At 32.2% G+C, this 121,896-nt stretch overlaps 15 protein-coding genes, 1 long non-coding RNA gene and 1 other non-coding gene across 24 annotated transcripts; 9 read left to right on the forward strand and 8 right to left on the reverse strand.

Moving 5' to 3' along the window:
• Positions 1-1,556: 1,556 nt before the first annotated feature.
• LOC101255535 (AT-hook motif nuclear-localized protein 22) lies at positions 1,557-3,656 on the forward strand. Its single transcript, XM_004229775.5, has 2 exons — positions 1,557-2,800; positions 2,875-3,656. The coding sequence occupies exons 1-2, from the start codon at positions 2,340-2,342 to the stop codon at positions 3,320-3,322; spliced, it is 909 nt and encodes a 302-aa protein (XP_004229823.1). The 5' UTR covers positions 1,557-2,339; the 3' UTR covers positions 3,323-3,656.
• Positions 3,657-8,655: 4,999 nt separating this feature from the next.
• Positions 8,656-18,832, reverse strand: LOC101255832 (kinesin-like protein KIN-UB). The gene is made up of 19 exons (XM_004229776.5): positions 18,425-18,832; positions 15,870-15,970; positions 15,657-15,779; positions 14,784-14,969; positions 14,416-14,637; positions 14,118-14,274; positions 13,477-13,626; positions 13,056-13,144; positions 12,769-12,972; positions 11,949-12,071; positions 11,073-11,183; positions 10,838-10,972; positions 10,488-10,623; positions 10,307-10,399; positions 10,009-10,134; positions 9,769-9,894; positions 9,457-9,600; positions 9,259-9,387; positions 8,656-9,157 (listed from the first exon to the last, which is right to left on the reverse strand). Exons 1-19 carry the CDS (start codon positions 18,549-18,551, stop codon positions 8,997-8,999), a joined length of 2,643 nt encoding a protein of 880 aa, XP_004229824.1. The 5' UTR covers positions 18,552-18,832; the 3' UTR covers positions 8,656-8,996.
• Positions 18,833-21,828: 2,996 nt separating this feature from the next.
• Positions 21,829-23,389, reverse strand: LOC101256125 (uncharacterized). Its single transcript, XR_002028668.3, has 2 exons — positions 22,909-23,389; positions 21,829-22,309 (listed from the first exon to the last, which is right to left on the reverse strand). It is a non-coding gene; the product is annotated as an uncharacterized lncRNA (long non-coding RNA).
• Positions 23,390-26,294: 2,905 nt separating this feature from the next.
• On the reverse strand, positions 26,295-34,553 carry LOC101256431 (uncharacterized). 2 transcript variants are annotated; one of them, XM_010327515.4, is made up of 13 exons: positions 33,967-34,553; positions 32,665-32,849; positions 32,482-32,585; positions 31,731-31,811; positions 30,546-30,649; positions 30,339-30,425; positions 29,802-30,004; positions 29,305-29,506; positions 29,178-29,228; positions 29,010-29,108; positions 28,858-28,917; positions 28,470-28,591; positions 26,295-27,939 (listed from the first exon to the last, which is right to left on the reverse strand). In XM_010327515.4, the coding sequence occupies exons 1-13, from the start codon at positions 34,279-34,281 to the stop codon at positions 26,739-26,741; spliced, it is 2,814 nt and encodes a 937-aa protein (XP_010325817.1). In that variant the 5' UTR covers positions 34,282-34,553; the 3' UTR covers positions 26,295-26,738. The 2 variants fall into 2 exon arrangements, with proteins under 2 accessions (XP_010325817.1, XP_004231167.1); XM_004231119.5 differs by having other exon boundaries at positions 28,470-28,594.
• Positions 34,554-36,204: 1,651 nt separating this feature from the next.
• Positions 36,205-43,250, reverse strand: LOC101256416 (uncharacterized). Its single transcript, XM_004229778.5, has 7 exons — positions 42,746-43,250; positions 41,244-41,710; positions 39,710-39,824; positions 38,367-39,047; positions 37,432-37,509; positions 36,950-37,063; positions 36,205-36,800 (listed from the first exon to the last, which is right to left on the reverse strand). Exons 1-7 carry the CDS (start codon positions 43,118-43,120, stop codon positions 36,546-36,548), a joined length of 2,085 nt encoding a protein of 694 aa, XP_004229826.1. The 5' UTR covers positions 43,121-43,250; the 3' UTR covers positions 36,205-36,545.
• A 2,025-nt stretch (positions 43,251-45,275) lies between these two features.
• LOC101256710 (enoyl-CoA delta isomerase 1, peroxisomal) lies at positions 45,276-47,123 on the forward strand. Its single transcript, XM_004229779.5, has one exon. The coding sequence runs from the start codon at positions 46,141-46,143 to the stop codon at positions 46,885-46,887; it is 747 nt and encodes a 248-aa protein (XP_004229827.1). The 5' UTR covers positions 45,276-46,140; the 3' UTR covers positions 46,888-47,123.
• Positions 47,124-50,910: 3,787 nt separating this feature from the next.
• On the reverse strand, positions 50,911-52,735 carry LOC101257010 (fasciclin-like arabinogalactan protein 10). Its single transcript, XM_004229780.5, has one exon. The coding sequence runs from the start codon at positions 52,407-52,409 to the stop codon at positions 51,165-51,167; it is 1,245 nt and encodes a 414-aa protein (XP_004229828.1). The 5' UTR covers positions 52,410-52,735; the 3' UTR covers positions 50,911-51,164.
• A 5,734-nt stretch (positions 52,736-58,469) lies between these two features.
• On the forward strand, positions 58,470-61,716 carry LOC104649060 (growth-regulating factor 9). The gene is made up of 4 exons (XM_010327523.4): positions 58,470-58,680; positions 58,787-59,074; positions 60,064-60,654; positions 61,093-61,716. Exons 1-4 carry the CDS (start codon positions 58,638-58,640, stop codon positions 61,431-61,433), a joined length of 1,263 nt encoding a protein of 420 aa, XP_010325825.1. The 5' UTR covers positions 58,470-58,637; the 3' UTR covers positions 61,434-61,716.
• Positions 61,717-63,438: 1,722 nt separating this feature from the next.
• Positions 63,439-63,512, forward strand: TRNAV-AAC (transfer RNA valine (anticodon AAC)). The gene has a single exon. It is a non-coding gene; the product is annotated as a tRNA-Val (tRNA).
• A 4,899-nt stretch (positions 63,513-68,411) lies between these two features.
• On the forward strand, positions 68,412-71,324 carry LOC101257302 (uncharacterized). Of its 2 annotated transcripts, XM_004229781.5 has the most exons (4): positions 68,412-68,814; positions 69,565-69,711; positions 70,418-70,605; positions 71,056-71,324. In XM_004229781.5, exons 1-3 carry the CDS (start codon positions 68,566-68,568, stop codon positions 70,559-70,561), a joined length of 540 nt encoding a protein of 179 aa, XP_004229829.1. In that variant the 5' UTR covers positions 68,412-68,565; the 3' UTR covers positions 70,562-70,605; positions 71,056-71,324. The 2 variants fall into 2 exon arrangements, with proteins under 2 accessions (XP_004229829.1, XP_069143560.1); XM_069287459.1 differs by lacking the exon at positions 70,418-70,605 and having other exon boundaries at positions 68,459-68,814.
• A 183-nt stretch (positions 71,325-71,507) lies between these two features.
• On the forward strand, positions 71,508-73,396 carry LOC101256725 (uncharacterized). The gene is made up of 3 exons (XM_004231120.5): positions 71,508-72,266; positions 72,713-72,859; positions 73,002-73,396. The coding sequence occupies exons 1-3, from the start codon at positions 71,970-71,972 to the stop codon at positions 73,143-73,145; spliced, it is 588 nt and encodes a 195-aa protein (XP_004231168.1). The 5' UTR covers positions 71,508-71,969; the 3' UTR covers positions 73,146-73,396.
• Positions 73,397-73,922: 526 nt separating this feature from the next.
• LOC101257897 (uncharacterized) lies at positions 73,923-75,170 on the forward strand. Its single transcript, XM_004229783.5, has 3 exons — positions 73,923-74,391; positions 74,498-74,644; positions 74,791-75,170. Exons 1-3 carry the CDS (start codon positions 74,152-74,154, stop codon positions 74,932-74,934), a joined length of 531 nt encoding a protein of 176 aa, XP_004229831.1. The 5' UTR covers positions 73,923-74,151; the 3' UTR covers positions 74,935-75,170.
• LOC101257600 (cell division protein FtsY homolog, chloroplastic) lies at positions 75,148-81,038 on the reverse strand. 2 transcript variants are annotated; one of them, XM_004229782.4, is made up of 12 exons: positions 80,604-81,038; positions 79,749-79,853; positions 79,446-79,519; positions 79,292-79,350; positions 78,957-78,994; positions 77,737-77,857; positions 77,581-77,649; positions 77,415-77,497; positions 76,654-76,722; positions 76,502-76,564; positions 76,228-76,376; positions 75,148-75,469 (listed from the first exon to the last, which is right to left on the reverse strand). In XM_004229782.4, the coding sequence occupies exons 1-11, from the start codon at positions 80,913-80,915 to the stop codon at positions 76,263-76,265; spliced, it is 1,107 nt and encodes a 368-aa protein (XP_004229830.1). In that variant the 5' UTR covers positions 80,916-81,038; the 3' UTR covers positions 75,148-75,469; positions 76,228-76,262. The 2 variants fall into 2 exon arrangements, with proteins under 2 accessions (XP_004229830.1, XP_069143553.1); XM_069287452.1 differs by lacking the exon at positions 77,581-77,649 and having other exon boundaries at positions 80,604-81,007.
• A 4,117-nt stretch (positions 81,039-85,155) lies between these two features.
• On the forward strand, positions 85,156-85,683 carry LOC101257026 (BON1-associated protein 2). Its single transcript, XM_004231121.5, has one exon. It carries the CDS (start codon positions 85,156-85,158, stop codon positions 85,681-85,683), a length of 528 nt encoding a protein of 175 aa, XP_004231169.3.
• An 847-nt stretch (positions 85,684-86,530) lies between these two features.
• Positions 86,531-91,034, reverse strand: LOC101258191 (E3 ubiquitin-protein ligase At1g12760). The gene is made up of 5 exons (XM_004229784.4): positions 90,254-91,034; positions 89,390-89,509; positions 89,179-89,311; positions 87,040-87,204; positions 86,531-86,931 (listed from the first exon to the last, which is right to left on the reverse strand). Exons 1-5 carry the CDS (start codon positions 90,808-90,810, stop codon positions 86,755-86,757), a joined length of 1,152 nt encoding a protein of 383 aa, XP_004229832.1. The 5' UTR covers positions 90,811-91,034; the 3' UTR covers positions 86,531-86,754.
• A 2,440-nt stretch (positions 91,035-93,474) lies between these two features.
• LOC101257316 (pentatricopeptide repeat-containing protein At2g03880, mitochondrial) lies at positions 93,475-98,925 on the forward strand. 5 transcript variants are annotated; one of them, XM_069287473.1, is made up of 5 exons: positions 93,728-96,359; positions 96,450-96,688; positions 97,436-97,565; positions 98,113-98,162; positions 98,257-98,925. In XM_069287473.1, the coding sequence occupies exon 1, from the start codon at positions 93,869-93,871 to the stop codon at positions 96,260-96,262; it is 2,394 nt and encodes a 797-aa protein (XP_069143574.1). In that variant the 5' UTR covers positions 93,728-93,868; the 3' UTR covers positions 96,263-96,359; positions 96,450-96,688; positions 97,436-97,565; positions 98,113-98,162; positions 98,257-98,925. The 5 variants fall into 5 exon arrangements, with proteins under 5 accessions (XP_069143570.1, XP_069143574.1, XP_010325865.1 ...); XM_069287469.1 differs by having other exon boundaries at positions 93,475-96,688; positions 97,369-97,565; XM_010327563.4 differs by having other exon boundaries at positions 97,369-97,565; positions 98,113-98,925.
• A 247-nt stretch (positions 98,926-99,172) lies between these two features.
• LOC101258488 (shaggy-related protein kinase epsilon) lies at positions 99,173-103,562 on the reverse strand. The gene is made up of 13 exons (XM_004229785.5): positions 103,172-103,562; positions 102,247-102,519; positions 102,052-102,144; positions 101,891-101,950; positions 101,506-101,778; positions 101,295-101,369; positions 101,064-101,120; positions 100,836-100,976; positions 100,508-100,558; positions 100,306-100,401; positions 100,058-100,141; positions 99,771-99,873; positions 99,173-99,696 (listed from the first exon to the last, which is right to left on the reverse strand). Exons 1-13 carry the CDS (start codon positions 103,229-103,231, stop codon positions 99,635-99,637), a joined length of 1,428 nt encoding a protein of 475 aa, XP_004229833.1. The 5' UTR covers positions 103,232-103,562; the 3' UTR covers positions 99,173-99,634.
• Positions 103,563-121,896: the final 18,334 nt, after the last annotated feature.

Below are 121,896 nucleotides of genomic sequence, written 5' to 3' on the forward strand. Positions count from 1 at the left end.
GGAGCTAATAAACTATAGAATGACAGCAAATCATATAGGAGTAGTAATAGTTTTACGAACCTTTTAATCTAATTGTGTATGTGTGAGTAATCAATCATAATTATCTTTATATTATATCGTTCTTGTTTGTGGTTGTTGTTAAATTACTATACTCTTAATATGGTGTAATATTATTCAGTTTGAGTTTAAGTCTGTATGTTTTGAGCATTAATATGAGATTAATTTTATTTTCATACTCAACAATATGATCGAAAAAATACAAGAAAAATAAATGAAGAAATTATCAAATTAAAAGATTTTGCATGATTCTAAACTCAATTGCCGAAAAAGTTAATGCTGATATTTTTGACGTATCTAAAAATAATAATTAGAAAGAAATGACTTGATTTTTGTGGGATTTGTCAATTTTCTAGATAAATTAAAATAGAAGAATACACTTATTTACTTTAAATACTTAGAAAATATTTTTAATTAAAAATAATATTTAAAGATATAATTTAAATTTAAGGTATGATGTAAAAATAATTTTTACCAAAAAACTCTTTTTCTAAGTAAGTAAATGTTGTAAGCAAAAGGGTCCATTTTAACAGACGGTAAATGATTAGTGCATAGTGCATTTTTCGACATTATAACTTTCGACAGATGCATTAATTACTCACTTTACTCCTAGACCCTAGTTATATGAGTATTGACTGCAGATATTAAAATTCCTCTTTGTTTAAAATTTCTTTTAAAGGATTAACATTTTTTTTATGCATTCATTTCGTAAAGAAGCATTTTTTTCAACTAGTAAAATAGAACATAACTTAAGATACTATGTTGCGGTTACTTTCTACTTGATCATTTTTTATAATTATAATATTTAGGTCAATTTATACCTACCTCACTAAAAAGAAAAATTCCATTTGTTTTTTAACAATATTGATGTAGCTAGAATGAAAGACGTTATTTTCTTTAAAAAAAAATGTTAAATAAAAGAGATAGTGAAGTAAAAATTGATTTGACATAAATATTAATTATGTAAAAAAATATTTAGATATATAGACATAAAATAAAATGAAAAAAATGGTGGGAATTGATGAGGGAAAAAGAGGCAATACTCATATTCCCAAAAACAATAAAGCCACCCAAGATGATCAGACCGTGTCTTCTGGGGGAGCAGCCAAATACATACACACGCACACTCTCTTCTGTTTGTCCTTGCTCTCTTTATCACCAAGAACACTCCAGTAAAAATTCATTTTATATTGTTTGGCCTCCGTTCATTTGATTATTGAAATTTAAATTTATTTTATATAATATTAAAAAAATTTAAAAAAAGGTATTTTAATATGTTAAAATTGGCTAAAAAGATTAAAATATATTTTTCAATTACAAAACTCAAATAAAATGAAACGGAGAAGGAATACGTGACGTGATTTGATTCTCCTTTCTCTTCCTTAAGCTCGCTATGGCACTTACTCTCTACGTGAATTCCGGGTCCAATTTTTTTGTAACGCTTCTCAACCACTCCTCCCTACCCATTATAATTACTCGAACTCTGAACCATCATATTTACAATAATCACAATTCAATATGATGATGTTTGTGTAAGCTTATCTATGTTTATTATGAATAGTGAAACGGTTTTTTAATAAGTCAAACTCAGTTTAAAGTAATAAGATTTGTAATTAATTACTCATGTTGATTTGAAAATTATAGTAGATAATAAATTAATTTCAAAATTTAGGAATAATTATGTCGACAATGGTCATGCAAAAGTGAGAGGTAAAAAGCCATTTTACATCATGGTTGTTTTATTAGAGATTTGATGAAAGAAGTCAGTCCCCCCAGCCATCCAAAAAATTTTAGAGACAAAGGAGAGAGAAAGCTGGAGAGAGGTGGGCCCCATGTTCCCACCGCCCATACGCACGCTGTCTGTCTCACCAAAAACCGAACTCATCATCCATCCAACTTCACACACCCCTACCTAACCTTAACCCAATGATACTACAACTATAACCCAACCCAACCCAAAAGTATCAAATTCATCCAACTCATTCTCTCTAGCTTTCTCTCTTCTCACTTCGTTTTTTTTTTTTTTTTTGCTAAAACTAGAATAGTTTCTTAAAAACTTGCTTCAGATATGAAACTTTGAGTATTGAGAGATGTTCTTCTTATTTCCAATAAGACGACTCGATAACCCCAAACCCTCACCACAAGAAAAGGAAAGAAAAGGATTGTAGTATGGTTGATTCACCTCTTTCTCCTGAATCCCTTATTGGGTTGTCAAAGCTTCATTACTTTCCCTTTCCAACTCTTCTTTGGTGAAGGTTACAACTAAATTTCCTAGGTTATAGATGGATCAATTAACAGCTCATGGTCGTCCTCTTCCACCTCCTTTTCACACAAGAGATGTTCAGTTACAGAATAACAATCCTCATCTCCACGCACAGTTCCATCACATACAGCAACAGCAGAAGAGTGAAGATGAACAACAAAGCGGACATCGAAATCAAAAACGAGATCGTGACGATAACTTCAGTTTAAATCCTGATCCATCTGGTTCCATGGATAGCAAAGGAAACAACACTATTGGAGATGGCGGTAGAAGACCAAGAGGAAGACCAGCTGGTTCAAAAAACAAACCAAAACCACCAATTATTATTACTCGGGATAGCGCAAACGCTTTGAGATCTCATGTGATGGAAATCGCTACTGGATGTGATATACAAGAAAGTATATCAAACTTCGCAACAAGAAGACAACGAGGTGTTTGCATATTAAGTGCCAGCGGAACTGTTACAAACGTTACAATTAGGTACTCACAATTTCATTTTTATTTATTTCAAATTTTTTATCGAATTCTCACTTTTAATTTTTTTTAACTGACAGACAACCCGCGTCTCCGGGTGCGGTGGTAACTCTACATGGGAGATTTGAAATCTTATCTCTTTCCGGTTCCTACTTACCACCGCCAGCACCGCCAGCCGCATCAGGGCTGACGATATACTTGGCCGGAGGACAAGGCCAAGTAGTTGGCGGTAGCGTTGTTGGGCCGTTGAACGCTTCAGGTCCGGTGGTGATAATGGCGGCTTCGTTTGGGAATGCAGCCTATGAAAGACTTCCACTTGAAGACGAAGAATCGCCGGTGGGGCAGCAAGGAAGTGGAGGAAATTTAGGAACAAGTACTAATCAAGGTGCAGCAGCAGCACAACAAATTATGGGTACTGATCCAAATGCTAATAATTTACTACAAGGATTGCCTCAAAATCTACTAAATTCATGTCAATTACCACCAGCTGAAGCTTATTGGGGACCAGGAGCTCGTCCTCCTTATTGATTTTAAAATTGGGAATTAACTTCAAAACTAGCTGTCTTCTTTTTTTTTCTCTTTAATTTGCATTTTGTTAATCTTGGAACATGATTTCCAAATTCCAATATTATAGTACAGTAGTACTACTACTACAAACTTCTTTTCTATTAACCATCTTTCTTTTTTAAGTGTTAATTAGTCGGGTTTGTGAGGTTGTGTACACATCATCCTTCTTTTCTTCTGACTCAACTTTGTAAGGTTATTAGTCATTTAGCGAAGGATGTAAAATTTCAAAGTATCTTTCTTTTTCTTCTTTATTTTATGTGAATGGTATTAGCATAAAAAAAAAAAATTAACAAAAGTTTTTCCTCAAGTTGTCTTGGATAATAATCAATCTTTCGCTTGCTGCAGAAGCAAAAAGCCTCTCCATTGTTCAGGTTCGATGTTTCTTTAAATCATTATATATATATATATATATATATATATATATATATATATATATATATTCTTTCGTTTCAAATTATCTGTTTTACTAATATTTTTTCTTTTTATTTATTTAGATATTATATGATGACATATATTTGATGTATCTTTAGTACATGAGTAAGATCATGAAAATCAGATAAATAAATTAAAACGTTACGAGTATATATTTTCTTTGTCTGGGGAGAGATAGTTATGGATGAATTAACTTTATGGAGGATGTTGAATTGAGAGAAAACAAATAGAAGAAAGAAAAGGTAAGAAGATGCAGGAGAGGTATGGGTTTTGAATGATTGGTTTTTTCGAGTGAATACTATATTTAGGGTTAATACTATGAAGTGAACATTAGGTAGTGGGGTTTACACGTGCACTACTCTGAACTTAGCTCCTTTTCGAGGCAACTAATGCTTTCACTTCCATACTAAGGTACCACCAAACAACTTCTGCTCTTTTACTTTAACTAGTACTGATCCTCCACACCCCATTTATTATTTCCTGTTTTTTTTTTACGAGCGAGTTTTTGAGGTTGAGTTAACTTTGTGATTTATGTTTTTGTTGTGGTTATAGAGTTGCACTCATTTGAAGTTGAATAATATGTTGTGTTTTTGTCTTCTTTGAGTCTAAGAAATTTTTGGAAACAACTTGTAAGATGTGTGTATGTATTCTATTAACTGCATACCTCACTTTGTAACTATACTAAAAGAATGTTATAGTTGTATTTAATTTAATATTTTGTCCATATTGTATTATTCCCGCTTTAGTTAGTACATGAATATGTTGAGGTATTGAGTTCTCATGTCAACTATGAGATGGTAAGGATTGTTTTATAAGGTCTTGGACAATCTTCGCTTATGTTTGATCCAAAATATTGGATTTGATCGAATCTGTGAACTACTACTCTCCACATTTTGGAGCTAAGACTATATATATAGTGCTACATATAAGATATTAGATAGTATTAACGGTGTGAAGTCTTATGGTGAAAATCACTGGCTTGACTCAAAGTGAAAAATATTCCACTATATATGTTAAAAGATTATATCTTTCCAACGCTATATTTCAATTTCAGTCCTTACTCTTAAGATTGTGATGAAGATATTAATTAAGTTGAGAGTGAATATCCAATAGAAGTAACATAAAGTGATGGGCTTATTCTTAAGTGTACATGCATATATGGTTCATTGCATTCAGTCTCATAAATCCTTCATCTCCTCATCTGTATACAACAGTTAACATAAATACACGTACGGCTAGTGTAAATTTCAACATGTTGATTATTGTAGTTATCTTTTCAGTTTTAAAGTTGTGTGAAGTGATATACCTATATAAAACCAGGATAACTTTATAGTGGGTTGTTCAACTGATAATTATGCACCCTCCGTCGCTAACTCTAAGGTTGTTAGTTCGAGAATATAATCTGCATTGAAAGAACAAGTGATCATGACATTTATCACAGTTATTACTATGTATAGGCATGAAAATTCACTTAGTTATTGCACACAAGTCTCTTCTAAAGCATCTTTGGGAAGGAGCGTATCAATATCGAAACATATACGCTCCCACTCTGTCCATTTTAATTGTCATGTTACATTTTCGAAAGTCAATTTAATTAATTTTTAAAGTTAAATTAAATTACCTTAATTCGATAGATATTCAAAAATTATCCCAAAAGTAATGACAATTTTTTTCATATGAATATAATAAAAAAATATATCATAAAATATTAGTCAAAATTATTATTATTTGACTTTTCAAAAAAATCATGGCAATTACGGTACTAGCCAAGTAACTAATTAAAGCATTTATCCTACGGCAAAAGTAAAACGTTGGAATATATCGAGCTAAAAAAAACAATTTTTTCATATGGCAGAAAAAGTGCTATTAAAACTCGAGATTATCTGAAAATGATCTTTTTAAGTTGAAAATGTTCATTCTTTTTGCAAAGTAATGAGGTTAGGCAACATGCCAACATGTTCAAAAAGATTAAGAGAAGGGGGATATAATTAGCTCTTATAAGTTGATTAATTTATTATTTCAATTTATCGTAGCCAATCTATATATATGTCAATTTAAAATTTTGGTTAATATACCATCCAAATTTATCCATAAAAATATTCTCAAAATATTTTTATTTGTTTTTGTTTGATATATGATATGTAGCTATAGACTACGATAAAAAAACAAAAATAGTTTACTTAGATACTTAAATATAAAATCAAAAGTTAGTAAGAATATTGTGCCTAATGTAATGACTACCCACTTTTGTTTTTTTTCCCCATTTTAGGCCAACTTATTTATCAATTCGTTTCATTTTGACTTGTCTAAATTCAGCTTTTATCTCATTTGACATCCTCCACGTATAACCACTGTTTGGAACTGAGTATGAGATACATATGACCGGACTTTTTTTGTTTTTATTAAGAGTAATATGTCCGAATAATTGTTTATTAAAATTATGGGGAAAAGATCAAATATATCTCTAAACTATTAAAAAATATATAGATATATCCTCCGTTTAAAGTTTGGTTCACTCATGCCCTCGCCGTCCAACTTTTGGTCCAAATATGCCCTTATGGGGTTTAGTTGTCATGTTGGACATATCCAACTCATTTTTCATTTCTTTAAATGACACATGGAATTGTCATGTCATTTTGATCTTTTGACATAACATTTATATGAAAATGAAAAGATATTCAAACTCATAAGCACCTAATCCGACTTAAATCAGCTCCTTTTAAATTCACTATCAAACCTATTTTTAACAATTTTATTTAATTTTTATTATTGCGGTAAATCCCGAAAATGAGTACTTGATTAATAAAAATAGGAAAAATATGAAAAACATATAAAATTTACGCCAAATATTCACAAATAAATATAGTAACCTTAAATCTAACATTTCAATTTTTTAATTTTTTTTATTTTTTGATAAATCTCAAAAATGAGTAATTGATTAATAAAAAATATAAATTAATGCCAAAAGTTCACAAATAAATATAGTATTATTTCATTCAACAATTTTTTTAAAATTTTTATATTTTTCGGCAAATCCGGGAAATGAGTAATTTTTTAATAAAAAAATAAAATATGAAAACAAAATAAAAAATACACGTCAAAATTCACAAATAAATATAGTAAACTTAAATTCAATAATTTTTTTTAAAAAATTATTTTATATTTTTCATATTTTCCTATTTTTTATTTGTGAATTTTTTGCATAATTTTTATATTTTTTCATATTTTTTTTTTGTTAATAAACTCATTTTTGTGATTTGTCAAAAAAATTTAAAATTAAATTTTTTTTAAAATTGTTGAATTTAAGGTTACTGTATTTATTTTTTAATTTTTCCGTTAATTTTATATTTTTTCGTACTTTTTATTAATCAATTACTCATTTCGAAATTTATCGAAAAAAATAATTTTTTTTAAAAAAAATATTTAAATTGAATTTAAGGTTACTATAATTATTTATGAATTTTTTATGCTACTTTTATACTTATTTCATATTTTCCTTCTTTTTTTATTATTAATCAATTACTCATTTTCGAAATTTATCGAAAAAAAATTAAAACTAAACAAAATTGTTGAAAATTGGTCGGATAATTTATTTAAAAAGGGATTGATTTATCGGTCGGATTAGGTGTTTATGAGTTCGAACATTTTTCCATTTCCATATAAATGTTATGTGGTAAGGTCAAAATGACATGTCAATTCCATGTGGCATTTAAATAAATGAAAAATGAGTTGGATACGTCCAACATGACAACTAACGCCCATAAGGACATATTTGGACAAAAAGTTGGATGGCGAGGACATCAGTGAACCAAACTTTAAACGGAGGGTATATCTAGACCTTTTTAAATAGTTTAGGGGCACATTTGACCCTTTTCCCTAAAACTATTTAATTTTCAATATCTTAAAGTGCATAATTTATTTATTTGTATACCTAATTAATAAACAATTCAAATAAAAAAGTGATAAAATATCAGAAAAATAATGAATTCAATTAAATAAATTTGTTACTTGATTAAAAAATGAAACATTTATATTTGTTAGTAATGGTCTAGATGGTGCAGACAGAGGAGGTTGGTGATTTTGTATTAAACTATGTTTGTCCAAGCCAGTATCTGAATTTTTCGCTTCACCATTTCATACCTAGACCACGACATTCTTTTAATCCGGTATTTTCACATCTAAAGCTAGCTAAAAGAAATAACATTGTCCAAGCTTTATAAAACGCTCCATAACCCCTTTTCACCCATAAGGGAGCTTCTTCTCAGTAGTTTGATAATAATGGAGATGATTGTGATGACAGAGATGGTTGGTGATAATTGATGGTGATAAATGTTATCCACACACAAATAACACTTAATGATATTAAAATTTTGTTTTTAATTTTATTGTCTTTTTTTATAAAACCATTCGCCCAACTATCGTGAAATAACGAGGGATTAGGCATAGATCCTTACCTCGTTTATAAATGTTCAAAAGATAAAAAAAAAAAAAAAGGAGAGTAGAGAGGAGTGCATTGCCTCCATAAGGAAAATTTTTTTTAAAAAAATAATTTACAAGCTGACCGCTAATTATTTTCTGCTTCTAGGATCTTCCAACTACCAAGTCATAGTAGAGATCTTGCTCATAAACTTAACGCTAGCATTCTGCAAAATGCAAATTAATCTCATAATCAAGATTAAAGGCTTTACGTCGGGGCAAAATGTCAGCTTGATTATTAAGCATTATAACAACCTATGTGATTTCAGAGTGTTGCATGTTACCCCCTTTGCTATTGAAAAAATTCTCTTCCTCTAAGCAATTATGAAGAGACCCAAAAGAGGGGTATTAGAAAAAGTTGTGGATGATTGGAACACCTATTATAGTTTTATCAATCAGAAATTATGAATTACGGATATAAAATTTCATTAGTTATATTATAATTACAGGCTCACAAATTACAACATTTTGAAGCTTAAGCAACCACTTTAGGGATGATTCCTATCCCCAGAACCAAAAGAAAAATGAAAGAATGTAAGATAGCATATATTATAGGCTACTTCATACTAGAAACTATCTAATGTTGATACTTTTCACCTAGAGGGACTTTACTTGATGCACTCCCTCCATACAAAATTGTGAGCGATTTCTTTTCTGGAACTGGTTCATGTACATTAGGCATGTGCATTTCAAGAATTGGGTGTTGGCAGTGAAACCAATAAGATAACTATAACTCTATCCTCAAGCGTCGCATTTCAGCTTGGAAAGTCAGACTCGAAGTCAGAGTTCGACGTGCAAGAGACCTTATGTCATCTCGAGAGCAATCACGGGAGATACGAATTAGCTCCCATAGGGCTCCCCCACTGATCATGTCTTTTGCATTTACCTCTGAGGATAAGAAGAGAACAGGTGAAACTTAAAAGTACAGTTTGAGGACAAATGCAATGAATGTATCCTAAAACTCTTCGGTAGGATGTATGATCGCTTACCATGTTGTGCCAAATGGCAGAGAGCCAGTTCAACATGACGCCTGATCATTGAAGCTTCATTATTGGAATTTTGAACAATCCATGTAAGTGCACCATCTTCTATCAGTGAAGAACGCCCAGCTTTCTGACCTGTAGTAGCAGATAAACCTTAAGAATCATAATAATCTGATAAACATGATTGACATGTATGGCATTTACCTTGAGCTGAAGCTCTGGACTCGCACTTTGCAAAATTTGCAATTCCCCGTGCAACTTGAGACAGAACATCTGGATGTCTACATCTCACCATCCCTAACAGTGCCTTGATTCCACCTTCAGACCTCAGCCTTGTCTGTAGTTTATCTGAAATAGAAACATATACCACAATCAAGATTCAAGGGCTATAATCAATTAATGTAGGGAGTGGGAATTAGATAGAATTTGATGGAGCTACTCCAACAATGCCCAGAAAAGGTGGCGGGGGCAGGCAGAGGGCTACTACTCTCCTACAGAAAAAGTGAATGAGCTCACCGTTACCACATAAATTAGCAATGGCTCCGGCCACCATGCGTAATGTTTGAGGATCCTCAGCATCAGCTGCTGTCACCGCCAACAGCGCAATCCCACCTTGAGTCATTATAAGTTCCTGGTTGGCTTCTGAAAAGACGGAAAATAATCCTCAGAAAATAGTACTTATTAGGAGACAAAGGGCCCCAACAAGGACGTAAAATAAACAGAAAGAGAAAAAGAGAGCTATAGATAGAGAATCACCACTCATTGCAAGATTTGCAATTGCACCAGCTGCTATTCTGCGAATGGTTTCATCCACTGAATTACTAAGAAGCATCAGCAATGAATTAAGACCACCAGCTTCAACTATCTTTTCCTGATTCGCTTCTGCAGGTTAAATTTGAAGCAGGATTTAAAATGTATCAGACCATTTATCACAAACAGTACTTCACCACCACACTTTATCCAATAAGTCGCGTCGCATAAAGTAGCAAGTGAAAAATATGCTGTCCCCAGATTTCTCTCTGTACTTGGGAAGATTGGGTGGAGACTAGATTACCTTCAGCTGCTAGATTAGCTACGACTTTCACCGCATGAATCCGCACAGTAGCATCTTCAGACTCCAGCAGCGACAAAATTTTATGTAATCCAACTGTAATGCCCATGAAGCAGAGATGAGAAAATTGTGTTCAGTTGTTTTGCAAATTAAAAAGGACATACTCTGAAGAATATGTTGGGACCTTGTTCGTGAAGATTGGTGATTGAAGATCTCTCTCCATTAGTCGCATCTTTGCAATGCAGATTTCTAAGAGGAGACAATGAATCTAGGCCTGGAAGTCCAGTGCCATTTCTGCTTCTATCCAGATAGCTTGTTCTCTGTGAACAGAGGCAATTAAAGTGAAATTGATTGGAACATTTATCAAAGTACAGAGAGGAAAGAGAAGAAGAGAGATGAAAAGGTTTGTCAGACGTGTATCCATCAAACCATAGAACTTGTCAATCGCACGCGGCAAACAGAACAAGATGCTAGCAATAAGTAGAACAGAAAGCAAAGATGTAAGCAAGTTCATAGGCAAATTAAAGACCGTACTTGACCAGCTTCCATAGTTAGTTGAGAAAATTGACTACGTAAGACAATAACTTCTTCTTCCAGTCTCTTCTTCTGACGAATCTCTTCTTCCAGCATGCTTTGGAGGTTTAGAATATCAGAATTTCCACCTGCTGACTACAGTGCACATTGGTCAGTCATATTCATTAGCTCAATCCAAACTCCATTGAACTCAAGAAATTCTATTTGAAAAATGAATAATCAATGAAAAGCATACCCCTGGTTTTGTTAACATGTGCAGTTGATCTTTGAGTTTGTATATTTCTTCTTCTGCTGCCTTTCTTGTTTGCATTTCGTTTTGAAGCAACATCTTAAGTTCAGAAACTTCCTGTACAAGAAGCAATTTAAGCATCTGAAAAGTAAAGAATCAACAAGCCGTATGTTGTTCTCTCTGTAGTTTACCAATTTATGCCTTGAAATACACGTGTACAAACTACACAGTGACTTATAGAGGACTACTGAAGCCAAGGTTCTATTATGATATCAGGCAGCATTCACTAATGAACTAGAGGACTCATTAGAAACACGAAAAAGAGATCTCCAACAACAACAAAGCCTCAATCCTAAGCTAGTCGGAGTCGGCAATATGAACCCTCAGTCTCACTATCCAATTCGCTCTCAATCCTAAGCTAGAAGTTCTTGTACTTTATTGATATATAAAACAATGAACCTCAATATTTACCCAGTACAATGCCCAGTCTCTCTCTCTCTTTCACCCCCTCCCATTCCTCTGTTTGTACCTGGAGGACATAAGTCTAGCTTTAAAGCTGTCACCATGGAGATAAAAGGCATATAACATGCTACTTGCTTTGACGAAAGAGTTGAATACATGTTTCAAGTATTTCTTTTTTAAGAAACTGACTCATTACAATTTACAAAGTACAACCTTAATACTTGAGCTGTTTCAATGATAGAATAAGGTGCTAGTTGTTTCAATTATAGTATTTCCTTTTACAGAAACCGACTCTTTCTGAAGGTGTACTCAATACTTGCTACAAGAGACGTTAAGGATAGTCATCCTCAACAACACAACTACAGCAGTATTAATAATTAAGATGATGCTGATAAAAATAGGACAAAGCAGGATTACAACCTCGGTGATAGATGTCCCATCAGTTCTGGTGTTGTTTGTGGGCTTTTGTTGATTATGGCTCCACTTCTCCTCCAGCTTCTTGATTGAGTCCATATATTCCATCTGACATTTCATTTTCTCCTCCTGCAAGTAAAGCAGAAGTGTTATTCCACAATAGTTGAGGAGTAACTCCAGTAGTTACAACATTGAATCTTAGTCAAATTCCATCAACATATATAACTTATTTCTTGTTCTGTTGTGGTTAGTATTATGAAAGTAATACTTCTCTTGTGGATGGATATGTATCATGCCAGTAATACTTCACCTGTCCAATTAAATCATCTTCACTTATTCGGCACCTCACGTCTTATCAGTTTCAGTTATAGATTTTCCGAAATCAGCTCCGCCAAAGTGAGTTTTACATAGTGTAGCCGGTTGCAAGCACGGATAAAGAGGGTTACGGCAGCCAAGCTACCAAAAAAAAGTAGTTAAATTATGATGATATAGCTTACCCAAACTAGTTTATCATTGAGGGATAGTCGAGTTTTTATATACTTCCCGATTTCGGAAGACAAAGTTGTTGAGATACGTTTAAGAAAGCAAAAAAAACTTTATCCGAGTGCAACTAACTGGTGAATAGCCCTGATAAATTTACATGTACTAGAACAGGAGTATTTTAACTTTAACTCTTGGTAGCAAGCAACACTAGGGACATTAATCAAACTAAGACAGTAAAGTGGTGCATTCACCAATATGTGGTTCTTGATCTGAATCAACTCTCAGTCTAATTAGTAAACAGCAAAAGACTCTCAAAATCAAGAGGCATAAGTAACATAACTACCTTCAAGGCTTCAGCATAGTTCCTTTCAGCTTCTATGACATGATTTTGTGCTTCTAATCTAATTCGTTCAACCTCAGTCTCAAAAGCTTTCTGTTGTCTTTCATTTTCAGAAATAAGTTTGTCTACTTGCACCTCCAGCCTTTTTGATAAACTTTTGTAATCGAATTCTTCCTTAATCTTCAACATGTTTTCCACCTTCATAGCCTGCACAAAGGGATAAAACTATCTTGGCACATGTACGCAGTAGTACAACCTATCCACATAAATCACTTCAATGGAGAACTTACTCTCTGTCCAAACAATATGGTACTTGCTGTTTCTGCTCTATGTCTAGGTGATGGCCCAACGGTAATAACTAATGAAGTTCTTGATGTTCCTGCAAAATCACAGGAAGTAAACCAACATGATTGGAATTTCATTAAGAACTAAAACATTGACTCCTAACTCCTTTTAATTGGTTGTGGACTTGTGGATAAGTAAGAAAGAATAATGCCTCCTAGCTCTTGAAACAGTTAAAAGAATATATCTCAATTAAATGTTAGTGTTCATGGGAAAGAAAAATTCAAGCCAGAATCTTCACAACTCTGGAAACTGGTACAGCCCATTTGTACATGCAGTACACTCGGTTGATATCTGTTGATATCAGATACCACATAACTTTACCATGTATATGCAGAGACCCGAGAAAAAGAAAAAATATAAGCCCACCTCCAAATGAATCCTTAAGCAACCTCGTAAGCTTTGAATCTCGGACAGGTACATGAGCACTATTTTCGGCCAAGGCATTTATGCACTTCCCTAGGGCACTTAATGAAAGATTGATGGACTTCGCTTCCTCTAACATGTGTCCTTCGCTTCCTACAGGAGATCAAGGAGAGGATATGAAGTCAGTTTACAAATCAAAAGGCCCAGTTACGTGCAATAACCAGAAGACTTGCTACATCAACATGCCTCCGGCAATAAAAACCTGTTCTTTTCCTTTTTGGCAATAAAGGTTCCTTTCATTTCTCCCATTCTTATATTTCTATGTTATATAAAAATGCAAATTTTCTTCTGTTCTATTACAACAATATTTCGCTGCACATTTTTCTTCTGTTTAGCCATATACTCCTACAGACTGGCCACTGTCGCACTGCAATGCCAAGACAATCTCGATGTTGCTTTAACAAACTATGAGTATTGGATCTTCTTTGAGTAATGTTATTTCCTTAACCTTTCATAAATAACCAGATAAGCTATACCAACTTTTCACACACAGTGTTAAATTATGATAAAAATAAAAAACACATTAAAAGCACATACGCAGAAATATTCTTAAATTAGGAATCCCAGATGACTGTTGAGTATACCTGACTTGTTTACACGCTCAGAACCGGCAAGGTCTACAAGAACTAGTTTGCCTTTTCTCAACATAGGTGGCTTATAATTGGTTGTCAAGTGAGATGAGTGATCCGTTTCAGCAGAAAAATCAGCTTCCCTTCCAGGAACTGACTTCTTAATTTGCACCTACAACACATTAAAAGCACAAATTCCAAATGAAACGTGCTTATAGTGATATCTTTTATACTGATTTATAGTTTTTTTGAGGACCGTATTGACAAACCATGCATTTAACTGGAAAGATGAAATATAGAATTCCTGATTTACCAAGAGAATAGCATGACTTCGGGAAGATTCAGTATTCAGCTTTGTGTTAGCGGCATATCTATGAGCTTCTCCAACCCGTAGCAGTTCAAGAAAACTTTGCTGGTCCCGGACCTCCACTACAGTTGCCCCTGGTAAAGACACATCACCAGTTTTTTGGTCTTCAACTATGGGGATGTTGTCATTAGCAGGATTTAGGAGGTCCTGAATTGTTTCCATATAAAGCTGCATGCAAACCAGGATATTTAGAGAAAACTTGGCAAATCATTTGGGTGCAAAGTGATTGTGGTCAAGAGAGGAAACTTCTCCGATCAAGCTAAAGATGCATAATGACATGTATTTACTGATAGGTTTAAGAAGCACAGTCCAACCTGTAAGTACGAGACTGAAACTGAGTCGGTCTCCAAGCAAATATTTGCTAATATGTCTTCCATTGAACGAACCATGATACCACGAGCAGAGACATCTTCATCACCTAATCGTCCAAGGGTGTAAGTCTTTCCTGTCCCGGTCTGACCATAAGCCATCACTGTTCCATTGTAACCATCCAAGACACTCTAATAAAATGGGCAAAAAGATAAAGAGTGTTTACAAAACATTATCTCCAAAACATATAACATAGGAATACCATAAAATTTTACATTTAAGGTGTCCTTAACGATTCCATCCAACCATTTGTAGGTAACAAATAATTTTAATTATATCAATAAATACATCAATACTTGCTCCGCGTATTTCTGACATGTATGAATTTTCAGATCTTCCATAAAAGAAATCTAAGAAAGATAACATGTATTGATCACCACAATCATCATCAATGTCATACATTAAATTATATGTTGCATTTGATGGAGATAAATATACCGTACAATGGTGAAGAATAGCTGCAGGAACAAGAAGTTATTGTGTTAAGTCCACCTACTGCCTTATAGTTTAGGATCGAAACATAGTTTGTCTAAGATGGAATAAATGGATACTAGAAGCCTGAAACAGTCAAATAGTGTCTTCTAATCTGGGTACCATAGAGCTATATATCACCACTTTAATCAGAAATGAATCATTCCCTCAGATCTCCATTAGTTAAGAACTTCCTTCTTCAAAATAACTACATATCATCCACAACTATCCCCTATGAGAAAAAGATTATGTTGGGCTAGTTATTTTGCATCAATGGTTTCTTCCCTAGGTGTAAGAAGTCCCGAATTGATCAAGGTAACTAAACAATACAAAATAAAGCAACAAACCTCAACAACAGGTTTTGCAACAACTTCATAAACACGCTTTTGGGATGCAAACTCGGTGAACACCTCATCAAACTCGTATGTATCTGAATCCCAATTGTTTTTCCTAAGTTTCAACCTTTTGAGCTGGCAGGAAAAATAAGTAAAACTGCATCATACTCAAGTTATTCCCAAAAAGAGCTTCTCATGAGAATGGAAAAGGTAAAAACTGACAACCTCCGGCTGAAGCTCTACACAATCCGCAAAATCTGCATCTGCTGCCAATTCCTCGGCATTTCGAGGACGCAATCTGACAGCAACTCGAACTCTTCCATACACTATTTAGACCAATCACAAGAAATAGTTAATATTCACATATATCGAAGCCAGTGATCAACGAAGAATTTGAGCTGTGCAGCTTGAGGCAGCAGAAAGGATTACTTAAACATAAACGCTCTTAGCAACAAGAAAAATCACTAAAAAGCACTATATATGCCAATATCTTGATGTCATATCATTCAAAAGAATAACCCAGATCTGTATACTTGTTTATTATGTAAAATATGTCTGACTGACTTCATTTCAACCAAAAAAAACCTTACTTTCTTTTTCTTTTTATTATGGATAATTAATCTATTAGAGAAACATTCCAAGAAGTATGCAAACCATACACAATTGAGAATACAAAGACCAATGTTTTTTTCTGTGTTAGTTAACCAGATCTAAAGAATAAGAACGAAGGGAATGATAAATTATGTTCCGTTTACATTCGTACTTTCTATATCCAATACTTCCAATCCTCATCCTACTTAAAATTTACGAACCTATCCCTAATTTACTTGATCAGAAAAGAAATGAACTTGTTTTTCATCCAAGAAGAAGAAGAAGAAACCAACTTCTTCCTTAACTGGACGATCATACCCCAAATGGTCTAATTACAAATTATTTACAACCCTCTTAACATGCGCAGTCGTTAGCCCCCAGGCCTACACCCAACTGCCCATTAGTTGATATTATTTAATTTTAAAAATAATACATGTGTGACCACACAATATGTTTATGTTTCATTAAATATGGTCTATGCCTATCAACTATACCTCGTGTCCTCTGAATATATTTACTAAAAAAAGTTGTTAGATGCTCTAAAAAAGGGAAACACTCGAAAATTTTAAGAAATAATTGATGTTGGAGGAGGTTCCCAACCCCATTCCCCATTTTAAGTTGACTCTATGGTTACACTTATTAACATCACTTCTGTTCAAACTCTTAGCATCAAAGCCAAAATCATATGCAAAACGAAGCCCGGTATTCAAGTGGAGAAGCGTAGAGGGGCGGACCCATTATCCACCGAGTTTAGAAGGTTGTAAATTGCCCAAAGGGCAGGTCACAAACGGGATTCTCCATTATAAAAAAAGGGCCATAATCATTGGAGTTCCTAATTTAACCCGTAAGTACGAGCTAATCTACCACACTATACATTCCTAGGCATGTCTAGTGAAAAACAGAAACACAAATCTAAGAGAACTTAGACAATGATTAGGTGCACAGAAAAGTTTGGAGGCTTGATTTACCTGTTCACCTAATTGGTAATATTTGAAAAGAAAAAAAAAAGTTCACACAAGCGATATTGTCCGCTTTGGGCCTAGGCCCCACCGCTTTAAAATGTGTCATTATTTCTTATCTTAAGAAGGGTGTCATTATTTCTTATCTTAAGAAGGATGTCACATACACCCCTTTCTTATAGATTTGCCTAAACAAGTTGAACACTGGCTCACATCGACAAAGTTGACACAAGAGTGGTAAAACCAGTTGAACTGAACCCACATCGACAAGGTTGACACAAGAGTGTTTTGACACGAGTAGTAAACTCAGTTGAAATCTGCCTGCATCGACAAGGTTGACACAAAGAGTATTTTGATACTATTTGTAGTGGCCCAACTCATTAGTGATATTGTTTGTTCTAAGTTTAGGCCCACATGACTTTAAAACATGTCACTAATGTGTAAGGCCTGTTTACTTATATAGCCAACATCTCACGTGTTTCGCCGATGTGGAACTTTTATCTTAAGCTAAAGTGTCACGGGTATCAACTAACAAACACAGTAATAACATCACATTGTCCAATTAACACAAACCTCAACAGCTAAAGAAGTAAAGAACACGATCTCCAGCACCTTAATAGCAGAATTAACTCCATCGATTCCAAAACTCAAAATTCCAATTAGAAACATAATCTCGATCTTCAACCAGCTAGCTACTTCAATGATGCCAACTCGTTTCTAAATTAAACAGAAACTTAGCCTCACATCAAAGCCATAATTACTTGAGCTTCTTTAACCCCTAGAGTAAGAGCTAACCATAATATACATTCCTATGCATATATAATAAAAATTCATACATAAATGTGTGCACACTAGACATTGATTAAGTAGATGTAAGAGTTTGTAAGGCTTGAAGCACCTACTTACCTTACCTAATTGGCAATATATCGAAAATTAAACAAAATGTCACATCCGAAATTCACAAATACAAACAAAAAAGACAATGCAGCATTCAAATCAAGCGCCAATATCAGCTATCAACTAGCAAAACGTATCAGCAACGTCACATCGTCCAATTAACACTACCCTAAACCACTAAAAAGCACATCGTCTAGAACACACAGAGTCGCACACAGAGCAGAATCAATATAGCAAATTCGACAACTTGAAAACTCAAATAGCTAAAGGAACTCGATCCACAACCAGAAAGCAACAAAGTTGATGAAAACTAACAGAAAATTCGAAACTCACCAGCGTCAGTAGTACTACTGCGGCGTCCGTTGGAAGAAGCCGCCGGCGGAAGCTTCGATTTGAATGAAGAAGAGGTACGGAGAGCCGGTGCCTTCTGGGTACCGTTTCTGTATCCACCAGAAGCCATAACTCTCTGGAAATGGAGGTGTTTGATTGTAGAGAGAGAGAAAAACAGGGAAGATGAACAACTTTATTTAACTCTTTTTTGGGTTCAAATTGAAGGGAATATGGAAAGAGAAAGATGGTGTGTGGGTCCAACTTGCGGTGAATACTTAAGCCGAGAGTGAAGTGAAGCTGCCGAGACTTAAATATTTTTTAAAAATAATAGAGTAAGAAACAAAGAATAAGAAAAAAAAAAACAGACTTGTCGGGGTACAGAAGGTGACTGACTGAGAAAGTGAGAAGTATGGGGTTAGATTTTGAGGTGAAAGTACAATTATACCACCAAATTACCATTATTTCTTTCATTATTGCAAGAAATTATTTACTCTATAATGAAATTAAATTTAAATACCATCCTAGGATATAGTAAATGAGAAAAATATTTGATAGGGAGTTTTTCCTCTTGAATGGGGCCTACTCGGAAAAATAACGTCGGTCAAGGTTAGTCGGTTAGGTGCATATTAGTTAGGTGATGACAGACGAGGCTCAATAACATCGACTAAAGCTTGCACAGACAACATTGATCGAAGCCATGCGACATCAGTCAAGGTTTGCGTGTATTGGACATGCGACGTCAACTAATACAAAGTGTCATCAGTCAAGCAACGTCCGACAAAGCTAGGCGCCATCGGCCGAAGGCCTGTTCGTAGGCTAGGCGACATTATTGACACATATTTAAATTAATCAAGCTTCAATATTGATATGAAACGTCAAATGAAATTAAAAAAGAAGAAGAAATTAAATTTAAACTAACAGCATATCAGTTTTGTGCAAAAATTTGTTAATTTTATGGTGACTATCTTCAAAAAGTCCCCATACTATATGTATATTATAAGTAGAAAACAGATTACATAAAATTCGAAGAGAGAAAAAAAAAAGATTTTAACTCATTATGATCAGAAAGAGTATGACCGACTGAGTTAAAATATTCATTTATTACTGTTATCTTTTAAATAATTTCTATTTATATAGCATATAGTAAAAATAAAAATTGATTTCAGGTCAGTTTCCTCTAAGGAACCGGGCCTCGTGGTCCGTGGATGGTGAAATTACAAGATTAGGATTTTGAGCAATACTGTCTTAAAAGTTGTGCCAGGGCATCTAGGCGTGAAAGTCAAGTGGGGTTCGGTTGCGTACTTTGTGCGGGCCAACTTGTCGAGCCCACTAACTGAATATTTTCAGATAATGGATCCGGATACTAATAGGCCCAGTAGATTTATTTTAGTATTAATACTTTATAAAAGATAAAAGCCCAGTATATCAAGGCCCTTGAAAAGACACTGGGCTTGAAGTGGAAACTTAACAAATCCCTTTTTATGCGACTTATATTATAGGTATAATGCACAAATACTTCTCAATCTATATTCGAAATTACAGAGTATACTATAATAAGGTCTTATTATCCCCAGAACTAATATTATATCTATGGTTGACTTTTCTTTTCAAGCTAGTGGGTAATAGTACCTTAGTATAGTATAAATGTGTCTCTAGAATTTCGGACATAAATTGAGGGGGTACTTGTGCATTTTCTTTATATTATACCTAAGATACTTCCCCTTTTGGAACGTCATTTAATTTATAACTCGAAATCAAATTCTTTATAAAATATTTGCATATGAATTTTGACAAACTTTGGACATTTCTTGTGGTCTTGAAATTGTCAAATATCTTGTGTTTATATTTAAAACTTGATATGTCTAGATAAATTTCGAACATTTTTTTTATGAACTTGACGAGGCTTAGCTTATCAAGGCTGACTTTAAATATTTTCTACTAAAATAGTGTCTTTGTCAAGGCCTAACTTCAAATAATTTTTTACCTAAGAATATACTCGTTGTATATTTCACAATCATTTAACTCATATTATCAAAGGGTCTAATTGATTAATACACAAATATTAACCGTAACATTTGTTTTTGAATTTTTGAATAATGAGTCCACATGAACATCAGTCCTTTCTCATCTATTCAAATGGAACTGACATATACTGTCATCACTGGGGTTTGGTAGGTTTTAGACATTTCACATGATGTCAACAAATATATTTGGCTAAAATTTATGCATTTTGTATAAAGTTCAAGCGAACTAAGAAAAAAAATTTAATTAATCTCACATGATTCGATACACAAATTAATCTCAAATAAATTTAATTTAAATTGAAATATAAATTTCATATACCATAATAATATGTTTTAATTATCAGTTTACTAGAATAATAAATAACAAATCTAACCAACTTATTTTGCAATTATAAAGGTTTGCTACTATTTTAAACTTTTATCTTAGCTAGTGTTTGGTCATAAATTTTTAAATATTCTTGACAAATATTATTTGAGTGAAAAATTTGGGTGAATTTCACTACGTGTTTGGCATAGTATTTGGAAAATATATTTCACATTTTTAGAAAAATATGATTTATATCTTTAAGTTTTAAAAACTATCAAAACTAACTATAAGTATGTATTACAAGTCAAATGGATATTCGTTGCAACAATAACAAATAGTGTCCATGACATTAGAGTAATGTGGTAGTTTGGAGTGAGTGCAACAAGTATCATTTCATATATCGTGAAGTATACAAAGCACATGAGCCAATTTTTCATCATTTTCATTAACAATCATATCCTCATTTAATATACGTTGAATATTTCACTACTTTAGTGTTCACGAAAAAAATTATGTAATACAACGCAAATAACTATTATAGTGGGTGTTTTTATAAAAAATAAAAATTTGGGATAAAATTTTAATTTCCAAAAGATTTCAAATACTAAAAAAACTAGTCTTTGAAAATTTGAGATATTTATCAAAAATATGTGACAAATAATAAAAAATTACATGAATAAATATTATTTGTCAAATTTTTTTCCAAATAATATTTGAAAAATCTACGGCGGCTTTAATAACATCCATTTGGTTTGAAATTTTCAACCACCATGATTTTATTGTTTCGTGTAAAACAAAATAAAATTAATTTTAAAAGACATAATTATTCATTTCTCCGGGCAGATTTGTCGACCAATTTTCCTGAAAATATATTTAATGCTTCCTTCGATCCATAATTATTATATATTTTTTATATTATTGAAGATAATACTATTTTTTATTTAAATAAATTTACATAAACCAAAAAGTTAAAATTAAATAAATAGAAATTAAAAGCAACACATAATATCATCGATTGAACAGCAAACAAAAATCACTTTTCATGCATATTTCAGTTGATGATTTGTCAAACTTAATAAATCAAACAAACCTTCAAATCTTCATTTAAAATTATTATTCCACCACGTGATAAGTAATTGAATACAAGATGACAAAATTAAAATACTGTAAATAACCAATCGTTAATTATAAGAAACAAAGAAGATGTTTTTTTGTTTTTAATAATGAAATAACTTGCATAGGTATTTATTACGTGTATATATATATTCTAGCTAAATAGTGCCTTAATTAATAATTAGCTCTATAATCATCATATGATGCTAACTTAGTCATTACTAATTGTGATTATTAGAGGGTTGAGAAATTTGTTGAATAATTTGAGTGAATAAGTCTTTGTTTTCTTGATGAAGAAGAAGAGCTCTTTTGCGTAACTTTTCATTCTCTTCAATAATGATTTTGTTCTCTTCGTAGAGCTTCAAATTCTTCATCTTCATTATTTTCTTCAATTTACTTAACTTTGCCCTTTTCTTTGCTTCGTTGGACAATCTTTCACCATTCCTAACATATTACAAAATCAATTGACAGTCAAATTACACATCAAAATAATACAATTCAATTATAACTAGTTATAGCTATATATAACGTATTATATATTTGCTATTAAGAGTTACCTATTATCTTGAGTCAACTTAATCCGATTGTAAGACTAATTAACTAATTTATGACATGTAATTATTAGTACTTATTGAAAGAAATAATTGGATGATCCATCCGTGTGGATAACTCGATCGAATTCATATTAATAAATAAATATTATACAAGTAGTATATCTTTTTTTTATTAATCAAAGAAAAAAAATATCACTATTTAAAAAGTTGCATCGCTTTAGAATTATAAAAAAGAAATCATACGAGAAATCAACGTATCTTTATAAATTTAAAAGAACACACAAAACTTTCTTCTCCAATTTCTATGTGAATGTGAATGTAATTCATATTTGTATGTGAATGTGACTACACTATTAGACTAATGAATGAAGCAAATTTAATGATCCTACAAACTCTGCATTTGGTTAGATTCTTCACTTATTTTAGCAATTTAATGTGATAATGCATATATTAAAACAACTTGCTATATATATATATATATATACTGACCTTCTTCTTAGCTTGAGCACATGTATCTTGTTTGTTTTAGATGTTTGTGACTTGTGGACTAGGTCAGTGTAACATGAAGGTTGAAATGACTCTAAATGATCTGAAATTGCATGACACATTTTGATGTTTCACTAAGAGAATTGAAATAGGAGACAAAAATATAGGAAAAAGTAAATAGATTAATTATAATATAAGATTGAGCATAGAAAAAAAAAGTGCAAGAGGATGGTTAACTTATAGTGATGAGGGGAAAAGAGTTAATAATTTGAGAAGAAGGGAGGAAGATGGAGAGTAGTACATATTTTTCCAAAGCAATGATGACACAAAGTTTTCATGATTACAAAAGGCCAACAAAGTAGCCAAACCATATCTCAACAACAAGAAAGAAAAAATAAGGAAAGAAAGAGTAATACAAATAGAATTACTTCAATTGTTTCTTTGGAATTTTCTATAATTGTCTCAATCTAAGAGGGAAAGAACTAAATGTTAATTGTATCACTACACTTAAACAAATAAAAGATTTAGCAGTAATAATATAATTTTCTTTATATTATATTTAGGAAAAGTTCGACACTCTATATAAATATAATATAATGACATCAACTCTATGACATTAATATTAATAAAAAAAATAAAAATTTATTGTCACTAAATATCTCTTTTGTTGTAATGTTTATATGCTCATATGATTGATATTTCTCTAAATATCTCTTTTGTTATGGTGCTTATATGCTGATATAATTGAGATTTCTTTATTCTTAATTAACAGTCTTTTATCTTCTTCACGAACCTATTTAGAAAAAAATGAGATTAATCGAATTAGTAAAATTTACTAAGAATAATTTTTAAGAAAAAATCTCTTACATTTGAAAATAGATTCAAACTAGTCCCTTACATATACTCCTAAAGATTTTTGATGCTTCATATTTTATCAAAAATAAAAACATTTGATTTTTGTCAAATACAAAAATAATCCCCTCAAATTCGAGAAATCATAATCCAGATAACTGTACCAAACACAAAATGAAATTTTAAAAAAATAGGAAAGGTTGCACCACAAAAAAAGTGCACTAATCTCTAGAAAATAAATTTTTTAAAAAAATACTAGTAGTCCCTAGAAACTACAAAAACTACATTTTTATTAATAGGAAGAAGACAAATATTAATTTTTAATAAATTTAAACTATCAAAATTGTTCAATTTTATATATAAGGTACTAATATGAATAAAGTAATAATTATATTAATTTATGGCAACTTAGATATCATCAGCTTTGGAAACAGAAAAAGAAAAAAAAAAGAAATTTTAGCTAGTAGAGTACAACTTGATGGTTAGCTTTTTGAATTTTAATTCATTCCTCCTTTTAATATCATCATTACACTCCTTTATATAGTCTCCTTTCAATAAGTAGACCGTGGAAAAAGTGGAAACAAATGCATAATTTTCATATTTTACTATCACCTCACCCCTCCCCAATTCACCTTGAGTTAATATAAATAGTCGTTTGTCGAAATAATATTGATATATACATATATATTTGATATTAAATAATATATATTTAGTTTGCAATGACTGATAAAATACGTAATTTAGCGGGAAAAAGAAAAAAAAAGGATGCTTATGGAGTATAGTGGAATTTAACGAATTGATGTAACTTTAGATCGAGGCAAAGGGTAGTTGTTTATTTAATCGAGGCATTCAAAGTCCAAAAGGGAGAAAGAAAAGTTACATTGGGTTGTGATAGTCATTGCAAATTAGTTATTGATTACAATTGATAAAATATTTAATTGATGAAGATACGAAGAAGGGTCCCAAAATACAATCACTTTTTTATTGATTTTTATTTTTATAAAAGATAATGCCCAATATGCCTTGATTAAAGTTGGATTAAGTTGTTAAAGATTTTTTTTTTATATTTAATTCCATTTACTAGTCAAAGATTTAATTTGACTAATTATTATAAGACAATTAAGCTGACAAAACTTTCACATTCAAGTTAAACTTTATGTTTGTAATCAGACAAGAAACAGTTAAGATTACCAAGTATTTTCACATTGTTTTACAAGTATTGAACTTAGCTTCCTGGTTTTTGTAAGAATGAAGTAAAGCTAATTAAAGTGAATACTTAAAAAGGAAAAAAAAGATAAATATATCCCCGAACTATCATAAATGGAATGCAAATATTCTTCGTCATACTTTTGGGACATTAATATCCTTTTCGTCCAAAAACTTGAGAATATATGCCCTTTACTCTAATGGAAGACTAAATAGGGACACGTGACACAATCTTATCCGTCTATAAATGTCGGACGGTGGATAAAATTACAACACGTGTATATGTGTCTGTCAGTATAAAGGGTATATATACTCTAGTTTTCCAAAAGCAGGAACAACTTTGTTTCAAAAGTATGACGGAGGGTATTTGCATACTGTTTACGATAGTTCAGGGGTATAGTTATCCTTTTTTCCTTATTGAAATTGTCATCCAACTATAAACTATAATTTTTTTTTTAATTAAATATCAATAAAATCATTCAAGTTACATTATTGTCTTTAAATTATGAAGGATAATAAATAAATGTTTCTTTGATTCGTAACACTTACTTCCTTTCTGTTCCATTATTGTTATACTTGTAGTTGATGAAATGTTTTTGATTTTAAGAAAAGAAGTTTGAATACAAAAGGACAGGTGAAGCAAGTTCCAAGTGCATGTGACTGAGGGTGGTGGAGAGTCAAAAGGAGCCAAAATTGGGCTCTATCTACTTCTACATTACCATCATTAAACCCACACCTTTTTTCTTTCTCTTGGAGTCTTGTTAATCATTATGAGAGGAAGAAGAAGATTGTGGACTTGTGGTGTTTATCCAATTACTAGGTGTGGACAATTCAAATGGTCCCTTAATTGAACAGTATCAACTTATTAGCTGTTGCTGCTATCACTATTAAACTCTTCCATTTACGTGGTAATAATTTTATTTTATACTTTAGTGGCGTTATTTGAATGTTGACCCAAGAAAAAGGCCAATGATGAACCCTCGTGAAAAAATTGTTAGGCAAACAATTTAGCTATGGGAAAAGAAACTCATTTTAAGATTTCGAAGAAATTTGTGAACATATTTTGATAGTTTATTATAACTGCTTGTGTTTTTGGCCTGCACCATGTTAGGTTTCAAGGACCAGGATGCCTAATTCTATTGGAACAGTTTTCAAAATAATTATTTCACATGTACAGTATTCCAGTACCCTTTGATTTCATATATTTGGCTTCCCTAAAAGATGGTGAATTCAGGCACTCAAAATATTCAGCTGCCTCTGGAAGAAACTAAAAGGCTCAGCAGAGAAGCTTAATAATTACCAAAATTGTGAATAAATGACCACACAAGTCCTTGTGAACTTTAGAGAAAACATAACTACAAAAAAATGAATTAGCCTGTCTGTCACAACTCTTGATAATTTACTAGAGGTGCGAGTGCCGAGCAAACAATCAGCACCTAATGCACATTGACTTGGCCTAACCAAGATTTCTAGTTCTAAGCAGTACTCTAAAAATATACAAATGTGAAACTGGTTATAAACTGCTAACGTTTATTGAAACTTACAGATAATTTAGGCATGCAATACTAGGCTATCTTCTGTACAATGATCCAAGATTTCCAAAATGCTAACTTTAGGCTCTGATAATAAGTTTAAGATATGATATCACAGCACGAGCCTCCCTTCTTACTGTTTACGAAAGCTTGGGGTGTGGCTTCTTGACCCATGGTCACATTTGCACTTCTAAAGCCTAAAAAAAATCAGAGAGCACCAAATTTAATCCACAAGTATGCCAGCTATCCAATAGAATCTTCTTGGGTGGCTTCATCATCTTCATCCATTACATCCTCATTCACTTTTTCACCGTCAACTGTCTCTGTATCAGATGCAACTTCGGTATTCATTATGTTATCCTCATCATCAGAGCAACTTTCTGTAGCGGAATCAGAAGCGTCTCCCTCATTTCCTCCTTGATCACAGTCACTACCAACTGCATGACTGAATTGCTCCTTCAAATCAGGGGCAACAATTCCAATCATTTCACTTAGTGCTTTACGATCTTGATCCCATCTAGAAGAAATTTTGGAAGTAGATGTAGCGCATTGACTTTCACCCACTTGAGCACCTGAATCTTGTAAAGTTGCAGGACATGGATCATTCTCTTTACTCTTAGGAGTATCGTTCTCACCATGGACAGAAGGAGCCGTACTGCACGCCCAACTCCCAGCAACCTCTGAAGCCAAAAGATCAGCTGTCCTAATGGTTCCTTCAGCTTCAGTATCTTCTATCACATTATCACCCTCAGCGACATTATTTGCTTGGGAAGGAGGCATACTCTCATCACAAATCGCATGGTTCTGCACCTGAGCTTCTTTCCCAAGAGTTCCATCATCCAGCTGCATTGTGTTCTCAGCAAAAACACAGTATTTGTTTAAATCTAAATTCCTTTCACTATTGATTCCCAAGCTCTCGGTCTCTTGCACCTGTTCTGTTCCAACAAGGTCTCCCTCCATATTGGCTGCTATACCAACAGTATCACTATCAGGGATTAGCTCAGTTCCCACACCATCTCCCTCAAGGGGTGCTGTCCCAACACCATCAACTTCAGAACCAAATCCACCCTTCACACATTGAGCTCCGGCAAATTCTACCTCCTGTGTGTCTTGTCCCCCTTCACTTCTGTTATTGCAATCATGCTTCTCTGTAGCACTTGCTTCATCACTAGATAAATCAAATAATTCCCTAACACGCCTCTGGTTGGAAGTACTGCACCCAGCCCTAGTTACATTGTGGATTTCATCTTCTACTTCTTTCTCTCTTAATAGGGATCCATTCACATTCACATTGTATGGATTAAGGTCAATATCCACAGAGGTATTCTCATAATTCTCCTCATCTTTTAATGTCCTCTGCATTGCCTTCAATTGCTCCTGCTGCTTTGCAAACAAAACTGAGATCTCCTCGGTAGTAGAATAGAAAGCCCGAAGTTGTGTTTCCCTGCATTGCAACACATAATATGAACCACCATTATAAGAGGCAAGCCGAGATAGGGAAATGCCAGAAGATATAAGGCAGTAAGTAAACACTAGCATCTCTGAAAACATATAAAGAGGATAATAAAGCTCAGCACATTACTGTGTAAATCATCGGTGTCAATAATTCCATTGGGTTATTGACTTATTTTTAACTAAAAACATGATCTCCTTCTAAGATACTCAAGATTTTAAAAGAATTGTTTTGTACACAAATAGTAATGATAAAAATAAGATATCCATTAAACACATGTCAACAGACTAGGCTGACATATGGTTATCTCAAAAATCAATTGAGGTTTGTCAAATTATGAGGAAAAAGCATCACATAAAAATCCACCAAACTCGGACAACCTCTACTTTTAGTATTTATACTGCTTTATAGGAGGGAAAAGATGGATTGTGTCAGATACAGAAGCAATAAATTTTCAAAACATTTCTTCAATCCAGTAAATCTAATTATATTAGTACCAGTCATACATATCTACTTCTTACCGTAGCATTATTCTTTCTCTAGCACCTTTCAGTCTGCGCCTCTCAAAATCAAGATCCCGCATAGCAGCACTTATCTCTAGTTCAAGAGCAGAAACCTTGGCCCACGCCTCTTCTCGAGCTGCCTGCTACCGACAGCAAAAGAGTTGAAAGAGAGAACAAAAGAAAAGATCAGAATTTATATTTGACATTTTTTCCAGCACAAATTATTTTTAAACATGTGCTAATTTTAAAACGAATACAGATCCACTTCTAGTCAAGCACAAGTAAGCATTGGCTTCTTCCAATTATCAAACATAATAAAAATTTCATACTTTATCTATTTTTTTCCTTCCACATCCATGGGGCTCAATCAGTAGTTAATGCCAGAAATTCATGTGGGTCATCCTACCTTTTCACTCTCAAGCTCTTTGCTCAACATGTTCCTCTCATGCTCAAGTTCCTCTATTTTCTATAACAAAAAAATTAGAAATGCAAGATGTCAGCTTCTCAACCAAGGAACTGAATAGGGAAGCAATTGATATCTTGACAGCAGATACTTACCTTTTTCCTACATGCAGAAGATAATTGTTCCTCACAAAGTTGAGCTTCAAGCTGACGAACTTTGTTGTCAGAAACAACCAATTTCTGCCTGGCGTCTTCCTGTTACAAGCTAATGAATTCGAGCTGGAACGGCTTGCAGTAAGTAATAGGTAGGTTAAGCAATATTACCAACTTAGATCTCAAGGATTCCATCAGTGAACATCTTTCCTTCTCATCTTCCTGCCATTATGAGTTGAATTAGAAAGAGGCATGACACGCTTTACTATATTCGTGAATAGAACAGGTTATTTTCTACCTGAAGCTTATTAATAATTTCTTGCTGCTCTTTTTCCCGTTTGATAGCAGATTCTGAGAGCCTTCTTATTTCCTCCTGGGCTTCGGCCTGCACTCTCTGTGTAGAGGTTTTCAAATCCAAAGCAGCCTTTTCACGTTCGTTTTTCCTCTGTTCACGCTCCTCATCTAGCAAAGTTTTCAGGTCTGAAATTGACAATTTCTGGCTGAAAAGGCAGACATCACTTCAAATTTTTAACTCACTTCTCCTAAAACTTATCACAAGCTTCTTCAAAAGAATGTGTGTTTCCAAAGAATAAAAATCAGTATTAAAATATATGACACAGAGACTAGTATAAGCCAGGCGAGGACTAGGAGATAAATATAATAAACTGAAACTTTTGAGCTTATCTAATTAAGAACAAGCTAGAGGAAACGAAACAAGATAAATGCAATAAAGCATACTGTCATTCATGTTTCGTCTTAACTGTTCCCTATATAATCAATGTCATCAGCCATTACCTGTGTATTATTTCATTGGCCTCAATACATGATTGCTCAGATGCACTAAGTCTTTCATTAAGGTCTTCCAGCGCATGTTTCTGCTCTGTAGATACTCTACTTGTGTCAACTAACTCCTTTCCCTTGGTTTCCAATAACTGCTGTACTTCTTTGAGTTGTTCAAGGTATGATTGAGAAACTGACTCCTTCAATTCTTTCATTTCCTGCAAGACAAAGGAAAGCTCACTGAGACAGGTGAACTGATGGTATTTACACACCCTTAATGTCAGGAGTGATCCTGGTTTTTCATCTTATGATGCTATTGGAATTAGCAACAAAACTTGAGGAAGCTTTTCAGTTTTAAGTTAGCAACAAAACTTAAGGAAGCTTTTCAGTTTTAAGTGTTAACACAGTTGATGGTATTGAATCAACTAGCATTGGTATAACACTTGCTCTTCTACCCATCTGTCTCAACACTTTTAATAGTACCAGTAATTACGTTCAGAATTAAGCAATTTCCAGCGGTTATTTATTCTGAAATCATAAAAGTAAACATACCTTCTCATGATGGTCCACAACAGCACGATTTTCACTTCGCAAGGAATCAATAGTCGCAACATGACTTTCAAGTTGCTTCCTCAGTTCCTACAAGGATAACAGAACTGAAATCATAGGAAGGTTGAATAGGAATGAAACCAAGTGACTTAACTGACTGTGCATGAAACTGATTTTATTTTATTTTGATAAATGGGAATGGCGAACTACCGTATTTGACCGCTGCATGCCACGGAAGTCATCCAGAGAAATGGGACCTTCAGAAGTGCCAATTCCTATACCCTTGAGTCTTTTGCTTTCTGAACCAAATTCCTCTAAATCAGAAAGGACACAAGCATATTAGTAAAGTTAGCTTTACCCAGCTTATTAGTAAGACATCAAACATCTCATTTAACTTTACAACTGCCAGATATAAAGACAACAATAATCATTAGGTAAGGGTATAAACACATTAATACTTATATTTAAAATATAAAAATAAAAAAAATCCAATACGATGATAACTAAATATTCTGCCCAAGAAAAAGTTGAGGAAGAGTTGCATCAGAAATCGGCAAAGACTAAACATATCAAAAAAGAAAACTGTGTCCTCTACAATGCTTCAACTGTAGTACCAAAATTCTTCAGGAAGTATTCATTGATCAGGCTGCCTAACATTTTGTGTAAATACATGGCCAGATTATGAATCAGAATCCAAAATTTAAACCTAGTCTGAACCAGCAAAAATGGGTATCCTACTGTGTATCAGAGTACATAAAGTTTTTTTTCCCTTCTCAGCTAGATCAATACTCATAGAGTCCAAAGCAGTGTTGTCAAAGGCAAAAACAAAGAGATGAAACACGCCAAGTATCCTAGGGCTTTGATCTCAAAGCAAACTTGAAGCACATACTTCAGACTTGATATATATACAGAGATGTTATTATGGATTTCTAATTTGGTTTACTGATTAGTTTTCTTATACTATATTTCAAATTTCATACTTCTAATCACAAAGCATAATCATCCATAAATTTCTTCACCAATTAATACATCTGTTTATCAGAGTTATTTATCGTCTACCGTTGTCCTTTATCGATAGGGAGCTCATGTGTGCATTGGTACATATAGTAGCGTTTGATGCCTGCACAGCAGCATTGCCTAAGTGAGCAGAAGCCTAGCTTACGCCTATACTTACTTCAGGGCTTAAAGCACCACAAGTGTGACTTTTAACAAAATTCTCGAAGGACCATCCAAGAAAAATTCATGAAGATAAAGTAATGAACCAGTAAGCAGTCTAACTGAACAAATTCACTAAAACCTGCAAATCATACTACTTATAGTCTACAGAATACAGATTTAGATAAAATGTTCCAGAATGAAGATACTGATGAAGGCACAGTCAATGAGAAAAATTACCTGCTTTTCTCTTCAAAACAGCATCATCAGCTGAAGAAGCAGATATGAGGACTTCTCGGAACACAAAGGCAAATGCAAGTTCTGCAAATATTGCAAGGAAATTAGAAGTATTTACAAAGTTCAGTCATATTTATGTAAAACATATCATGCCGTGAGAGACAGACAAGACTTCAGCTACCCATCATGGAAGCGGAGAAATTTCTGTTATTCAAAGGTTAAATTATGTTTAATTTTATACAAAATAAAGAAAGTTGAGTTCTAGTTTAAATACATAACAAGAGATCCTATTTTTCTTTTCAGTTCAGCAGTGGTAGGGATGAGAAGTATGATGCTAAATCCTGGTAGAGAATTTCAACCTGAACATAAAATGTCAGCAAGGAGAAGGGAGAGGGAAGGAGTTAAAAAAATACAAGATATATCTAAAGCAAACACTGTAGTAGGATCATCCCAACCGTTGGTGGGGGAGGGGCCAAATTTTCGGCCAAAGAAGCACTTGGACATACTCCCCACAAAATCTTATTTATCTCATGGACAGTTAACAGACGACATTTAATGCGCCCATATACCATCGCAAACTCAGATTTAATACAACCCACACTTGTCACTCACCGACAAAATAGACATTTGAAGGGCCAGAAATATTTACCTAGAGAATAGAGAAAAAATAAGGATTTTGACAGTACCATCTTTTGCTAGAAAATGTACATGTATGAAGAAGCATCCAGAGAAGTTTCAAAAATAGATACTCTACCATGTTGTGGAGCAAATGCAATAGAGATAATATCACCATGACGAAGTCTGGCTTCTGGGCTACTTTTGTTCAACTTTTCCCAATTCAGGTACGTCCCATTTGTACTGCAGAAGAACCAAAATAGATTAGTTAACTCGTGTCAAGTTGCAACATAAAAAAAAAGGTCGACGAAAGATCGTCAACCTTGAATCTTTCAGAAAGACTGCAGTGCAACAGTTGGTCGGATGCTCTACGTCTTCGCTGACAACCTTTTTCCTGTAGATCTTGCAATGATGTGCACTAACAGCTGGAGACAAAATCTGGAAACGGGTATTATCTACCATCCGACCAATGCAGTGTTCTTCAGTTGTAAGAAGCATGTTTATCCCCTATTTAATGAAGATCAGAATATAAAACTACAAGGAATGGTTCAATAATGTAAAGAATTATATGCTGCATGCAAATTCCATACTTAAAAGTGACAAACTGTTCTCTCTCTTTTTTTTCTTTAGTAACTTTTACTTTATCGACTGCAATCAGAATTAAGGATGGCATGACACAACAGGAGCATGCACAAACAGAGAGTATATCCTCATATATTCAATCTACGACTTGTGGTGGTAAGGATAACCCATTGGTGAAATCTCTAATCCAAATTGAATTTTACAACTCCATTATATCTTCTAATAGATCTTCCGATACCTATATCATCTGTGATAGTTTCAAATCCTTGTCTCATGGAGGCTTGAAAGACTCATCCAAAACTCCTTTTTTAGGACAGATCATTTCTTTGGTTGGAAGAAGATCAGTCAAACATTGTAACTTGAAAAAAAATGAATGCTAATTTTTGATACCTACATACTATTGGCAGTCTGAAAAAAGTATCATAAACATCAAATTTAGATATCTGTGTCCTGTCAAAGTAAACAAACATGTAACTTATGTTCGTAAAATGAAATCAAAAATAAGGATTTACATCAAATTCAACACCGTCTAACACGATTTATCAAATAAATACTTTGGTTACCAAAAGATTGAAAAAGTTCAAACCATACAATTCCTGTTCTGCCGGAAGATCTACCAATTCTTAGATTCTAGTTAGTAAAAGATATCTTGAACTAGGAAAGAGACCCTCCAAGATAAAAAGGATATCAGTTCTACTACTTAATAAAGACACCTCCATAGCTAACAAATTCAATAAGAGGTCGGAATACAGCTTTTTGGTCCACCCTAGAATTACCAAAACTCATTTTTCCTACTTCATAAACTCCGTCTGTGTGAGCTTCAACTAATAAGTCTTAAACTTGAATAGAAAATATGGATCTTGGTAATTTAAAAGGTAGAACGAAATTGATCACTCAACTAGCCAATAATGTGTGGTTCTCTAACACTAAAAAAATTCAATATTTATACTGATTACAGAGGTTCGAATCAAATAAAGGTACTAAACGCCCCTAGTAGAGAGAAACATAGTGCATTGTGGAGGTATTGAAGAAAAATATAGACCTGAAGACGCTTCCGGGCCTTATCGGAGATAGCAGTTAACACTCCCCAAACATCAGGATCAGAATACTGCAAAGGCTGAGACGCAATTTTCGAAGCCACCGATAGTATAAAATCTTCAGGGCTTTGCGGATTTCTCTGCAACGTCGAATTATCAATGCCATTGTCCTCGTTAATTTTGCAGTTATTATTGCCATTGCAGTTGCTAGGGGGGAGTGAAGAACTTGAGCCGGAGCGAACTGGAGACTGGTCTTTACTAGGGTTTGAGTTCAGTTTCGCTGCCAATGGCGTTGTGGGATTATCGTCTTCGTTCGCCATTACAGCCTGTAGGTTGTGAAAAAGGCGGGGATTTTGAGAACCCTAATTGAACCGGGTTTTGTTGTTGTCTAGCTTCCCGGAGAAGCTGACTGAATTTATTTGTTTTATCGTTTTGGCCCACAAACTTTGCCCTAATGCTAAATTCGTTCGGGTCAGATTATATATATGAAAAAAATCTAAAAACCGGCCAGGCTGGTTTGTTCTTCCCTTCCGCGTGTAAAATTATGGAGAAACTAGTTTATCCTGATTAAAAGTTGTTTTTGGTCATACATATCGAAAGAATCACGAGAAGAGACGATTATATATTTTAAATATACGTAAATCACATCAAATATTTGTAAAATATGTCTATTAGTATTTTTTTGGTGTGATTTGTTTGGATTTGAGATTTCAAATACATAGAAATTCACATAAATATAAAATAAATAACACTTAATTAGACCCCGCGTATTTTGACATACATGTATTTGATAGTATGTCTGGACATTCGTAGAAAATTCTTTTAGTTTAATAACTTAAGTATTATTCCCTTTGTCATATTGTATTTTCTTAAAAGTAAATTTGACTAATTTTTAAAGTAAAATTATATTACATTTAGTATGACATATAAATAAAAAAAATTAGATATAAAACAAAGTTGAGGGGTTCGTCATCGCATTCATATAAATCCATTTGTTGTTTTTGCAACAATCAAACAAGAAGAACATCTTCTTGGAGCAATCAAATCCCCATTATTTTGCGGAGACTGAATCTCCTACAAATCTAGGAGCAGAAGGAATTTTTATATTATGAGTGGCGCTAGCCCCATCTCTAAGAAAACTATGCACAGAGCAACCATCACCGATCTTGTGTGGTAGCAATTCCAATTAAAATATTTTTTATCTACGTTAAGATAAAAATGACTAGCTGTTAGATTTTCATAAATATTTCAGGTAATACGAGTAGATGATGGTATTAACTTTATTAAGATAATAATTTTTTGTGATTTTTTATTAATATTCGATGTTATAATCTAATTAAATTTGAATTTGCATTAAAATGTCTATTAGAGAGAAATGCTACACCATACCTAAGGAGGCTCAAATTTGAAACCTCTCCATTAAAAATGAACCTTATCGATAATTAAGAACAGTTACAAAAGCATCTACTTGTGTTAATTCCACTTGAAAGGTCAAATTTAAGATACAAATTAAGATGCCATACTTATGGCCTAAGTTCAGATAAAGGAAAAAAAAAACTTTTAGTTGTTCACATATTGGGGGTCAAATCATGCAACACAATAAAAAAAATTATTTGTGCTTTGACCGTTCAGTAGAAAAATGGTAATATCAAAGGATAAAAAACTAGCTAGATTATGTTTTTCTATAGGACATTATTAAGTTCGTATAAGATAAATATTGAATCTTAATTTGTTGATGAATTTGGTTTTATCGAACAGGTTCAAATTTTAGGTTCGAACACAAAAACTAAGTGATCAAGTTGGATTGATTAGTGATGGAAACAATCCATAGGAGCTGAGTGCTTTCGGCTAAATAAGCATAAAACTTGGGGAAGCAATATTAAATTTTATCAAACTCAGTGATAGAGTCAAATTATTAATTAATAAATTGAATTAACATTTAGATTAAATCATATGATTTAAATTACATCTAGGCTAGTTTGTTAAGCTGACAAGATGATCCCAACTCATGTTCTTCAAGTTCAAAAATTTCTAAAATTACTTGAACACTAAAATACACTCAAAATTTTAATTCATATCAATACAAACGGTTCTTCATAAGACACACCAAAAAAGGAAGAAATACATAGAATCTTCGTTTAGTTTTCAAGTCACATATTCCCACAATTTTGATGAGTTTGACTTCACGTTCATGGTAAAATACAACGTAATTTATCAATTGAAGAACAAAACAAAGCTCTAAATTTGACAATCATGAAGAGAAGAAAAAGATAATTATATCATCTTCTTCTTCTTTTTTTTTAGAATTTTCATTCATACACGAACTAAAAAAAAAATATATGGCGAAATTGCCAAAAAAATAAATATTTTGTTATTGAAAAGGTCGGGGAAGATTGAAAGGAGTTCCTACCTTGTATTATAGGTAGGAAATTTCGACCAAACCTTTAGTTTCACATGATAAAAACATGGATGTCGCGGTTGTTTCATCTGAGGTGATTGATTGCCGGCCACTGCACCCTGTAGTACGGGGTAGTGGACGGTAAAGGTATAGCTTGCTTATGAACAACTTCAACAGACATTTCTCTTATCCGTCCTCAAGGATCTCTTTATGCACGTGCATGCATGCACTGCTGCAATACTTGTAATTATATCTGTGAAAGGGAACCTTACCAGCCAATGACCCGTTACAGCAACAACAGAGAATATCAGTACCCGAGCCACCTGGAGCAGAAACTAAGTCGGTTCCTTGGGCTTTAAGGGCTGCTGCAGCAGCTAATCTTCTCTCAGCTGCAGCTGCTCTTTTTTCCCTTTCAGCATCAAGAGCCCTTTTTGATTCCTCCTGATTGGCAAACAGAAAACATATCAGACACCACAAAAAAGAAAAGAAGCGAACATTGAGCAGCACAGCACTTCTAAAGAAATTCCAATTCAAGCAGTGATAGGTACAAGTGCACAAAAAAGATACAGCAGTAAATATGTTATGTTGACCTCTTTTGATAATTTTGCTGAAAGACTAGATTGTGATTTTCCTTTAAGAGCTGAAGCAGCAACGCTTCCTCTCTCTGAGTTAGATGGAGCAGTCTGGACTTGAGCAGCCTCAGCCTGCAAAAATGATGTCACAACGTTGAGAGAGAGAGAGAGAGAGAGAGATAACAGGAGGAATGAGGATGAACAAATTAGCCCATGTTGTTGGTGTTTGAGAGGCAAATGAACTTCTAAGTTGCTTAACAATACTCCTCTTTTTCTCATCAGAGGGAGAGAAAAACAAGCTAACTGCAAACTTGATGACTGATTGAATGTGAAGTGTCTGAAAAACAAAAAGAGCAATTCTACAACCTTCGTTTCAACTCATGCCATGTAATCCGGGCTCAAGCAAGAGATGAACCAACAAATATTTTGGCAAGGCCTAAGACAGGATATGGGAAAAAGTTTGCGATCATAAAATGATCAGAAAACAAATTAATATGCACCTGAGCCTTTTTCTGCCTTGCTTTACGCAACTTTTTCAACTCTTTGGCCCTAGCTTTCTTCTTGGCGTTTTTCTCTGCCTGGTGAGAGAAATACAACTGTACATATCAGATAGCTACATAATGCAGCATAAAACACATTTTCACTGGTCGGATTAATTTAAGAACATATTTAATGGCTGAAAATGAGAAATAACACATGCCAAAAGTAAATTAACTCATTTTGTATATCTTGTCCAGTACCTTATGATGTGATAGCTACCAGACAGAACTAGACAGAAACTTCCATCAGTTTATCCTGGATCATGGACAAAATATATTCTCCTAGGAAGGAATTTAATGTAATTCCACATTCACACTGTTCATATTTCTGAAGTACAAGCATACTACAAGAAGAAGATTTACACTACAACAGTGACAATGGAAGGAAAATATTCAGAACATCAGGTACACTTAAACTCATCTGCATTTGTGATATGCCTGATATGATGAAACCCTAAACATCTTCTTACTACTTAACATATACAAAGAACGGAAGGTGATCAATACTATAGAGCATTCAAACAACATGCATTAATCCACTTGACAGTATATGCCTAATGACACTGTTTTACACTTCCTAAATGAGGGAACTTAAAATCTCCATGGTCATATTGAAAGAGTAATAATCAACTGAACTTTCTAAATTCAAATCCCTCATTCCCTAGCTCAGAGATTGCATCTCCCACATCTAACTCAGTGATTGGAAAGCATTAGTTTGAGTGTCTGCATAAACACCAAAGTTAAAAACAACAATGTCTAGATCAATTTTCTATATGATCCCATATCCCAAGTATAGGATCCTTCTCAAAAATTACATCATACATCCAAAATATAGGAACCTCGGCAGAAAATTATACCATCAAATATGACACCCCCTAAAATAATCAAGAAGTTACCTGTTTAGCAGCTTGTGTTTCCTCCATTTCTTTAGTCAATGCGCTAGGCACCTTAGCAGCATTCCAATCCCACTTGTCAAGGTTTGATGCCATGAAGCGCCTAAATGCGTTTCTCACTTCTTTTTCAGTTGCAACCATATATGGTGTTCTCCCTCGCTCGTCTTTGAGGCAAGGATCTATTCCTTGTTCTAGAAGTTCAAAAACCTTTTCAGAAGCACCACACTTTGCTGCTTCATGTAAAGGAGTGGATGTACCAACAGTGTTATTATCACTATCACTATCACTATCACTTGAAATGATCGCATTAGGAGATGGCATAACACTAGAAGATGCTTTTGGGACTTCCTTAGTCTCCAAACTTTCCTTCAAAACCTCCATGGACTCATTACACTTGCTGCTCAAATCACTTGCACTTAATAGTGACACCTCTTCACAAGCAGGTGCAACTTCCTCGTTTACTTCAAAGGATACTTGCGTCAATAAGCCATATATTCGTCGAGCTTCCTTGTAGGTAGGTCTTCTAACAGTCAAAGGAATATTTCTTATAACATTAAGCTGACAAACAAAATATGGTTGATCTCCATCAAAAAACAGTTGCCTGTTGTTAGAAGGAGCATGGATGAAGATACAGGACGAATCAGCAAAGTAAGGCTTCCATGCTAAGAACAGATCTTGAATTTCCTGGTTACAAACAGCAAAAATTAGAAACATGCTTCATAGTGCCTCTGCTCCCTTGCAATATGACAGCCAAACAATCCTCTCCCTTATTTTTCCTTTTTCAAATCAGATAGAGACACTTCAAATAGTAAGATAAAAAAGGCAGGAGCAATCCAGTCTCATAAAAGTCCCCATTTAAAAGGAATCCATTTATAAGACAATGTGTCAGAAATGGGAATTGAAGTATCAGACTATCAGTCAATAAAATATGAAGGAACTCCCAATAAACTCATCAGTAACATGAAATAAATCTAAAATAAGAAGTTCAAAAAAGAAACAACTAAATAGAAAGCAGAAGCCATAGCACTGATATTGCACCAACTTTAAGGCCCGATTGGACTGATATATTAAAGCATCTACCTCCTGATTGGACTGGTTTGTTGAAGTGTCTAACAAGTGTTTATCAAAAAGCACCCCATCGCCACCAACATGGGGAAAAAATGAGCGGAGGAAAATAAGGAATTTTTTTCATGATGAGCATGCAAACAAATGCAAGAAATTATGTTGGTCCACCTACTTGAATAGGATGCTCTTGTAATTAAGAAATATACTTAATTTGACAAGCCACACTGAATAGGATACCGATGCAACATAATCTATCTTATATGAAACTTCAATCCCTTTACCTTTTTAAGAGCAAGTTCATTATACCGACGAATTGATGCTCCAGCAGAGTGCGCCATTTTGCCACTTGCATCTTTTGATGATTGTTTCTTACCAGCCTTGGCCCGTATAACATATCTAAAAGAAACGTAAAATAATCTAAATTAGCCACACTCTCTGCTGGGATTTTTAGTTTATGGGTTATGGAATATGATGTTTTCTGTTTACAGGTTTCTAGACAAGCTGTTTATACATATTAGGTAAATTTCTTACAACACATACAGGATTTGAATCAAAGTTACTGGGTAATGCCGAACGCGTAGCGAAAAGTGTGACTCCGACCCTGTGTCTCTCAGAGATGCTGGAATAGAAGCTATGACTTCTCCATTAAAGAAGCATGGTAAGTGCCAGATAAAAATCAATATCGAACATGAACTTTTGCCGAGAATATAAGCAGTATCTGACAGTGGCCACTGTCAAGGAAACACGGAAAAAGGAAAAAACCGAAATAGCCTAACTCTTGAAGCCAAGTTAGGGGTAAGGGGGTGATAACAACTGTACTGAAATATGAAACAAGACATGTTCTGAATGCAAGCCAAGAGAAAGGAAACTAGTTTCAGGGATCGCCAAATCTTACATCTCAGAAGTCTGAAGGAAAGCAGAGAGGACTTTTAAAATAGGACCCTCCCTGTAAGAGAGAGAGATCTTGCTACATGATACAAAGTGAAACTATATAGAGAGCCAAATGACGAACCAACTTAGTCTGTTCCTGGCAATAGAATTTTGTAGGAATCTTTTCAATATAAAACTCAAAAGTTCAACAAGATGCGCAAAAGATTTATTAATAAATGATACTAAGTACATGCGGGAAGGGGGAAATAGACGTGACCCATGCCCTTCAAAGAAAAATAAGGAAGGCTCTATCGACACTTTGATACTTCAATATAAGGAATAGGGTAAGGATAAACCAATATAACCCTCATATCCCATTCAGTGACATTCATTCTCATTGTGGATTGATGTTAAAAGTTATGGTTTGTAATTTGGCTTCCTACCTGTCAATTGAGCAATTTGTCAAAGCTCGTATTTGGCACATGGTTACACAAATCAACATGTTTTATCTATTTATTCTTTTTGTGTTCCAAGAGATGTTTCATTACATGCAATATTTTGATCATTTCTTTACCCTCAGAATCTGGACGATACACACCTTTTATAAAACAGTCAAAAGAATTAGGTGCCGATAACTGCAGAGACCTTTATTTCTGCACGGAGCATGAATTTTTCTAGACTCTAACTTGATGCACTGATATGAAGGGATCAAACGTTTAAATATAAATTACACAAGAAAAGGATTAAAAGTCCAAAATTTCTGTGATCTACTATTTGTAGTAAGTTATCAACATATTCTCACAAGATAAAAGAAAAACTTGATCAACGCAGCAGAAATAAAGTTCATTGCAATATCCAGTACAAAGTATTCTTTGATTTAGTTGTTTTGGGACGAAGTTAATAGCATAAAAGAAGCATGCATATTTTCTTGCAACAAAGACTAACCTGTGGAATGTCTTATGTGCCACAGCTTTGGTACCATCAAAAACACAGCCTGCAAAATGCCCACCTCTTGCAAGCAACACAATCCTCAAACGGGTATTATCCCTTGGTTCATGGATCAGATATTTCAACTTCTTAGTGAATTCATTTTCTGTCAAACAAATCCTATTCCTGATATCATCTGCAGCAAGCGCCTTCTTGTTCTCAAACAAAATGCTCTCTGACTCATTCAGGAGTAAACCCTTCCATAGTGAAAGGATCTCCCCATTATGCAATTTTAAAAATATTTTGTTCTTGATATCTCCAACTATTCTTCGCTGCAAATCATTGGACTGACCAGATTCTTTCTCATCTTCGTCATCTGATCCAGAAATACTTGATAAATCATAATCCTTACATAGGGAATCAGATGTCATCTCATCAAAGTCTTCTTCCTTAATAGTGTCTCTCCCAGAAATGCTTAGCTTTATCTGATATCAGTACTGACGAGATATTACTATAACTACTATATGAACAGCCAGTATAATGCGATCAGCACCTTCAGGAACAAAAATAATAGAAAACTGGAAAAGATATTTTCATTTTGGGGGGCAGGATGAAGAGGAGGGGCTGCAGGTTGAAAACTTAAGAGGCAGAGTAACCAAGTGATAATTTTCAGAAACACAACCTACTTTGAATTGCTTCTATAAGGAAGGTCTAAAAGAAGAATCTAAAGATGTTTACTAGAGATGATTTCAGATAGCAATGTCCTGCCACCTTCAAAATATTATATTAGATTAAGTATTATTAAGACAAAATATTCTTTTGCTGAACACATTTGAGACCAATTCACGTAACCGCAACTCCTAAACTCTACTAGTGATATGTTATCAGCCTATTTTAGCTTATTTTACAAGCAAAGAGCAACAAGTATTGGGATATTATCTAAAAGTTGCTAGTTCCAAAGGGCTAACCTTACCTATATGAATACTCGTTTAACTGAAGTACTAGACAAAAATATCTAAAGAAAATGATTTTGCTTTCTGTCTTGTGAATACATCTCCAAATTTCTTTCTTTAGATACCACTAACTGATGTTAGTGGTTATCAGAAAAGAAGAAAATAAATAAATTTGAACATAAAAGGAAAAACAAGTACCGTTGACTACTAGCAATAAGTTGAGCTTAACCCAACAAAAGAAAAGATCTTTTGAGTCCGATTATAAAGATCAAAACCATAATTTTCACAAGTTATCAGCCTGATGGACGGCAAGGTGCTATTCGTAGCAATTGCCAACTTCAAGAACTATAGTAACTTTTTATTTTATCTTTCACTTACAAAATCCTCGCCCTTAATAGTGTGTCCTAAGAAGGACAGATTAAAAATCAACCAATTATGCCTCAATCCCAAATCAGTTGGAATCAGCTATTGAATCCTCTATTATCCATTATGTTCTGTGCAGGTCAAGCTCGTAAATTTTATGGAATAACATAATCAGGGAAAAAAGAGAGGGGAGAAGAATAGTACATTTAGTCGATGAATATCGGATTTGAAGTGAGAACGCTGGTCATGGAGAGACTCAAACTCGGCCTTACAAGTATTGCAAGACCACCTTTGTTTGGGGTTATTCCTACTACTCAAACTCTCCGTATTCTCCACTTCCTTTTTGGATTCGTCATCAATGTCTACGTCGTCTAGGGTTTTGACTGAGAGACTTTCGAGTGGTTCGACTATGGAGAGTGGCGAAGCTGACGGAGATTGGAGAAGGCGGCAGGAATCAAAGAAGTTCGCTGGTAATTCGAAGATCGAACGGTGCTTTTTTTCGTCGATTTGTTGCTTCAATTGATGGCGGCGGTTGTATGTATTGGTGGCGGCGGTAGAAGTAGAAGCCTCCATCTCCATCTTGTCAACGGTGATTAATCCTACGATTCTAATCGAACAAACACTAATAATAGTTCGCAGTTTGAAAATAGGGGAAATAGCCCTTTTTATAAAGAGGGTATACTGGGTCTAAATAACAAAATTTAAGGGCAAATCAGGTTCTTTTTTCTTTATTTTATACGAGATATTGTTGTTGTTGTTATTTAATATTTTAATGTCATTACGACACTTATCTCATGTTTTGTAAAAAATTTAAAAGATGTTTTAGATAATTATATTTTGATTGGATTAAAGAAATATTAAAAGTATAAATTAAAGATAATATGTTTGTGTGAATATTTAACAGAAAAAAATCCAAAGGTCCAAAAAAATTGAGGTGTATTAATTTGTATTGGTTTAAAAATTTATAAGTTCAATACAAATGATTTGGTTTAATATTCGAAAAATTTGAACCAATCCAAAAATATCTAAGGTTGAAAACCTCAAGTTTTATTAGTTTGGTTTAGTTTAATTTGTCATTTGAAATCTTGAACCAATCCACTTTTATACATCCTTATGCCCTACTTATGGTTAGTTTTAAGAGTTTTTAAAACTTATAGATATAAATCACATTTCTTCATAAACTGAAACATATTTTTCAAATACTATAGGCAACCCACATGGTGAAATTTCATCGAGATTTTCACTCACATAATATTTATCAAAATATTTAAAAACCAAACACAAGCTTAACTCTTTGATCAAAACTTCGCAATTTCAAACACCATTTGGATAACTTGGTATAATATGCTTAGGAGCGTACATGATTCAGATTGTCAAATATCAGACGAAACTATTTGTGTCTAATTTTTAAATTTATAAATCAAATCAAATCAATAAAATTGAATTTTTCAATCTCAAGTTTTTTCGGGATTTTGAATTTGTCCTATAAAATATTTATACAAATATATACTTGAAATATTTCTTTAGTCTTAACAAAATACAACTATCCAGGGTACCTTTTAAAGAAAATAATTAATGACACGACAGAATTCAAAAAATAATAATATTGAAATCGCATAAAACAAATACTACAAATTAACAAGTCATAATGAAGATGATCACAATTTTAAAGTATTAAATCATGCTGAAATAAGTTTAACAAGTATTAGTTACAAGATTAAATATTGAAGAAAATTAAAATTATATTATATATTTTAATTGTCTAAACCAATGTGAAATCAAATGATAAATATTCAATATTATTGTCACTTTTAGTGTTAAATTGAATTTCTTTTTGAGTTAGCATTAATTTAATTTTATTCAAAATTTTAATATTCAAACTTCGAATAATATATTAAAAGATAAAATTTATAAAAAAATATATATAAGAAATATTAAAAATTATATAAAATGTAATTTTAAAATTATATATATAATGATGAGTTCATTTAGACTATTAAAATCAATCCAATCAAAATATAGTCAAATTTTTTTAGCACTAAATCAAATTAAATCAACTACTAATCAAATTTCTTTTCTGATTTGATTTAATTTACAATTTGATTTGATTTTATCAATTCATATATTTACTTATTTTTTAATTTTAAATTTTTCAAACTGAAAATTATAGCACCGACACTAACGATTGTTGAACCATTTTAATTGAGTCTGCATTTATTAGATAAAAATAAAATATTATTAAAAATTACTAGTCACTTATTAAATTGAATTTTCTCATATTTATGTTTTTGGTGATAGTATTACTGTAGTGATCATACGATTTTGGTGAACAAAGTCACGAGTACGTGACCATTCATGTAAATTTACTTCAAATTAAGTAGCGGGCAAAATAAAAATTAGAAAAAAAATACTAATTGCTACTTGCTTAGCTAACATAGCTATAATTTGAATTAATTATGGTTCACAACAATTTTAGTTATTAATTATGTCATTTTTCTCCTCTCTGGCCTCTCGCCTCTTTAATGTGTATACAAATAAACATTATAAATATACATATAGAAGTATATGACACATATACAAATACAATTAATCTCTCTCCATTTTATGTCATTTCTTGCTCGCCTCTCTCCTCCTTCTTCTATTCTCGCACGTCTATATCCTCCATTTCCTCAACTCGCTCGCCAGATATACAAATACGGATGTATACAAGTTACACATATAGTACATACAATAATCTTACAGATAAAATATACAATTCATCTCTGTCCACTCTTTACACTCTCTCGCTCGCCTCTCTCCTCCCTCTTCTAATTTCGCTCACCTCTCAATCTCGCTCGTTAGATATACAAATAAATATGCACATCAGTTAAATAAATACAATTATAAATACAATTATTTGAGAGATATACATATACAATTCACTTCTCTCCACTCTTTATTCTCTCGCGCTCGCCTCTCCTCCCTCTCGCAATCTCCTTGACCTCTCTCCTCCCGCCACATGCAGCTACGAAATTGTAATCAGTAAACCATAAATACAAAACATAATTAAATTACTTTTTAGTGACCGTAAGTGAAAATATCAAACAAAAAATAGTCCATTTATGTATTTGTTGGTACAAATAGTGAAATGATCATTTATTTCCACTTGCGCGAAATAAACATGTCGGTAGAAAATCACTTACACAAATCTTAAATACAAAATAAAAATTTCTTATTCAATATTTACTTATTACTTTTAATTTGTTATAAAATCAAGCTCATAAAAATATAATTATAAAGAGGTGAAGACAAGAGAAGTAGATAGAAGAAGAGAAATTTTATTCTTATTCAACTGTATGTAAGTCTCATTTGTATGTTATACTATAGTGAATGAACAATCATATTTATAGAGCGAGAAAACACTCCAAAAGTCACCATATTAAGTATCATAATAAATAATTACATTCTTACCCAAAATGGTTCATGAATCTAGTGATATTTCAAGATAATTTTGATTTATATAATTTAACTGAAAATCAAAATATGACAAAGTAAGAATTAAGAGAGGAGATAAATTAATACTGTGATACTGTTTAGCCACTTTCTCTTCCATCCACAGAATGGAATCAGAAGGGCTTTGCACATTAGAAAAGAGAGGCAATATCTTCCTCCTAATTTTAACCGGCACCGGTGACCACCGTTTACATCCCAACCTTATCGACTCCATCTCTGCCGCTCTCCGCCGCGTCAGATCCGACTCTACTTCCTCTTCCTCCGCTCTGATTACCACAGCCCAAGGCAAATACTTCTCCAATGGTTACGATCTTAAGTGGGCCTTAGTGGACAACGCCCGCCAAAAACTCATGTCCAGAAAACTCCGATGTCTCGTTTCCGACCTAATAACCCTACCTATGCCAACAATCGCCGCCGTCACCGGTCACGCTTCCGCTGCCGGCTTCGTTTTCGCGCTTTGCCATGACTACATCTTGATGCGCAAAGATCGAGGGTTTCTCTACATGAGCGAGCTGGATATTGGGTTTCCGATACCGACTTGGTTTTCGGCTTTAGTGAAGTGCAGAATGGGATCGCCAGCGGTCCGGCGTGAGGTGGTGATGAAGGCTGCTAAAGTAACGGCTGAGATGGGAGTCGAAATGGGTTTTGTGGATTCGGCTCATAGTGGAGCGGAAGAAACTGTGGAGGCAGCAATTAAGTTGAGTGAAGAATTGGTGAGCAGAAATTGGGATGGAAAAACGTACGCTGCATGTAGAAAAACACTGTTTGTGGAGCTACTGAATTCGCTTGGTTCTGATGAGACTGTGGGAGATTATGGGGACGAGGATGCAAACAAAACACTAGCCAAGCTGTAAGTAGTATCTCATGGATTATATTATACGAACTTTTAAAAAATATTATCGCAGAGCGTTCGATTCTTCGAAAACGGCTCCACAACGAAGGAATAGAAATGCTGGTTTCCTTCGATCAATTTGCTTGTGTCTCTTTCCGTCTTAGTAATATTTGTGCGCTTTTACTTGTATTAGTATGGTATCACTGAATTATGAGTATTATTTATATAATATAAAATGTACTAAAATGTTTATCCTTTTATCTAATGTCAATTATTATCTAATGTAGTACGGTTGGAACACGTTCATGTGTGGAGTGTTAAAATTGATGGCCGAAATAGGTTATAATAAGAGAAATGAAATTATAACAATAGGATCGAAATGATGACATAAATTTATTGGGTAACTATATAAGAAGAATTGGAATTATGGTATCATCTAATTGGAAAATGAAAATTATATATATACAAGGTAGGATCGAAATAATAACATAATTCTATACAGATTAAATTTAAGCAATTACTAAAAAATGAAACAAATTATTTTTTCATATCTCAATTATATAGTAATGTATATCTTTGCAGTAACTTCTCATATTTGAATTACTTAATTTCATTAGTTTTTGTAATGACACATCGAAGGATTATTGCTATCATTCCAATCCTAGGAATGTCGTACACATATTATGTCAAATTTAAAGGTGGAGAAATCCACTCAATCTTGTCTAATTAATCCAACTTGTGGGTACTTTTACGTGTAGGATAGGAATTAGGATTGTGACTTATTTATTAAGTTAATCAATGAATTAAATTGACAATGACACATCAATCTATTGGATTAAATAACGATTAAATTAAGAAAAATAATCTAATCTTTTCAAACATTTCTTTTATATTCACAATTTCTCCTTATAATTAAAAGTAATTATATATTATCATACTAACTAATAATTTCATATAAAATTTGAAATTAGATATATCTAGATACATATTTTGTTATTAGATACGTTGAAATAGAGAGAAAGAGGTGAGCAAGATCTGTCTATATATTCCAAATAAATGTGAATCACAGTAAATACATATATTTGATACTAAATGTATGTATTCGGGGTAAGAAATATAGTAGCGAGATTTATCTGCGTATTTTAATTACATGTAAGTCCACATACTATTTTGTTTTTAAAACATATTACACATAATTTTGATTCTTTTTTTTTATATATACATGTATCTAGATGAACAAGATCCATCTAACTTTGACTTAATGCATTAAAGAAAAATATGTATTTGGATGCATTAGATACATATATTCAAAGTAAAATTTAATAAAATTTTGTAATTTTGCAAACTATAGTATTTCAAAGTAATTAGCTTGTTAACTTGTGAAATTTCTATTAAGTTACAAATACAAATATAGCAATTTGATGAGTTAAAACGTAACCTAGACCAAATGAATAAAAAGATATTACTATTTCATTTGGCATTTATTTATCATATTTTGAATTGATTTGACATAAAATATTTTTTTTTTTTAAAAATTAAATGTGTGATATGTCAAATCACATATGTATTAGAATGAATGTTAATCCTTTATCAAAAGAAAGAGATACTTTTAAAAAAAAACACACACAAGGAAATTTCGAGGATAAGCAAATTGAAATAGAAAAGGCTTAAAGAGAAGAAATTGTTTCTTTGAAATCCAATAAAACAATATTGAACTTGTGGGAATCAATACGTGTAAAAACAATATAACCTTTAATTAGTTGATGCGCTTTAGGACAGTTTAACCATAAATTTTTCAAATAATATTGAAAAATTTGATAAATAATATTTGTCTATACTAATTGTTATTGTTTGGTAAATATTTTTGACAAATATTTCAAATTCATAAATACTAATTTTTTTTAGTATTTGAGCCTAATATCATTATTTGGAATTTTTGAAAATTGAAATTTTACCTCAAATTTTTTATCTTTTATAATAACACCCTATATAATAGTTGTTTGCGTGATATTACATATTTTTTACGTGAACATCAAAATAGTGATTAAATATTCAGTGAATATTAAATGATGATATGGTTGTTGATAAAAATGATGAATAATTGGTTCAGGGTAATAAAGTCACGTGCTTTATCTACTTCACGATGTATGGAATGATGCTTACTATTTGTTATTGTTGCAACGAAGATCCAATTGACTTGTAAAAACTTAGGTGAGTTCTGATAGTTTTTGAAACTTATGAGTATAAATCATATTTTTTCTAAAAAAGTAAAATATGTTTCTCAAATATTATGGCCAAACACATGGTGAAATTTTACCTGAATTTTCACCCAAATAATATATGTCAAAAATATTTAGAAATCTATGACCAAACGCTAGCTTAGAATGTCCACGAAATAGTTTTTTGTTTTAAAAAAAAAAAAAGTTAGCTCCACTTTACACATTTATCAAATTATTAGATTATGTTTATTTAGAAAATTACAACAATCCTACATATTGAGATTGTATTGTGGAATAAAAGAGTGTTACCAGAAAAGAAAATAAATGTAAATCTCCAACTTATTATTATTTTGTGGAAGAAGGGTGTTTATTGTGGTGAAGCTTTAAATTCGACGATTAATTTGTGAAATTTATCAATTATATATTATTGTTTGACTATTACATTTTTAACAGAGTTAGATCAAGAACACTATTATTTCATCACTGAAAATCATGAATCTCCCTAAAAATAACAAGATATTAACTTGAAAAATGACATTATCATTCATTTATTTTTGACGGGAAGTATATTTTCACAAACAATTAGGCTACAATTTTAATGTTAGCATGCTATTGAGTCGATCTATTCATAGTAAAGCAGCTTAATTATGAATTCTTATACATCAACACTTGAGTGAATTGAAGTCAAGTTGTTGTATTATTACATAGTTCTGATTTCTTTTGCTAGAAAACAGTTAAGTAAATTCAAGAAGACAAGTTATTGCACGTCACTTCAAATACAAGAGCTTTGTGGGTGGAGCAATGAATGAACAAGCAATGGTTAAAGCATGTCCACTTCTTTTCAACTTTCTTCACTAAGACCATAATGGTCCCTTTGATGATATTTTGATAAAATAGTTAAGAGTTCAACACTTAACTTTTTTACCTTCCTACCTCAATTATTCACTCTAACTCACATTTCAAGTATCAATTTTGATATTAAATCTAAAATTTGACTTCTAATTTTTTATCGAGATCCGATTCTTCACCTCGATTTGAGACTCAACTCTCGAATTTTATGTTTACTCATTTTTCTATTTTATGACAAGGAAAACCTGTTGCTACAATCATTTGAGTGCGCACATGGTGAAATCTCCGGTCCTATCCAATAGCTCGCAAATCATATAGGAGATGTAACCCACACTAAGCAAGTCTGGTGCAACGAGCTAGACCCAGAAGGGCAAATCCATTTCTTTCGTTGGCAAGGAATTTTAAACTTCAGACCTCTAACATGAAAGTCTCAAGCTCAAACTACTAGGCTATCCCGAAGGATTACGTTTACTCATATTAAATCCACTCAAATTTAATCCAACGCACCTGATTACCACTATTAAATCTCAACTAACATCCCTACTCTCCAATTTTTAGCCCAACACAAATTGATAACTTTCATCTAATTCAACAAACATAAAATTTGTAAGGTAAAGATAAGTGTGTGATAATTTATCTTATGACAATCTCTATCTACTTGCTCACTCAATAAAAACAGGAGGTAAGCCAAGTTTAGAAACACCATCAGTGAAGTACACTCAACAAAACTTTAGAAGGTTCTGGAAATCACAACCTTCTATAGTTTTTTAACTTTTGTTTATAAAAGAGTTTAGTTAACGCCAACTAACAAAATACAAATGCTCTTTCACATATTCGGCATCTATTCACCACATATAAAAAGGCAAATAGCCATCACAAAGTGGGCCCAATTATCTTCATTTGCTTCGCTGTACACTCACCGACACTACCCACCAATTACAACACTCCTTTACTGTGATATGCGTAACATCTGATAATAACTCAACAAGTGGAACATTATTATACACCAAAAATAAGACAAAGGATTTAAAATAAAAACAAAGTACAGCAACAGAACAAAAGAAAAGAAAAGAAAAAACAGTGCCCTTTACTCAGATAAACGGCTCACTCACTATTAAAGGACATTTAAAAATTAAATGAAATTAAATAAAAATCGTCTCTACAAGCAAGTCACAAATAAAAATATGACTCCAAAAACCCAAATTTAATTAAACAAACGGAAAATGGCGGTTTAGGACAAATAAACGGACACAATTACCGAAACTGACACTGTGAGTAGAGCTTTCAGTAGCGCCGGAGTGTTAACGTTACCGGCGTTCTTCTTCGCCGTACTGTTCTCCGAATCTGCAGTGGGACTATCCGCCGGAGAACCAGCTGGAGATGAAGTCGGTGGAGCAGGAGGAGACATCATTGGAGTAGGAGAGCTGGCTTCCGGAGCAGGGGCTGGTGCTGGTGTTGGAGAAGTCTCCGGAGCTGGTCCTGGTGCTGGGGATGGAGCTTTTCCGTACAATTCCACAGGTAGAAGCACACTGTCGACGGTGAAAATGCAGAAGGGAGTAGAGTCAATGACTGTGGAAGCGATTCTGGACGAATCGACACCTGTGTCAAGTGTCACCTGGTCACCTTCTGTTGAAACTGCCAGATCATACTTGCTAGCGCCATTAGTAGCTAGAGTTGAAATCGGATCCTTCGTCGTTTTCAAGGTTCCAATAGGAGTGTAACTCGGAATAGCATGGTACTGCAACAACGAAACAACATCAGCGCTACTGAGATCGCTCAGATCTGGAACTTTAGCTCCCTTAAACGCCTCATCATTTGGGGCAAAAATAGTCAAACCCTTCTCAATAGCAGTTTGATACGTCTTGAGAACTCCAGATTTGACAAGTAATGAAGCAAATGTTTTACACCCAGCTTTCTCCAATGCACCAGTAATATTAAAATCACCAGATGGCGCCGGTGCCGTCAAAATACCCGGAGCAATAATCGGAGCACTAACTTCCAACACAGAGATATTATACTGGATTTGCTTCACAGATTTAGTATATGTAGACGCCAATGGTGAGTTCGGAATAGCTGAACCAAAACCTACTTTACCACCTTTAAGATCGGTAATGTTAACAGAACCTATGTTTCCATGAGCATTGCCGGTAGTTTGGTAAAGAGTAGTGGAAGTCGTAGTACCGTCGGAGATCTTATGAAGTTTAGTACCGTCAAAGTAATCAAGCAAAACATGAAGAGAGAGGACATTTTTGATGACGGAAAGTGGATGTTTGTCGACTATAGCAGACATAGCTCCATTAGGCAAAGCTAAAACGGTAATAGTTTCACGGCTGTTAATCTCGTCGGCGAGTTTAGTTTGTGAGAGATAACTGTTGAATACACTGTACTCCGGGAACTTGTTCAAAATTTCAGTGATGTTGTGTGCATGAACGGAAACGGTAAGGAGAGTGAAGAGGAAGAAGTGTAGGGTAGTCATGGTGTATGTTAGCAAAGAGAGAAGTGAAGGATAATAAAGAAGCGTGGTATTAAAGGAGACGGTTGACTATGGTTAAGAAGTGAGGGTTAACTATAGTTAAGTTAACTAGGGTTGAGAGTAAAGAATATATGGATAGCATGTGAGACAGAAGAGTGTGAGGGAATTCCGTTCAACTTTAATTTGGGCAACAGCTGGAGCTATCTGGTGTTGTCGGTATTATTACCTTTAAAACTCTTTTATGGTCACAAAATTACAGAAATGTCCTTAATCTTTTGGTTGTATGGTTTTGGCCCTTTCATAGGTTATATCAAAATATAGTAATTCAGCTCAATTATTACTAAGTTTTATTCAAGTATAATGCGGTTGGTAGATGATTTCTTTTTTGGGGGTGGTTTAAATTTAACTCACTTTGGTGAATTGGATGAAAGTATTGAATGAGTTTGAACTATGATATTAATTGTTTAATATCAAATTTCACATAATAGGTTTTGATCCAAATTAATATTGAGGATAGAATATAACAATAATAATAACTTAATATATATTTATAAGTGGAGTTGAGGGAGAGAGTGTGTGTATCGTCTTATTTCTATTTAGTAAAGAGAGATTGTTTAAATTTTAAATGATTTTTGATTTAAATAATATATATAAAAAATTACATATTGAAATATATATATAGTAGTAATAAAGAAATTATGCTAAAAATAATGAAGAAAAGTACAGTGACAACAAAAAACAACATGATAATTGAAGCAAATAAAAGAATCAATATTAATAAAATTAAAGAATAAGATATTATAATAAGTAATAGAAATGCAAACTAGATAATTCATAAAAAAAAAAAATAGTAATGAAAACTCAATAACAATCGATATCTAATTAACCTTAATCTTATATTTCCTTATCCTCTTAGCTAAGATAATATTTTCTAAAAATTACAGACAAATTATGTCTTATCTAATCACTCATCTTCAATACTTCTTCAATTTATTCTTATGCAACAAAATTAATTATGTTTTTGACATTTTTCCCACGTCAAGCACCCTCCCAATCACGAAGTTGTTTGGAAGCTTGATTCTAAACTATGGCCAAAAGTATATAGGGTCCTTTGCAATTTTTCTCCTACTTTGATTGGTCTTTAGTTTTTGTGATTCAAGAGAACATTTTTTTTGTTGGAAAGTGGATTTACATTTTCAATTATATCTCGAATTATTAAATAACATATATCCTACTAACTATACATTTAATTTATCAAAGCAAAGTAAAATCAATATCCATTTAAAGGGCAAAAATCAAAGACCAAATAATTTGTAAGTAATGGTACAATGGGATATATAAAAGTTTTTGCATGAATTTCCCACTTTTTTAAGGTGTTCTTTAATTTTGACAATCAAATTAATAATTTTTTTAGGGATAATGTATAAGTACTCCCTCAATCTATGTCTGAAATCTCATAGACACACCTATACGGTCTTATTATCCTCCTGAACTTATTTTATTAATAATTTTCTACCCCTTTTCGGCTTACGTGGCACTGTCTTGTGGGCCCAGATGCTCGTTGACTTTTTTTTCAAGCTAGTGTCACATAGGCCGAAAAGGGGTAGAAAATTACTTATATAATAAGTTCAGGGGTAATAGAACCTTAATATAGAATAAGTGTGTCTCTGAAATTTCCGACATAGATTGAAGGGGTACTTGTGCATTTTCCAAATTTTTTTTTCTCTGCTTCTCATTTATGAAATTTTATGGTCACACATTTGCCTTATGTAGCACTAGTTGTATGGTATTTATTTACGAGACATAAATTTAGAGAATTTTTTATTTTATTTAAGTTATAATTTTGTGTGTCGAACCTCTGTTATCATAAATTTGATAGGATCTAAGTTATGATTTATGAGACATAATTTTATCTTGTGAATTTCACTTTGGGATGTTCCTTGCCTTGTGATTCTATGTTAAGGGTATTATCAATCACTTTTTTGTTATTTAAAATATTAAAGGACGAAAATCATAAATTTGAGAAGCAAAAATTAAAAATCATAGAAATTTAAATCTTAAGAATGGTCTTACACATAATCTTCTTTACAATAAAAGCATTTATGTGGATGACCCGAAATCTGTATCCCTAACTTCCCCATAAATGAGCATTGTGACACAAAAGCCCCATAAATTTTTGAATGGCCCAAATGGGGCTTATTGGACCCTCCTATGACCCATATGCCTCATCATGTTTCGTTTGAACTCTAAAAACCCATGATACTGCCAATAATTAAAGTTGGACTAGGCCTAAATATTTCTATCGTTTTGTTACAAAAATATGGTAAAATTAGGTGGTATGAACTATTTTTTAGCTTGTCATGAATTTTTAAAAGGAAATAAGTATACAAATGTTCTACTTAAAATATATAAGAAATTATAAAGGTTTGAATCTTATGAACTATTTCTTGATTTGGAAACTTGGCGGATAATTAAATCCTATATAAAAAATTAAAGTTTTAACTTTATAAATTCTTTCTTTGATTTTTAAATTTCCAAAAGATTTGTGAACCTCACGAATCCTTAGTTTTGAACTTATAAACATTTGAACATCGTTCCTTTCTTGGTTTTGAAATTCAACAATTTTTGAACCCTATAAAAACCTTTTTTTGGTTTCGAAACTTCAATAAAATCTTGAATCACAAGAATTGTGTCCACGCACTCATATGTGAATCAACAATATGTAAATCTCTCTAGATCACATGAAACTGAGCTTGAATCACTTGAGTCAGATATGTTTGATTTCTAATTTGGACATGAAATTTATGTATATGCATGAATTTATACGCGTAAATGGTCCCCGGTTATGGATATAGTTATGGAGCGTTGTAATATAAAATATAATGTTTTCTTCCTACGGTTTATGGTATTGGTTCGTTAACAGAGAACCTACAATCTCTTGAGTTTGAAGTACTCGAAGACTTGAACAATTTTCTGCTTATATTTTTTCTCAGTCACCAGATAATTTAAATACAATACTTATAAAATAATTACCCCTAGAACAAGGACATGACTTTTTCACTTAACTAGAACTAAAGACTGCACTATTACAGAAAAATAACTACATTATTACAGGAAAATAACTACTACTAAAGAGAAATTACTACAATATCTATTGAATAATTAAGGAGTGATAACAATACGTTTTTATAAAGTGTTAAAAAGACATTAAAAAAGAAGAAGAAAATTCCACACAAAAAGAAAGAAAACAAGGGGAATAATAATGACGTGAAAGTTCTGACGGAAACACGAAATATAATTTTTTGGTTGTTTCGAGAAGTAGATTCTTCGAAAATGACGAAAGTATGACGCCAATATCACTCTTATTACACACAACGTGAATAGAAATAATTGTGTGAAAGCTTTAGCAACAGAACTAAATATAAATATTTAGCTATTTTCAAGGAATAAATCTGATAAATACGACAAAGATATAGCACAAATATTACACTTATTGTAAATCAAATAAATGTGACTATGCTACTAAAAGAGAGCATAGCTTTACTATCCGTCCTAACTCTTTAAATTTCTTGAACCGACCCTTTTTAACTCACTCTAAAATATTTATTTCCTTTTCAATTTTCAAGTATAAAAACCAACCTTCATTATGTAAAGTCTTTAAGTGAGTATGTTTTTCTTTCTTTTATTCACATATAATAAAAATAAAAAATATGATTTCACGTTTCCTTTCTTTCATGTTTTATATGTTCTTAATATTAATTATTCATTTCTTAAATTATTTTTAGGAATGTAATACTATTTTATATCATTTAATATGTAAGTTATGGTAAAAAGACGTGTAAAATTTAAAATGAACAAATAAAAATAAATATTTAAACAACATATATAAATCGACATTATATGACTCCTTTTCGTTACATGAAATTAAGCCTAAATCATTCTGAGTCGAATATATTTAATTCTAAATTCGGACTCCAAAATGTCAAATATATACAATTTCAAATTCCAACTAAAATTTCTTCATGCGAATCCACACGCTCTTTCAAGTGTTGGAAAGTCATTTCAAAGAACAAAAATAAAAGAAAAAAAATTAGTGGAGAGTAATAATATCATGAAAGCATAGAGCTAAATATAAATATTTTTATCATTTTTGAGGAGTAGACGAATTTAAAACAATAAAAAGTATACCACGAATATCACACTTTTATCATACACAAGGTGAATACTGCAAACCATGTTCTCAAAAATTAGCGTAGATTCACAAATTTGAGAAAAAAAATTGGGGATTGTTGATGTTATAAATTTATAAAAATGGGATGAGTTCTGAAGATTTTCGATTTTGAATTGTGATTGCAGAGTTTTTTAAAACCGCTGTTTTTTTTTTCTTACCTGTATATAATTCGTTTGAGTAATAAATGCATAAGTTACTTAAGAATACACCACATAACTAGCACAGCATTGTGCTATCACTTGGTACGTTTTTATAGTATTTGAGTCAAATCTTATTATTTAGAATCTTTTGAAAATTAAAATTTTACCCTAAGTTTTTCTCTTTTATAAAAACACCCTTTTTTTAGTTGTTTGCGTTGTATTATATAATTTTTTACGTGACATCAAAATAGTGATGAAATATTTAGTGAACATTAAATAATGATATGATTGTTGATGAAAATGATGAAAAATTAGCTCAAGGTAATAAAGTAATGTGTTTCGTCTACTTCACGATGTATGAAATGATACTTGTTGCACTCACTCCAAATTACCACATTGCTCTTGTGTCAAGGACACTATTTGCTACTGTTGTAACGAACATCCAATTAATTTGTAATACAAACTTATAGTTAGTTTTAATAGTTTTAAAAACTTATGGGTATTAATCATATTTTTCTAAAAAAAGTGAATTATATTTCTCAAATTTTATGGCTAAACATATGGTGAACTTCACATAAATTTTCACTGAATTAATATTTGCCAAGTATATTTAAAAATTTATGACCAAACGCCTAGCTTAAGATCTCAAATTCAAATTTGGGGTATAATTTCTTTTTACTAGGGAGCATTTTCATTTTAAATGATATACTCTTTATTCTGAGAATCAAACAATTTAATTTTAACTCGATATTCATGCATAGAATATTTGAAATAAAATATATATAATTAAAAAATACGTTAAAAATATTATAAATCATATCAATTAATAATTTAAAATATTTATTAATATATATTTTTAAAAAAAACTTATTTAAATCTTAAATCAAAAAACAAATACAAACATGGTAAATGAAAAGAAGAAAGCCCAATCGATTACTCAAGAGTGATATATAACCATTAACAACCTATGACTGTGTCACAGCAATAAAATTATTTCTTTTTTAATTAGATATCTTACGAAAAAGTATTTTTCTTTTAACTAAAAATTTATTAAATCAATTATGTTTTAATATAAATAGCGGAGAAAAGAAGAGTGATACAAGGGAGAAAGTTAGTGGTAATTAACCATAGAGTAAAGAGATAAGAAGTGGTAGTAGTAGATATCACGAAATTCTTCTGAAGGTTGTTTGTCTGTGATGGAGTCTGCTATTTGGCATTAATGCTGTAAGAAAACTGACCAAATGTCAGAACAAATTCTGACCACTTACTTTAATTACTTACATTGTTCATATTCACAGACAAAAGCTAGTAGGAAAAATGAAATGGCAGCTGACACTTCCATGCCACTAAATCACTATGACCTAACTTCTTTTGTTTTCTTCATGACTTCACTGCCGTGTTCTTCTACAATTATATTCCTTCCTCTCTTTTTTCTTTTTAACAGTAATCAATATCACATTACTTTGTCCAGAATAAACGGATTTATGACTTATGACTTATTTTAAAATACACGTATGTAGTGTGAGAGTCAATATGTTCCTAGCTATAAGAGAAAATGAGGGATTAGTTCTTTTTAAAAAAAGTTTGAAATATTTAATTAATGGTCTATAATATAATTTGAAAATTTACTCAATTTAATTTTAAAATAAGTGATAAATATCATATAAATTGAATAAAGGAAGTAGCTTTTTTGTTTTCTTCTCTCTTACTGTGCTCATCAGTTTTTGCTGTGATGCATCTTTGGCAAGTGTCAGCAATATCAGAAGCTGAACCACTCTCTAATTTCTGTATAGTAAATTTTGGGTTGGTTTAGTTGCAGGTTTTGCTTTTTCCTTTTTTTCTTTCATGTGAAGTCAAGAAATGCAGCTTCATCTATTCTCTGCCACCCCTCTTTCTCTCTCAGGTCTTTACCCTTTTATCTCTGTTATGTTTATGTTTATGTGTCAAAGATTGGATTTTTTTATGTGGGGTTTGTGTTACTGATGAAAATTATGCTTATTTTGATGAAGGAAAAGGAAAAGAAGATGAAATAAAGAAGAAAAAAGGGTCACCACCTTGCATAGAGCTGTCTTTAGGCTATGGAAGTTCAAGCCATGTTGTTGAGGAAGATGGAAAAGATGACAAGTCATCTAACTCTGTGTTCACAGAAGCTCAGTTTCAAGAACTTCAACTCCAAGCTGTGATTTTTAAGTATTTAGTTTCTGGTCTTCCAGTTCCTTTTCATCTGTTTTTCATCATTTGGAATAGTGTTTCAAGCTCCTTGGGTGACGGTGGAATCTACAAACTATATCCTACCTGTAAACTTCCTATTCTTTCGCTTTAATTTGTGTTTTTTTTTAGTTTTCTGTTTGTTGAATTCCATCAAGATTTATTGAAAAATATGATTCTTTTCATTGGAAGTATAAGTTTTGTGATTCAAACTTGTGCTGTCTATTCAAGAATGTGTTTTGTTTTTTGGTTGAACTTTTGGAAAATTGTTGCATGAATCCTCCTTTTGTATTCAGTTGTTCTGATAGAGGGAACTGTTGTGTTTGTTTCTCGATACTTTTGACTTTTCTTTTTTGAATAACAGAGTTGAAAAGCCTATTGATAAGAATGCTAAGATCTAAAGAACATTGAACCGACTTTATTCAATTGGAAATGAGTTTTTGATTTCTGAAACTTGGTACATTAGATGAAGTTTAGTTGCTGAAAAGATTTGCTTTTGTTTTTCTTGGACTTGATATTCTGACTCTGTTATACTTTAAGATTCTGTTCTTTTTCAAGTTTTGGCTCTTTTCCTTTGCCTTGATATAATAATATTCCGAAGTCTGCAATGCTTTTTGATTCTCTTGTTAGATTGGCTCTACTGTTTTATTGCCTATACTGTGAGATGCATCCTTTTTGTGGTCATTAAGCATTAAAGTGTTGATTTATGATAAAACATTTGCCCTGTATTTGATTAGATTGGTCCTTGGAGAATCATGTTCATTTGTTCTGCCATCTTTCCTCGGAACAGTGCGAAAGCGTTGTTTGTTACATAATTACTACTATATGAGTCTATGAGCTCTAAATTTCAGAAACTTAGTTGTGCTTTTTATCATTTTAAAGTCTTTACATCATACTTGGTTTGATGTGGGGAATGAATATCTAGTGCTGAATAGTCTTTGATAGGTAAGGGCAAGAGTAAATGTTTAATCCATGTTATATTCATTTGCACAATGAAGAGCTTGGCTATGTGAATACTTAGGTTCTTTGAAGCATGTTGTAATGCTTTAATGTTTAATAATATGGCTTCTGGTTGCAGTGGGACGATTTGACTATACGAGCATGACGGATCCTGAACCAGGGAGGTGTAGAAGAACTGATGGGAAGAAATGGAGGTGCAAAAGGGATGTGATTCCAGGTCAGAAGTACTGTGGGCAGCATGTGCATCGAGGTCGACGTTCAAGAAAGCCTGTGGAAGCTTCTGAACATGTTATGAGATCAGATGATACAAATATCATTTCCAAGATAACTAAACTGTATGCCAGTGGTGATGACCCTGGCAGCAAATGTGCTCCTGCAAGTAGTAAAACATCCTGTTTGTCTTCTACTAGCAGAACTAACCAATACAACAGCATCGAGGACTCATCTGCTAAACCAAGATTCATCAATTCTGGCTACGGCAGTGAGAAGCAAGACACCTACATGATTTGCAAAAGAAAGGACATCACAACCTCCGTAAGAACCCCATCTTTCATTGCTGGTGACAATGCTGATAGTAAGAACATCGATTTCAATCGTATTAGTCCAAGCAAAACCAACCAAAAACAGAACTGCGGAGAAGCTAGGAAGCATGGTGCTTTGGTTCCAATTTTAGGTCTATCTACAAAGAGTGACCAGCAACACACTATAGGTAAATCACCGATTCCAATGTGTTATATTCAAGGAACTTCTTTCCGTCTTCATTTTAACTTGTCTTTCATCGGTTTAAGATCTGTAAAAATAGCATGCCTTTCCAGGGAAATTATCTAGCACTAGATTATTTAAAAATTCTTCTGAGCAGTGCCTAATAGTGGGTGCTTCGTGAAACTAGTAGAGGAATTAGGATTGTATGGTCTCCTTTTATTAATTTGCTTGGGTTTGTGCAATATTAAATAATTTCTTGCCTCATATTTGATAGTAATCGATAACATTTTTTATTTTAGTCCTCTATTTGTAGTTCTTAAAATCCTTTTGCATAATGCTGTGATAGTTGAAGGAGAAGTTAGTTTCTTTTATTAGCTCAGCAACCTTGATGATTGTTGAGAATGGCTCATGATTAACGGTTGATCCTTTTTTTGTTATAACACAGGCTCAGAATCTGACGAGCAGAGGTGCCGAAGATCAGATGGAAAGAAATGGAGATGCAGCAAGACTGTTGTTCCTTGTCAAAAGTACTGTGAGACTCACATGCACAGGGGAGCCAACAGAAAAAGGGTAGCCTCTGTCTCAGTTGTTGTCCCGCCTTCTAAATCTCCTTCATACAGGTTTTGCCCACCCGAAAATGATGGTACTCGAAGAAACTTGAACACCAGTCTCTCCATTTACACAATCCCAGGGCACCAAAACATTACAGATGATGATTCGAACAGTAACAGTATTAGTGATGCCACCACTATCACCGATGAAATACCAGCATTTGTGTCGCATTAGAAGAAAATCACGGAGACTTTGTGTTGTTGGTGTTCTTTTTAGCAAGATGTGTGAACTTAGTGAGTACTTGAGAAGTGTCCATGAAGGTGATTTTGTGGCCATGTACAAGTCCTTAGCTAGTCTGTAAATCTATTAGGATTGAAAATTCTGTTTTGTAATAGGTTTGATGAGATGATAGACATGTACTTTTTCCTACTAGATCTCCTGGCTAATTGATGACTATTTTTGTTATATACAAGAAACTGCTGCTTAATGATTTTAATCAAAAAAAAGTTAAAAGGAATCAGAGTCTACCTTGTTTTGGATGGTTGTAATTGTTATTTTAAATGCAATATTTATTTTGATTGTAATTTAAATTTTATTGTATCTTATCGTTTAAATCCAGGTAAGAATGGAAAGACCGTAACGATCAATTTGGAGTGGTTGTCACATTAATATTTTCTTCTAATTTTGTTTTTATATTATTTCATTATCGTATTTCATCTCTGAGCTTACCAACTCTACTTTGTATCCTACTTTTTCTAAGGTCTATTATGAATGTGTGACATTATGTAATGACAGAGAACTTTACTTTTCTTATAAGTTTATCATTCAAATTATGAACCTGTAACGTTATGTCACGATGGCGAATTCTACTTCTCCTATAGATTTATCATTCAAATTATAGAGTGTGACATTACATAATGATAAAGAACGATACTATCCATTCAAACACTCTATTCATTAAAACAATACAATACGATATAATAAAACACAATATATAACAACGATGCAACAACAAAGCCTTCAATATATTGGTTTTGAATTTTATCTCCTCCTTCTACGTCCTTTCATTAATATGTTTTGTTAATGATAATTGCTTAGCAGATGCTTATGGCTGGGAATTATTAAAGAGAGAAGCTAGTATTTTAATTTTGCACTATAATTAACAACTCTGTATATATCTTTCAACTAATTAAGATTTATTGGAAATGTATAGATGGTGGCTGTTGACTCTGTGATGATGACGGTGGCCGTCTCCTCCTCCTCCGGCAGTAATAGGGTAAATATATTTCTCTATTATAGAAATAGTTAAAAGTATATCTCTAGTTATACTTGGGGCTCCCATTATACTTTTGAACTAAGTATATCTCGTTGTACCTTCGAGCTAAATATACTGTTATGACTAATATAGGACACGTCGAATAATTAGGATTAAAAGAATTATTCAATTTAAAATAAATTAAATTTAGATACAACCCTCCCCATCTCAATAATTTAATCCGATCTAATCTATAACATTAACCAACTCAATTTATCTTTCAAACATAAACTGAAAAAAAAAAAATCCTAACCGGCATCCTGTTTCTGTTCAGCAAACGAAAGGAACATTGCAACTAGGAATAGTCTCCATCCATATATAGCAGCTGACTATCTCAAAATATAGTCACAAATTTGGTGTCAAAGTATAGCCCACAAATTTGGTTTTAAAATATTTGTGATTATATTTTGATCTTAATTCAAATTTGGCCTTAGTTAGGATGAATCCATTTAGGATGAATCCATCAGTGATCCATTGAAGTTGACACAAACTTTTACTTAGCCTTCTTAATTAGATTTTGTTCATTATAAACAGTTCATGTAAAGCTCAATTGTATCATTTTGACACTCTTTGTGCAATCAACAAAAAGATGATGTGTGTATGAGTTTGCTCGCAATAAGATATAAAGTGTCAAACTAAATGAGGAGATTTATCATTTTGTTCAACAAGATCATAAATAATAAATTTTCAATTATAGAAGTTTTGTTAATTTACAATTTTTGAGATTTTTTAATGTTTATAAGAAAAAACAATCAATTTAAAAGTTCAAATTATATATTCAACCAAAATTTCATTTTAAATCAACTTGATTTTAAGTCACGTCCAAACGAGCTCGAAAACAAGTTACATGGAATACGAAGGAACACGAGATCTTAGGAACTAATAAATGTATAAAGATAATATGCGTTCAACACTGTCAACAATGGTGTCGTGGTGTAGTTGGTTATCACGTCAGTCTAACACACTGAAGGTCTCCGGTTCGAGTCCGGGCGACGCCAGCTTATACCTTTGTTTTTTTTTTAAGTAAATTAAATATTTTAATTATTTAGTCAAAAATATGGTACTAATTAATACTGCAGTAATGTAATATTACAGGGAATCTTTTTGCATTGTTAAATCAAAAATTAATATTACAGGGAATCTTTTTGCATTGTTAAATCAAAAATTAATATTACAGGGAATCTTTTTGCATTGTTAAATCAAAAATTAATATTACAGGGAATCTTTTTGCATTGTTAAATCAAAAACTAACTTAAAAAGACAGTTAACTCTATTTGAACTTTGAAATATAGGATTTCTTCCCTTTTAAAATATTTAAACATGGATTTTACTTTTATATGAAGTTGCCAATAGCCATATAAATTTATTTTTTAATTTTTTTGTGTGCGCGATATTAGTTAGAATAGCATATAGGATTAAGAAAAGGAAAGCGTAATGAGATAGATAGACGTCAATTTTATCACATTTAGATACTAAATCATAATTTTGAACTAAGACTTACATGAAAATAGTTAAAAATATATATTATTTAGATAATCAAATCGTTAAAAATTCACATTTTCATTGATAAAAAGGGAAATGAATGTATTCCACGTAAAATTATCACTACAGGAGATGACATAATTAAGAAAAATACCACTAAAACTAATTAGAATATAATTAAACAAATTAGAAAGGACACTAAATTGTTTGAATTTTAAATCTTTGAATTCAAGAAATCCAATCCATGAATTGTTTTTCTTTTTTGCCTTTTTTTTTTTTATAGCATTTGACACACACACATATAAGTTTTAAAAATTATATTATGGGTAGACAAATCTCCCAGTTCAATTTTAAAATTTTCAAATAAAGTAAACTCTTTTTCATGATGAAATGCCCACCAAAATTATTCTAAGAGTTTAGTCTATTAGCTTTGGTCCAAAACAGACCAACTTAACAAATTTCAACGAGTTATTTGGTGTGAATTATATATATATATATATTTATATATATGTGGGCTTGATTTTTTATTTATTTTTTAAAGTTTTTTTTTTCATTTTAAAATATAAATATTATTTAATATTTTTGCAAAATAAAGCATAACATTTAATCACTTCCTCTTTAAATCATACATAAAAGCTTTAGTTATCAAATTCTTACCTTAAAAACATTTTTCTTAATTGTAAAATTTAAGAAAATTTATTCTTTACACATAACTAGAGAATTTGAAAAGTTTTTTAACATTAACTTTTGAATACTATATAAACCATACCATTAGATTGCTACATGTTGGATATGACATTATTTGTAAAAAAATGAAACTCGGATGAATATGATGGTGTCAAAATAGCCATGGATTTCTGCGCGACTGATCGAAGAAGACGACTGAATATGGAGTTTGAAAACCTCTGAAGCTCTTGTCATTCTTCTGCATTTGTTTATTTACTTTTCTTTTTTTAAATTTAGCTAATGCTATAGTTTATTTTCCTTTTTGATTATTGAGAAACGATCCACTTTTGAAATTGATAGTTGTACTATTATTTAATTTTGTTGATTAATAAACCTTGATAGAATATTGTGGGGGGTTTTTTGTTTTAAAAAAATATATTAATGTAATATAATTAAAATTTAAGTTTAATTTACAGTCATTTTTGTTACATATTTTGATTTTTTATTTTCTCTAATCTATGAAATCTGAAGAAAAAAAATCAAATTTCTCTATCATTATTACAATTTATTAATTTTCATTTTTCTTTATTATTACTACAATTTATTATTTTTATTTAAATTTTTTTTTCTACCTTCTATTTTTTATAATTTTCTAAAAGGAAATGTATTTAACTCTGATCCTTATTGCCATAATTTAACTATTTCTATTATTTTTTTTTATAAATATATATGTTTTATTTATGTCTCCTTTTATTACCCTTAATATGTTCTGCTCATTTTCTCTCAATTAATTTCATTTAATTTGTTGTAAAATGTTGAAAAAAATCAAAATAACTTATTTTTTTATCATTAATAAAAAATTATTAGTTAATTTTTCCAAAACTTTTCTTTCATTCTCCTAAATTTCTTTCATTTATTAAAAAATAAAACAGTTCTTAAATTCTGATAAATCTCTATCAGGATCATTTTTTAAAAAAATTATTTTTTTGTAATTTTTTAAAAGTTTATTTATAACTCATTCTTTTTAATTTTTAAACTTCATCTTTTTTGAGTGGCAAGAGTTTAGTTTTTTTTGTGAAAATAAATAAATATATATATATATATATATACACACACATACACACAAATAAAAGGTAATAAGCGGAATATAAGGAAGAGAAATATTTAAGAAATATATTTTTATATGTAATCAAAAAATTCTTTTAATTATATTAAATAAAATGTTAAGAAACTAAAAAGTCATTTCTTTAATATAAGTTTTAATGATATTTATTTACATTACGTTAACAACTTTTTATTTTTCTAATTTCTAAAGTAATTAATAATCATATTGATATTAGGTATTATATTTTATTTTTACTGTTTTTATATTCTTTATGTTTATTATTTGTATATTTTAGTTTGTCTAAAAAAAAAATCAACCTATGGAGTGGATGTCAGTAAAAGCTCAAAAGATTAAGTATGCATTAAATTTATAAATTATTCTTTGCTATAAAAATTAAGGTCTAACAACTATATTACAAATACCTCTTTATTTATATGATACTTAATAAAATTACTCATAACTTATCATTTTATATAATTCCGCAAAGCTCGAATAAGTTTACTAGTATACTAATATGAAAGAAGATGCAAGATTATTTATCAAGTGTTTGGTTAGAGGTATTATATAATTTTATATTATTTATGCTATCACTTCTACCATAGATAGTGAAATAAGTTGGAGATACATAATAAAATTCTCTAGTAGACATTGAAATTTTGTGGGACTCTAGAAGACGTGTTCAATTCGAATTGAGACTCTAGAAGGTGTGTTCAGTTTCAATGAAATTTCTTGAATGGCACTCAATCTTAAACCCTAGTTCATGTTTATATAAAGGATACTAAATTTCGTTAAAAGACATCTTGAATCTTCCGCAAATTGATCGAATATTCATATAGAAGTCAAATCTAAATCATCCTAGTTCGAAAAATATGTCACTAATGAAGCTAACTTTTGGGATGTGAGTTAGGCCTAAGACCTAATTTACCATGCTATTAGAGCAGGACCCATCTCACCCAATGTTGGGGCCCAAAAAAAATAAAAAATTCATGCACCAGATGCTAGATACTGGGCGTGATGTGGGTAAAAAATTATCCAAAATTACCCACGCACTAGATGCTAAGCACTGAATGTGAGCTGAGTCGTTAAAACAAAAAGTCTCATATTGGTGGTTAATGAGATGAGTGGACTCCTTATAAGGTTTGGACAGTCTCCTTCCTTTGAGCTAGACCTAATTTAACAGAATCATGGATAAATCTTATAATAGTATAATTAAGGGATCAACATAATTGTACTCGCAATCTTGATGAAAAAAATTATGTTTCTTCATTCCAGTGAGACCAAATCTGTCCTTCATCTCTTCTCTCATAATGAAATCTGAAAATCAGAAGTTCATCTTTTCTCTCCTAATGATATCTGAAAATCTGAAGTTCATCTTTTTTCTACTAATAATATCTGAAAATCTAAAGCTGCAAAGGTGGAAGAATGAGTACTTCAAGCATCATCTTTGAGTTTAATCGAGTCTATACTCCAACAAGCCTTGAAGGGGAAGGGGAAAGGGGGGGGGGGGGGGTATTTGTAGACATTGAAATTTTGTGGCACTCTATAAGACGCGTTAAATTCGAATTGAGACTCTTGAATGTGTGTTCAGTTTTAATTAGATTTCTTGGGGTCTATTCAACCCTAAATTCTAGTTCATGCCTATATAAAGGGTACTAAATTTCCTTAAAAGACATCTCGAATATTCCGCAAATTGGTGTAACATTTATATGATGGTCAAATCTAAATCATCTTAGTTCGAGAAATACGTCATTAACGACCCTCGAATCATGAATAAATCTTAGGTAGGTAGAATCAAAGGAGGAACAAAATTGTACTCGCGCCTTTATCAATAAATATTCATGATTTTTCAGATTTTATTTGTGTGGTTGATTTATTTTTCATATGTTCAAAATTTGTTGCAAAAAACTCCTCTTAATTACTAGTCTACTTTTAAATTGACACACCTTTTCAAAAAACAATAATTAACATAGTGAGTTAGCCATATTAATTATGAAGTAGATGAATTAAAAACTTAAAATTTTCAAAAGTTTTAACTTTTTCAAAGTAACTAATTGAGAATACAATTTGTCAAAATGGACAAGTAATTAAGAACAACTGAAAAGGGAAAAAAATATACAAAATAATTAGAGACAGAATGAGCAACTTATTCTAAAATAAATAATCAAGGAATAACTTATTATATGGGCTATTGATATCCGTGGTTATAAGACCATCTCCAACCCAACATCAAACTTTATTCAAAATCAATATATGGTGTAAAATTTAATTTTTTGAACTCCAATCTACCCAATTTTTACACCAAATTTGATGTAACACTATCACTCCAAATAATTTTTTGAATATTATAATATTGTTTTATCATATAAACTTCTAATTAACATTATATAAATCATATGTTTTAATTAAATCTCTTCTATATTTAAATTCTTTTCATGTAATATTTTTATAATATTAATTTTAGATATAAAATTTAATTTTTTTATAAATTAATTTTTTATATTTGTTTTTTTAAAAAAATTAAATTTATATTAATTCTACTATAAATTATAATTAATCTTCACAAAATTTTAGAATGCAAACATATAAATTTAACAAATAATGCAATGTACATATATATATATATATATATATATATAATAATTGTTTTAGAAAAAAGTTATTTATAAATAAAATAAATAATAAAAAAAATTGATGTAAAATTTGGTGCAGTGGATCGGAGATGCCCTCCGCCACCAAAGAAGCACTATATTTATCCTATATTATAGGACGACAAAGATTACTCTACCTAGATCAAAGAGATGGGTGAAAATTGCTCAGCCCCAACTCGTATGGAGAACAAAAACAGTGTCATCTCCGAAAAATTGTCTGCAGAATCTATTTCTAAGTTCAATAGATTCCTCAAAGGCATGGGGGTCTTCAACCTTAACTTTCCTCCTCAGTATGACACTAAGGATTCTTTCTCTGAACTCAGCCGCAGCCTCCTCAAGGTTCAACATATCCACCGTGGCAAGATTTCATGTATTGTCTCTGTCAAACCTCCTATCATGGTAAACGATTCTTGTTTTGAATACGTTATTTGGTTGAAAAGATCCAGTCTTTCTTGAATTTTGTTTGATACCCATTTTGGAAAATCCCTAATTTTGTCTGAAAATGAAAAGTTAATTCTTTAGAATTGAAAATGTAATTGACCCAAAATGGAACAGATTGATTATTGAGGATTCGTACCTTCCCACTGATCCGGGCTCGTTCTCTTTCGTTTTTTTGTGGATGGTTGGAAGTGGTTAGGGGACAAATATCATTTTGAGGGATATATAAGTGAGATTGAAGGAGGTGGTTCAAGTTGAGATTCTCAAGACTTGAACTTTTAGATGTCAGATGGCATATGCATTTAGGCGTTGGTATTGCTATGGATTTGAGGTATCCCCAATTGTGAAACTTCCACTTAATCTATTCCATCCAATGGACTTTTACACATTTACCTTGGAATTGAAACAACTGATTTTATTCCACTCAATGTGCTGAGACAGAATCCTACGAGTCTCCTTTACTTAGCCCCTGATTTTGACCATGCTACTCTCTCCATTTCATATTACTTGACATCTCTATCTGACCTCCTTCACCATCCATGTGCGTGCTTTCTGCCTCATGCAATGGTGCAATCTTTTTGCGGATACTATCAACTTCCAAGTTGCATTTTATTCAATTGCGTTGAGTGTATACTATTTTCTTTTCGTTCTTTTAGCTGTTACCGGCGAAATAAAGTATTGGAATACATTGGTTTACTTATTTCCTTGCAGAATATCTATGGTTCATTGCACGGAGGAGCAGGTGGAGATGTAGCAGTAAGGGTAGCAACTGCCTGTGCTCGAACTATCGTGGGAAAGGATAAAGAGCTCTTTCTAGGAGAATTAAGCATATCTTATCTCTCTAGTGCTCCTGAAAATGTGAGTCTTTAAGGCATTTGTTTTGTTCTCAGCATTCTCCGTGTTAATGCGTTGCTTGCAGTTTAAGCATCAAGGAAGAGCATGTCAAGATTTGGGTGGTCTTTTTTCTTTTCACCTGCTACAGTGCTGAGCGTGTGTGAATTTTCTTACAGTTTTATAAATACTGCATAGATGTTTATTTGTTTAACAGCAGACGCGACAAACGCATATGGAATTATAAGATGAGAAAGTCATAGAACTAACCTAGACTTGCAAAGTAGGAACACAGCCGTCATGTTGAATTGTCTTGTTTTGACCATGCTACTCTCTCCATTTCATATTACTTGGCCCCTGTTGACCTGACGCACCCCTTAAGAAAGCTTTATATTAAAGATGTTTTTTACTAAACTATCCTTATTAATGATGCTTTGGATCTCTAAATTTAACTACTACTACTACTTTATTTAGTTACTTAATATCAAGGATTGAAAGGGAATTATAAGAAATAACTCTGTTGATTTCATAAATTGGACAAGTAAATCGAAACAACTATTACAAGTATGAGGGCCATGTAATATGAAGCGGATGGAGTATTTGCTTACTGAGGTATAAAAATATATCAACATGATAAGTTAGCTATTTGTCTGCAATATTTATGTGTTGAGGTACAACACCCATCTTGCCTTCTCAGTAATTTATTTCTCTTTTGGATTGGGGGTACTCACAGGCCGAAGTAATAGTTAATGCATCCGTTGTTCGAAGTGGAAGAAACCTGACTGTAGTTGCCCTGGATTTTAGACTAAAGGACTCTGAGAAACTGTGTTACATTTCTCGGGCAACATTCTATCACGTGCCTGTAGCAAGTTTATGAACAAGACCTGGGGTGCAACACATTAAGCTAAAGACATCCTGCTGGTAGGTATATTAGTTCTTCAATATGTATCCAGATAACTTCTGTGGCCTTTTCATTCTGTGCATGTTGCCTCATATTTGAGTTCTTTTGGTTATAGTAACTGTGTTCCAGGAATCTGATAACATGTCCAATTTCTTGTCGTTGACAAGCTTTGGCTATAAAATATTAAAGTACTTTTTGTGGAGCTTTGTCAAATTTCAAGCAAACTACATTCTTCAATCATCTTGGTTCACGATGTATTGATGTGTATCAGTTCCAAAACTTATGTTCCCTTTGCCATTGCTTACATGGTACTAATTGTATTCTGGTGTTCAACTACCCTTTCGACACCTTAAAATCGTGCAATATTCTGTGATTGTCAGAAGTAATGTCATGTCTGTTTAACATTTTGCACTTGCACGTACTTTTGAATAAAAAGTAACTACATCAAAATCTCTTCTGTTGACAAACAGGTTAATACAAGGTATGTCTCAATGTTGGAAGGCTTACAAAGTTTCCAAACTTCATTAGAATCGGGAAAAGTTCAGCTGTCAGTACTGGAGGATGTGTTCTCTATCAGAGGAGCTTAGAAACGTTTTTGTAAATAAACCGTCTTCGTTTCTGCTAAATAGTGATACTATGTTGGCATCATTGTCCAGTTACAAACTCAGTAATGTTAAGAAATGTAAATGGAAAGCAAACCATTAATCTAAGATGAGTAAACAGCATGTACTTGTACCTATATTTTGTGCTAGGGCTGTGCAAATTTCGGGTCACACCCATAAACCAAACTGAAAATAGGTTTATCGAGTTAATGGTTCGGGGACTTGTTTTTTTGGATTTTTAACTGTTAGGTATCCTATGATACTGGATTATTGATTTTTTTTCGGTTTGACCAATAACTCAAAAAGTAAAGTAATTTTTTTTTGGTACAATTTATTGTTTGCATAAATTTGAACTATATATTATGAAAATATTTATTAGAATTGAGATGTTGAATTTTATGAGACGAACATGACTTTCTTCTATCAACATTTATAACCCAATATTGATGCTGATATTTAAGAAATGCAAGATATTATTTCTGAACACCATTATCATCATATGCTTTCCAAAGATAATAGTTCTAACTTTTTTTTTAAACAAAAAAAGCATTTCTATGTTTAGGAAAAAAGGATTAATAAAACCTAACAAACTTATGAAAGAAATGATCAACACAATCTTGTCGATTAATCAGGTAATAACTTGATTATAATGATTTATATGCTACAAACCTGATAAGTCAAATTGATAATGACCACAATTAAGTCACATCTGAGCTGAGCTGTCTTAACTAATTCTGTGGAGCATTTGCAAAATGTAAATGAAATAGGGATTAAAACAGACTATGTACTGCTCCATTGCTGGAGAATACAAGAAGAAGGAGAAGATAATGGTGGAATATAATTCAAAGCGGAAGAGTTCATACACAAAAGACACAATCATCTCGAAAGAAATATCTGAGGAGAACGTTGCTCTGGTTGATATCCTCTTCATGCACGTTCTACAGGACGGTTACAAAATTCCCCAGCAATATAATGATGTTAAGGATTTCTTCTCTCAACTCATTCGCACCTGCCTCAAGATCCACACTATACACCCTGGAAAAATCTCCTGCATTCTATCTGTCAAACCTGAAATATTGGTAATAGATGATGTTTCGGTTAATTAACGTCTACCAAACCCCCCTTTTTGAAAATTCTAGGGCTTACCAGTTTTGTCGAGTAAAGAATTTTGCCTAATTAATTGAAGGGTTGAGTTGCTCCATCTTTTGATGACATGTATGTAAATCACAGGTTCGATTTGTGAACAATCATCTGTGCAGAAATGGTTAGGAGTCCCTTACATGCTTTTGATTGAGCTGATTTTTGGATTTAGGGCATAACCTCTGCTTGTTCTCGGTTCACCGCAATATTGAATACTCGTGTTATATTGTACATGCCCAGCAAAGAGTAAATTTCAATCTTCTTTTTGCAGAAAAACACAACGGCTTTGTTTGATTTGTGCTTTTGTTTTTTTCTTCTGGTTGCCTTCCAAAGTTGTATTTGCCATGTGATGAGTGTGCAACCTCTTTATTGTACTGGATTGTAGAATGCTTATAGTACGTTGCATGGAGGAGCAATTGGAGCTGTCGCAGAGAGGGTGTCAATTGCCTGTGCCAGAACTGTTGTAGGAAAGGATAAGGAACTCTTTCTTGGAGAATTGAGAATGTCATATCATTCTGCTGCTCCATGCAATGTGAGTATTAAAGCTTTCATTTTACCTCCTCAATGTCACTAGATCTAACAACTTGGTAGGAGCTATTGCATATCATAAAAGGAGATTTCATTCTTTTCTCTTTCCCTATATTTATTTACCTTTATATTTGTGTCCTCTCTAGGCAGAGGTGGTCATAGACGGGTCTATCATTCGGAGTGGAAGGAACATAACTGTAGTAGCAGTTGATTTTCGGCTCAAGGACTCAAGGAAATTGGTCTACACCTCGAACGCAACATTCTATCACATGCCTGTCGCAAGTTTATGACTTAAAACTCAAAACACATTAAGTAGATACGTTTGCTGAACACGTTCAGCAGCTCATATAGCATCATTAGATGAATTTGAGACTTAAGAGTACTCTTATCTGTAATCCCCAAAGCAATATTTACATCTAGCATTATCTGAGATTACCTTATTTGTCATCTGTATCATCTATGTAATCAAGTGTTGCTTGATGAAATACACAATGGAATCATGATTTATTGAAATAGAATGAAGTGAAAATCATGTACATCACTCTTGTATTAGTGGTTTGTCCAATGAAACTCCACTTTAACTGGACTGCTGTATCACTACTTGTACTGCATGTCTGCAACAATGACAAGGAGATAGCAGATTTTTTTTTATTTACAATTAATGGCATCCGTTATCCTGGACGGCTTAAATGTAACTTCTGATGAACACAGCCTCAATGAAATAGATGAGATCTAGACAATAAAGGAGCATTAGGAACTCTTTTTGTAAAAGACAATAACTAATGTCTCATTATTCCTCTCAATCCAAAATGTTTATTTCGTCTTGTTTACACCAGATAGTAGTTCACCTGAGGACTAACTAACCGTACAATGAGAAAATGATACAGATTCTGGAGAGATTCTTCATCGAGCCAGTGGCTGGTGAATTACTGTCAAGTAGCCCAGTTCTAATGATTAGAGTGTTATAATATTTGATCGCTTTAGTTTTGTATATTACGGACTTGCTTTTTTGGATTTCTATTCCTAGCCAAGTGGAATATTTAATGACTTGGTGATGGAATATACCCATATGTTTTGACAAAATTAAGTAATAAAAAAAATGTTTATGCTGGAAACCAGTGTGGTCCCGTTCCTGGATGTTCACTTATTTTATATTATATTAACACCTTGTTGATTGGTTATGGCGAATTAGGGGTCAATGGAATGAACAGTATATCAGTCCATATACATATTCAAAATTAAATTTGTTGATTGGATAGCAAATTGCTTAGGTATATAGAGTTGAACCTTTGGTAGATGGGGGAAGAGAGTTCGAAATCGAAGAGTTCATTCACCAAAGACACAATCATCTCCGAAGATTTATCTGAGGAAGCCGCTTTCTTGGCGGATCGTCTCCTCAGCCGCGTGCAACTCCACGGGGACAAGTTTCCGGCCGGATATGAATCTTTCTCTGAACTCACTCGCGGCTGTCTCAAGGTCCACAGCATCCATCCTGGCAAAGTCTCCTGCATTTTATCTGTCAAATCTGCAATCTCGGTAAAATATTTGGGATCTGATTTTCACTTCTGTTCAATCTCTGTTTCTTTTCTTCTAGTTGGATGGGCTTGCCCTCACTCTAATATGACAAAGTGTGCAACCTCAGAATATTTATGGTAGCATGCATGGAGGAGCAGTTGGAGCTGTCGCAGAGACGGTGTCAATTGCCTGTGCTAGAACTGTTGTAGGAAAGGATAAGAAGCTCTTTCTTGGAGAATTGAGAATGTCGTATCTTTCTACTGCTAAAAGCAATGTGAGTATTAAAGTTTTCATATAAGCTCCCTTTACCTCAATAGAACTACAACTTATTGTATAGTAACAATTTGGTAAAGACCAAATGCACATCATAAAAGGGTCTCTTTCCTATTTATTTGCTTTTGTATTTGTGTCCCACTCTAGGCAGAGGTGATCGTAGATGGGTCTATTATTAAGAGTGGAAGGAGCACAACTGTAGTTGCAACTGATTTTCAGCTCAAGGACTCGAAGAAATTGGTCTACTCCTCGAGTGCAACATTCTATCACATGCCCATCGCAAGTTTATGAACTCAACTCAACACATTTGCTAAACCTGTTCAGCAGATCCAGCTCATGTACAATTGCAGATCATTGATATAATCTCGAGTGTCGTATCTGCCATCACCATATCAATATCTCGTATTATCTGAAATTCCCTTATTTGTCTTCTGTTTCGTCTTTGTAACTGAAGTGTTGCTTGATGAAGTACACAATTGAACCATGATATATTGAAAGAGAAAATCATGCAAATCAATCTTGTATTAGCTGTGTGTCCAATGAAACTCCACTTTAACTACAATGCTGTATTACTACTTAATACTGCAACAATGACAAGGAGATGACACTGATCTTTTGATTTTAAAAAAAGGCGATGCAACTAATGGCATCAGTCGTACTGGACAACTAAGTGTCTCTTCTGATGACACATCCTCAATGAAATAGAGCAGATCTAGATAAACAAAGGAGCATAAGGCACACGTTCTGTTAAAGACAAAAATTTCTAATGTCTCATTACTCCTCTCTCGCCAAAATGTTTGTGTCTTGTTAACACCAGAGAGTTCACCTGAGACGAAAAAATAATTATGGTATTAAAGCTATTGCTTATTGTACGATGAGAAAATGATACTACCAGAACCAAGAGTAAGGCATTCTTTAGCATCAAGCTAGTGTCAGAATATTTGATTGCTTTAGTTTGGTAATTTACAGTAAATCATATATTATATGTTCCCACTGCACGAACTATTTGTATAGGAATTATACTACATGGATTGTTATACAGTAAATAATAGAATGATGCATTGATTCCCCAGTAACTCTACCCATCAAATTCAAGCAAATGGAAAGAAATCACCAAATAAGTTTTTGCTTTAAACTGGATTTGAACCTAAATTCTAATGGTCTTCATTCCGGTTTCATTGACAGCTACTCCTCACTCTGGATACTCTTGATTCTAAAGTATTCACATTGATCTACACTAAGTGAGATTATCTCCGAAATAAGGAAATATACCACACTAGGATTTTAGGCTCCCATAGTTGATATACTAACTAGAACTGCACAAATAATAAATGAATGTTTCCAGAATCTTATAGACTGTATTGGTCATATTGACACTGTTATGACAAACAGCATTCCGTTAGAAAAGTGTTCTCATTTGTCTTGTAGCCGTACTAGTTCCTCACCTAACTATCAGTTTGAGATGCCAAGAATATATAGATTAGTTTTGGGATTTGACATTTTCTATCACCATAAAAACTCAAACTAAATACAGATTGGAAGACCACACAGTCATATGCCATAATATTTAATATAGTGACATACTTAGAATATAGGAGAAACTGTCACTGAATCATGCCTCATGGGAAGATAGCATCAACAAATTCCTCAGCATTGAATGGTTGGAGGTCATCTACACCTTCCCCAACACCTACAAATTTTACAGGAATACCAAGCTCATCAACCACACTGACCTGCAATGCGAGAAGTTTGAGATCATTTAACTAGTTGCAATTTCTCAGTTTTTAAGAGAGACAAATTTAACCACAACAAAATCATAAAAGAAAAATGAGCTAAATTTGGAGAATTCAAAGTATACCACACAGCCACCTCGAGCAGAACCATCAAGTTTAGTCAATATTAACCCAGTGATTCCAACAACCTAGAGAAGAAGGCAATTTCATGAAGAACCTTGAACTAATTAATGCAACATATAGAGGTTCAGAATAACAAGCTGACAAGGGTCATTACCTCATTAAACTCTCTTGCTTGAGGAAGCATATTTAAACCAGTCGTTCCATCCAGTACTAGCAAGATTTCCTGCAAAAGTTCAATATGTTATTCTTACATTATGACAAGGGTTTTCCATTCAGCAACAAGAGAAGTTTAGGTCAGTCTAAAAAGAATTTAAGCACGGTAAATAGAATGGGCGGGAAATTGGATTTTAGATGACAAAGAGGAGCCAATAACTAAGAAAGGTAAAAGGATAAAACAACCATGGTTATGCATACAAAAGATTCCAATAACTTTAATAGGGTTTCACTATTGTACCCATTCATGTTTACACTTGAAAAGATATCAAAAAATACAATCTAACTTGATCTTCAATATTGAGTTCTTTTGTCGTTTAAAACACCTCGTATTCCTATCTTTCCAAATGCATCACCAAATAGCTGTATAGTATTATTCCATGCTCTCTTCAGATGCTCTGAAATCCCATGAAGAATCAAATTTATCTAAAATCCTGCTATTTTATTTTTCCTTGAAAAGGGTCTTGTATGTTTTGAATCCATAACATTGGTACTTCATAATGTGGGAATAGATCTTGCACTAAAACTCAAATTGGTACTTCATTACATACTATAGGTTATGTTAAGAAGTACTTTTGTGTACATTATAGGGACTCCATTGTATGCTTAAACATCACAAGTTCTCCAAAAGATGGGACAAGCCGCGATGGATGTTTAACAGTAAAATAAAGAAAAAAGCTAAAGAGTTCAAGTTTAACATACATTAGGTGCACCATTAACAATTTTACTGACAACTTTTTTGCATGCCACCAATTCCTCCATCAAGCTATAGTTGGTGTGCAAACCTGGTAAAATTATCAATTTTGGTTACTCAGAGATACTCTATAAGTGTGAATAAGAAAGTTGTTTTCATATTCACAAAGCTTACGGCCAGATGTGTCGCATAAAACAATATCGAAACCCTCTTCCTTTCCTCTTTTAACAGCCTGTGAAATAACTACTCAGGAAGAACTTCAAGATCACTTGATTAGGAAGAAGTAAAGTTTCCACTGACATTTTTATTTGGGTTAGTGTCTAGCGCTACCTGACGATGCCTTAGCTTTCTCTTTTTCAGCAACAACAATCTCACAACCAGTCCTTTCAGCCCAGATTTCTAACTGATCACTAGCAGCTGCTCTAAATGTATCACCAGCTGCTAATAGTATCTGCAGAAAGACCACAGAATGGAAGTGTGAGAAGCAGGAGTTATCCTGTCATGAGTAGAGAAGAATGTATCACCAGCTGCTAATAGCATCTAATTCTAATTAAGTGGCAGAGAAGAATGTTTGAGTGAGTTTTTCATAATGTAACAAATACTATATCCTGAGAACCAATTTCCTTTGTGATTAAATATCATAGGATTGTAAAAGAATGAGAGATTTACACAACAAGAATGTTATGCGGAATTCGAGATAATACGCGAAAAACAAGACAACAGATTTACGTGGTTCACCAATAAATTGGCTACGTCCACGGGGAAGAGGGGGAGCAGTTTTATTATGGAGAGACAAGAACAGAATAGGGTTTGCCATAGCGTCTATATATAGTGCTAAGCTATGCCCTAACAGGCTTGGGCCCAAAATACAGAATTGACAGATAATTAAGGGCCCAATACAACAAGACCCCCGTTCTTTCTGCTGTAACGGGTCCGATTCAAGGCATTCAACAAAGAATACATAAAACTTACTGGTGACCGTAAGGAAAACTATCAGCACTTGTCCTCAAAGCGAAGGGAAGGATCATGAAATGTTTCAAGTTGTTAAGGTTTAATAATGGAAAGCATATCCCAAGATATATTTACTGTTATGACTTATGAGTATGAAGATTTTCACAAGGTTGGAAGGCAGCCATAGGAATATCTTCCTTCGTTTCAGTTTAATCAAGATATTTCTTGACAGATCAACCTAATGATTGTGTCAGTTCCTCAAACCAACTCAAGAACATAAAAGCTTTCAACACCACCAATTTCGATAGCATGTTTCCATATTAGCAGATGAGGAGTCAGTGCCTGGAGTCCTAGAGTTTAAGCTTCAGCATATCTAACAAGTCTAACCTTGCCCCAAAAATTTCTTTAAAATGCAATGCCATACTTTAATCAAAACAAATATTGGTAATTATCATTTCAAACATAACCTAATGCACACTGGAGAAATTTGACTGGAAATATTTGTTAATACACAGTGATATTTTAGTGATACAGAAAAGTGGCTTGCACTAATAGTTCTGCAGCATAGCTGCCAGCTACAAGATAACAGTTCGCCTCACCTTTGCCCCTTCTCTCTTCAACCTATTTGCCAACTTTCCTGCATTAGTAGAAAAAGAGTTACCGTCATGAGTTACTGCCATTTTTAAATTGTTGAATATGTGATGAACATCCCAGAATTTTTTGCTCCTCTTACTACTCATTATTACAAATCAAATGTTCTCAAGAGGATTAAGAAAAAAAGGCAAAAGTACTACTCAAATTTGCAATAAAAATGGATTTTAGAGAAATTTCACTGTTGCCACAAACATATAACAGCTTTTCTTTCTTGCACATTGACTCATTTACCAACCAACAATATGAAGGTTTACCATGAAACAAAAATTAGTTCCCTTACCAAGAGATGTTGTCTTCCCACCTCCATTGACACCCACAATCATGATTACAGCTGGTTTCCTAGTACATAAAAGCAAGCACCAAATTTTAGTTCACTCCACTAAAAGACAAGTTTAAGATAAATGTAAAATTTAAATTAGTAAAGCAGTTGAAACCTGAAGCCCAGACTGAGTTCTGTTTTAGGTGCTTTACTAGTCAATAGATCCAAGATACTCTTCTTTAGAACACTCTTCATATCATATCATTGCATTTCACAAAATCAACACATCCATACGCAAGAAAAACAGAAAATTAACAAACAAGCAATAAAATAAATGTGTAAAACTACTATGCGTAGAGCATGAGCCGTCATTAGTTTTCCCCGTGAACAAATTGAATGAAATAGTTTTATTTCTAAAACAGCATATTGCATAGACCAGTGTGTTACTGAAAAAAATTGAATATCTCAGCATGCTTACTTTTATCTCACTTCCTGATTTGATTTTCCCTGCATATATATCCTCCCGCAAGCTCTCCACAATCTTTATGGTAATCTTCGGCCCAAAATCAGCGACCAACAGAACCTGAAACCACAGTTGAAGATTGTCTCAATCCTCAACACTTGCATGTGCCAGAAAATAATAATTCAATTAGCTAAAGTAACTGCACGATCAGTATTTGGACATAAATATACTAGGTAATGCAAGACACCAAATAGTGATACTAATCTCGGCATAAGGATCAGGATCATTCATTTGAGACAGTTTCTATATCGAAGAAGAAACTTTCCCTTTCCCTGGAAGTTCATATGTAAAGATGTAAAACTTCCCATTCAACTCTAAATAACGTGTAGCTTTATAATATATTAATTCCACTTTCCACAGCAATTATAGCACGACAAAGGGAAGCACTACGCCATGCTGAGAGACGGTCCAAATTATTATTTAAACCCTGTTTCAAATAATTAAGACTGTGACATAATTTTGCAGCAAATAGTGGGCAAAGGTGAAAATCATCAGGAATGTACATCGAAAAATCATAAAATACCTAAGGAACCACACGAAAAATTGCTCAGATTAGCAAAAATAGCAACGGAAACTCAAAGAGAGTAGTCCTCTCATCTCAATTTATGCAAAATCATTTGCACTTACTCATTTTATGCGACTTCCACAAACACAATATTATGAAATTATTCAAAATTTTAAGTACCCCTAGCATGTAACTTTTCAATCATTACTTCGACATTTTCTTCTCCTATAAACTAAAACAACATCTCAGACCGTAATTTTCAATTTCAGTTTTAGCAAGAATCGAAAGGGTATTTGGAACTAAACCTCTTCAAGTTCATCAAGAACACGATCAGTATCAGAAAGGTTCCAGTAAAGGAGGAGTTCATCAATAACAGCTAAATTGTCTCGAGTTTTTGAGAATCCTGAGAACAGTTTCTCCACATCACTCTTGGCTTTCTCTTTCAGCAAACGACCAAGCTTCGTGAAGAACCCCGTTTGACCCGCCGAGCATCTAAACCGGGACTGATCGAACCGGGTTTTGGATGTGAAGTGGAGGAGAGTTGAACCGGAGTTAGAATGTGGGAATACCGTTTTGGAAGGAAGACGTGGGAGACGAGAAGATAACGTTGAAGCCATTTCGTTCAGCTCAGAAGCAGCAATGGAGAAGATAATGCAGCTTCACACGACGCCGTTTTATTGCTCTTTAACATTCTTTTTTTTCTCTCTTTTAGTTTTCAAAAAGAATTTTTACACCTAATAATTTCGAAATACTTAGCATGTTTATTTTTTTATATTAGAAAGTTTATAATTGTATAAAAAAAAGTTAAGAATTATTTTAATTATAATTAGGAAATTTATATAAATCAACTAGTTTAGTATTACTTATTTAGATACACTCTAACTTGCAATTATACGAATCTTGTTAAATTTTGATAGATGCAAATTATTTTACTATATGTATCTTAGCGATAAATAAATTGTGATTGCTTTTATTGATACAGTTTCATTTTTTTTTTGTAGTTTTGTCTCGGGCCTAGCCATTGTGTAACTTCTTTATAAATCAGTGTGTTCAAGATTTTGTCTTTCACCATCAAACACCAATTCATTGGATAAAATTTAGGTGCAATTTAATTAGATACATTTTAATCAAGTGGATTTACATGTATATGAGATACATAACAAATCAGCTTGTCCTCCCTCTCCTCTCTCTTATCTCACTTGTCCCTCTCTTATGTAGATACATGTATATAGTGTGATTCACGTGAAATCGGAATGTATAGTAAATCCTCTAGCTTCTCACTCTATTTTAGTGTATGTAGTAGCAAAAGTACACATATCTAACTCTTAATTAATTATAATGTACACAATATTTTAAAAGTATAAATATGAAAGTAGAGTATGTTACTTAATTTTTCTTTATAATATAATCATATCATATTTATAATAATTTTGATAACTGTGGTGCTCTTCTTCAAATCTCTTAATTCAAAGTTTTTTTAAAGAATAAGATTAAAAAAATTGAGAATATATACGTATTTCCACATTATACTATTTAGTCTCATATATTATAATTTCCACATTACAGTCCAATAACTTATCTACAGAAGATAATTCGAAGAGATAAGACATTCTACTTCAACAAATTAGAATATTTCAATTTTATAACTCATTACATATATTCTCTTTCTTGTTCCATGCTACTGGGGAAATTTTTTTCTTATATAGTTTGTAAGTTTTTTATATCAAAATTTTAAATTAATTGTGCGATTGATAATTAATTTTGGATCAAATTTTAAAATTTAACCCAAAAAAAAATTATAGTTTCAGTTATAAAATTTCAAATTTATTTCCAAGTAGAAATGTATGTCCAAATAAAATTTAAAGTTATCAAAATTACAATTCAAAAATTCAAGTTTTTAAAATTTAAACTTCAAAATCTACTACAAATCAAAGTTCAATACACATGAATCGTTTCAAACCTTGATTATAGCTTGTTAAAAACATGCTCATTTGCTAGATTTCAGAATAGTGCGTTTATGAAAAATTAGTAATAGAAATTTGACCATTCAACAATTTTTTTGTCTGGGAGCGATTTTGCTCTTTTAATTAAAAAAATAAAATAAAATAAAATTAATCTCTCCTTTTATAATTTTTGACAATTTTTTTTACCTTTTTGACTCCGGACACTTTTCTATTATTAACCTTTTAAGGCAGGGAGGTTACTCCTACAGCTGGGAATGCCTCCTATCAAGCATGATTTTAAGGAAACAAAACAGGTTGACTGACTTGCTAGCTAAACAAGGTTAGCTGCTGGCAGATTATAACAGCTTAAATTCTATGTGAATTTCCTATTATACGCTTCTGGTACACTCTCGATATGTCATATGACATAGCAAATATTCTCAAACGCCTAGGAGTATGAAACTATTAATGAAAAGCCGAGAGAAATGTTAAGAAAGTTTTTAAACTTGACGAAAATTTTGGGGTATATTTTACTCATGTTGAGAGACCGTGGATGTATTTAAGTTCAAATAAATAAGTGTTTTCTTAAAAATGTCAATAGTTTAAAAGATGAAACTAATAATTCACGTCAACTTGAGAAATATTCCGAATACTTCTCTTTTGAAAAATGAATAATGCACATAAGGAATGAACTATTTTTATTAGGCAAAAAAAACAAAAACTATTATATAATTCACTAAAATCCTCCTCCTATTGTGGCAGAACAATTTAGTGTTAGTAGTAATGCGATATGTGCTATTGTAATGTTGCATATAAATATAATATATTGATCTTTCGTTTTAACTAAAAGACACTCCTTTATAATGAAGTTGCGTAAAATAAATAAAGAATAAAATAACATAAATTAGATTGGAATAAAAATAGTATAAAACAAAATGAATATAATATATGATAACGTAATAATATGATGTATTATGATTTCGAAAGCAATATGACATGATCAAATTGACTAGTATTTTGCATAAATTCTAAACCATTTAGGAGTCCTTTGATCAATTTTGATGTTTTTTCCAAACAACCCTGCAAGTCTTTTTTTAATTAAACAAGATAACTCTATACTATTAATTGAAAGTACATTTATATATAAAATATATGTGGGTAATAGGACCAGACCACACGACTTAATTATTTATATGTATTATTTGAATGATTTAACAATGTAAAAATATTTACAATGACAACATACTATTAAATTAATTCTAATGATGATGACAAATGTAACCGTGGAGAAAAAGCTGATGTACTTAATTATGAATTTTCCACCTACTCTACCTAATTATGGTAAGCAGTTTTAGAGAAATTTCTCAAACTTTATTATTGAGGACTCCATGAAATACATAATTTGTATCATGATTCACATTACACCTCCAGAAAAAAAAAAATATTCCAAGGACATAATTAAAACTACACTTTCTACTATTTTTTGTGTTCCTAATTATTATTTTATTTTTAAATTGAGATATATATTAAGAAAATAATTATTAATATGGTGAGTTTATCTTTTTATTTTATTAATTATGAAGTAGGTGAATTCAAAATTTGAAAATAATAAATAAAAAATCAAAATTAAACCAGTAAAAAAGGACATAGCGAATATGAAATAGAGGCAGTAGTGATCAGAGATAATAACAATTGTTACCCGTCTCATTTTAATTATCTTTCATATTTATAGAAAACAAATAGGTACAAAATATAATTTATTTAGCTATATTCTTTTTACTAACTAGATATTTGCTAAAAATTGAGCAATATTTAAAAAGTATTTTTCAATATTATATTGTAAATGTTAGAAATATTTATCTATATTATTTTAAAAATAAATTTATTCTAGAGCTATAAACAAGATTAAAAATGTAGTAGTTAATTTAGTCCAACTCTGTGAGTGAAAAAACTATTGCTCTGTTTAATTTATATGACTTATTTTTTTAATTTATCAAAAATAAATTATTTTTATATTTAATAATAATTTTAATTTTAAAATATATATTTTATTCCTAAAAGAAAATGATTTCCAAAACATATTTTATATGTCATTTATTTTAAATCATAAATTTTGATATTGCCTTCTTTTTTATTAAAAAAAAAAAGCTTATGAATTGAAATAAAGCAAATAGGTAGTTATCAGTTATCACACTTACTTTGCAACGGCCAAAATGTTCCACCTGGATTTTGATAAAATGTGATAAGTGCACACCTGCAACATCCACTATTATTATTATTTTATGGAGGTAAATTTTTTTAAAATTTTAAGTAATTTATCCGCTTTATAATTAATAAAAATAAAATAATAATTTTATCAAGTTAATTATTATTTTTTAATAAGTGTATTAATTTAAAAGTGATCGACAATTATGACATATTCCTCTATAAAATCTATACATATCCAGTTTAACAAAATAATCAATAAATAACATAATATTTTTATGAAATCATTTTTAAATATAAAAATATTTTACCGTTTTGAAATTAAAAAACGACTAATTGATTATGATAGTATTAGGAATAGAATAAATTATTTTTCATTTTCAAAGTGAATGAATATCTATATTTAATAAAAATTAATGTATTTGGACCGAATGAACATGTATATTCTTTTTCCATTCAAAAATTATAGAAGATTTATTCTTGTATCTATTAAAGTCAGTTTTACCACGTCAAACGCGTACGTCAAAATTGAACCGAGTAACAGACTGGACAAATAGAAGCAACATCTCTCTTTCTCTATCCTTTCTTTTCTCCTTCCTTTAAACACATCTATAAATACACACACACTACTATTCTTTTGCATACACATACTATAATAATTACAATGAAGCCATTATCATCTTCTTCGCGTTTGTTAGAAATAACGGTAATGTCGGGCGAGAATCTTCTAGATAACAGAAATCGACCGGTGAAGAAGAACGCCTTCGTAAATATCAAAACAGAATCTTATTCATGCAACCTCCAAACAACTAAACTGGATAAAGAAGGTGGAGGTTTTCCAAAGTGGAACGAGAAATTGATCGTTGATTTGCCAATGCATGCGCGGCATCTAACGGTGGAGGTTCAATGTAAAAATTCCTCCGGGATCAAAACCGTTGGGATCGCAAAAGTTCCGACGTCGGATTTTATTGGAGGAATTTTGCCCGAAGATTATTTGCATTTTTTGAGTTATAGGCTTAGGAATGAAAAGGGGGAGAAGAATGGGATAATTAATTTTTCTGTTAGGGTTAAAAATGCGGCGGCGCCGTCTCAAAGTGCGGCCGGCTGCGCTGCGGCTTATACGAAGGCCGCACCGGTGGATATGGGAAGTAGTTATAACGGTTCTTGTGGGATTGTTACGGGTTTGCCCGTTTATCCGGGGAATTTTCTAGGTAATTCAATGGCGAAGAGATTTTAAATTTTTGTTCTTTTATTTATTTTATCAAATTGAATTTGTATAGACATGTTTAGGATGAATTTGATAACTGCTTTACTCGACAGAAAGTTATGTCGTGTTTATTAATTAATAGTCTATCAATTCAAAATCATAAAATATCATTGATCATGTCATATCTACCTTTTAATATCCATAATTAAATGTTTGGTGTTTGGGTATCTAAATTTTGAATACTAATTTAATCGAATCTGATAATACAAATAGTAAAAACAGTCTGGAGGCGGGGTTGGTAAAACCCTTGGACAAGAAAAAACTTTTAGTATTGACTTTTGAGATGTGCGTAGGATTCATTTTTCTCTTCAAATCTACTATTTCTGCTTGATAACAATAGTTTTCTTCTCGTGTCTATGAGTCATGTGTAACTTGTTTATTTAACAGTATTTTTTTGACTGATGATGAATTATACTATGCTGAAATGTCTGTTAATATATGAACTTGCTTGAAAGTAAAAATGCTAGCGAATTGTGTGTTATGGAAAAAGATTTGTATTAAGTAACTGTGAATAATCCGTATTAAATAATTTCTGATTTATCTGAAAAGTTGGTTCTCTATCAATCAAAAATAAATAAATTACAAACTAAAATTTATGTTCGAAAAGAAAAAATTTCAATTTTCGTAGTAATAAATAAACGTTTTCTGATTCACTTCTCAAAATATATATGTGACATTTTCTTTCGAATCTAATTTGCTTTGCTATACGTATATTATGTTATTTTAAACAGAATTGTATCTTTTTAATGGTTAAGTGATAGCACAAGTTGGGTGACACTAGTGTAAGCTGCCCTAATAGGTGAAAGGAGAAAATCTGTGCGCTTATCACTCACTACCTTCAAGATTATGAGATTTCATACATGTCACTGAGATTAAATAGGACATCTACACGTGATATACAAGAAAGTTATACAAACATGTAAGCCCACAAAAATACACACTACAACATGACGAGAGAAGCGAATGCTAGGATGGGTGAATATGGTATGAACACCCATAAGTACAACAAGATCTTCGTTTTGATGGCAGGCATTTACAGTCTTATGCTTCTTCACTGCTGCTCTGGTTGCCATTTTTAAGTATATTGAACTTGCAAAGAGGACAAGTTGCGTTCATGTACAACCACTTGTCTATGCAGACAGAGTGAAAATGGTGACGACAAGGGAGCTCACGCAGCTCAATTCCATCTTCATAGGGACAAAGGCAGATGCAACATTCCTGCAACAGACAAGAATGAATGAAATTAACTCCTATAAGAGGATTGGGAAGTTAATCCCAGGGTTTATGGAAAAATCTAATTCAAAGCAAGAAATTTATCGAACGCACGGCATCTTCCAATGGAAGAACATGCTCAATGGGTGTATCAGTGTCACATTCAGTCATTACTCCTCCAAATGATTCTTGAATCTCGCCATTTTGTTTTTCAAATTTACCAAGTCTTCGAAACTTGTATTTAGTCAATCTCTCAACGTCTTCCTTGGTTGCTCCTTCCTATATCAAGAAAAAAGCAATTTTGAGATAGATATTCAGACAGTTGATGTAAAAGGAGAAGCTTTAGGATGCAAGAGACACAATCAATAGCATAAGATAGAAAATAAAGGCAGTTACTTTCTCTGTACAGTTGACTAGCCATGCGATATTTGAAATTAGATCATTCAAATGTACATACATCAATCCTAAAGTAGGAACACTGTTCATTTACTTCCAGTTCATTTCGGTGATAGTAGTGAATAATGTAGACAAAAAATATTTCTTTTCATGAAACTCAGCACAAAGTGGGACTTGAACAAAAGATAAGGACCTACAATATCAAATTCAAATTTCCAACAGTGTAGAGTACATATACCTTTGCTTTGCATTTTGAAAAGAAAAGAAAAATTGGAAGTAATCCAGACTTAGACAGATGCAGTATCACACCATAGCTTACAATTATCAGGCACATCATATCAATCAAGTCCACATAATTCAGTTCTACATTGTTACCTCTGTTCCATTGAAAGCTGTCTTATTCTAGAAGTAGTGATGTAAACTCCAGCTTTGCAAACTAAGCAGGATGGACATAAGGAGGATGATAGGTGAAACAGACCAACATCTGAAATTTACTGTATCAAATCTTCTATTGAAGTTTCCCTTAAAGTGAATCTCATGTTAGAGCTACATACAAGACGTGAGCATTCCAACCTTTGACCCCGAAACCAGACAATTTGTGAATCCTCACCCACCTCAACTACATACAATGGTCTCTTAGTTCAAATGCGAGCCTTTATCCCATGACTATTTACTTTAATCCCTCACACCAAACGAACCGTCAGTTAATAAGATTGCATTTAAAGAGCAACATCACAAGACCTTCTCGATCATGCATAACATCTCATATTAGCAATTTAGCATTAGTAAGATGATAATCTATCTACTTTCATTTACAAATAATATGCTACTTCCATTTCATTCTATAATGACTATATGTTATCAAGCACAAAGTTTAAGGTATAGATTTTACTAATACATTATAGTAGAGATAGTGGAATAAAAGTATCAATGTAATGGTTCAAAGTAACTTTGATAGAGAAACCATCACATCCAAGTTTAAAAGTTGAACGCCCCCAAGGCCTAGCTCGAGTGGCAAAGGTGGAGGATTTGTGGCTTAGGTCACAGGCTCAAGCCCCACACCATGCAAAGCGAAGTCTGGTATTTAAGTGGAGAGGGGTAGAGGGGCGGGCCCATTATCCACCGAGTTTAGAAGGTTGTGATTGGACCGAAGAGCCGGTCACAGGCGGATTTCTCGGTCATCAAAAATAAAAAAAGTTTAAAAGCTGAACAATGTTAATGAATTTGATTTCTTGAAAGTTGTATAGAAATAGACTGGTGTCAAATACTTGTGAAAAATGGAATGGTGTAAAATATTTTAAATGTCGAAAAATGGAAAATGTCACCTAGATAGAAATAGAGGGAACAATTTATACCTATATCCTCTGGATAAGGAACCAACTGCTTGCCATTTTCCACCCGAATGACAAACTAAACTGTATGTTCCCGATACAAGGACATTGTAGACATTTATTAGCTCCTGCCTCCTGCTATCTTAGTTTAGGTTGTATACATGTATAGGAGCTAACAACTTTTTGTACTTACTGCACCTTCTTGATGCATGTCAATGAATGATTTCATTGAAAAAAAAAATAAGAGGTCTCTATGGTCTAGTACAAAAGCAAACTACAGAGTTGAGATGAAGATAGCATATAAAATAGAGCATCTACGCTAACCATGAGTTCAAAAAAGAGGTGTTAATTAGAAGCATAATAGAATACAAAGGGATGACACAAAAGCATAAGATATCCAGAACATACTTGCACAATCTATTTCTAGCACTCTCAGACTGTCTTTTAGCTGATAATCTCAAGAAAGTAATTTCTTATGTACTAAGTGATACAAAATGTTTAAAAAAAAAAAGATTTACATAACTACCTGGTCTGCCACTGCATATAAAATAGCGATGATACATGGTAAACAGCAACAAACAGCAATTCCAATGAGACATGCCACGGCAACACATATAACAACAAAGAATACATCAAATGCTAGAAATGTGAGACACAGCCTGCAAAGAACCCAAATAAACATCATATCGAAGTAAATCACAACAAATACAGAGATCAGAGACTTGCTTGGAACAAACCAGTAAAGTTGAGGTGCATCACGGGCCAAACTGTCGCCACCAGCAGATATCCAATAGAAACCAATTATCCACCAAATGAAAGAAAACATGGTATTTGCAGATTCCAGATGCTTAGCTACACTGAAATAATATGTTAAGAATCACTAATAGATTATGAGGCACAACTATATGATTTCCAGTCCTCTGGAAACAATGAGCTACTGGCAGGAAATACAGGAAATAACTACCAATGAGGTATTGTGACACTCTTTGACAACAAACTCTTTTTTCTCTTTATTTTAATCTTTTTCCTTGAAAACTACGGACAAGCTTTCATTATCCACCACAGGCATCAATTTCAATAACCTCAAGCCTCATAGTCACATCTTAAGAAACAGGGGCAGAGCTAGTAAGGGTCCAGCGAGTTCATCCTTCGGCAGATAATTACACATGGTGAAAATTATTTTCTAATGTACATTTACATATATATAGTAGATATTGAACCCTCTTCAACTTCTTCATAATTTGAACCCTTAATGAAAATTTTGACTCCGCAGTGTTGAGAAGTCAAGAGTATCTTTCTCCAACCTGACAGACCAGTTCCTATGTCTTTCAAATGCACTAGGAATATCGATTTCCAATACTAATTCGTTTCCAGCAACCTAAGCAACTTATACCTGGACCAGATACTATACATACTGCTCCGTATTCAACTCAAAATGCCTATCCTAACCTAACAAACAAACCCTTCTCCATTAAATCAATGAAATGATAAAAACAACAGCATTAACAACTACTGTGCTAACTATGAACAACAGCAAGATTTACTCGTGCCACCGGAAAAAAAATCTCAGCAAATCACATGCCTCCAAAGAGAAATTATACCTAATTTCATCCTCATTCTGACGCCCCTCAGACTGATAATCACCAGTTTCACCGCTGTCACTTCCGGAACTCGAACTGTTCCAACCTCCAGCAGCGTTTCTCTGCTCGGAATTCAAAATTGGAGATGAATCGCTAAGCTGAATTCGGCGTCTATACTCAACGCAAACACAAACCATGTGAAGCAAACACTGTAAAGCATATCCAACAATCCAAAGCCTCAAAGGCATAGAAGGTAACTCATCATGGCTCAGAATCAACACAGAAACTGAGACAATCACAAAAGCTAAGTTCCAGATAAGATCCAATATCACTATAGGTTTGGAATATGCCCAATCGCTTTGTCGTTCCTCTATGTGCTCAGCTGCAGCTTCCCTCACGCGCCTTGACGGCTCCCGCATCAGTCGGTGGTTACTTGCTCGCCGGAGAAATCGAGCCGCTCCTCTTAGGGTCGGGGCCCGGCGCGCCAACCGTCGGCTCCTAAAAACCTGATCGGTAAGCAACGGAGTCGTATCTACACCATTAGAACTATCGTCATTACCGGCTCTCGCCGTCGACATCGTCACCAGAATATAAAATTGACCGAGAAAGGATCGACGGTGAACTATTGTAATTTAGAAAATTTTGAGAAAGAAGAAATTCAAAGTTCTGGATGAAAGTACTAAAATTATACTGTTTATTTATATATATATATGTCGGATTTTTACCTGGTATCTATCGAGTATAGTTATAGAAATGAAATGTACTCTCTAGACCTACAATGTTACTTCCCATCTGTCGACCTGTCATTTGCGAAAATAATAATAATAATTAAAAACACTTACCCGCCACGTTTTTTTTTCTTTTTATTTGTCATTTGATTTCTTCGACTTTTGGAACTCTACGATATTCTATTCACTAGTTGACTACTACTTCCCAAATCAAGCAAAATTATAATATGTACGTCTTACTTGATAGTAAATAATTTCTTACTATTTAATATTATATAATTAAAAAATTATATTAATTCTTGTTTTAGTGTATCACTAAATATAACATGGAATTTGATTGACATAATTAATTTAGAAGATAAATGAAAACTTGACTTAAGTGAATTTTATTGTTCTTTTAATAGAAAGTCGATAAAATTTTAAGAAAATTGAAAGGTGAATTTATATGAAGTATGAAGGAAAGGGACCGTTATCTTTATTTTTTTTTTGCACGAAATTTATAATAGAATTTTAAAAGAAAATTAATGTTATTTCTTATTAATTTTTTATTTTTTCGCAATAGATGAAAAACTCCGTCGATTTATAAAATTATAATTAAAAAGTATAAATAAAAGCGACACAAAAATTTCATGAGATAGCATGTGTAGTGTTTAAGTGATACATAGAATTGTCCAAAGACGTGAAAAATAGAGAAGTAAACATTGGATGAAAAATTATTAATCACCTTTAATTTTAAGGAGATTAGTAGGTGTTATTTACAAATATAAAATTTTGAACCATGAAAGTCAAGACAAGAAAAAGGTGCTCAGCCCTCCACGTTTTTAGGAATTCCAATCCGATGTTAGAACGGCCTCAGTACGATTTTAAAAAATTTGATTTCGTAGCTTTGCGGGAAACTACGGTTAAAGAGATATTATATTGACTAGTCCGACATTATAGCACATATTTTTAAATTTTAAATATTAAAAGAGTCCTCTCTAAAAACACTCATCAAAACAGACAATTTACTTTTTATAAAGAAAGAACTCTCATTTTATTACATTATAGTCTCCGTTGACTCCAATCATCCAAACCAATATTACACCATTTTGAGAACAACCGTTGATCTTAGCTGTCCAAGTAACATGATTTTTTCTACGAGACATAATTTAGAAAATACACTCAGCCTCCAAGACACGCTTAGGCTTCGCATACATATCAATAAGACCAGTCACTACAAAAACTTTGTTCATATAAAAAAAACAAGTCTTCAGAGCATACCCATTTATCTGTTCATGTGAGGAGGAAGATATATATATTCTGATAAAGGTTAATAAAAAAATTGTAGTTTGTTCATAAATAGGTGAATTATTTTTAAGATTTGTGTAATATTGGTTTGGGTTAATTTGAAATTAACAGAGACTATATAGTTAAAAGATGGTAGGTTTCCAATTCATATCCTTTTTTAGAGGTATGGATTGGAGATGTGGAAGATACATTGGTCGAAGCTTCTTTCAAGGAGTTTTCATTTTTTCAAGAACTTCACAGACACTATTAATATCTATAAGTTGTAATTCATTCATAATTAAAGGGTGAATAGTTCATTTTGATGCATGTTTTTAGAGAGGGCCTCTTTTGATACTTAAAGTTCAAAAAGTGTAGTGTTATTATTCGAGTTGAATTTAAGCTTGCATAATTTATTTTCGGATGACCAAAGTTACAAATTAGACTTAAAATTTTGAAATTTTGGATGAGCCGAGGTGCAAGACTTTATTGTATGTTTGTTACCATCTACATAATTAATTAATTCAAACATTTTGGTACATAGTACTATCTGTCAACTTTATAATGTGACAGAAGGAGTTTTTTTTTTACAATGAGGGGACTTGGACGTGTTATGTATTTCGACGAAGTTAAGTTTCTTTGTCTTCCATTACTTGTTTATTCATTTTTTGTTTGCTCCAACAACTTCCAAAGTTCATGTCAATTAAATAATCGATTCTTTTTCAATCATGGCGCTATTATTTGGATGACAGACTTCTTATGGTTCTGATACCAAATAATGCAAATGCATTGTTGTCCAATCAAAACGAATTTAGATTTTATAATTTATGAATTTAATTTTTAAATTATTTAAGATTACTTAGTTTTAGATTAAAAATTTATATTTAATTTTAAAAATAGAGAAAAAAAATTATACAATTTCGCATGGACTCTTAATTCACTGTGATCGCCAAAGATAAAAATATTGAAAAAAAAATACAATACACTGTAAGGGGCAGGATCTAAAGCCTACTTGAGATCAAGAGTATTTGTGTAATTGAAAGGAATGACAGTCTTTAAAGGGTTTGAATTGACTTATTTTTAAATAATTTTGATATGTAAGTCACTTTTAATTTTTAGAAATCTTGACAAAGACGAAATACTTATAAATACTTTAATCTTAAAACGACACTTTTCACTTTTTGATTTTACTTGAGGCTTATCCAAACTCCCTTATGTTTAAATTTAAGTCGAAAGTGATTAAGTAATTGCACCAAGATAACACGAGTTAATTTGAAGGTTGCAAATCCAAAATTTTTACTCCCCGCTTTTAATTGTGATAATTTTTATTTTTAGAATCAAATTATAAATTTTTTGATAATATTGATATGCAAAAAAATTAAAATTAATAATAGAAAAGGAATAAATATAGTGATAATTTAATTTTCATAAAGTTTTTGAATATTTAAATATTTTGTTTAAAATATCGATATAATATAATCTAATTTAATTTTAAAAATTCGTCAAGTTGACTTTTGAAAAAAGTAACATGAAAAATAAAAATTAACGAACTAATACGAGACAAAAGTATGCCAATTCTAAACATGATATGAACAAATTAATTTTCCTAATGAAAATTTTATGTTCATATTAGCAGTATCATCATATGTCTGTGCAACTTCATCGCACGATTCAAACTTTTGCAAGTTCTATCATACGAAAACCAAAATGTTCTTTAATTGACAAAAATAAAAAACTGAATGAGTTGTCAAAACTGGGTCAAACAGATGAAGCACGAAAGTTGTTTGATAAAATGCCTGAGAGAGACGAATTTACATGGACTACAATGGTTGCGGCATATGCAAATGGAGGGAGGCTTGTTGAAGCAAGGCAAGTGTTCCAGGAGGTCCCAACTAAGAGTTCAATTACTTGGTCTTCTCTTATTTGTGGATACTGTAAGCATGGTTTTGAAATTGAAGGATTTGAATTGTTTTGGCAAATGCAAAGTGAGGGACATATGCCTAGTCAGTTTACATTGGGAAGTATTTTGAGAATGTGTGCGATAAAGGGTTTGCTTTCGAGAGGTGAACAGATACATGGATATGCTATTAAGACTTGTTTTGATATAAATGTTTTTGTAATGACTGGACTTATTGATATGTATGCGAAGTCTAAGCGTGTCTTGGAGGCTGAGTGTATTTTCCAAATAATGTCTCATGGGAAAAATCATGTTACTTGGACTGCTATGATTAATGGTTATTCTTTAAATGGTGATGCATTAAGAGCAATTCAGTGTTTTAGCAACATGCGTGCAGAAGGGATTGAGGCAAATCAGTACACATTTCCAGGTGTTTTGAGTTCATGTGCTGCACTCTCTGATATTAGATTTGGGGTGCAGGTACATGGTTGTATTGTTAACGGTGGTTTTGAGGCCAACGTGTTTGTTCAAAGCTCGTTAATCGACATGTATTGTAAATGTGAGGATTTGCACAGTGCTAAGAAAGCATTGAAACAGATGGAGGTAAATCATGCAGTTTCTTGGAATTCCATGATACTTGGGTACGTGAGGAATGGATTACCAGAGGAGGCACTGTCTCTGTTCGAAAAGATGTATGCTAGTGATATGGAAGTGGATGAGTTTACTTACCCTTCGGTTCTGAATTCCCTTGCTTGTATGCAGGATACCAAAAATGGGATATGTCTTCACTGCTTGGTTGTTAAAACTGGATATGAGAGCTACAAGCTTGTAAGCAATGCACTTATTGATATGTATGCCAAACAGGAAGACCTAACTTGTGCGATTAATGTTTTCAACAGCATGGTTGAGAAGGATGTAATCTCATGGACATCACTTGTCACTGGTTGTGCTCACAATGGCTTTTATGAAGAAGCTCTGAAATTATTCTATGAGATGAGAATGGCTGAAACTAAACCAGACCAAATTATCATTGCTAGTGTTCTAAGTTCTTGCTCAGAGTTGGCACTACTTGAACTTGGGCAGCAAGTTCATGGGGATTTTATTAAATCTGGCCTTGAGGCATCATTATCAGTTGATAATTCTCTTATGACAATGTATGCCAATTGTGGGTGCCTTGAAGATGCCAAAAAAGTATTTAACTCAATGCAAATGCATAATGTGATCAGTTGGACTGCTCTCATAGTAGCTTATGCCCAGAATGGCAAAGGAAAGGAGTCCCTGAGATTTTATGAGGAGATGATTGCAAGTGGAATAGAACCTGACTTTATTACATTTATAGGACTATTATTTGCCTGCAGCCATACAGGTCTCGTTGACGATGGAAAGAAGTACTTCGCTTCAATGAAGAAAGATTATGGCATAAGACCAAGCCCTGATCACTATGCATGCATGATTGATCTTTTGGGTCGTGCGGGGAAAATACAGGAGGCTGAGAAGTTAGTTAATGAAATGGATATTGAACCTGATGCTACTGTGTGGAAAGCGTTGCTTGCTGCATGTAGAGTACATGGGAACACAGATCTAGCAGAGAAAGCTTCAATGGCCCTCTTTCAGCTGGAACCACAAGATGCTGTTCCGTATGTTATGTTGTCAAATATCTATTCTGCTGCTGGAAAATGGGAAAATGCAGCAAAACTTAGAAGAAAAATGAATTTGAAGGGTTTAAACAAAGAGCCTGGTTATAGTTGGATTGAGATGAATGGAGTGGTGCACACATTTATATCTGAGGAAAGAAGTCATACAAAGAGTGATGAAATTTACTCAAAACTTGAGGATGTTATTGCATTGATAAAGGAAGCTGGATATGTGGCAGACACAAATTTTTCTCTCCATGATATCAATGAAGAAGGAAGGGAACGAAGTCTTTCTTATCACAGTGAGAAGTTGGCTATTTCATTTGGGCTTCTTTATGTGCCAAAAGGAGTACCAATTCGGATTTACAAGAACCTTCGTGTATGTGGCGACTGCCACAATGCAATGAAATTTGTGTCAAGAGTTTTTGATCGACATATTATTTTGCGAGATTCAAATTGTTTTCATCATTTTAAGGAAGAGATATGTTCTTGTGGGGATTATTGGTAGAAAACACTCCTTTAATTTTTTGTGGCTCCTGTTTCCTTTGCGCTTGGATAGATCAAAACATTCAATTTCATGGATTGGGTTTGCAGCTCATCACAAGGTTTACAGTTCACATCTGTATATTACTAACTGCTAACAATGCAAATCATTTATTGGAAAATGGAAATTAAAAGTAAAAAGTTTTATGCAGCTCAATGTGAATGATAAGAATGATTGGAAATGATTGCTCTCTGAGGCTTATACGAGAGTTGATTCCCTAGTCCTTATTCCACAGCACTCTCCCATGGCAGGCACCAATTGCCACTCCCCGGCATCAGGGAGATAACTGGTCTCATTTTGAGAAATATTTTTGTCTCCGTGAAGTCAGGGTCTGATGATCCTGGAGAAAGCTACGTTCTACATGATCATTTGATGAGTTTTCCTACACAGGTGTGAAACCATCTTCAGATTCTTTTAACAATAATTTTGCTTGGAGTTACTGTTTTTTCATATCCTGATATCCTCTCTGCAGTTAAAGTTGGGAATTATATCCTGTTCAGTAGACAAATTACCCAACCAGAATATACGTACCTGAATGTTCATGTGATAGATAAGTCCATACTAGTACTTCTGTCTTGTGAATATCTGTGTGTTGCCTTGTGAGTAAGGATATTCATTGCTCCAATGCAAAACCATTATGTCATTGTCTTAGGGAGCTTTCTGTTGTTTGTATGGCATGAAAAGTTAATCCTAAAAGAAAGGTAAAGTAAAGGTGCATCCTAGGTTAGTATAATGTTCTGAAGGCAAAGATGTTTTTCTTTTGATTTAAACTTATGTTTTTTTTTCTTTGATTCCGTCTCCTTCCCTAATAGCAAAAACTGGGAAGTTGAAACTACGTTATAACTGGACAACCTCATAAATGAAAAAGATGGTAAATAATGTCATTTCTGGGGTGGGGTAATTTTCCTTAGATGAGTGTGATACTGTTGTACCTGTTGCTTGAACTCCTAAGTTTCCTCATTTTCTTCCTTTTTGTTTATGCTAAATGCCGTGTGTACTGTGTTCAATGATGCTGATCCTTTTAGTTGTATTGCCATGTTAAAAAAATGTTTTTGCTTCTGACGGTGCAGGCTCTTCTAATTTACTGATTCTCCTGAAAGTAGAGTTCTGTAGTGAAGCATCTTTATAACTCTACAGGTTCTTGCTAGCTGTTTGGTGTAAATGAAGAAAAAATTGATGGAAAATGGCATTCATTGAATAATGGTTTTGATGAAAGAAGAAATATAAGCTGGTAGTGATAAATGGATGAAATTTTCATAAGATTGAGGTAATTCTGTGTACTTCCAAAAAGAAGCATGTAATGCAATTTTGAGTGCAAATACACTTGTAAAACTAAATTGTAAGTGGGTCATTGGTTAAAAGATTTAAGATCTAAAAGATGAATCATATGTTTTGGCAAAAAAATTCAGTGGCTTTTTGCTTGATATCATTTGATCAAACGTAAAAATTACTGGGGCCTTAAGTAGGTGTGCACCGCCAGCTTTATGACTCTTCAGCAATGCAAAATTATGCAATGACCATCTCTTGAATAAGAAATTACAATCTACTCGTTTGCCCTTTCTTTCCAAGGATGCCTGTGTTTTTTTCTAGACGAAGTGGATGATGGTTGTATTTCAGAAGTCTAGATATCTTACTTTCATATTTATATATCTCTTAATGTCTTGTCAATAAATTGGTTGATGTTCTGCTTTTGAATGGATGCTGTTTTTTTAAATAATTAATTCAGTTCTATCAAGTCCATTCACAAATTTCTTGTTCTTAATGCAAAAGTTTAAGAACTTCTGCAAGTTTGATAACTTTACTTTTGCTTACAGGAACTTGTAGCTATCCCACCGCCAGTCTGTTTCTCTGTTGCAAGCATATGGTAATATTTCATATACCTGTGCTCATTGCCTAATTAGAAGCATATGACAAGAGCATAATACTTCATAAAGTCTATTGTTCATTGCATGCCTTAGGTTGTATGGACCAGAAGAGAAGCACATGTTATTGAATAAAGTATGTTCATCATTCCCAAGTCCTCTATGACATCAGAGCCCTTACCATTGAAGTCAATGAACCTTTCCTATTATGGGTGCAAGCATGGTGTGCCATTACTACACACATTTCTTGGAACCATCCCCTACAGAATGGATGAAACAAAACACAAAAAAGCTGATAATGTTCTCGATGGAGGCAGGAATTAGCGATCAGGATCTCCAACAAGACTATGGGACAGGTTTGAAAGGCACATTCTCTTTTGTTTGATACGGGATACTCAACTTGTTACTTGGCAAGAAATTTTAAAATAGGTAACCACAAAAAAAAAACAAGCCAATTGATAGATCAATTAGAATGTCATAATGTCGTTGTGATGGTTATATCTGTGATGGCTCTCATTGTATAGATCAAATAGGTGTCTATTGCCAATTCACAAACCATCTATACCACATGCGTAGTACATTTTGCAGTTGCCAATAAGTAAATAAACCTATCTTGATTGTCTTTATTTATTGAATAGAGATGCAATCTCCCTGGTTCAAATTAGCTGTGATCACAGGACCACAAAGTTGTACTTATTTAGGTGCTGATTTTTATAAAAGAAATTGTACTTGATGTTAGTGCTTTCAATCATCAATTCATGGCTACGATTGATCTTAAATTGATGGATGAAAAAACTGTACCCAAAACACTGATGATTTGTTAATTAGTTATTGATGCTCAAATGTCATAAAGTTGCCCTCGATCATCTATAATCTATAAAATGTGGCTTGGCGTTTGATGAAGTGATATTTTTTTTTTACAGAGTGAAAATGTCAAACTTAATTGAGTTATTTCTATCCACATTTTATCTGGAAGTGCTTCACGCTCTAGAGTTCAACTATTAACTTAATATGAATATAATTAGCATGATGCAATTTCACATTTCTATAGGGCAACCAGAAGACATGAAATGTTATACTTTAACGAATATAAAACTCCTAATCATTCATCTATAACTCCAAGTTTGGGAGCACTCATTAATCTTATGAATACCCCTCAAACTAGATATTGCTTGCTAAAAGGTATAAATTAACAGATGAAAACTCTCATCTAAAACTACTGGGGTACTGAACATAATATGTTTATAAAGACGAGAGACACTGCGATAAATCACCCGCAAATCTTACTGTCATATCCGTCATCCGAAACCAACTAGCAAGTAACTAGCTCCCATGTTATGATGTTGTATTCCATCAAATATTACTAAGGCCAAGAAAGCAGCTGCATTTGCTGGAGCAACATAACGCTGATTGGGCAACTACACCTCTCAAGAAAAACCCATTTACAAAGCCTAAGCAACTGTCTTCACAAAATTCACTTGCGCAAGTGTTCAGGAATAAGGCGCTTTCGCAGTTCAGCAGGCACGCCAGAGAGCTCTGTATAAGACAGACTAATCAGATTGACGTATCAAATCATGTGAAATAAAAGGAAAAACTAAACTGAAGCTCACCTTGAGGTGAAAAGTTGAATAGGGGAGGCAGAGGTCGCCCATTTGGCAAGCAAGCATTTGGTTCCCTTAAAGAATCAAAGAAAGGGTGTGCACATGCTTCCAACTGTCAATAAACACAAAATGTTCTCAATATCCCCGGAAAACAGAAGTGCTAAAAGGACAATCAATGAGAACTCGCATATTGAAACATAACAAAATTGGAACACCATGTTTGAATGATGGGTAAAATGGGAAACTACCAGAATATCCTAAATACTTGATAATTGAGAAGAAAACTTTTTACTTACAGCAGTGCAGCGTAGAGTTGGAGAATATTGGAGAAGCCTCGACACCAAATCAACTGCTTCAGGGGGCATTCTTTTATGAAATATCTGCAGATTGCAATCTCATTAAGATTTGGTATGCTTGCATTGTGTTTTGGCATGTGATTGAGCAATTTGAAAGGACAGTTTTCAACAAAATTCATCAAGGGAAGGATGGAAATAATTTAACTACTAGTGAAGCAGCCACATCCACAGAGTGAGTTTTCACTAACCTTGTGCCATGGGTGAGCTTTGATCTGGGGAAACTTGAACTCTGTGTAATTTGGATTCATGCACCTAATCTCCTCTCTTGTTGGTGTCCCCAATATCTGGCAAGCACAAAGTACACCAAAACGGTTAGCAAGAGAAAGCAACCAACTTGACTAGAGAATTATCACCCGACGTAAACTATTTTAGAGTCCCTTGATTTCTTACCTTGATGATTTCGACCAGCTGATCAACGCCACTTTCTCCAGGGAAAAGAGGCTGCAGATAATACATCACTAAAATGTCAGAGACTAGTGGATTCAAGTCTACAAACAGTGCAATCTCACCAGATTATATATTTCTATTTAATTATTATTTCTTTGAATCTTCTAAATAAGAAAATTTGATTGCTCAGAAGGAATTTATCTTAACACCATTAATGGAATCTAACTTGAAACAGAAACAGTGAAAAGTGAAACGCAAAAAATTCTAGAGATTACATCACCACCAATGAAAAGAATAGGACCATGAATTGTGATTATAAGTATCAACTAACCTGTCCCAAAAGTAGCTCAGCCATAACGCAACCAGCAGACCACATGTCAATTGCAGTTGTGTACTCAGTAGCACCAAAGATCAATTCAGGAGCCCGATAATAACGAGAACAAATGTATGATATGTTGGGCTCTCCAGGCACCTAGAAAAAACAAAGGTTAAAATATTAGGGACTGCTTAATTGTAAAGGGAAAAAAGAATTCTTCTTTAAAAAAGAATCAACACGTACCAACATCTTTGCACTACCAAAATCACAGAGCTTTAGCTGATGCGAGTGGGGATTAACCTTCAGAAGTTAAATAAGCATAAAATAGTCAGGTCAAATAGAGGAGAGGTGAAGAGAAAAGACATAACTCCACTTAACCGCACTACAGGGGTTGCTCAAAATATTTCAAGTCATTTTGGCATGCAAATGAAAGATCTAAAAAAAGCATATTCTGTGGGAAAATTGAGTGCTCACCAAAAGATTCTGTGGTTTAATATCACGATGGCATACACCAAGGACACCATGCATGTAATTCAGAGCACGGCATATCTGTAAAATTTATAATTTAGAGAAAATTCACAACTCTGTGCTCAAGATAGTTTACAAGACAAGTAATTTAAGTTGCTAGAATTTGAAACTCCACAATCTTGATGAGAAAAAATGAAGAATCCTGCAATAAGCTCACCTGGTATGTGTATAGCTGCACATATATATTGGGCATGTGTTGGTTCATTCTGCTGTAGTGCCTTGATACTCGGTAAACAGTTTCAGACACGTATTCCAGGACAAGGTTAAGGTAGACTTCATTCTTCTCAGTAGTAGAATAGAAGCAGTGTCGTAGTTTAACAACATTAGGATGATCAAGTGTGCGCATAATCTGAAGTTCCCTGTTCTTGTATCTCCTATCCTGTAAGACCTTCTTTATTGCAACAGATTCACCAGTTTCCAAGCACTTAGCCTGTGAAATAGAAAAGGTGATGAATAAATCAACAAAAGTCATCCAGACAACAGCAATGCTAACACACCAACCTAACATTATCAATAAACATTAGATGAACATACAACTATACCTGAAAGACAACTCCAAATGAACCAGTGCCAACCACGCGCTCCGCCATGTAAGACAATGTCTGTGAAAATAGCACAAGTCGACATCTGATTGAGCGAAGATAAAAGCCTATAAAACTATATTGGGGGTAAGGAGAAATTAGATTTCATTCAACTAGTTCACCTGTTTCTCTTGTCCATTCCTACCACTCACAGTAGTCACAATAATCTGACCAGTTTCTGTTCCATTTCCACTAACAACAGCAGGTTCCATATCCTACAGGATGCAAGATAGATCAGCCAGACAAATTTAAGAATTTAAAGACACAGCTACTTTACATACTAAATTTAACATAAAAGAGATAAAACTTGGGTATACCTTCAAATTATCATCTAGACTATCAGCTTTATCATCTTTTTCATCCTTAATTTTCATTTCATGCATTTCTTTAGGAAGTTCATCAAGTTCAGAATTTTCAAGTCTAATATCCATTGTTGAGGTACTTCCAGCAGTGGTTTCCATAGATGTAGAAGCCATGTCTTCCTTTGGAACTGTAGTAGTTGTACATCCCTCTTCCATTTGAGTTTCACCAACCACTCTTTGATCTACTTCTTTCTCAACCTTCACCCTCTTTATGCTTGAATCACCACCCTATTAAAAATAAATCATACTCTTTTCATGAATTACTCATAAATCTAATCAAAATACAACAAACAAAAACCAAGCTACATGTTTCCATTATAACTCCTATCATTGCATTACAAGTCCATACTCCATACTATCAAAATCTAGAACACAACAGCCAGATATTAACAGTCCTCGCCTACCCCAAGCCAAAATAAAGTTTGTTAAAATTATTAGTCACATGAGTAAATGATCCATCAAATAGCATCTACCTTCTTTAAAGCCCAAACTCTTTAAAGCCTCACTTTTTATAGCATAACTCGCACATATTTAGAGCTAAAATGGTGAAAATCTAACCATTAAAGAAGCATTCAACACATTTTTTTCAACTACCCCAAAATAAAGTCAACAAAAAAACCTAAGAATTTAAATTCCCAAATTCAAAAACACTACATCTTTTATGTCTTTGATTTACAAATCATAATCAGAAGAAAAAAACCCATTAATTTCTCTCAGTTTCCTTAAATTTGTCAACTGCAGTGGTTCAGACACTACGAATCACTTCTCTCCATTCACCTTATAGACCCATTTTAGCAACAAAAAGAAAATTAAATATAAATCAATCATAAAGTATCTGGGTTTTACACCCATATGGAGAGAAAGAAAAAAGGAAAATTACAGGATCTGAAACAGAAGAACGTCCAGAAGCAATGCTCTTAAGGCGACGCATGACATTCATCTCTGCTTCGCCAAGAGCCCAAAAGAAAAACCCCTCTGAGCGGTCCTTGAAAATTTTTCGAGAGTAATTGATAAGTCCTTCTCTTCTTCCTCAAACACCTGAAAAGTATTTTTCTTCAATGGTGAAGATGGAGGAGGGAGAGAGAAAGAGAGAAAAACAAACAAGATAGAGAAATTAGACTTTGAAATGCCAAATTGAGAAAATATGACAACATAAAGCCTCTTCCCACTCTCTCTCCTCTCCTTTTATCATAAAAATAAAAATAAATCCAAAAACCAAAAAGCATGATAACAGTCTAGCATTTATATTTTTATTTATTTCACTTTTGACTAAAAAAAAACTAAAATTTCTAAGGAAACTACAATATATTGTTTTACTAAAATTATATTTTTTTCGTTTTAAAAAAAAATAACCCTTTTTAGTATATTTTTAAAAAAATGATACTTTTTTTTAAAATAACTTTTCACGTGATATGTTTAAAAGTCACAAGATTAAATGATAATTTTGTACATTAAACATAACTTTGATTTAGGACAACATGATCAAAAGTCTTATTTATTTTCTTAAATTTCGTGTCAAGTCAAACTAGATCATTCTTTATGAAACGGAGAAAGTAACATGTTTGAAAACATATAATTTATTTCTCTTATTTATTATTCTTTACCTTAATTTAAAAGGGTATGTTATTATTAATGTTTCATTCCTTTTAATTCAAACATTCTCATATATATATTTATTATTACAAGATCTAAAAATATATATCTATTTTCATTTAAGATTATTTTTTCTTAATTATATAAATCAACACACTTAAAATATAAAGAAAGTAAATTTCATGTAATTCAAAAATACATATATATACCTTATAAAAATTAATAATTTTAATTGATCAACTATATAAATTTTCATTTTATCTCGCGATAATTCGATTCTCAAAATTCACTCAAGCATATATAGGATAGCGCAATATTTCTTCTTTTTAATATTAGGGAATGAAATTGTAAATAAACAAATAAAAATTCCAAAATAAAAAGGGGAAAAAACGACAAAAGGGAAATCTCTCTCTATTTTTTTAAAAAAATTCAAATTATAACTGGTCAAAGTCATGACCGAAAGCCCAATCATTCCTGTCTGCATATTTTTTCGTACTTGCAGTCAAACTTTAATTTCGTACCGTTGATTCAACATCATGCTGAATCGAACGGTGGCTAAATCAGTAGTTTATTGAAATGACGATAATATCCTTAGCGTGGAAAGGGATTTACGAGGGGGCGTGCGATTTGAGACAATAATTATGCCAGCGGAATATTCGCGGGGGTCTTTTTGTCTAACAGTTTGACTAGTCCTTATCCTTTTCGCGGTTAGTTTATGACTTTGAATTTTTATTTTTTACATTCACATCCATTGGTTAGAAAAAGAAACAAAGGATCCAATGAACCAATGTGTACAAAACAACCTATATTTATCTTGGGAAAAAACCATTTAATACAATCACCCAAAGAAAATATAATGAATAAGGTACGTTACTTGAGTCCATGGTCAAGTGTGGAAGGAGTTTTTATCTTCAAAAAGTTTTTATGTACGTATATGTTTAGATTTTATCGAATATATTATTATCAAAGTGAAAAAAGATATATTTTTATTACAATTGATTGTGCAACATCCTTCCCCATTTCAACCGCATCACCTATTACGCACAGTGACGGAGTCAGTATTTTTAATAAAGGGTTCAAAATATCTAGAAATAAACAGATGAAGTAGTCAAAGCATGTTCGACATATACTATACATGTACATGAAACATTGTTTTAACCATCTATAAATAAGATAATTTTTTTGCCGAAGAGGGTTCGAATGAACCCCTTCAATATAAGGTGGCTCCGCCCCTGCCACATAATCTGCCTAAATGCCCTTGATCGACAAAGTACTCTACCTAAGATCGTTTGATTTGAGACCTTTGCTTAGTACTCAACACCAACCCAACCCTAATGTATGATTTGACACACCGTTTATGACAACTTAAATCAAGGCTCGGTCTAGAGACCCAAGATTTGACCAAGTTACGAATTAGTATTAGGGCAACATCTTAGTTTGTTACTCGAGGGTCAGGTTAAGTCTTGGGAATCAGGATCAATGTTGAGTTTGAGGGTCGAATCTTGATTCTTGAGTAAGGGCAAAGTTTGAATTGGATCTCAGGTAAGGTGGAGTTGAAAATAAATCTCGGGATCTCAATGTTTGTCTCGAGGGTCAAGGTCAAGGTAGGGGTAATTGGTTATCAAGTTTAAGGTTGGGTTTTTTAGGACCCAATGCCTTAAGGTTTAGGGTCAAGTTTGAAGGTTGGGTCTCGGGATGGGGGTCAGGGTCTCGAGTAAGGGGACAATTTATTTGTAAGGTCAAGTTAGGGTTAAATCTCAAGGTCGGGATTTCCGGGATCTAATTAAGCTAGTAGGTCGAGGTTAGGGTCTGATCTTTGGTCTCAAAATCGAGAAATCTAGTTTGATCCCGAGGGTCAAGTTTTGGTCTTGAGTTTTAACTCAATGTTGGGATCAACTATTATATTAGGGTGAAGGTCATGTTTTTAGGTAAATATTGGAGCCAAGACCCAAGTTGGTGTCAGTTCAAATGTAGGCTGACTTTCATTAAGAGTGTCAATGGTTATAGTAAAAAAAAATTTATAAAAGGCTAGCATGGCTTGATCACATGACCTCCTGGAGTGTTTGCAATTCCTAACCAATAGTCTACCAACTTGTTTCAAGAGGTGTCAATTTATGTATTTATATTTATTGATAAATTAAAATTTGATCACTATATACAACGTAATTTTCTGCGAAGAGGTGTCGCATTGACATCCCTTGACCAAGTGTAGGTCCGCCATTGAGTCGACATAGGATAATACTTCTCATCATTTCATCCCTTTTTTTTTATATCTATCTCATCTTTCTCGGATACTTCACAAAGGAATAAACACTACTCTCTCCGTCCGGTATTGTTTGTCATGGTTTCTATTTTTTAGAGTCAAACTATAAAAATTTTGACTAACATTTTAAGATGCATTTTTTCATTATATTAATATGAATAAAGTTGTAATTTATACTACTTTTCATATAGTTTTAGAATATCTAATTTTTTGTTTAAAATATCGAATTAATTGATCTAATTATTTATCTTTGAAAAATAGTCAAATTAACTTTCGATAAGCGAAACATGACAAATATTTCTGAACGAAAGGATTATTATTTATAGGTGAAAAGTATGTCTTATTAATAATGAATAGAATGAGGGGTAGTAATGTGAGTATGTAATTGTGATAGATGTTACACAAGTTACAAGAAACTAATGAACATGAAAGTTGCAAATTTCAAATTTGACAATTTAAGTTCATTGTCTCGTTTTCATCAATCAATACTTCTAGTGATGAAATCAAAAATTTTGTCAAGAGTGTCTAAGATTTAATATGTATGTATGAAGATTTTTATATATATGCTATATTACAATGTTATGGCGAAGAGTGTTTGATTATTCACCTTGACTTGTATATTACTTTACGACTGAATGCCTCCAACTCTCGACCTTTGACCATCCACCCTTAAACCCCTACTCCCCACCTCATATTTGGTTTCTCGATTGTCACATAAAAATTTTCAAGATAATACTTTTTATTAACTTACTAAATAATGACTTTATTTTTGAAATAAAAATATTTTTCTTTGTACTAAACACCCTAAATTAGAATGAACGTTTATGTTTAAATATTTTTTTTTGTAATATTCAACAAATCTAAGACATATTAAGAAATAGTCCCTTTTTTGCCCTTCATTTTTTCTTTCTCTAGTGGTTGAGAGGTGGCAATGAAGAGTTTGTACTTGGGAACCACTAAGCTTGTTTGTTCAAAATCTGAGGGTCTCGACAACAAGTATATCATATTCTAATGACAATTAATTAAATGATAAATTTCAATATAATATAAGATTGATATCAAATAAGTAAGTTGCATGAAATGAAATATATGAATTTATTAAGCGATTAGCTAACTTTTAATGTACGTTCTCAAGAGGATTATGACCAACTGTTCTTATTAAAAGGGATATGATATATTTCATGAATATACTATTAAGATTCTTCAAATTTAATTTAAGAGCCTCATAATCTATACCGTAGATTTTCGCAATCATCACATAAATATTTTCAAACTTCTTTACATTTGAAAAAAATATAATTACATGGAATGAAACATGATTCAGCTCAAGAATGATTTATTATTAGACTTATATGTAATGGCAGTTACGTTTACGGAAAGAACATAAAATAGTTTTAAAACTTAATATTCTTTTTCAATTAGTATACTAATAAAAATTTAAAATGTTAGCTAGTGTTTGACCGTAGAATATATGGATTAGATTATAAAATTTATCTTTAATTATACGTTATGTCAAATTAGTTTTCAGGTATTAGTGGAATTTTCACTTACAAAATTTTAATTGAAAATAAAATATATATTTTAACACAAATTAAATTTTAAAAACTTATATTTTCACATCCAAAATGTATGAATTTAAGAAATTAGCTTCCATCGGTAAATAATAAGACATATACAAACCAATAATGTTTGCCTTCAATGTCATCTTAAGTAGGTGATGTTAACATTAAGGTAGTTGAAATTTGAAATACGAAAAGCTTGACTTTTTAAAAAACAATCTATTTCTTTGAATTGAGCCAAAATATTGTGACATTCTTTACCAAATATTTAAAGAACAGACAAATAAAATATTTGAATGACCAATAATGTAGCATCCAAAATATTCTCATTTTTGTTAACTTAGAACTTACACATAGTCACATGCATATTTTTTCGTATCACCAATTACGTGATATTTTTCATCTTCAAAATTCAGATTTTTCAATTTTGATTTGAAGTATTTATTTTTAAAAATTGATAAAATATCATCTTATTCACTGTTATTTAAAAAAAAAATTATCAAACAAATGCAACAAAATAAATTTTTTCCTCTTCTTTTTCGAAGTCTTATAAAATTTCAAGAGTTATATAAATGAATACTTCGATAAATTGAATGTATGGTCACGCAGTGCAACTTGGTTTACTGGGATCCTCTCATGATAGTACACATATTTCACATGTTCAAAAACACCTATTCTTTTAAAATGTGTTTTTTTCATCATGAGAAAAGATGATAATTTACTAATATTTTAATATAATTTTTAAATATATAAATTTTAAAATAGAAATTGATCTATCTTATTTAACTTTCAAAATCAGTTAAAGAAATAGTAGAGAAGTGCAAAATATGATAACTAATTTAAAACAAATAGAAAGTAAATTTTAAAAGTACGATGCACCTTATAATTTGTTAAATTATTAGCAACATGGTTAAAAATAGAATTAACGAGTTCAGGAATGTGGTGCCTGGTTGTGATTCGTAGAAATCGATGCTGTTATTTTAATCTAGTATTGTAACATTAATGTAATAAAATAACATGGTAAAAAGATGAGCATTGACCAGTCCTTCTAACATGTGACAAACTACGGCCACGATTTATTTAATCCCTTCTCATGCGAGAAAATTAATATATATCTCAAAAGGAAAAAATATCTGAAATATATTTGAATTTAGATTGAAAATATTATTATAATATCAAGTTTTAGAAAATATTTTTTTTTATTTCTACACTATTTAATAGTGGATTTTAAAATATATGCATGCTCACATGAATATAAAAAAATATGATTTACATAAAATCACATAGTATAAAGATTAATTACATTTATCCTTACTTTTTTTAGTTACAATAATCCTTAAAATTTGTACCTTCTGAATACATTAAAGAGTATTTCAAATACATTATAAAATAAATCGAATGCATTATAAAATAAATTGAATGCATAATATTTAGCTCGAATACATTAAATATTGATTCGGATATATTGACATGTAGCTCAGATACATTAATACATTAAGAGAAAAATAATTCTTTTTAAAGGTTTTAGAAATAGAATGAGATATTAGAAATAAGAAAACATATTTCGTGTATTTCAAAAGAAATTCCTAAAACATATTCTATATTGTAAATAGTAATATGTACATGTGCATACATATATATTTGAAATACACTATTAAATAATTTATGATAAAAATTACTCCATAAAAATTTGATATTGTAACAATAATTTCTATCAAAATTAAATTATTTTTTTCCTATTTCAAATAATGTTTAATTATATAGGTTCAAATAATTCTTTAGTAAGTTATTGAAGTTGAAGAATAAAAATATTTAATTTTTAATTAAAATATATAGCAACAAGATTTAATTTTTGAATAACTTTATTGAAAATGACTTTCCCTAGGAAAACTAATGAAAACAAATTTTATGATAAGCCATTTTTCAAATTTATTATCTTTTCGCCATCCCAAACAATCTAATTCCTACCCCCTTCACCATCCTAAACACTCATTTCCCACCTTATCCGTCCTTCCCTCGTCTATTTTCTTTGAATATTTTTGAGATAACATTATTTATGTATATATCAAAACTTAAAAATTAAATTTAAAAAACTCATATATATATATATTTTTAGAAAAAACATTTAGCTATAAATTATAATGTCCCTTTCTTTATGGGTAGCTAGACAAATTATGTATGTTTGTATGTCAAAGCTGATGCCTACTCCGTCCAAAATTTCACCTTTTTTTCTTGTTTGTGTAAGACTTATGCCATGCTGCTCTGTGCTTGATGGAGACTCCGCCTACTCTACTCAGCCAATTATTTGACTTTCAATCACTCCCCTCTTTAACTTTTTCTAATAACTATTTCTTCCGCTTCATTTCATTTCATGTGACATTTCTTTAATAATTGCTTCCCCTGTAACATAATACAATCTTATATATATAGATACTCACGTAACTAATATTAGTCCGACTGAGATTTCTCCTTATCTAACTAGTTGATGCACTGAAATTTTTACATATGAGATAATAAAAAAGTCTCTTATAACTAGTGTCAGTAGTATGAGGCACAACATCAGAATTTTCATTAGCTAGAATATTTAGGAAAATAACATATTCAAATCTATATGTGATAAAATGGAAGTACAATATACTTTAATCAAGAATTTGTGATTAAGTGATGATGCTATCTATATTTTGGTGTTTTACTATGTTTTAGTGCTTAGAGTTACTATATATGAGATAGTGAGATTCTAATATTTATAGAAGTCATAGAGGAAGGATAGGTTAACTGAATTCAAAGATATCAAAACTAGGTTCTAATTGTAATTTGGAGACTATTTTATTGCCATGAGCCTAATATATAGAGGAAGATAGATAAATAACTTTTGAGAGAGAAAATAGTAGTTGCGGATAATAATCATGTGTAAATATTTATTAAACATTGATTGTGAAAAATTTGTGGTGTAATAATTTCAACATTATATTGATCGGATTACCATCAAGCTTAATTTGCCAGCAAAATAATAGGAGTAATAATTATAAATAATACTTTAAAAGGAAAAATACAATCTAATGAACTATGAGGACACAATCCTTGGTGAAATGATCCAAAAACATATAAAACCTATTTATATTCGATGTGAGAGACTATGTAAAGGTTTGCACTATATGTAGTGGAAGGCGAAAAATGAGTAAGTTGAAATTATATTTGGACATGTATATAAATACTTTTTTATTGTAGAAAAAGAATTTATAATATTATGATTTACGAATAACTGTATCATTTCACTTTTAAAAAAATTCGCAGAAATGAGTTTTTTTCATAAATTCAAAATATCATTTTTAAGTTGAAATTGAAATAATGGATCAAATTTGTAAAATGACTATTGATTCCCTAATTATATTTCAAGTTGAAATCAAAATAATGTACACCTCAATATGATATAGCAACTCTTTATGTGCGATGAAATCTTATGAAGAAAAAAAATATTATTGGATTTGAGTATCATTAAATTGAAGCATTAGAACTTTTGTAAACTCAAAGAAAATAATAGGTTTAATCACAAAATTTAAATTGACCATTTCTCCCTCTAATTAATTTGTCCATGTTTAATATAAGGGCAACTTTCACATATAGCAAACAAAAAAATCATATTTGTATAATATAGCAAATTTTGCATAATTGCGCTCCATAGCAAACATAAAAACTGTATAATTCGCTATACATATAAAAGTGTATAATTCGCTGGCCTATTTCGCTGCAATTGTATAATTAGCTTTGCATACAGTTGAATCGAATTAAAATGTATGTATATTGCATAATTATAAGTGTATAGCAAGAAGATATATGTTTTTCTCGCTTTATACAAAAACAGAAACACAATATATACACTTCTGTTGTATAAAACTAGAAAAAGTTGTATTTCACTGCAATTGTATAATTCACAATTGTATAATTTTTTGGCCTTTTTCTCTGCAATATTTGAAGTAAAATGTTTGTAAATTATATAATTAAGTGTATAACACGAAGATATACATTTTTGCATGTGTATATACAATTTTCTCTCGCTTTATACAAAACAGAAACAAAAATTATACACTTCTGTATATAAAGCGAGAGAGGCGAGAATGGGAGAGTGGCGAGCGAGACTTCTGGGAGAGAGACGCCTGGCAATTTTTTGCCAATGTTTGCTATGGAGCATAATTAAATCAAACCCTAGCTATTCAATTTAATTTAGGTTATTAGTTTGCTATTTTATACAATTTTCCCTTAATATAAACACTTGTAATAGTAGTAGTACTCAAGCATGAAGAACTGAGATGGGCTAAAAAGATCAACAAACTGTTAAACCAAATGGGCCCATGAATAATGGGCTTGAACAAATTAAATTGTCCCCACAAAACTTTGGGCCCATAATAATTCTTTTAGGTCCAAATGTGAATTGATGACTGATGAAATTATTCCTTACAAAGGTCAAATTAGGTTAGGACAAGTAGTGTTAGTTGTATCGTAAAAAAAGGACAAGGACTTATTAAGTAAGCAATAATTTTTTTTGTTTATTGTCACTAAAAAGTGTTAAAAGCAAATAAGTACGTGAAATTAAAATGATTATCTTTTGCGCAGAAAGATATAGTATATGATTGTAATATAGGGTCCCCCTTCAGCAATTGAAGTTAAATGTTGAGTAAAACATTTAATAATGTAGAAAATCAAGTGTAGGACCATTTTGTATGTTGTCCCTTTGACTATTTTCACATGCTAAAAGAGAAAAATCATTGAAAATAATTGAGATTTTTTAATAATAATAATAATACAGCAATGTAGAGTAGTACTATTTATCACCTAAAGTGCAATATTGAGGCTTTGGAAATGTTTGTGGAGAAATATGAGAATGGACAGGTTCATCTTTGGCATATGTGACACATTATTGGTAATACCTATATAAGAGACAATTCAATTGAAAAAGCCCAACTTGGACTCTATTAGACGAATTTGAATCCAATAATTGAGAAAATAATCTCATGTCTCCACTTATTATTTGAATAAGAATATACTATTACAAAATTGGGACGAGGGTCTAATTTACTCCCTAAAAGTTAATTCAATAGGAAGAAGATTATTCGATTCTTATAAGGTGTTGAGGGATCTCATTCCTCACCACATGAGATCCTTTCTCCTTCCTTCGATTTAGCTATGGGAGGCCAGTTAGGTCGAAAAATTTAATTTGACTTGATATTTGAGTCAAGCCCATTAGGCCCGATATGACACCCTGAGTCCAGTGATCTTATCCCTCATCGCTTGAGATTGTTTCTCCTCACTTTGAGCAAATTTTTGGTGTGAATTAGATGTTAAATCTAATTTGACATGGTATTAAGTCAAACCTATTGTGTTTGATGTGGCACCCACAAATTGTATGTGTTTGAATGTCACGCTCCGTATCAGATAGTGGAACCCAGACTCAAAATGTTAAGATTCGGGCATAAGGAGGGTGAGTGTACTATAACAAAAACAACTTTTAGCGGCATTAAATATTGACTCTAATAAAAAGTATTAACGTCTTAATTGGCATTAATTAAGTATCATTATAACCAATGTCGCTAAAGGCTTTAGGGACATATGTAACGAGTGCAATTGCCGCTAAAAATATATATTTAGCAGCAATTAAAAATTAAATGATGTTAATGATTGTTTTTATTTTTGATGAAAAAAATCCCACATCCGAGTTTACTAATATATGATTTAAACAATTTTCGTTCCTTTGACCAAAACCTCTAAAGTTGTTTTTGTTTCTTTAGAAAAATTATTATTGATTAATTTCTATAACTTTAAAATCATTTTTTTAAAAAATAATAAAATCTTGAGAGGTCGTTGTTTTGGGATTTTCATAATATAATATAAATATATTTTAGAAACTAGACGTGCTAGTATGTACACCACACAATTTTTGGTACATGTCGACGAAAGATTGATAGTAGTAATTTGACTAAGAAGTTTAGTTTGACAACACAATTAAAGATTTGACACATTAACTTGTAACATTAAAAAAGTAATTTGAAATGGTTCTAGAATAATCAAAGGTCAAGATTATGTCAAACTATAGTGAATCTGATATGGTACAGAGTTTAATTACTAAAATATAAAAATTTACATTTGTCAAATATGAAAAGAGGAAAATATTTAATGAGAAAGTCAGTTGTGTCTGGATCATTCTTAGATACCTTTTGATAATAAATTCTAGTTTGACAAGTTGTGACATAATAATAATATTATATAACATGATGGATGCAGGTCTTATTCAGATAATTAAGAAGGAGAGACGCAATTTTTTTTTTGTGTAAAGAAAAATAGGAGCTACAAATATTGACTTCAATTTTTTCCAATAAAGTTGGTAAAGGACCTACTTCATTAATTGTACCGTAGAAATTAGTAGTAATTACGAGTACTCTTTTCGCTATTTTAATTTGAGACGATAGTTGTATTGTGATTTTTTTTTTTTTAATTGTAAGAGGAAGTGAGAAGGCTTAGTAGCACTTCCCCTTTTTTTTAGTATTTGATACTTGATGATATGATATATTCCTTAAAGAAACTTTTAGTTAGAAGGGATATTTTTAATGATATTTGGGATTCGAAATTTGATTATTATTTTGTATAGTTATTCGTTCAGTTCATTTTTACTTATCATATTTTGATTTGACATATCTATTAATAAAAATAATTATTGATGTAGATATGTTACTAATAATTCTGAAAAATGATTTCAAAAAAGAGTATTTAATGCTGAGGTAAACATAGAAAAATATAATTATTTTTCTTGATAAATCAAAAGTGACAAGTAAAAAATAAAGCTCTCTTGATTTGCTAATATAATAAGTAAAATAAATAATTTTATTGTAAGGCCAAATAAAATGAAACAAAGAAAATAATATATTAGCCAATATAATTAATATTAAGTTTATGAATCAATAATAGTGTAACAATTTTCCATATTATTTTTATATTGGCTAACAAGTAACAATAATATGTAACTTTTTGTATTAATTAAATATGATATGAAAATTTGAAAAATAATTTTCTAAAAATTTAAATGCAGGCATAGTCGTAGCTTTTATGATCTCAGGCTCAGCCCCCCTTGCATCAGACTGAACACCTTACTTCAATAAATGCAATTAATTATCAGCCTAGATTTCGGCCAGATTTTTTTTTCTTCATATTTTTTTTTTTTTACTTTTAAAGAAAAATAATTTATTATTGTTATTATTATTATTCTGATGAAAGTATTGAGCATGGAGGGAGAAATATGGCAAGTACCCTTTTTGACTTTTATTAATATTAGTTTGTAATATGTATATTTTCTCCCATTCTTATTGCTTCCAAAAGGTATGGAGAGAATTCATATATTATATTAATATTGTTTTTTCTTGATTTAAGCATTATCAAGATCCTTTTTTCTCCTCTTTTATGGATAACAAATTATCTAGCCCCACAATGCCAATCATGTGTTAGGATAATCTTTTGGAGATATTTTTAAGGTCTAATTTGTTAAGATATGATATATAAATACAATATATAATGACATTTTTGTCTTATGTGTATTTAATTATATGCTCTAATAAAACCAAAAATAAAAAATCTAATCATATTTATATTTATGTGGGACTTTGGTCTTTCCAAATTGTAATATAATATCTTTTAATTTGGCAATTGAGAATTTTCCTGCTCTTCTCGTCGTTATTTTATTGGTTATTAGTACTAAAAATAAATTACTATTGAAAAATACAGATTTATATTACAAATTACACATTTAAATGTTTATTTGAGTATCTGAAGAAGAAAAAGGGGGTCATGCAATAGGCAACTCGTACATAACAATTCATATACTTTATTACTATTATTATTCGGCTCATTCAATAATAATATCTTCATTAAAATCTTATTAAATAGTGTCTGAATTATTCTGCTTAGACAATTTTATTGTAAAATTCGTTATATGACGTAAATTCTTACATTATTAGTGAAAAAAAGAAGAAAACAGGAGGGGACACGTATAATATTATTTGTGATTTTGATGATCCCTTGATCATATTTATTGATGTTCATGTTCACTTATATTTATTCATTAGGATAATTAAAAAAAGAGGTTCAGCGTAAAAAATTAAAACAATATTCTTAATTTTTCTCATTATAATACTATAGTCATTTTATAATATTATCTTCAAAGAACTATATAGTAAAATTAACATCTCATTTCCTACTACAGTACTAAATACTACATTCTTAAGTATTTCCAAAATTAAATACTTTAATTTCAAAGATATGTGGAGCCAAGTTGCATGTGATCAGACAGGTTTGGGAGGGACAGACGTTACATAAAAATATTAGATGCGTGTAGTGATGCATCATTCAAAGGTTGTTATTTTGTGATATAAATTTATGAATAATCTCAAGTAAGATTGTGATAGAATGAAAGATTTTTATTTTTTTTTTCAAATGGAAAGATTCAAATTTCAGCTTACTTCCCTTGAATGAAAAATTAACGTTATTTGGAGATCAATTTTTCTTTAATAAATCCAACCTAATATAAATCAAATTTAGAATTTAAATTAAAAGAATCAGTTAAATTTTGAATATCAAATCAAATGATAATTTTTTTTTGAAGAAATCCAAAAAAAAAAAATAATAATAATACTTGCCCACAAACCCAAACCCCACTCCAATGTTTTTTTCCTTCATAGAATCAAATTCTTGGCTTTTTTGGGCTCATAATTTCCAAGTTGAGAGCTTAGAGGGTATAAAATATTAACAAAAATTTTAAAATGGTATATAAAATTTTATATCAATCAAAACGGTAAGATTGCTGCGGTGCAGCAATCTTACCTGACCTGAAAAAGCAAAACCGCTGCAGAGGCAACGATTTTACAAAATCTGATAAAAGAAATGAAATTGCTGCCTAAGATAAAATAAAACATTTTCAATGAAAAATATTTTCTTCGTATCAAACACAATTTTAATTCTTTTATTTTTTAAAGGCTGAAACAACTTTAACAATTCAATTAATTTGAAAATCGGGGATACTATTTAGTTTCAAATTTGGCTGTATGCGTTGCATCTTGAATAATTGGGGGGCTGATTTGGACTTATGTTATTAATGGTCGTAGGTATGAATTAAATAGTTCCAATGCAATTTGAACGTTAACACTTTGTTGGAGAGCTGTTAAGTATTATAATATTTTTTATTATTGTTATATAATATTACACTTTATTTTAATAATAAATTTATTTTGTTGAAGCTATTATAAAAGAAATGAGATAAAATAAAATAATTAAGTAATAAATAAAAAGGAAATAAAGTAAATCAATAACGCCACATAATATCACATCAAATCACATGTTATGTATAATAAAACCTTTTATTATTGCGTGCATAAACATAAACTTTAATAATATAAATTATTTAATTACTAAAATAAATATTATATTTAAATTTACAACACAATATAGTATAATAATAACAACCATCGAAACAATCTATAAGTGAGGTTGAGACTTGAGACTCATAAGAGAATTAAATGCCCATTGTCCAAGTTCTAGTCTTTATTATTCAAGGCCATGACTCATAAATTTGAAAAGTTTGTTTCAGCAATTTTTTTGTACAGATCAGGTCCGCCAATGCATTAATTAATTTCATGAAATTTCTTCAGAGGTTTATGTCAATGTGTAAAAAAGAAATATGTAGAATATTTGTGAGGCGGTGACATATGCTGGAATTATACATTGAATTAAAAGAATAAACTGGAGAATGACAAATATTACCCACTCGACGATAATTGAAATCAGCTTATGTAACCACCCCACTAATATATCAAAGTGTTGAAATTATTGTCACGATCCAAATCGGGTCGCGATTGTCACCCACACTTACCCTCCTATGTAAGCGAATCAACCAATCTAAACCTTAACATTTCAATATAATATCAACAGAAAGTAATGCGGAAGACTTAAACTCAAAAAAACCAATTCAATAACTTCTAAAAACTCAACAACTATTATTATCCCCAAAATCTGGAAGTCATCATCACAAGAACATCTACTTCAAATTACTAAAGCTAAGAGTATCTAGAAGCTAAAATACATAAAAAGCTAGTCCATGCCGGAACTTCAAGGCATCAAGACATGAAGAGGAAGATCCAGTCCAAGCTAGAAGCATTAGCTCACCCTGAAATCCGGAGTAATGAAGACTGGCTAGAGTTGCGGTTGAGTTGAAGATGATGGTATGTTTGCTGCACTCCACAAATAATCAAAAAGAAAACATACAAGTAGGGGTCAGTACAAAACACAGGTACTGAGTAGATATCATCGGCCAACTCGAAATAGAAAACAGTATATATCAGATAATATCATAAAATCAACTACAATACTCAACATGCGGCATTTACAATTATCATAACCCTTGGTCATAACACCAAGCTCATCAACGAGGACTCACGCCTCCTCATCATACTGGGAATTAGGTTTATTAGATTGAGTATATTAACATCTTTCAAGATTCGTTATCTTTATTCCTCTCGTGTCGGTACGTGACACCCCGCTCCTCATATACTATTCTGGTGTCGGAACGTGACACTCCGATCCTCATATACTATCCTGGTACCGGAACGTGGCACCCGATCCATATTATCCTGGTGTCGGAACGTGACACTCCGATCCTCATTCTATCCTGGTGTCGGAACGTGACACCCGATCCATATTCTATCCTGGTACCGGAACGTGGCACCCGATCCATATTCTATCCTGGTGTCGGAACGTGACACTCCGATCCTCATATACTATCCTGGTACCGGAACGTGACACCCGATCCATATTCTATCCTGGTAACGGAACGTGGCACCCGATCCCCTAATCTCACTACTTTCGTTCATCAAGCCTTCTTTTATACCAAGGCATCATCATTAACAAAGTAGATTAGGGTTTCTTTTTCAAGATTTAGGATTCAATAGCTTCATCATGCTTATTTTATCACAATTATATAATCACATTCATGCAAACATACAATTAAGCATATAGAAGGGTTTACAACACTACCCAATACATATCATTCGCTATTAAGAGTTTACTACGAGTAGCATAAAACCATAACCTACCTCCACCGAAGATCCGTGATCAAGCAAGCAATTTCCTCAAGATCTTTGCTTTCCTCTTCGTTTCTCTCTCTCTCGAGATCGTTTCTCCCTCTCTTTCTGTTCTTTCTTTTTCTTATTCAAACCCTCTTTCTTTTATCCTAATTAGCATATAATTAAGTATAAACGATGACAATAATAACCCACTAATTAACTCAAGGTTACCTCTTTTAACCCCCAAGTAGTTAGACTTATTAACATTAACCCACTAACTTTATAATTAAAGCAGAAATAGTCCCATACGCCTCTTAAATTACTTAACAGAAATCCGACCTCGCCTGGGATTACGCAGCCTGTGACGGGCCGTCCTGCTGCTCCGTCACAGAGTTCAGAGACTCAATTCTCTGAAGAGTCTGTGACGGTCCGTCCTGCCATTCCGTTACGAAGTTCAGAGAGTCGATTTCAGGACCCATTTTTCAGAATTCCTAAGTGTTTTGAAACGAGACCCCTCGACGGTCCGTCGTGCTCATGACGGTCCGTCGTGCTCATGACGGTCCGTCGTGGGTTCCGTCGTCTCAGCCTGTTTTTCCAGAAATAAAATCTGTTGCTCAAAACGACTAAATAGATCGTTACAATTATATATAGTGATAGTATAGAAAGCTCTTAAGCTCAAGTATAATATCATTGATCGATCGATTATAAGATTAGTCTTTACTTAATTTGTTAACTCATGTTAACTATCATATCATGCAAACAAAGATATAATTTGCATTGTAATTACTAATTAGCAGCTTAAATTAATTTACAATATTGTGAATATACATATAACACAATTTATGTAGAAAAAGGTTTAGTATTTCTTAAAACTTTGAAAATTATATTTTTCTCCAAAACTCGTTTGAAAAGTCAAAATTATGGTTGCAAAGTTTTGTAAGACTAATACTCATTACAAGGTATACATGACTAGGTTTGTGTATATGGACATCCATTAAAGTTGTATAAAGCCGTGCAACGAATTTCGAGTGGTAATAAATATTTAACTGATACAGTTTTTGTATAAGAATAAAATAATCAAATAATGAATGTTAATTCATTTAGGAATGACAAAATTTAGCCCATAAAAATTAATATTATACATTATTATCTGGTCAATTTTGTGTGCATCGTGGCACACTTATTTATCAACTTAACCCAATTAACTCCGTTTAAATATGCAAAAATTACATGACATGTGTAGCGTATTATATTTCGTTATTACCTTTTGTAGTGATATAAATATAAAATTCTTATTCTGCCCATCACTCTCCACCCCCACCCCCACCCTAGAGTCCTACTTGTTCGACGTTTTCACCGTTCGAAAGATTATATTTGAAAGAAATAAATTACTTAACGAGTTATGTCCGGTAATATTCGGTAAATTAATAATTTTTTTAAGATAATATTTTTTTTTGGTCTTGACTTAGGTCAATGAAAAAAATAATCTATTTTTATAAGATAATAAGATAATATATGCTATATATAAATATATGATCGTAAGTTGCAACACTATCATAAATTAATAATTCTTTAATAGTACAAATATATCTAAAATAATTTAGTGAAATATGATTCTATTGTTTTTTTTAAAAAAAAATTATACGTAGTTGAAGCTAATATCTAACTTTACTTATTACATCAAAAGTTTCGGTGTGGTCTTTACGAACGATACCATAGAGCTGTGAAAAGTTCTAGACGTGATAAATGTTTCCTTACGCGTAATTGGTAGCAAATATGTTGTATCATCTTCAACTTTGTCTTTAGCATTTTTTTTGGGATGATATCCACAATTTCTTCTAAGTAATGGATCTCTAAACATGTATCACTTTCGTCTGGATAATTCAAAAAGATTAGGTTAATCTGGTATCATTAATTATTTCATCAAGTTTATGAATGACATTTTTTACAGAACACTTTTTAGATTAATAAATATTAATTTATCGATTAAATAATATTTTTACAAGATAATAATATTTTATATTTCCACCTCTATTAAATTTGTAAGATTTTACCATAGATCATTTAAATCCATTTCATTTTAGTCTAACCCGTTCATTTAATGCCCTTTTTTCATTCCATGAGTTTGATACGGTTGAATGTGAAAAGAAATGGGATTGTGTGTGTATGGAAACAAAAGAATAAATTAATGGACAACATGCAATATGTACACACTATGGATGAGCCAATACATATTTTCAATGGTCCCTTTTTGTAGATGAGACGACTCTTGTGAATGTAGACAAGGCAATGGAACTAATGGGAAAATGAAAGTTCAAAAATATATGAGAGTTCCACACATATAGAAGAGTAGTACAAACCTATGAACATGCTCAAAACTATAATTTATACCAATATAAAATAGCTAGTAGCCAATCAAACATACAAAATAATCATTGCTCCCTGGCGTATTGTTAGCTCATATTCTTTTTAAACTCCTTCACCACCACACCCTGTAGATATCTAGGGCAATACTAATATATATATGTGATTCCGCAAAAGGGATAAATAAAATTCCAGTAGATAAAACAAATAGATATCTATAAGCATCATTGTATTTCGTCTGGTGACAACAAATCCCACCACTATTTGACAAACATATCTACTTAGAAACGGTGTTACAATTTAAAGTTTATAATTTCAAAATTTTATTAAGAAATTAAAAATATTAAGTTTTAAATTAAATTTAATGTTAATTCAATAATTTTTTTAGCGCGAATTTAAATTAGCTATTTTTCCTCTGCTTGATGCCTCTAGATAATTGTTGACTTAATGTAAAGTAATTTTATACTTATGGGAGGACATTTCCTCATTCAATTTGAGCTTCTTTTTTTTTAAAAAAAAATTAATAAATTCCTTTGACCAATTAATCAGGTAAAAAATAATACAATATGTGGTTAGGAGATATAGTGCACCAACTAATTAAGGTGGTTACAACTTTCACACTAATTAGTTAGTCATATGGACAAAAAGAGGTGTTAAAAATCAATATTTAATCTTTGAAAATGACTTGTGTATATATAATTATTTAAATTCCTATATAAGCTTTAAAAAA

This window comes from Solanum lycopersicum, chromosome 1 (genome assembly GCF_036512215.1).
Source record: "Solanum lycopersicum chromosome 1, SLM_r2.1".
NCBI lineage: Eukaryota > Viridiplantae > Streptophyta > Magnoliopsida > Solanales > Solanaceae > Solanum > Solanum lycopersicum.

What these genes read in the sequence shown, in the direction of transcription:
- LOC101255535 (XM_004229775.5), top strand. Translation starts at nt 2,340, where the DNA reads ATGGATCAATTAACAGCTCATGGTCGTCCTCTTCCACCTCCTTTTCAC. An exon ending in GTTACAAACGTTACAATTAG is followed by an intron (nt 2,801 to 2,874) that starts GTACTCACAATT and finishes TTTAACTGACAG; the next exon opens with ACAACCCGCGTCTCCGGGTG.
- LOC101255832 (XM_004229776.5), bottom strand. Translation starts at nt 18,551, where the DNA reads ATGGCTTCTGGTGGATACAGAAACGGTACCCAGAAGGCACCGGCTCTC. An exon ending in ACATGTTAACAAAACCAGGG is followed by an intron (nt 10,973 to 11,072) that starts GTATGCTTTTCA and finishes TGTGCACTGTAG; the next exon opens with TCAGCAGGTGGAAATTCTGA. An exon ending in TAACTATGGAAGCTGGTCAA is followed by an intron (nt 10,624 to 10,837) that starts GTACGGTCTTTA and finishes CTCTGTTCACAG; the next exon opens with AGAACAAGCTATCTGGATAG.
- LOC101256431 (XM_004231119.5), bottom strand. Translation starts at nt 34,281, where the DNA reads ATGGCGAACGAAGACGATAATCCCACAACGCCATTGGCAGCGAAACTG. An exon ending in AATCCTTGAGATCTAAGTTG is followed by an intron (nt 29,109 to 29,177) that starts GTAATATTGCTT and finishes AGCTTGTAACAG; the next exon opens with GAAGACGCCAGGCAGAAATT. An exon ending in AAGAGCTTGAGAGTGAAAAG is followed by an intron (nt 28,595 to 28,857) that starts GTAGGATGACCC and finishes TGCTGTCGGTAG; the next exon opens with CAGGCAGCTCGAGAAGAGGC.
- LOC101256416 (XM_004229778.5), bottom strand. Translation starts at nt 43,120, where the DNA reads ATGGAGATGGAGGCTTCTACTTCTACCGCCGCCACCAATACATACAAC. An exon ending in GCACATAAGACATTCCACAG is followed by an intron (nt 39,825 to 41,243) that starts GTTAGTCTTTGT and finishes CGTTTCTTTTAG; the next exon opens with ATATGTTATACGGGCCAAGG. An exon ending in ATGAACTTGCTCTTAAAAAG is followed by an intron (nt 39,048 to 39,709) that starts GTAAAGGGATTG and finishes GTTTGTAACCAG; the next exon opens with GAAATTCAAGATCTGTTCTT.
- LOC101256710 (XM_004229779.5), top strand. Translation starts at nt 46,141, where the DNA reads ATGGAATCAGAAGGGCTTTGCACATTAGAAAAGAGAGGCAATATCTTC.
- LOC101257010 (XM_004229780.5), bottom strand. Translation starts at nt 52,409, where the DNA reads ATGACTACCCTACACTTCTTCCTCTTCACTCTCCTTACCGTTTCCGTT.
- LOC104649060 (XM_010327523.4), top strand. Translation starts at nt 58,638, where the DNA reads ATGCAGCTTCATCTATTCTCTGCCACCCCTCTTTCTCTCTCAG. An exon ending in CACCCCTCTTTCTCTCTCAG is followed by an intron (nt 58,681 to 58,786) that starts GTCTTTACCCTT and finishes ATTTTGATGAAG; the next exon opens with GAAAAGGAAAAGAAGATGAA. An exon ending in TGACCAGCAACACACTATAG is followed by an intron (nt 60,655 to 61,092) that starts GTAAATCACCGA and finishes GTTATAACACAG; the next exon opens with GCTCAGAATCTGACGAGCAG.
- LOC101257302 (XM_004229781.5), top strand. Translation starts at nt 68,566, where the DNA reads ATGGGTGAAAATTGCTCAGCCCCAACTCGTATGGAGAACAAAAACAGT. An exon ending in CTGTCAAACCTCCTATCATG is followed by an intron (nt 68,815 to 69,564) that starts GTAAACGATTCT and finishes ATTTCCTTGCAG; the next exon opens with AATATCTATGGTTCATTGCA. An exon ending in TCTCTAGTGCTCCTGAAAAT is followed by an intron (nt 69,712 to 70,417) that starts GTGAGTCTTTAA and finishes GGGTACTCACAG; the next exon opens with GCCGAAGTAATAGTTAATGC.
- LOC101256725 (XM_004231120.5), top strand. Translation starts at nt 71,970, where the DNA reads ATGTACTGCTCCATTGCTGGAGAATACAAGAAGAAGGAGAAGATAATG. An exon ending in CTGTCAAACCTGAAATATTG is followed by an intron (nt 72,267 to 72,712) that starts GTAATAGATGAT and finishes ACTGGATTGTAG; the next exon opens with AATGCTTATAGTACGTTGCA. An exon ending in ATTCTGCTGCTCCATGCAAT is followed by an intron (nt 72,860 to 73,001) that starts GTGAGTATTAAA and finishes TGTCCTCTCTAG; the next exon opens with GCAGAGGTGGTCATAGACGG.
- LOC101257897 (XM_004229783.5), top strand. Translation starts at nt 74,152, where the DNA reads ATGGGGGAAGAGAGTTCGAAATCGAAGAGTTCATTCACCAAAGACACA. An exon ending in CTGTCAAATCTGCAATCTCG is followed by an intron (nt 74,392 to 74,497) that starts GTAAAATATTTG and finishes GTGCAACCTCAG; the next exon opens with AATATTTATGGTAGCATGCA. An exon ending in TTTCTACTGCTAAAAGCAAT is followed by an intron (nt 74,645 to 74,790) that starts GTGAGTATTAAA and finishes GTCCCACTCTAG; the next exon opens with GCAGAGGTGATCGTAGATGG.
- LOC101257600 (XM_004229782.4), bottom strand. Translation starts at nt 80,915, where the DNA reads ATGGCTTCAACGTTATCTTCTCGTCTCCCACGTCTTCCTTCCAAAACG. An exon ending in GAAAGCTAAGGCATCGTCAG is followed by an intron (nt 77,650 to 77,736) that starts GTAGCGCTAGAC and finishes CTTCCTGAGTAG; the next exon opens with TTATTTCACAGGCTGTTAAA. An exon ending in TTGTTAATGGTGCACCTAAT is followed by an intron (nt 76,723 to 77,414) that starts GTATGTTAAACT and finishes GAACTTTTGCAG; the next exon opens with GAAATCTTGCTAGTACTGGA.
- LOC101257026 (XM_004231121.5), top strand. Translation starts at nt 85,156, where the DNA reads ATGTCGGGCGAGAATCTTCTAGATAACAGAAATCGACCGGTGAAGAAG.
- LOC101258191 (XM_004229784.4), bottom strand. Translation starts at nt 90,810, where the DNA reads ATGTCGACGGCGAGAGCCGGTAATGACGATAGTTCTAATGGTGTAGAT. An exon ending in GATGCACCTCAACTTTACTG is followed by an intron (nt 89,312 to 89,389) that starts GTTTGTTCCAAG and finishes GGTTCTTTGCAG; the next exon opens with GCTGTGTCTCACATTTCTAG. An exon ending in TTCTTCCATTGGAAGATGCC is followed by an intron (nt 86,932 to 87,039) that starts GTGCGTTCGATA and finishes TGTCTGTTGCAG; the next exon opens with GAATGTTGCATCTGCCTTTG.
- LOC101257316 (XM_069287469.1), top strand. Translation starts at nt 93,869, where the DNA reads ATGTCTGTGCAACTTCATCGCACGATTCAAACTTTTGCAAGTTCTATC.
- LOC101258488 (XM_004229785.5), bottom strand. Translation starts at nt 103,231, where the DNA reads ATGAATGTCATGCGTCGCCTTAAGAGCATTGCTTCTGGACGTTCTTCT. An exon ending in GTTCTTCTGTTTCAGATCCT is followed by an intron (nt 102,520 to 103,171) that starts GTAATTTTCCTT and finishes TATTTTTAATAG; the next exon opens with GGTGGTGATTCAAGCATAAA. An exon ending in CATTTGGAGTTGTCTTTCAG is followed by an intron (nt 101,779 to 101,890) that starts GTATAGTTGTAT and finishes TCTATTTCACAG; the next exon opens with GCTAAGTGCTTGGAAACTGG.